This window comes from Procambarus clarkii, chromosome 26 (genome assembly GCF_040958095.1).
Source record: "Procambarus clarkii isolate CNS0578487 chromosome 26, FALCON_Pclarkii_2.0, whole genome shotgun sequence".
NCBI lineage: Eukaryota > Metazoa > Arthropoda > Malacostraca > Decapoda > Cambaridae > Procambarus > Procambarus clarkii.
In genome coordinates this window covers 9,752,463-9,896,641 of record NC_091175.1, presented here as the reverse complement: position 1 = coordinate 9,896,641, position 144,179 = coordinate 9,752,463, and the positions used below count along the sequence as shown (strand labels likewise).

At 39.6% G+C, this 144,179-nt stretch overlaps 8 protein-coding genes across 13 annotated transcripts; 6 read left to right on the top strand and 2 right to left on the bottom strand.

Moving 5' to 3' along the window:
• Nucleotides 1-8,667: 8,667 nt before the first annotated feature.
• On the bottom strand, nucleotides 8,668-9,003 carry LOC138368715 (histone H1.10-like). The gene has a single exon (XM_069331438.1). The coding sequence runs from the start codon at nucleotides 9,001-9,003 to the stop codon at nucleotides 8,668-8,670; it is 336 nt and encodes a 111-aa protein (XP_069187539.1).
• An 8,894-nt stretch (nucleotides 9,004-17,897) lies between these two features.
• Nucleotides 17,898-26,311, top strand: LOC123756767 (palmitoyl-protein thioesterase ABHD10, mitochondrial). The gene is made up of 6 exons (XM_045740071.2): nucleotides 17,898-18,062; nucleotides 19,564-19,696; nucleotides 20,649-20,815; nucleotides 21,248-21,392; nucleotides 22,812-23,099; nucleotides 24,410-26,311. The coding sequence occupies exons 2-6, from the start codon at nucleotides 19,568-19,570 to the stop codon at nucleotides 24,572-24,574; spliced, it is 894 nt and encodes a 297-aa protein (XP_045596027.1). The 5' UTR covers nucleotides 17,898-18,062; nucleotides 19,564-19,567; the 3' UTR covers nucleotides 24,575-26,311.
• A 174-nt stretch (nucleotides 26,312-26,485) lies between these two features.
• Nucleotides 26,486-33,944, bottom strand: LOC123756623 (uncharacterized). Its single transcript, XM_069331854.1, has 4 exons — nucleotides 33,613-33,944; nucleotides 31,431-31,634; nucleotides 27,731-29,549; nucleotides 26,486-27,350 (listed from the first exon to the last, which is right to left on the bottom strand). Exons 3-4 carry the CDS (start codon nucleotides 28,911-28,913, stop codon nucleotides 26,629-26,631), a joined length of 1,905 nt encoding a protein of 634 aa, XP_069187955.1. The 5' UTR covers nucleotides 28,914-29,549; nucleotides 31,431-31,634; nucleotides 33,613-33,944; the 3' UTR covers nucleotides 26,486-26,628.
• Nucleotides 33,945-37,154: 3,210 nt separating this feature from the next.
• pyd3 (beta-ureidopropionase pyd3) lies at nucleotides 37,155-48,886 on the top strand. Its single transcript, XM_045740070.2, has 10 exons — nucleotides 37,155-37,290; nucleotides 39,096-39,210; nucleotides 40,118-40,222; nucleotides 41,236-41,390; nucleotides 42,068-42,162; nucleotides 42,304-42,510; nucleotides 43,140-43,264; nucleotides 45,346-45,538; nucleotides 46,099-46,185; nucleotides 47,116-48,886. The coding sequence occupies exons 2-10, from the start codon at nucleotides 39,110-39,112 to the stop codon at nucleotides 47,203-47,205; spliced, it is 1,158 nt and encodes a 385-aa protein (XP_045596026.2). The 5' UTR covers nucleotides 37,155-37,290; nucleotides 39,096-39,109; the 3' UTR covers nucleotides 47,206-48,886.
• Nucleotides 48,887-56,290: 7,404 nt separating this feature from the next.
• Nucleotides 56,291-63,842, top strand: LOC123756765 (beta-ureidopropionase). The gene is made up of 10 exons (XM_045740069.2): nucleotides 56,291-56,448; nucleotides 57,924-58,038; nucleotides 58,644-58,748; nucleotides 59,184-59,338; nucleotides 60,148-60,242; nucleotides 60,394-60,600; nucleotides 61,406-61,530; nucleotides 61,748-61,964; nucleotides 62,377-62,463; nucleotides 62,821-63,842. The coding sequence occupies exons 2-10, from the start codon at nucleotides 57,938-57,940 to the stop codon at nucleotides 62,908-62,910; spliced, it is 1,182 nt and encodes a 393-aa protein (XP_045596025.1). The 5' UTR covers nucleotides 56,291-56,448; nucleotides 57,924-57,937; the 3' UTR covers nucleotides 62,911-63,842.
• A 2,945-nt stretch (nucleotides 63,843-66,787) lies between these two features.
• On the top strand, nucleotides 66,788-129,360 carry LOC123756763 (uncharacterized). 6 transcript variants are annotated; one of them, XM_069331853.1, is made up of 16 exons: nucleotides 66,788-66,891; nucleotides 73,035-73,101; nucleotides 75,888-76,003; nucleotides 76,609-76,771; nucleotides 100,570-100,632; nucleotides 106,028-106,165; nucleotides 113,124-113,244; nucleotides 113,457-113,518; nucleotides 115,181-115,400; nucleotides 115,903-116,166; nucleotides 116,586-116,746; nucleotides 117,642-118,888; nucleotides 121,982-122,159; nucleotides 122,667-122,815; nucleotides 123,399-123,544; nucleotides 124,721-129,360. In XM_069331853.1, exons 2-16 carry the CDS (start codon nucleotides 73,054-73,056, stop codon nucleotides 124,846-124,848), a joined length of 3,204 nt encoding a protein of 1,067 aa, XP_069187954.1. In that variant the 5' UTR covers nucleotides 66,788-66,891; nucleotides 73,035-73,053; the 3' UTR covers nucleotides 124,849-129,360. The 6 variants fall into 6 exon arrangements, with proteins under 6 accessions (XP_069187954.1, XP_069187952.1, XP_069187953.1 ...); XM_069331851.1 differs by lacking the exon at nucleotides 66,788-66,891 and adding an exon at nucleotides 66,946-71,274; XM_069331852.1 differs by lacking the exons at nucleotides 66,788-66,891; nucleotides 100,570-100,632 and adding an exon at nucleotides 66,947-71,274.
• A 2,460-nt stretch (nucleotides 129,361-131,820) lies between these two features.
• LOC138368714 (uncharacterized) lies at nucleotides 131,821-132,924 on the top strand. Its single transcript, XM_069331437.1, has 2 exons — nucleotides 131,821-131,844; nucleotides 132,316-132,924. The coding sequence occupies exons 1-2, from the start codon at nucleotides 131,821-131,823 to the stop codon at nucleotides 132,922-132,924; spliced, it is 633 nt and encodes a 210-aa protein (XP_069187538.1).
• A 1,557-nt stretch (nucleotides 132,925-134,481) lies between these two features.
• LOC138368713 (uncharacterized protein slr1819-like) lies at nucleotides 134,482-137,743 on the top strand. Its single transcript, XM_069331436.1, has 3 exons — nucleotides 134,482-135,500; nucleotides 136,339-136,715; nucleotides 137,682-137,743. Exons 1-3 carry the CDS (start codon nucleotides 134,482-134,484, stop codon nucleotides 137,741-137,743), a joined length of 1,458 nt encoding a protein of 485 aa, XP_069187537.1.
• The last annotated feature ends 6,436 nt before the right edge of the window (nucleotides 137,744-144,179 follow it).

Here is a 144,179-nt window from a genome sequence, read left to right as displayed (position 1 = left end):
GGAACTATCAGGGAAAATTGCCAAGCCATTACGACTATATTGTACTTGGAATGGGTCAGGAAAAGGATTTGGGATGGGACAGAAGGAAGAAATGGTGCCCCAACTACTTGGACAGTCGGGAATTGAACGCCGACCTGCACGACGCGAGACCGTCGCTCTACCGTCCAGCCCAAGTGATTGGGCCACCGGTACAGGAGTTGAAGTATTTACTTACAACTCCTCCATTTATTTGTGTTCCCACCTTCCTCTTGTGTCCTCTTGTTCTCCTTTCTCTCAAGAGTAGCTGTTCTTGTCCACCTTGTCTGTTCCTCTCAATATCAGTGATGACTACTGTGTCGTCCAGTGTTTCCTCTGGCCTTTCATCACTCAGCTCTGATCGCCGCGTTGGTTCCATTTTAAAGGTCTTCTGAAACCTTTTGTTGAGTTCCACACATACACACACACACACACACACACACACACACACACACACACACACACACACACACACACACACACACACACACCTCCTTGACGTTTTCCTTGTCTAACCTAATCCAATGGTCTCTTAATGTTGTTTTTCTCCATAGATGGCTATAAAAGAACTTTGGTTGGTCCTTAGCTTTTGCTGCTACGTAGAGGTGCATTATAGATGCGGATTGAAGCGCCCCCTTGAATGCAGGCGGACTGGGAGCGAGTATAAAGGCTTTGCCGGATCCTGACGAAACCTGTTCATCTCTCCTGAAGTATATTATCTTAGTTTTAAACAGGTTATCAGCTCCGAAGCCTTACTAGGTTGTCTATAACAATAATAACCTTGGGTTGTGAAGTGTCCAAGCTCATAAACTGCTTAATAAGCCCAGACTAAGCCACCGTGATCAAGGAATGATCTACAGGCTTCGTAAATGGATACTTAAATGCTTGTGATGGATCTTGACACCGGTGGAGGTACGCGCTCGGGGTGCTCATCTAGTTGTGCTGGCAGGGGAAGGGAGTTGAGCTTCGGCTCTTTGGTCCCGCCTCTCAACCGACACTCCACTGGTGCACAGGTTCTAGAGTACAAGCATGGCAGCCTTTGATATTTAGAAGGAAAATGATAGATTTTAGCATCCAAAAACAGAGGGAGAGGAGACAGAGAATAGATAATATGATGAAACTAAACCATCCTTGGCTCTGTGGTTCTCTCTCTCTCTCTCTTTCTCTCTCTCTCTCTCTCTCTCTCTCTCTCTCTCTCTCTCTCTCTCTCTCTCTCTCTCTCTCTCTCTCTCTCTCTCTCTCTCTCTCTCTCACTCTTTTTCTCTCTCTCTCTTTTTCTCTCTCTCTCTCTCTCTCTCTCTCTCTCTCTCTCTCTCTCTCTCTCTCTCTCTCTCTCTCTCTCTCTCTCTCTCTCTCTCTCTCTCTCTCTCACTCTTTTTTTTTTTCTCTCTCTCTCTCTCTCTCTCTCTCTCTCTCTCTCTCTCTCTCTCTCTCTCTCTCTCTCTCTCTCTCTCTCTCTCTCTCTCTCTCTCTCTCTCTCACTCTTTTTCTCTCTCTCTCTCTCTCTCTCTCTCTCTCTCTCTCTCTCTCTCTCTCTCTCTCTCTCTCTCTCTCTCTCTCTCTCTCTCTCTCTCTCTCTCTCTCTCTCTCTCACTTTTTCTCTCTCTCTCTCTCTCTCTCTCTCTCTCTCTCTCTCTCTCTCTCTCTCTCTCTCTCTCTCTCTCTCTCTCTCTCTCTCTCTCTCTCTCTCTCTCTCTCTCTCATTCGTATATTCGAGGTAATCAGGGGAGTGCCGTTAGAGTGGCAGACTTCGAGGCAGCCATCACAGAGTGCCAAGCAGCCAGAGTGCCACCCAATTACAGATCAATGCTCAGATGGTCAACAAACCTGTCATTAGTGAAGACGCCAGCACAGTACCTTAACCCTGTGAGAAAATGTGCTGCTGGAGAGGTTAATGGGATGAACTTGCCGAGTTGTGCGTGCGGGGGGTTGAGCTTCGACTCTTTGGTCCCGCTTCTCAGCTGTCAATCTACTGGGGTATAGATTCCTGAGCTTCTCGAGGTCTATCTCGTGTGTGTGTGTGTGTGTGTGTGTGTGTGTGTGTGTGTGTGTGTGTGTGTGTGTGTGTGTGTGTGTGTGTGTGTGTGTGTGTGTGTGTGTGCTCACCTATTTGTGCTTGCAGGATCGAGCATTGGCTCTTGGATCCCGCCTTTCCAGCCATCGGTTGTTTACAGCAATGACTCCTGTCCCCTGTGTGTGTGTGTGTGTGTGTGTGTGTGTGTGTGTGTGTGTGTGTGTGTGTGTGTGTGTGTGTGTGTGTGTGTGTGTGTATGTGTGTGTGTGTGTGTGATTTTGGCTTAAAGATGCGTTTCTCTCGTAGTGTTTACTGTGTGTAGTGAAGCCAGGAGTTGAGTTTGTTCAGCCTCTCTGGCCTGTGGCGTGTGGTGTGCTCCACCTCCACACCTCCACCACACCGCACCACACCTGCACCACACCTACACCACATCTCCAACACATTAGACATTTATATTTCTGTCTTCAGTTACCACCACAACCACCACCAACACCACTGGTGTCACCACAGCAACCTGTGTACTCACCTAGTTGTACTCACCTAGTTGTGTTTGCGGGGGTTGAGCTCTGGCTCTTTGGTCCCGCCTCTCAACCGTCAATCAACAGGTGTACAGATTCATGAGCCTATCGGGCTCTGTCATATCTACACTTGAAACTGTGTATGGAGTCAGCCTCCACCACATCACTTCCTAATGCATTCCATTTGTCAACCACTCTGACACTAAAAAAGTTCTTTCTAATATCTCTGTGGCTCATTTGGGCACTCAGTTTCCACCTGTGTCCCCTTGTGCGTGTTCCCCTTGTGTTAAATAGACTGTCTTTATCTACCCTATCAATCCCCTTCAGAATCTTGAATGTGGTGATCATGTCCCCCCTAACTCTTCTGTCTTCCAGCGAAGTGAGGTTTAATTCCCGTAGTCTCTCCTCGTAGCTCATACCTCTCAGCTCGGGTACTAGTCTGGTGGCAAACCTTTGAACCTTTTCCAGTTTAGTCTTATCCTTGACTAGATATGGACTCCATGCTGGGGCTGCATACTCCAGGATTGGCCTGACATATGTGGTATACAAAGTTCTGAATGATTCTTTACACAAGTTTCTGAATGCCGTTCGTATGTTGGCCAGCCTGGCATATGCCGCTGATGTTATCCGCTTGATATGTGCTGCAGGAGACAGGTCTGGCGTGATATCAACCCCCAAGTCTTTTTCCTTCTCTGACTCCTGAAGAATTTCCTCTCCCAGATGATACCTTGTATCTGGCCTCCTGCTCCCTACACCTATCTTCATTACATTACATTTGGTTGGGTTAAACTCTAACAACCATTTGTTCGACCATTCCTTCAGCTTGTCTAGGTCTTCTTGAAGCCTCAAACAGTCCTCTTCTGTTTTAATCCTTCTCATAATTTTAGCATCGTCCGCAAACATTGAGAGAAATGAATCGATACCCTCCGGGAGATCATTTACATATATCAGAAACAAGATAGGACCGAGTACAGAGCCCTGTGGGACTCCACTGGTGACTTCACGCCAATCGGAGGTCTCACCCCTCAGCGTAACTCTCTGCTTCCTATTGCTTAGATACTCCCTTATCCACTGGAGCACCTTACCAGCTACACCTGCCTGTCTCTCCAGCTTATGTACCAGCCTCTTATGCGGTACTGTGTCAAAGGCTTTCCGACAATCCAAGAAAATGCAGTCCGCATTTGTGTGTGGTGGTGAAGGTGATGGAGGTGGTGTTAACAGGAATAGTGATGATTGTGAGGATAGTGATTGTGGAAACTCCACATTAAAAACCCTCAGATGCTTACATCTGACCACTGGTCCACACTTGCCTACAATCAGGTATACAGGTACACACACACAGGTGAGGTGAGTATACACAAACACACACACACACACACACACACACACACACACACACACACACACACACACACACACACACACACACACACAGATGAGGTAAGTACACTAGCTGTAGCAGGCTTGTAGTAGCTGTTGCAGGCTTGTAGTAGCTGTTGCAGGCTTGTAGTGGAGGTGTAGTGGAGGCGCTGATCAACACGACCTGCTGCATATGTGCTGGGCGAGTGATGTGTTGTGTGGTAGGGTTGGACAAACCTGTTCCCGGCGGCATGTTTGTATTTATTTTACAGTGATTTAATTCCCCACTTTATGTCGCTAATGCTGGCCCGGTGCATTGATAAATTAAATCCCATTTGATATTTCCTTTGATTGGTAATTGGTAGTAATACTGGTAATTGATTATTGATACATTTTTTAATAAACTGTAATTAAGGAATAATAATTTAGGTCTAGGCTATTTGTAAAAGCTTCGTTATGATTCAGAATGTGAAACAATGTGGTGTTTGTTCTAACATTTCTCGTATTTGGGGTTTTAGATTTGATATCTGTTCGCTATCTTTTTCTACAGAGCCTTGTGACTGAGGTGGTGCGATAGCTAATGAATGAGTTTAATGCATTTATTGCAAGTTAAAGGAAAGATAACTAACTGCCCATCTCGCATGAAGATAAGAATTTGCAACGCGACAAGTTTTAAAACGTGCAACCTGTCAGGAATTACGTAAATATAGATGTATGTATTGGAAGTGTAAATTGATTAGTGATATGTGTGACAGTGGTGATAGTGGTGATGGTGGTTGTGGAGGTGGTAGTGAAGGTGGTGGTGATAGTGGTGATGGTGGTTGTGGAGGTGGTAGTGATGGTGGTGGTAATAGTGGTAATAGTGGTGATGGTGGTGGTAATAGTGGTGATGGTGTTAATGATGTTGAGGATTCCCCTCGCTTGTCTTCCTACTTCTGCCCATACATTTGTATTTTTTTTTTTTACTGTTGCAGCTCCTCCTAATTTTCTTCCACTACCTCAAACCTCCTATTCATCCTTCGTCCTCCTCCTCCTCCTCCTCCTGGCTAGCTGGCCAGGAGCGATATCCATCAGAACCAAGTGAGCCAAAAAGAGTCAAAGGACCCACCCAGCCAAAGACTCCCCCCCCCCCTCCCCAAAAAAAGGGCTAATTTTGCTGAAGATGAGACTGAAGAGACTCGTAAATTATTTAAACTCACTAGACCGTACTCGAGTGCGAGATCAGTGACGTGAAGAGCGAATTCTTGCTCCTCGGATCCTAGATCTGCCTGCTCGTGGCCCAGGACTCTAGATTTAGAGAGCTCTATCATCGAGCACATCAATTTCAAAACACAAGACCGTCTCCTGAAATGCCCTGGATTGAATTGAAAAAGAGAGAGAGAGAGAGAGAGAGAGAGAGAGAGAGAGAGAGAGAGAGAGAGAGAGAGAGAGAGAGAGAGAGAGAGAGAGAGAGAGAGAGAGAGAGAGAGACAGAGAGAGAGAAAGAGAGAGAGAGAGAGAGAGAGAGAGAGAGAGAGAGAGAGAGAGAGAGAGAGAGAGAGAGAAGGCTTACATATCCTAAACAGGCTCTGTGTACCATCTGCTGTTACATAAAATTTAAGGAAATTACCCACCCACAACAAGACACTCCCTCGTAAATCGGAACCGAGAAAGCTTTTATGACTCTAAACGTCTGTTGCTGTCTGCTGGATATACACACACACACACACACACACACACACACACACACACACACACACACACACACACACACACACACACACACACACACACACACACACACTCATATGCACGTCAACACACACACACGCAACAAACACACGCACACATACACTCACACGCACTCACATACATACGCACTGACGCACACACACACGTATCCACACTCACCTACGTCCTGTATAACACAAGAATATGTATTATTTCAAATATACATCATTACAGACATCTATACATACTGCATATTTTGGCATATATGGAAGACTAGGAGACGTTTGTGTGTCATACACATCACACAATATACATTATTTTGGAGATTTTATTAACTAAAAATATTAAAAAATATCTCATTGGTCTTTTTATTTATTTTGTGACCTTTTTATATATATATATATATATATATATATATATATATATATCCCTTCCTTCAAGTCCAATTCTTCAAACGAAACACACAAACCTCGAGCCTCAGTTAAAATCAGATAATTACTTTGTTATTTTTGTCTAAACTACCGGACATGGTAGTTAAACAGCTCGAGCGTTTAAGGCAAACAATTCTGGTTTGCTTTTGTATTATTTTGTTTAAATTGAAGCATTTTGGGAGGAAGGCAAGCGAGACAACACAAGCAGTAATTGTGCAGCAAACAAGGCTGGAACAAAACAAAGGGAAATGATCACAAGCATTCCAGGTACACTTGTCTTGTTTTTCTTACCTCTCAAATTATGTTTTATTTACGATTTTATGTATAATATATATATATATATATATATATATATATATATATATATATATATATATATATATATATATATAACATATATATTTTGGTATAAATTATGGTGATTAATAGCACAGTTTTGCACACACTCCCCCAAAAAAAATCACAGCATTTAGTGATCTCTAATTGTTCCTTGGAACGGAACGATCTGATACTATCCTCCCGGAGGTCATGCAAGGAACAAAATGGAACAGTATCTACCTAGTAAACTTGTCTATTGGTGACATCAGCTGCTTGACCGACAGTGAACAGGTTTCACGTGTCAGCCAAACTGACCCATTGCCAGAGTTATGAGGCATCAAGAATCAATGTAATGGCAGCTGAGGACTAGACATGTCCGCTGCATGGAGAATACTGCGGGCGGTGAGGCAGGTGGCCCACCTGTTTTAAGCTGTTACAACCATGAATATGTGTATGTATATGTGAGCTCTACACTATAGCTGGACTGATCCGAGGGCTGGGCCGCAGCAGCACTACATTGACGTACTCAGAGCGTAGCTGGGAGCGTGCTTCACCACCACGTTTAGTGTACTGGTAGGATATCTCTTTCGCCGAGTCAGAGAGAGATTCGATATCTCTCTCGGAAGAGAATGTAAAGGCTATCAAAATGATGTGGGAAACCCTGTACACAGCTAAGCCGATATATCAAATGAGAAGGTTAGTTGCTCTCGACTACAAGTTATCAAAGGGGAAAAACTGGGAACTTTTTTATAGCAGTGACTTCAGCAGAATGTTGTACTCTCCTAGTTAGTAGGTACTGCTGCGGAACGTGTTGTACTCTCCTAGTTAGTACGTACTGCTGCGGAACGTGTTGTACTCTCCTAGTTAGTAGGTACTGCTGCGGAACGTGTTGTACTCTCCTAGTTAGTAGGTACTGCTGCGGAACGTGTTGTACTCTCCTAGTTAGTAGGTACTGCTGCGGAACGTGTTGTACTCTCCTAGTTAGTAGGTACTGCTGCGGAACGTGTTGTACTCTCCTAGTTAGTAGGTACTGCTGCGGAACGTGTTGTACTCTCCTAGTTAGTAGGTACTGCTGCGGAACGTAAGAGTACCACAGTGCTCAGGTTAGCAGAGGGACGTCAGCAATTAGAGGCGAAGTGAAACGCATCAACCAGTCCTCCTAATAGAGCGTCGCATATTGACGTATACTCTACCTAAGGCCAAAACTTGTCGTACTAGAAAATAGCTCGCGAAAGTGACATACTGTCCCGTTTTCTGTTGTGGGTCCTCTGGTAGATCAGGGGCACTGTAGTACGACCGTTTCTTGACGTTGGGAAATATTGGGAGGCCGGGCCAATAGCATTTCTGTGCTTTCCTTTATTCTTATCTTCTTATATTCAAGCCTGGACAACGCTGCTTTGAATTGACTTATCAGAAGCGATAGGCCCCGACGCCTTGACCCTTCTTAGGGCGCATAGCAACCTGATCTGAGTCATCTGAGTGTCTTCAAGACGCTGCCAAGGTATGACGGCGAGTCTTGTGTGTGTGTGGACCAGAGGCCCGTGTTCAAACATAGCCAAAAGCTGGACTGAGTGATAGATTGGTTGAAGTTCTAGGTTTGTAAAGCCGCTTTCTGATCCATATGCCACGAAACACACACACACACACACACACACACACACATACACACACACACACACACACACACACACACACACACACACACACACACACACACACACAGAGGCTTTATGTAGCCATCAGATTCTCAAACAATGAATGGTTCCGTTCTGATAGCGATGTCCTTGAGGGAATCCCAATTGTTACTTGGAATTCTGAGTGTTTATCTGGTTGAACTCTGAGGTGTTTGTTCTTGTAGAGCTCAGAGTGGGTGTTTCCAATAGAGCTCTGAGTGGGTATTTGTCTTGTGGAGTTCTGAGTGAGTATTCGTCAAGTAGAGCTCGCATTATGTAGTGTCTCTGGAATTCAAGTAAAAACAATAAATTCCCCTTTTAGTTCTAACATTTGTATCGCCAAATGTTGCATATAAATAATGGATACGTAAGAATTTCAAAACAATGTTATTTAAAATTAAAAATAAAGAGCAAGATACACCTTCTAACAAAAGCATACATTGGCAGTTTATATTCAATGCTTATCTCAACTCCCACTAACTCTCTCTCTTTCTCTCTCTCTCTCTCTCTCTCTCTCTCTCTCTCTCTCTCTCTCTCTCTCTCTCTCTCTCTCTCTCTCTCTCTCTCTCTCTCTCTCTCTCTCTCTCTCTCTCTTTCTCTCTCTCTCTCTCTCTGTCTCTCTCTCTCTCTCATCCAAAACCTTGTTTCGGCATAAGTTTACTCTCATCCTGGCTTGCTTGCCCTTCTTGCTTGCTTGCTTGCTTGCCCTTCTTGCTTGCTTGCTTGCTTGCCCTTCTTGCTTGCTTGCTTGCTTGCCCTTCTTGCTTGCTTGCTTGCTTGCCCTTCTTGCTTGCTGGCTTGCTTGCCCTTCTTGCTTGCTTGCTTGCTTGCCCTTCTTGCTTGCTGGCTTGTTTGCCCTTCTTGCTTGCTTGCTTGCTTGCCCTTCTTGCTTGCTGGCTTGCTTGCCCTTCTTGCTTGCTGGCTTGCTTGCCCTTTTCGCTTGCTGGCTTGCTTGCCCCTTGCATCACCCTTTGAATCTCTGACTGGTTATATCTCACGCGGGACGCAAATTAGATTCCCGGGAGGTATGTGAACTCCTGAACCACAGCTTTTGAGATGGCGAAAATGTGGTTTGGAATTTCTAGGCGTTGCTTACGAGTGTTTTTTTTTCAAGTGAAGAGAGAGGGAGAGAGAGAGAGAGAGAGAGAGAGAGAGAGAGAGAGAGTGAGAGAGAGAGAGAGAGAGAGAGAGAGAGAGAGAGAGAGAGAGAGAGAGAGAGAGACGTCTATGTTGTGGTTACAGGGGGACTTGGCAAGTCAGTTTAAGTCATGTAGTTTGGGAAACCCTGCTGGGTGCCTTGTCTGCTGGGTGCCTCGTCTGCTGGGTGCCTCGTCTGCTGGGTGCCTCGTCTGCTGGGTGCCTCGTCTGCTGGGTGCCTCGTCTGCTGGGTGCCTCGTCTGCTGGGTGCCTCGTCTGCTGGGTGCCTCGTCTGCTGGGTGCCACACGTCTGCTGCCGTAATAAGACCAAGACAAGCATTAATCTTCATGAACGTCTAGGAGCCGCCATCATGGCTGGCGTCACAGGCGGCGCCTCACTTCTGATCAACCAGCATCCATCCCACCCCCTCACCTGTCATCCATCCATCCACCGCGTCTCACCTACCATCCATCCACCTCTCCTCAACTTGCCATCCATCCACCTCTCCTCAACCTTCCATCCAGAGGAAGGTGGCGGAGGGCCAGAAACGAGTATCTGGGCGAGAGAAGGAAAGAGCAGACAGTATATGAGGATAAAAGCTGTAATATATACGGGCAGGATATATAATACTAGTATAATATTAGTAGTATATTCGGGTAGGATAAGGGAGGGGGTACCAACCCACTTTTTGCATTAGGAATCGAACTATGGCCATTGTTTTGTGGACATACCAACCCTTCCACTTCGAGGTATTTCCGACGCGAGAAATAGACCGATGCCCTCGCATGGTGGGCATGGATCCATGTGGGTGGGGCATCGGTCCATGTGGGTGGGGCATCGGTTCATGGGGGTGGGGTATCGATCCTTCACCTCTGGCAGGTGCTATACACTCATGATTTCCTTTCCTTTTCCAGCAAGAGCTGAGAACAATAGCCTGGCTTTAGGTCGCGTCCGTAACTTTTGGTCCCGTAGGGCTGGAGAGAGAGAGAGAGAGAGAGAGAGAGAGAGAGAGAGAGAGAGAGAGAGAGAGAGAGAGAGAGAGAGAGAGAGAGAGAGAGAGAGAGAGAGAGAGAGTGAGAGAGAGAGAGAGAGAGTATTCCCTTCGAGGAAAGTTGTGCAGGAAAAGCTTTGTGGCAGACGTTTGTCACAGGCTTTTGAGATATCAGAGACAAAAAGATATGATTCCCCCCAAAGTTTATCAACAACAGAGCCAGAGTTGAGTGATGACAGAGTCGGACTGACCCACCAACTGAAGGACAGCCGGACGGACAGAAGGACGAACGGACGGACTCAAGTACAAGGACAGATGAACGTAACTGCCCCTGCGCCAGCTGCCAACAGGACCAACCACTTCGTCTAGCGCACATCCAAGCTGAAGACGCCGTTCGCCCGGCCGCCTGGCTGGTATTAGAGACAGAACTGGATGACCAGAGTTACCAAGATAAATTACAGTACGACAACGGAGGAGAGAGAGAGAAACAGGAGGAACTTGGCCACTTTGTATCGGGCTTTGTAGACTCTATTCGTAAATCCCCAAAAGCCGAAGACATTCACACCAGCTCAACGCCACGGGCTCACCATAGCCCGTGCTACTTGGAACTTTGTTCCAGGTAGCGAATCTTTAACAACAACAACTCAACGGGCAAAGAAACAAAAATTTCCAGTAAGACTTACCTCACTGTGCTAAAACAAAACAAAAAACGAGACGAGAAATGGGAGACTTAATCACGTCATACAAAATTCTTTGATACATTAACATTGGGGACAAAGATGAAATAAATAGTCAGTACGCATAACGGAACGACAATATAGAAACGGTAAGAAATCCCCCTATCCTTTCCACGATGCAATTCCACATCAAGCTGACTAACTGCTGGGTACATATTTACTGCCAGGGGAACAGGTTTTATCCCTGCAATGTTGCAGGGCTCGTGGTCTCCTGCAGGAGAGGTCTGCAGTGTTGCAGGAGGAAGAGGTTGACCGTGGGTTGCAACCGTTCCCCCCAGACCTCGTGACGTCATACTGGCTTCGACTTGCTTATTCTAACCAGCGACGTCACCCGTAGGTAATGGCGGAATAGCCTAAGCCGCTCTATAGCTTTGAGATGTATTTTATTTGCCTCAATAAACGTACTTGAACCACCCTTGCATCAACCTGCAATGCAGCAGCAGCAACAACATTAATAATCAATGTATGTACTTTTACCTAAATTTGAATTTGAATTTGAATTTCAAAACATTGCCGGTGTACGATGACGCGTCGTCCAACATCACAGTCCTTACAGTCATCGACAGGAGACAATCTTCAGGCTTCAACTAGCTGCTCGTCAACTGTAAACAAAGGGAAGATTTTTTTTTTGGCAAAGAGATTATTCTGATCATTATTCCGGCTCCAGACTGCCTCCTGTGCTGCCTTTGTGGCTCGTTGTAATTAAATATTGATTATTTCAACGTCCTGTAAATCCTGTATTGGTTTTTGGGAGTAATTTCTAAGGTTTTTTCTAGCAATGGAGGAGTGGGGGAGGAGGGAAGGCGTTCTTTTATGTAATAACAAAAACTAAAGGAATGATGGATGATGAGATTGATGCCAGTCTTCATCAGTAAATATTGATGATGTCTCCATCTATATATATAGCGGATACTACTCTATAATAGCCAATTAACCGTCCTGCCCCCCCCCCCTATGGCTTTGTTATGAAGACAGTTGAGTTCACTTATTATGCACCTCATACCAATCGTGTGGGTGGTGGTGGACAAGTTGAAGACAGGCACATTACGGCTCCAGACACCGACCCCAACATTCATATGGGTAAGTTAGTTAGTCTTGGATGACCTGGTTACGCAGTTTAATGTATAACCAACAGTTTAATCAACAATGAGTTCAAGAACTGGACCAGAACTGTTTGTAAGCTAAGCAATGTACAAGCCTAGCTTGTCTTGTGATAACTTGATCAATATCAAGTTGATCAATATATAACTTGATCAATATAAGACTGTTGCTTGAAGGAGCCCGAAGGTCCAGTCTGCCTCTCCCTAGCACGCACGCACGCACGCACACTGTCTTACAGGCTTAATAGAATTCTACGATCAGGTGACAAAGATTAAGCAAGAAAGAGAAGGATGAGCGGACTGCATTTTCTTGGACTGTCGGAAAGCCTTTGACACAGTATCCTATAAAAGTCTGGTGCATAAGCTGGAGAAACGGGCAGTAGTAACTGGTAGGGTGCTCCAGTTAATAAGGGAGTACCTAAGCCATAGGAAGGAGAGAGTTACAGAGAGGGGTGAGACCTCAGGTTGGCGTGAAGTCACCAGTGGAGTCCCACAGGGCTCTGTACTCGGTCCAATCCTGTTTCTGATATATGTAAATGATCTCCCGGAGGGTATAGACTCATTCCTCTCAATGTTTGCTGACGACGCCAAAATTATGAGAAGGATTAAGACAGAGGAGGACTGCTTGAGGCTTCAAGAAGAACTGGACAAACTGAAGGTGTGGTCGAACAAATGGTTGTTAGAGTTTAACCCCAGGCAAATGTAATATACTCTCTCTCTCTCTCTCTCTCTCTCTCTCTCTCTCTCTCTCTCTCTCTCTCTCTCTCTCTCTCTCTCTCTCTCTCTCTCTCTCTCTCTCTCTCTCTCTCTCTCTCTCTCTCTAACTATCTCTAACTATCATCAGCATGTGATGTATATCCCTTGGGCAAGATCGTCATCTGAGACTCCGCGCACCGTGAAAGGATCTTCCCTTCTCCCTTATCTGTCTCCCCTTTCATCTCTCCTTCTCTCTTCTGTCTCATCGTCCTCTCTTTTCCTACTCTTTTCTGTTTCTCTCCAATCTTCTCTTCGCTCCCTTGCTCTTCTCTTCTTTTTTTCCCTATCTCTCGCTCCTTCGCATTTTACCTTTTCATCCATCTCTGCTCCTTCCTCTCTCTCCTCTCACTAATTACGTCGAGGACAACAAGCATCTTACCTGTCTTGGGAGAGGGGGAGACATTTCTCCCTTCTCTCTCTCTCTCTCTCTCTCTCTCTCTCTCTCTCTCTCTCTCTCTCTCTCTCTCTCTCTCTCTCTCTCTCTCTCTCTCTCTCTCTCTCTCTCTCTCTCCACTCTTCAATATCGTGTTCTTTACTTCCCCTAGTCTCAGATCGAAGCGGAAGGAACGTTATCTATCATCTGATGCCTCTGTTCACCTAGTAGTAAATTGGTAACCGGGGTCTTAGGCAATTGTTGCGGTGGGCTGCGTCCTGGGGAAAGTGTCGGAAGTCCATAGAAGATAGAAGAAAATATGTTATTTCCTGGCTAGAAGTGTGTGTATATATATATATATATATATATATATATATATATATATATATATATATATATATATATATATATATATATATATATTTATATATATATATTTATATATATATATATATATATATATATATATATATATATATATATATATTATATTTTCCCCTCATTAACCATGTATTTCTCTCCCTCCTTTTTATCAACTCTCTCTCTATCTCTCCCTCACCTCTCCCCTCTTCCCCCTCACCAAGATATCGCATTGCCAGACATCCAGATAACGCCAACCCAACACACACACACACACACCCCTCTTGATATCCCCCAGTGACCTAACAGGGGGAAGCTGGTGGCGTTATCTCCCCTGAGTCTCTAGCCTCTCGTCCCCAGATCAGACCCGTCGGGAGGTGCTACACCTTTCAAACCCAGTTTGTGCTTCTTATTCAACTTAATAATTCGCGTATATTCAGGTCACAAGTGTTAGTAAATTAAATTAGATTCAATAATATTTGTAGTTAAAATGTTGTTGTTTTTTTTACAGTTGGTAATAAAGAATAAAACATCTGCCAATGAGTTTGAAATTGCAAGAGAAATTGTAATGGAAATAATATGGAATTGTTTTAGATATCACTGAAGTGATTGTGAGGGAGATAACTGTGTACTACAGCCTGTTATCGTACCACAGCTCATCTGACGCCTGATTACAGTAGTATTGGATGAGTTTATTATTCAATTCCATTTGGAAGGAGCTTTATTTAGTACTAAGGTGCGGGTATGTTTTTAACAGGAGGAGTTGTGAATTTGTTGTTGTTGTTCAAGATTCGCTGCCTGGAACAAAAAATTCCCAAGTAGCACGGGCTATGGTGAGCCCGTAGTGGACTAATAAGGAGTTGTGAAGGCAAACCTTCCTCGGTTATCGGGCTCTATGTGTTGCAGGTCTCTTACTCTCTCTCTCTCTCTCTCTCTCTCTCTCTCTCTCTCTCCCTCTCTCTCTCTCTCCCTCTCTCTCTCTCTCCCTCTCTCTCTCCCTACCCCCCTCCCCCTCATAATTAATGAACACAATTACTAAGATTTATTATAAACTTCCTGGAGCCCATAATTCACGTTAAATCTGCTCTAATATCAAAAAAATATTACATACTTTTGTGAGGGATGAAATATTAAGGAAAAAAGACGGGGGAGACTGTTGTGTTTTGGTATGCACTTCCCTGGCGGCCGGGGCGGTGCTGGTTGCTCGCCCCTCTCAACCCGCAGGTTCGAATCCTCGTCACGGCCCTTGGGGATTTGTTCATTTGATGCATCACGTTAGTGTGAGCTCTGTGTTCATGTAACTTAACTTTACCTCCTAGATGTCCACCTATGTCTTGTTGTTATCAGATATGAATGATTGATGACTAACTTGTACAACTAACTAATATCTGTCGTGTATAAACTTAAGAAAATTGTAGTCCATCTGTGTATTCCAAGTTACTATCTGCTCCTCTGTTGCAATTATTGCTGTTGATTCAACATGTAATTATTGTCATTCTTCTACTTCAGTTCACTTGTCCAACCACTTGGGCTGGACGGTAGAGCGACGGTCTCGCTCCATGCAGGTCGGCCTTCAATCCCCCGACCGTCCACAAGTGGTTGGGGCCCATTCCCTCCCCCCCCCCTCCACCGTTCCATCCCAAATCGTTATCCTGATCCCTTCCCAGTGCTATACAGTCGTAATGGCTTGGCGCTTCCCCCCCCCCCCCCCCTCTGATAATTCCCATTCCCATTCATGCTTTTGATCTCAATTAAGTCTTAAGTCTTAGTTTTTATTTTTTTTCCCCTACATCTTGCCCGAAACGCTGAGCGTATTAGTGGCTTTAGGCATAGTATATACCAGCTTTATCTAGAAATCCAACAATATGTGTGTAAATCAATATAAATGTATGTACTGTTACCTAAATACAAAAAATCAATTAATAAAATTATTTTAATTTAATTAATTAATTTAATTTAATGAAATGCGAGGCTTGATCTATTATTGTCTTCCAATATTCGTGAGTGTATATCAGGGAACCCGGACTACGACTCCCCAGCGCTGTCCACTCAGTCACAAGGCCCCCTGAGGAGTGTGTATTTACTATTTGTTCCTACAGAATCGAGCAATTTGCTTTCCGAGCCCGCCTTTCTAACCAATCTATTTTCCTCTATTATGTCTACTACGTGTGTGTGTGTCTACTCACCTATTTGTGCTTGCAGGGGTTGAGCTCTGGCTTTTTGGTCCCGCCTCTCAGCTGTCAATCAACTGGTGTATAGGTTCCTGAGCCTACCGGGCTCTATCATATCTACACTTGAAACTGTGTATGGAGTCAGCCTCCACCACATCACTTCCTAGTGCATTCCATTTATTAACTACTCTGACACTGAAAAAATTCTTTCTAACGTCTCTGTGGCTCATCTGGGTACTAAGTTTCCACCTGTGTCCCCTTGTTCGTATCCCACCCGTGCTGAAGAGTTTGTCTTTGTCCACCCTGTCAATTCCCCTGAGAATTTTGTAGGTGGTTATCATGTCTCCCCTTACTCTTCTGTTTTCCAGGGATGTGAGGTTCAGCTCCTTTAGCCTTTCCTCGTAGCTCAATCCTCTCAGTTCCAGGACGAGCCAGGTGGCATACCGCTGAATCTTCTCTAACTTTGTCTTGTGTTTAACTAGGTATGGACTCCAGGCTGTGTGTGTGTGTATGTGTGTGTGTGTGTGTGTGTGCGTGTGTGCGTGTGTGTGTGTGTGTGTGTGTGTGTGTGTGTGTGTGTGTGTGTGTGTGTGTGTGTGTGTGTGTGTGTGTGTGTGTGTGTGTGTGTGTGTGTTGTATAAGGAGTCGTAGAGTACACATCAGTTAAATTTATCTCGAAGTTAAATCTCTTCAATTTAAGCCATTCACGTAATTTGTGTTGAACTAATTAGTTTACTAAACCCTTGTTGGTTTAGATAAACAGATGTAGGATCATTACATGAGCCTTATTACAGTAGTTAGGTATAATGATTTAGGGGTTATAAATTTATATAAATTATATAATAATTATTATTATATAACGAAACATGAAATGTAAGGCTGATCTATTAGCCTCCACTAGCAAAATCTGGGTACAGCACATGGATATCTGCCAATATTCCTGAGTGTATGAAGTAATTACAGAGCTCAAAGTACCTCATACCATTTGATCTGAAGTCACTGATAACAGGGCAATCACAGATATAGTGTTGGAGAATATGTCCCAGCTCTTGTTCACATAGTTTACAATTGGAATGTTCATCATTGGGGGAGATTCATTTCCTGCGGCCACCTGCCATAGATATTGATATCCTAGCCTAGTTCTGGCAATTACAATGTCACACTGTCTAAGTGGATGTTTTATGCTGCCCGTACATATGATTTAAGGTTCTAAACATGGCATAGCTCTTTATACTTCTGTTTTCTGGCCTTTGGGTGTCAGTAACTGCTTTTCTGTCTTCCCTAATTTTCTGAAATATTGCGGCTTTTACAGCCGAGATTGAAATGTCCATATCGAACTCAATTTCAGGCTTATCACATGCAGTTTTAGCTGCCTAACATCATGGCAATATATTATTGTCATGTGAGATGGTATCCAAACAAAATAGACTCTGAAACTCTTGCTCTTTGCTTTGATAATGTGGTTCATAAGGGATGGTACAACATTCCTTATTTTGCATGTTGGGTTTGTAAGGGCCGAAGAGTTGATTTTGAATCACAGAAAATTTATGTGAGCTGGGGATGTTGGATGAGCTTGTAGCTCATTAAGAAAATCGTGAAGTTGCTGTTTAGTCAGAGTTGATTTGTTTTTGTATTGAGGCTGGTGTTTTCTCCCTTGATTTCATGTATGACTAACCATCCCGTGAGATGGGAATATCAGATGAACTTATAGCTAGTTTTTGGTCTACACTGTGTGAACTTTCATTTCATCTTCTTGCAAATAAATTATTATTATTATTATTTTTATTATTATTATTATTATTATTATTATTATTATTATTATTATTATAGAAATATTTTTATTTGTAAATGTGTAAATGAATAGTGTGCTAGTTTACTGAGAGTAATATATTCTTATATATTGAGGCTAACTTTGGATTACTTGGTCAAGATTATACACCATATATACATCCAGGATTCAAACTTGTAATACTTGGTTAAGATTTTTGTCTTTTTCTTTCATAATTCAGAACTATAGTACTTAAATTGATGTAAAATCGTTGCTTATTCTGGGAATAAAATAGTTTGTTATTGTAACAAATGTTATCATATCATTACAGTTTTGTCATGTTTAGTTTAGTACTCGATACGACTAAAAAAAACTAAATAATATACGTTGTAAAGCTTTTACTCTGTAATCGTTCATATAGGTGCACCATTCTCATAATTTTAGTCAACCTTAATTTGTTAATAGCGAAAGATATATGGCGTACGGCCGGTGAGGGCGTCTTCTCAGGGTTGGCAACAGTTGACTCCACTCTTGAACTTGATTACCTCACAGCTTAGAATTAGATAACTAAGTTCACCGGGTTCTTTTACCACGATCGCCGTCGCCTCCTTCATTCACAACAACAACCAGGTTGATTGCTGTATTTTCCACCACAGACGTGGTTGATTTAGTTAGTTTAGGCAATTTATTTGTACGCCATAGTTAGTTGGTGTTAAATATCATCATATGTGCTCTGCTTCACGTATTTCAACCGCTTAATAGTCTCCTATTTTGATTTGCTCATTAAATTTTATTTTGTCGGAGACAGGAAGCCTGTGAATATATACTTTAGCCATATATATCTCAAATGATATTAATTATATCGAGGGTCTTTTGCCTAACTCTCAGCTACCTATTTAATGCTAGGTGAACAGAGGCTTTAGATGAAAGGAAACGTAACCAAAATATTTCTGTTCCACCCGGGAGTCGAACCTGGGATTCCTGACAGTGAGTTGAGACCATCACCAACTGTACTACTGTACTCGTCCCTTAGGGGGTAGTGGAAAAGCATGTAATCGTCTCGAGAAAGGAATTCTCAGTTAATTTAGCTAACTGGCTTATTCAGATTATATGCAGGGTCCAGGAGCTACAGTGTATATAATATATATTATATGTACAAGTAGGTACATTGGGTTTACGAGAGCACATAGCATTGATGATTTTACAGTCTTGTAAAGCCACTAGCACGCATAGCATTTTGGGCAGGTCCTTAATCTAACAGATAAATTTAAGTAGGTAATTTGTAGGAAAATTGAAAGAAGATAACAGGTACTTTGTAAGAAAATTTGAAGAACATTAGTAGGTATAGTACAGTGAAATTTGAGGATTATCAACAGGTACACCGTAGCACCTGTAGTCGGGTCTCCGGGGTTCGATTCCCGAGGTGGGACAGAAATAGTTGGGCATTTGCAGACGAGGAGTCACAGTAACGTGGCTGAAATGTTCACTAAACCACACACTAGAAAGTGAAGGGATGACGACGTTTCAGTCCGTCCTGGATCATTCTCAAGTCAATTGTGTCAATCACAATCGACTTGAGAATTGTCCAGGATGGACCGAAACGTTGTCGTCCCTTCACTTTCTGGCGTATGGTTTGGTCAACATAGTTGGGCATTTTACCTTTTATCTAATGCCTTTGTTCAGTTCGCAGTAGATAGGTACCCAAGAGTTAAGCAACTGTTATGGTTGTGGGGTTGCACTCTGGCAAAAGTCAGAAATTTGGCTTTCAGGGGACCTCGATGCAAGCCTAAAATAAAGTATATATATACGAACTGTAGTGCCCCGTTAGCCTGTACCCAATGAAGTACTGTCAGATTGTACACAAACACTTGTACAATACTCATTTGTTAATAATTGACACCAGATTAGGTTGGTTTAGCTTATTTTAGGTTAGGCACTTTTTAAAATCTGTTGATGCACTATCTTGGTTGCAAAGTGACTTGTATCCATATCTAAAATGCTTAATTTTGTCAATGATGTCCCCTTTATTTTTAATTTTATTATTACTTTTGTTTCTTTTAATCATCTTTAAATCATCACAGTACAGCCAAAAACTAATTCTCTATAAATTCCATTCACATCTTATCAACAGGAAGATGCAGGTCTTCAAGGCTGCCCAAGGTCTACAGATCTTCAGAATTATATCTCCAACATGCAAACCAACAGTATCATTGCTTAGGAATTTACAGACATCAAGTGCTGAACCAGAGACCCAGTTTCACGAAGTAAGGGTTTTGTATTTTTTACATCCATTCAAATGATATGGATTCAGTCTGGTTTCCTGGGGTGATTTCTTCATGATTCTTGATATTCTTCTTGCATTGAACACTAGCATAAAGTTGCCCATATTGACTGCTGTTGGTCTTCGAACATTAGTGGTTTAAAAATCTAAATTTCATTCAACATTCAGTAAAATGACACAAGTCACCATATCATCCACTAACATCCTACAAGTAAATACTGTATGTTAATATGGTAAATAACTACAAGTAAATATTTAAGGAAAAATATTTGTCACCAAAATTTACAGTTGTTACACCAGGCAAATGAGTTTGGAGCAAGGCCAACTGGGACCATAGTGACCTATACTGCCACCTGGTGATAGTCTTTGACATCTACAAGTTTCATTATTTTTATCCAAGTGAAAGATTTACTGTTTATTCTTTAATAACAATGCATTTCAGAAAGATTAAAATATATTATTTATCAATGTGAGGGATTGGCTCCTTTTTCTTCTCAGCATACTTCTCCTTCCCCATTGAAAGCCATACCAATTCCTTCCCCTTTTTTACACTTTTTTCATTACTGCACCAGTAACTGTCAAATCATTTACTTGTGCTATACACACTGTATACGTGTACAGTATGTGTGAGGAAGCATGCTGGATATTTTTTCCTATGGAAGACTAGTTACAAAGAGAAAGTACAGTAGTGTAATATAAAGTGTAAACTATTGTCGGGATGAGTTGTACAGTACTTTATATACTAGTACAGTGTCTGTTCACAAGGTTAAGGAATTTTAAGTTCAATTCTGAATTATCAAAGTCATTTGTCATTCTGAATTATCTAAACCTAGCTACAATTTTTTTAATTTTAGAAAATCATTCCAAGAACATAAACACTTTTCATTGAAACTATAGATGCATTACATATATGTGTTTTTCAATCTTTTTTATAGATAAAAGATACAAATTCTGGGAAAATTCGAAAAATAGCCTACAAAAAGCTAATTGGTCCCCATCACCAAGGAATTTTCTATGTACCGGGGTTTATGTCCAACATGGCTGGAGCTAAATCTGCCGCACTGCACTCCTTTTGCCACGAAAATGGTTTTCCATATGTCAGGTAAAGTTATGCATGGTGGATAATGTTTAACAATTGAGTGATCTAATTCTCTCTCTCTCTCTCTCTCTCTCTCTCTCGAGAGAGAGAGAGAGAGAGAGAGAGAGAGAGAGAGGGTGAGTGAGAGTTTCTTAGGTTAATGTAATTTCAACAATTTACATTATGTAGTATGGTACTGTAGAAAGGATTTGAAAACTATAATTGTTTATACAATACAGTATAGATATATACTTCATACTTTTCATGATAAAAGGTGTCACTTCTTTTCCAACTTAATACTGCCAGCTAGCCACATTTTATGGATGAGTTAGACTTGACTACGTGATTATATTTAGTTAGGAGTGAAATGGAGATAGGGTGACCTGTGCTGTTTTTCTTATGAGTTGCTGAATGGTGGACAGTTACCATTCAAAAGTTAATTTCTGCTTTTCTCAGATATGATCCTTCAGGACTGGGCAAGAGTGAAGGAATTAAAATGACAGAGACCACAATGTCCTTATGGCTTGAAGATGCTACAGAAATGCTTCTTAAAATGACAGATGGACCACAGATTGTACTTGCATCTTCAATGGGCTGCTGGGTAGGTTGCTCAAAAAGTTACTTTTCGTTAATAAAAGTAACATACTTTATATACAATTGCTTTTATTTCAATTTACTGTAATTTTCTGTGGAGAGCCCCTTTGGTTCCCCAGAGCTATACCGGGCTGATGTATATGTATTAGACCATGGCAACAATCAATCAATGGAATTCTATGCTTACCGGGGACCACGAGCCAGAACCTGCCCCCCCCCCCCTCAGAGAGGCATGAGGAGCAATAGCCTATGAACACACCCATGTAGTTGGAAGCAGTCTATGTCTGCCATTTACCAGGTCAAGCACCCAAAAAGGTAGGAATCCTAAAACAAACTACAGCTGGTGAAAAATTGCAAGTCGAAAGCTGAATGAGCAGGCAGAACTCCCAAAACAAAAAACAAGCAAACAAACATGACGTCACCACAGCCGCCACACTGCTGTCTGCGCAGCCCCCCCCTGCCCCCCCCCCCCCCAGGAGGGGGAAGGGGGAGTCCCAGACCTCCCGCACCGGCTACCCAACCCCTGTTCAGAGGCTGAATATCAAAAACGCAAAAAAAAAAAAAAAACACCGGCCGACGAGAGGGAGGAATGCCGAGTAGCCTCTGGGTCTCGCCCAGAAAAAGGCATTTCATTATCGACACTGGTTTTCTGTGGAAAGCCACTTCGGCTTCCCGGAGCTACCTAACCAAAGATAAGGGAAAATAGGGACTTGCCTGTGAGGCGGCCGCCACTCGCTTCTCATCTCGGAGTCGAGACAACTGGCTGTAACCTGCGACCCAAGGCTATACAAGCCTGAGAAGGATCAGGAACATTAACGAGGTACTGTGCTGCCAGGGCCCTGTTCGACTTAATATATTAGTACAGTATATAAACTATTATATGAACACTAAACACCAGTACATATATATAGTTTGTAAACTTTTATTTCCTATAATTTCCTATAATTACAATACATAAAAAATTTGTTTAGCTGCCGACGGACATGATAAGGGAAGAGAGAGAGAGAAGGAAGCAGAAGCAGAGATGTCTGGAGACTGTACTGATATATCTGGTCTTTGTGAAGGAAATACAAGCAGGGCTACCAGTCTTTATGAACCTCTTCAGACCATCTGCTTTGAAATGTTTCAGTGAGTCATTGTATTCCTTTCACATAAAATGGCTCTGATCATTTTTTTGTTTTTAAATAGTAGCTCTGATCATTTTTTTGTTTTTAAATAGTAAAGACAGTGATAATTAAAAATGCATGTGTGCAGAATATCAGGGTAAGGATAAAGGGACTTGTGAACCAGCCTATACTTGAGAAAGGATGTAGGTTGCATCTGAAAATTTGGTTTTATTATACTTACACATATATATTTAGTCTTTCCTTTACCTTCAGTAAAATTGGATGGATTAATCACTATTCTTCTTTGATTTTCTTTTCAGATAACCTCCCTTATAGCCAAAAATCATCCAGATAAGTTTGCAGCTATTGTCATGTTAGCTCCGGCCTTTAACTTTGGTGAGAGGTATGAAAAGGTTCTTAGAGGACAACTCCCTCCCAATGCTCTGAAGAAATTTGAAGATGGCCAAATTGTGAAGCTCTTTGCTCCTGATTACGGTGAATTTCCATTGTCCAAGAAGGTATTTGAGGACATGAAGCAGTATAACGTAACCATGGACACGGACAATATTCCTATGCCCTGTCCAGTAAGGATTATCCACAGCGTCAAGGTTAGTGTTTGTGATTGAATACATTTAATACAGTATATATATTTCATATTAGAATATTACAGGTTTGGTATAGTGCATATCTAATTGTTGATAGCAAACTGGACAAGTAATATTGTAAGTTATTTAATACAGTATATAAATACAGTACAGTATTACAAAATAAAGATGATCATTATTATTATCAAACTATGAGAAAATTAATAAGGCTTGCATATACTGTAATGCCTTCTTATTCTTAGTGTGTTCTAGTATAGTACAGTATGTTGCTTTTATGTCTAAAGAATTAGGCTATTGGTTTTCATAGGAAGATGATCCATTGATCGGTTTACGAATCCAGCAATCCCAATTATTGCTGGATTGAGAGGAGCGAGCAATTAAGTATTGGTAGCCAGTTGTCCCTCCCTGATGCGACAATGTATGTGATGTATAATAATGGTCAGGTACTGTATAGTTAAAATGTTACTTGCCGAGTTACCTGCTATTGCACGGGTTTACCTGGAGTTTACCTGTAGAAGGTTCCAAGAGTTGTTCTACTTCACATGCCCAGCCTGCAGCAAGGCTTGACTTGTGATAACTTGGTTTAACAGGATGTAGCTTAGATCAGCCCACAGGCCCACATTTCTACTACAACCCGATTGGTCTGCACTTCTTACAGAAACTTCTCTAACTGCTTCTTGGAGTCTACTTTTGTTCCAGCAATATTTCTTATGCTTGCTGTAAGAGTATTGAGCAGCCACAGACCCCCTGATAGTCATACAGTGCTAACTGACTGTGTCTAATGGCACCTCTACTCTTCACTGGTTCTATTCTGCATTTCATTCTGTATCTTTGTGAAGCTCTGTGCTACACATTATCTCCATCATTGTATGATTTGAGCAGTGTCATAACTTGGCAAGTACTATGTCAGTTTGAATATCCTTGAAATGCTTAGAGAGTGAAATTCTGAGCAATAGATGCAGTATTTTGAAATGAGACTGGGTATTATTATTCAACTTTTTATGTAATTACCCGGCTGATATCCTTACTCCGTTCTGAGCTGCCTAGAATGCAACAGTTTGTAATTGTTAATCACACTGGTAGACATTGACTGTAGTAATCACTGTACACCAGGAATGATTATAAAATGGGTGCCGGTTAATGTCGGAACACAATTGTTTGTCACAATTGACATACAGTACTGCAATGGAAACTTTATTATAAAGATAGAGAGGTCTATTCATTATAATTTTGTTTTCTTTTATGTTAATAAATAATTATAATTGATACCTAAGTGGATTGTCTTCACTCCAAATTAATTTTTGTCTTTGCAGGACAAAGATGTTCCACATTTGGAATCTCTTCCACTTCTTAAAGCTTTACAGACCACTGATGTAGAGTTGAACTACCTCAAGTACGGGGGTCACACCCTGAGTGATAGTGCCTGCTTAAAAGTCATGTTTGATACTGTTCTCAACCTAGTGTCCAGTGCCAATTAAATGGGAAACTATTCTTGAAACAAGATTGACAGCAGTACAGTCATGTAAGATCTTACTTATAATAGTAAATAGAACTGAGGTAAGTGGGAACTGCCAGTGAGTTCAAAGGTTTAATGTGGTTGAGGTCTAACGAGAGAAAGAAGTGAAGGGATAAGGGATAATGTGTGATAAGTGAGAGGTTCCCTAGTGGTGGGAATATGTAAAGGTTGTGTTGAGAAGTGTTGTTGCCTAACCGTGCTGTGGATGAGGTGTGCCTAACAGCTCGAATTCATAAATGTTTTACCCTGATTTTTTAGCGCTGTTTCAGGTGTTGAAAAATAAATGCTCAAGCAAAGTGGTTGCAACTGGAAAAGTTGCAGAAAGTTGCTGCTATATAAAATATAGAAAACAAATGGTATAACAATAAAAAACTGTCAGAATATTAATATTTAAGTGAGATAACGAGGTTAATTAAATTAGCAGAGTTCTGAAATTAGCTGTCACACTCAAGTCATGATAATATCTGACAGCAGTTGATAATTAAAATGTAATCAAAACGTCATAATTTAGCTGGATTACCATATAACAACTGCCAAGATGGTCGCTTGTTTGACCAAAAATGATCAAATATATGGAAAGTGAGTGACAAATCTCAAAATAAGTAGTTGCTCATAGTAACTTAATATTGTAAATTCAAGCAAATAATTTATCAGTTAATTTGCTGAAAAGTTAGTTTCTCGTGACAATATGCTAATTTTCCTATCATTAACTTTGGATGAAGGCAAATCTCTCTTAAAATTGATTTCTTTCAATCGTTTAAAGTTATAGACAGAATATTCCAAGTAGGCACAGTATTCAAGAGTGGCATTGGTGCGACGTTGAATCATCATTATTAATGTTGATGACATTGATTGAGAGCTGAATTGGCATTGCTCGTGGATATTGTGTCTATTGGTAACACCAGACATTAATAAGAACATACAGTAAGAATGAAGGTACCTACAGAAGGCCTATTGGCCCATATGAGGCAGCTCCTATACACAGTATAACCACCCATAATTAAAGTATGGTACCTCCATTTGCAAAGAAATGAGGTGGTGTTCTGTGCAATTGTATGAAGCAAGTGGAGACTTCCAATATATAATAATCAATAATCTATAATATACATTAATTTATACCATCACACCACATGGTGTAATGATGTACAATTATTGTCCTACAACTTATTTTTGTATTCCTACAACTAAAGAAAATCAGAAATAATATAGTTTTACCCAAGAGCCAAGAATGTTGTTCTACAAATAATATAGACTTTAATTTACTTACAAATTTTCAGAATCGGTTAAAAAAGTCCTGTTGTTAGTAATATAACTTAATATTCATGGTGCATTCACTTATTTGAATCAAATAATTGCCTCTTAAATAACCCATTGGTAAAGTAAGCAAAATAATCTTTGAAATATATTATGAAAGTAAGATTTGCCTAAAGGATCACGGCTTGTGCACTTAAAATAATGGTGTCATAATGTTGTAGAAAATTTTTTCCGGAAGGGTTTATGACTTTTTTAATAAACAGTTTAGAATGTACTTAAAAAAGACGAAATAAAACTTTGTGGTACTCTTAAGTATGATTCTCTGCCCGAAATGCTGTGTGTGTTAGTGGCTTTACAAAAATGTAAAAGCAATAATGCTTTGTACTCTCATAACCCCAATGTACCTTCTTATATATAAATAAATATAAATAAATAAATAAATAAATGATTTGATTTGATAGTTGTCACCAGCTAGTTATTGTGCACTAAACATTCATACTGTGGGCAGTACTGTGCAAAACGTTTACAGTGGGGACAAAAGGTTTTCATCAGATCCTAGTGGATGTTCTCACAGAATTATAATGATTTCTTATAATTATAATAATTGCTGGTAAAAAAAAAATCACTGCTTGCACTACAACTGCTTTGTATAACAATAACATTACACTTTTGAACCAAGTCATTTAGGTACTACAGCACTTTATATACATGCCTTTCACTTCTCCAGTTTTTCAATTTGCAGCACTCAAAAGAGATGCTCAATTAAATCACATTTGTTGCAAATAAAGCAAAGATTGTGACCCAAGTGACAAAAAGAGCAACAAGCAACCCCTTACACACCACATTAATGACCATCACCTTCCTTGGGGTGAGGTTTAACGTGCCATGAGTGGAATTGTCTTCACCTTCCCTGGGCCGGTACACAGGAGTGTGATGCAGGCAGCCAACAACCATGTTGACCATGACCACAGTGAAGCAGAGGCCAATCATAATAGCATACCAGATGTCGATCAGCTTGTAGTAGGGTGTTTTAACGTAAGAACCGGATGCCTGAGCAAAGAGTGCAGCCAAAACGAGGAGGGCTGTGAGGGAGACCATGATCCTGTCGCTAGTAGAGGCCAGTGGGAAAAAGAGGGTGGCGTATGAGATGATAAACATAAGAGCACTCGGTGAGAAACTATTCAGAATGTGGTAGTCACACTGACTCTTTAAATGCAGGGTCAGCATGGCATAGGTACCCGTTTTCTCAAATGTTGTCTTGAGCAGTTGGTAATCTAAGAGATTTGTGTTTCCATCATATTTAATCTCGCCAGATTCAATCAGTGGTTTTAGTTCCTTATCCGTGTCAAATGATTTCAAATAAAAGGTGGCATTACACTGATGGAATCCAAAGGGGTAACGGTGAAGTTCAAAGTTACATGGAAGTTCCAGAAGTAGGTGCATATACATGGTCAAGTTGTCATCTTTACCATGAACAAATCTGCCTGGAAAAGAACAAAAAAAAAATTATATATATATATATATATATATATATATATATATATATATATATATATATATATATATATATATATATATATATATATATATATATATATATAAATAATATACCAGTATATGCAATGCAATAAAAGAAGAAGACCCAGAATTCTTTGGGTGGAATAATGCATATACTGTATAGTACTTAATGTATACTGTACAGTATTAATATAAAACTACAAATATTTTAAGTACTTAAATTCTTTTGTTTTTGCTGGGATGTCTCATAATATTTGTTTAATTAACTTTTAGCTTGTGTGTTATGATATATTGCAAATTTAAGATGGGTCATGCTACATGTGAGGAAATGTTCATCTCTACTCACCCATGTATGGGTCATCCATGGCATAATGACGGTGGTTCGATGAGGGAGCCACAATGCATTCTGAAGTGTACACCTGAAAGTTAATTTCTTCTCCGGTACTCATATATCCTGCACGGATGCCTAGCTTGGGGTGCCATATCTCATTGCAATTGAAGATCGTAAAATCCGCATACCCGATGTCCCTTAATTGAAGTCGAGAATCGGCCCATTGAAGGACACCTTGTATGTCAATTTTTGCTACTCCAGTTTTAGTAGTGATTTCCTTAATGTTCTTTATGTGAAATGCATAATATACATTAATCATTGCATTATCTTTGTGACTTGGAGGCAGAATAGATTCATAACTAGGGCCTTTCTCGACTGTCCTTTCGAGGCATTTCTCTTCATCACTACCATCTGCAAACTCCACCAAGCTATTACATCGCTGATTTCTGGGGAGACAGTAGCCTTCGTCAGAGGAGAACTGTGACATGGTGCATGATGTGAGTGTCAGGAGAGAGTGGCTGTTGCCAGAGTGCCAGCTGTGTCGCCCCACTACCTGAAAACCTTCAGTTAGTTGCCAATAGTGACGATGCAGATGTGAACTTAGCACCCATGAATTTCCTTTTAAGGATATTAAAGAAGAAGAATATAATCCCTCAAAGTGAAAATTTCCATCAGGTAGACTCCTCAAGAAGTAGAACCTATCAAAATCATAGATGGCACCATAAAGTGTAAAACGCATCCACTTTGAAACTCGACAAAGACTACATTCCAGCTCTCCGATGCAAAAATGGGAGCCAATGGTCCCATTGATAAGCAAGACTGGGCACTGAGCATTTAAAGGGCTATCTTCCTGGAGGTCGTGGTCAAGCCAAGATACACGTGTAATGCTGCCTTTGATGCATTTCTTGGGTGCACTGGCTGCCTTTTTGACCAGGACAGGTGTTGTCGCTTCTTTTTTTACAAGATGCCCTCCAAACACAGTGCATGTTTTCAAGTGGTCTGCATAACTACCAGGCTCTGTTATCCACAGGTTTTGAATGGCATTAGAACACAATTCTTCCCGTTTGTACTCGGTCCTCCAGAGCCCAGCCTCACCAATCCAAGTGCCATCAACAGCGGGAGAAACAATGCTAGCCAGCACCACGGCATTGCACGTTGCAATGCCGTGGTCTTGCATGTCTGGCATGCCCTCTTGCATGGACACTGCCGCTACGTAGCCTTGTAAACATCCTCTCGTGGAGCATTTGGGGGCCCTGATGCACACCGCAGATATTTTACTAGTGGTCTTTAACTTTTGAGTCCGAGATACATTTAGGAACCTTCCTTGTAAAGCAGCCCATGCCTGGAAAATTTTAACACATTTTACATATACAGTATCTTATATATTTGAAGGAGAGGTATAGAAAATTTGCATTTAAAATTTGCAATAACATTAAAATCACACACAAAAAAATTTTGGATAAAGAAATGCATGTTGATGTTATATATTACTTTGTGTTAGTCATTTCTTAATTTGGTTCAAGAACTAAAACAGAATGTAGACTGGTGTATACAATACTGTAGATCGCAAAAAAAAGATAAAATATCCAAGTTGTGAAATAAAAATGTTGCACACATAAGGCTTCGGAAAGCCTTATATCATATATCTAGCACATATCTTTCATCCGTAGCAAAAAAACTGTGTGAGAAGTTCTATAGCATAATTGATGACTTGCCTCATTCTGATCGGTGTCGTAACCAAAACAAACGGGATTCCAGTTATCTTTGACAAGGTTGCCTTTGAACAGAACATGTTTGTGTGGCATCTCTATGGTCAGCTTAAGCCTCATCACCTCTGTGTATAATGATAACATTAGAAAAAATGTATATATTTGGCATATTACATTATCAGTGTCGCCTTGTCAGTCCAGCCAACTAGAGATGAACTTGATATTCCTAAAAGATTATCTATTAATTCTAAAATATTTGGGTGATTAAGTCTCTTAAGAAAAGAATATCTTTCAGAATAAAACATTTAGAAAGCAGCTGCTCTCTCAGCTTATAAATTTAATTTATAGCTTGACTTTATTTTAATCCATGTACAGTATATTCATATATTAAGTAATCATTATTTTCAGAGTGTATTTGTGATATATGCCATAATGGTGACCAGAGGGTTCTGCTGTTCTCCTCCAAGTGACAGACAGTAATTAACCTCATACAGTGATAAGATCACAGAATGGTATAGATGTGTGCAAAGTGGTCCTCGAGACGCATGCACGACAACATCAAAGGATCTCAACTCGATCAATCCAGCAAAAGCAATTAGATATACAGTACTGTATATGAATTAGGTATCGTTAATACATCTGCATTTAACAAAAAGTATTTTTATAAATGATTTACATTCAATAGATTGTAATTAATCCAAACAACTTCTTTAAAAAGGTTGAATACCTACTGCTAAAACTGTTTTTCAGAAAATCTCTGGACCAAGGGATAGTGCCCATAGATTGGAAATATACAACTGTCACCTCCTGTTTTGAAAAAAAAAGCAGAAAGAGTCCAGTGGAAAAAGACGGTCCGATCAGCTTGACATCGCGCATCTGCAAGCTCATGGAGAGAATCTTAAAGGAAATCATTCATCTCGTAACGGACAATCTTGTAAAATCAATACAACCTAGCTTTGTTAAAAATAAATCCTACTTTACAACCCTGCTCAGATTTTTGGAAACAGTAACCAGCTACTCAAAGGATTTCCAGTGGATGTAGTATACATGATTCTCCAGGATAACTTGAACAGGTTGCAAGGATGATCCGAGAAATAGCTGCTAGAGTTCAACACTAACAAGTGCAAGGTGATAGAAATGGGGACAGGAGCCAGGAGACCGAAAGGCCAATATACAATGAGGGAAAACTACCTCCCTATAACGTCTAGAGAAAAAGATCTTGAAATGGACATAACACCAAACCTAACTCCAGAGGCTCATATAAATAGAATAACGTCAGCTGCATACTCTACTCTGGTAAAAGTCAGACCATCCTTCAGAAACTTGAATAAGGAGCCTTTTACATCATTGTATACCACCTATGTGAGATCAGTCTTAGGGTATGCTGCTCACATTGCGGAGCCCCCCATCTTAAAAAAAAATAAGGAAACTCGAAAAGGTGCAGAAGTTTGCAGCAAGACTCATCCCAGAGCTGCGAGGGATGATGTATGAAGACAGACTGAAGGACCTAAATCTGACGACGTTAGAAAAGAGGAGGGAGAGGGGGGGGACATGATAGAGACGTATAAAATACTTAGAGGTATGGACAAGGTGGAAACAGGAAATGTTTACAATTAATAACAATAGAACAAAGGGGCACGGATGGAAGCTTGTGACTCAGATGTGTCAGAGATGTTAGAAAGTTATATTTTAGCGTAAGGGTAGTGAGTAAATGGAATGACCTAAAGGCGCAGATTGTAGAGGTTAACTCCATTCATAACTTTAAAAGCAGGTATGATAGAGAAATATGCCAGGAGTCATTGCATTAGACAATCAATGGCTAGGAAAGTGGGGGCCCAAGAGCTAGAGCTGGATCCTGGACGCAAAAAAAGGCGCACGTACAAACAAAATGTGATTATGGAAATGAAATATAATCATTCACTGTAACTGACTGCCTCCAAAGAGACACTTCTTATAAATAAGCAAATCTCATTACTAAAAAAATTAATTTTTTTGTCATTCCTTACTTGCTATAATAGTAATGTTATTAGTACTGTAATAGAAGAATTTGCCATTGGAATCTTCGGTCAGTGGACGCACTAAAGCACAGATGGTGAAATTGTAGGAGGCAGGAGAGCCAAAGGTCAAGTTAGAGAGTTGGCTTTCTGGAGCACACAGTCGAGACCCAGATGTATCAAACAGCGCCCCGGGTACTATGTCGTTTCTTCCTCCTGTCATGAGATAAAATTGAATGTAGTTTTAATTATGGTAATTTTTATAGTAACAAGTGGGTATAGCTTAATTGCTAAACTACTGTATTTTGATATTTAGACTTGATAAGCAATCATCATGAATATTATAAATTAATGTATCAGTTAATAGTCGACATGGCAACTATACAGAAAACATTAATTTCATACTTGATTTAATAAAAACCTCAAGGGGAAAGCTTCCTGTAGACAATGATATTTCTTAAAAGATTAAATGTAACACATGCATAAAGCAACAACTTAAAGCTCAACACACCACAGTGCAGGACAGAATGCAGATACTTGTCACTCGTAGGGTTATAAACCCATGGAACTGCCTACTACCTGCCAAAGCTGTAAATGCCAACACATTTACAACAACAACTTCAGGTTAAAATCCAGTTGAAAAAACTTTTTTCTGCAACAATGAGAACACCTTTGACAAGCCACCAGCTTCCTGTCCCTGTCTAGGCCATCTCTCGTGGCCATCAGGTAAATATATAAAATAGAACGCCTGTCTAGCCAAGGTTGGAAGCCAGACACTTAGGGCTAGTCTCATGCAACTTTCCAAGATGAATCATAGGGGGGTATATAAATTATATATATACAGTATGACAATGTGATACAATACAGTGTGTGTATATATGTATATATAATCTCTCATTACTATGTGATCTTTACTGCAGTAAAGATCTAATCTTTATTGCACATCAAAAGATTAAGTCAAGGGGAGAGGGGGATGAAATATTTGTTTGGCCGGGCGACAAGCAGCCAGTGTTGGGCTAACATCGAGGTCATCCCCCAAAGTGGAACTACTGACCCTTCCCAGGATGCAACTCCACAACAGTTGATTAATTCCTGGGTACCTATTGCTAGGTGAAAGGAAGCGTGCCTAACCTGTCCCCGACAATGGAAATCATTTTGACCAATTGCCACAAGTGTTGTCCATGGGACCTTGCGGCTGAGTAGGCAGCGCTCAGGGGGTCGTAGTCCTATGGGCCCGGATTCGATTACCGTACGATGCAGAAACAAATGGGCAGAATTTCTTTCAACTGATGGGCGTGTTCACCTAAAAGTATGTAACGTACGATTATGTTACGTTGTTGGGTAGATTAGATACATAGTATTTAGCGGGTTTTCATATTTATTTAGTAGTCTTGGATACATCAGTGTCGTAGGCACTGAGACGGAGCTTGGAGCAGAGCAGAGAGCCGAGTGAGGCCAGAGTCATGGAGCTCTATGTGGGAGAGCGTGGTGGCTCGATAGGTAATCTTTAAGTGTCTAAACTTGATGGGGCTTGAGAGAGCGTTGTAGCTCGATACGGTCGTAGTCTGCTGTCTGCTCTGAGTCGAAGCTGTAGTGTCTTGGTGTCCATTAGAACTGTCCACGCCGAGTGCTACATTCTTGAGGTTAAAGAGGTGAAGTAAATCCAAAGTGTCTGTACTGGAGTTATCTGAATCACTGTGGAAATTGTACTGTTGGCTATTCGCAATTCGCTTGATTATATTTCGTGACTACAGCTCGGCTTTCTCCATCAGGATGGAAAGAATGTTACCTATAAATAAGGATAGGATTATAGCTTGTGTAATTAGTGCTAATTAGTTATGCCATTAAGCTAATGAGAATCTGTAGTGAGTATAATGTTTGTACTCGCTACAAGTAAATAGGTATCTGAGAGTTACACAGCTGCTACGGGCTGCTTTCCTGATAATGTGTGCGTGTGCGTGTTAGAGAAATGTATGTAGTAGACACAATAGAGGAAAAAATAGATCGGTTATAAAAGGTGGGGTCCAAGAGCTATAATAATTCGATTCTGCAGGCACAAATAGTAAATACAATGTTTCAGTATTATTTACATAGGTACCCCCCACTCTCTGGTACTCATTTTCTATAGATACTAACAAAATTTATAGGTTCTTAATTCTTTAATTATCAAAAGCACTAACATTTAAAAACAAACCTGGTATAGCCTCGAGAGAGTGAAGGAGCAGTAACACTAGCAGCAGGGTCAGAGTATTAAGGAACCTGAGGGGTTCCTTGCGCCGCCCACCACCCACGACGGTAGGTACGCCCATCTCTCTCTACCACACCGGCCTCCTCACCCGTACCAATACAATTTTCATAAGATGGAGACAGTCACCAGTTATTGCATTATAATATGCAATCACATTAAAAAGACTTGGTTCACTTTTTATATCGTCGTGTTCCTAAAGCCGCCGCCACCTGCCGGCAGTGTGAGCCAACATAACGCCAAGAGGAACTGGAGGAGTGTGCTGGACGCCTGTTGCTCCATATAGCAGTCTCAAGACTAAATGAACGGCTATGTGTGTTCGACATCCCACGTCTAATTGTAAGATCCTTCTTGATAACATTTTCCTTGATAGTTATGTACGATATGATATCCTCGTTATGTACACGAGTGCAGGTGAAGCTTGTAATTACTATAAACGCTTCACCTGCCCACGGTGTATTTAGTCTGCGTTTGCGTGCTATCTTAACTGTGTAATTAAGTGGTCGTTCCGTGAATGTTGCATAAGGCAGCGTCGTAACATTGTTAATTTACCTGAAGGCCACTAGCCCTAGTGGCCTCGACGAGGACAGGAAGTACAGTGGCTTGTCAAAGGTCCTCTCAATTGTCCTGATCTTTTCCAGTTGGATCTTAATGTTTAACAGCATTTAGGCATTTACGGCTTCGGCAGGTAAGCGGTTCCATAGATTTATAACTGGGTGAAAAAGCATCGCCTGTTCTCAGTCCTACATTGTGGCTTGTTGAACTTGCAACCGTTGCTCCTTGTTCGTGTTACATCTGACCTTTTGAAGAACATTTCCGGATCAACATTCTCCAAATTGTTCAGTATTTTAAAAGTTTCAATGAGATCTGCCCTGTCATGCCTGGTTTGTAGTGTTGTTAGCCCTGTGGCCCCTCAACCATTCCTGATACGTGAGTTGACTTAGCTCTGGGATTATATTTGTTGCCCGGTGTTGCACTTTTTCTACTGCAAATGAGGTTTCCATGCAGTAATACAAATGAGGCTAATTAAGCTCTTTCGCCTTGGGTAATCTCTTAAGTGCAGTTAATTTGCAAGGATTATTGAAGGAGTTATATTGAAGATACCCCTGCGTACCCCTCCACCCCCTTCCTTCCCTCTGACCATCAAAACCATAACTACCACCAGGGTGCTACTCTTCCAAATCATCAGAAAGTTTTCTTTCATAAGAAAACGTGAATGCTGGACGTTTCAAAGATTCAAAAGCCACAGGTGTGGACGGAATTCAATGCAAAATTATTACGACTCTAGCAGCGGAACTTTGTCTACCACAGAAACCTCTTTTCAGACAATCTGTGGCCCATGGGAAGAGCTAAGCAGAAAACTACTGTTCGATCAGCTTGATCTTCAATATCTGCAATTTCCTAGAGAGAATTCTAAGGGAGGGAATCATTCACTATCTTTCGGTAAACAATCTAATCAGATTAACGCAACATGGTTTTGTTAATAAAAAAAATCCTGCCTTACAAACCTAATAACATTTTTGAAAATGGTAGCCGATAATAGACTTCAAATAGATGTAGTATATATATGGATATCGCTAAACCTTTAGATAAGATACCACATGAAAGACTAGCAAGGAAATTACAAGCACGTGGAATAAATGGTAAAATAATAGAATGGATAAAATGGTCAAAAGACTGGCAGATGCAGCTTTATGCTTGTTACGGCCAGCTTGACCAGAAACCGGGTTCTGTTGACGTGTCTTATAACCTCTTCTTGATCCGACTCCAAGTCGGGGGTAAATTTTCAACTGTGATCGTGACAACGGCAAAAGTCACGCTCAGGAGTCAAATTTCGGACATTTCAGATATTTTGAAAACTGCAGGGGGGTTTGGGCAAAATATGACCCATTACCGTTTTCAGTAATTGGCATATTTTCGGTGTAAAAAGTATTAATTTGAAAATGAAAATAGGTGCAGAGATTCAGAATTTGGCTCAAAAATCACGCTCAGGAGTCAAATTTCCGACATTTCAGATATTTTGAATACCGCAGGGGGGTTTGGGCAAAATATGACCCATTACCGTTATCAGTAATTGGCATATTTTCGGTATAAAAAGTTGTAATTTGAAAATGGAAATAGGTGCAGAGAGTCAGAATTCGGCTCAAAAATCACGCTCAGGAGTCAAATTTCCGACATTTCAGATATTTTGAAAACTGCAGGGGGGTTTGAGCAAAATATGACCCATCGCCGTTTTCAGTAATTGGCATATTTTCTGTATAAAAATTCGTAATTTGAAATGAAAATAGGTGCAGAGAGTCAGAATTCGGCTCAAAAATCACACTCAGGAGTCAAATTTCCGACATTTCAGATATTTTTAAAACTGCAAGGGGGTTTGGGCAAAATATGACCCATCGCCGTTTTCAGTAATTGGCATATTTTCGGTATAAAAAGTCGTAATTTGAAAATGAAAATAGGTGCAGAGAGTCAGAATTCGGCTCAAAAATCACGTTCAGGAGTCAAGTTTCCGACATTTCAGATATTTTGAAAACCGCAGGGGGGTTTGGGCAAAATATGACCCATCGCCGTTTTCAGTAATTGTCATATTTTCAGTATAAAAATTCGTAATTTGAAAATGAAAATAGGTGCAGAGAGTCAGAATTCGGCTCAAAAATCACGCTCAGGAGTCAAGTTTCCGACATTTCAGATATTTTGAAAACTGCAGGGGGGTTTGGGCAAAATATGACCCATCGCCGTTTTCAGTAATTGTCATATTTTCAGTATAAAAATTCGTAATTTGAAAATGATAATAGGTGCAAAGAGTCAGAATTCGGTTTAAAAATCACACTCAGGAGTCAAATTTCCGACATTTCAGATATTTTGAAAACTGCAGGGGGGTTTGGGCAAAATATGACCCATCGCCGTTTTCAGTAATTGGCATATTTTCGGTGTAAAAAGTCGTAATTTGAAAATGAAAATAGGTGCAGAGAGTCAGAACAGGGTTGAACAAATTGGGGGGACCTTTGACTTTCCGCCGGCATCCTGTCCTCGTCGAGGTCATCGTCGATAGTTGCACTCGTGTAATTTCAGGTAAATGTATTAGTTTTTGTTAAGTTCTAGCTAACGGGTTGATATGGGCGTAATTTGTCGTCATATTAACATGCTGCTACAGTATTTTATGCAGGAATTTCGAGGATAAAATAAACGAAAGTAGTTATAATTATCTCCAATTTTTATTGTATCCCATCTTTAGTTAGTTTAATTTCTTCTATGCACCCTATACCCGTCCTGTGGGCGGTTAATAAATTCAATCAACCCTAACCACGCCATGAGCCTCACTCTCAATCCACAATTTTGACCCATTTTTCGTTGTTTTTTTTTAAACAATGATAACTAAACTCCCAATCCCAATTATAAAAGAAAGCTGAACGCTGTACCATAAGCTTGAATTAATAAGTATTTCCAGCACGACGGTCATGTAATAATCATATTTTATTATGTAAATATTGAGTAAGCTGTCAACCCAGCTGGGTGGCCGCCTTGGCCCAGCTGATTTGATCAACACAGTCCAGCTGAGGAGCCGGTGGGACGTGGGCTCCTGTAGTGCTGATCTTCTTAGTTTATTTTCCACATTTCCAGCGTCTTGATGTGAGTTTCTCTCTTAATAGCTAGTTCTAAGATGCCCTTAGTATAACTTGATGTTTAACTGATGAATGAGTTATTTGTTTAAGGTCCTTTTCCTTTCTTTCAAGGCCAGCTGGATTAGGAGGGATTATTTGTTTGCTTATCTAATTTAAGGAATTCCTAAGGGAAGGGAATTATTAGGGAAACGCGTCAAGCCATGACGACTATATAGCACTCGGAAGGGATCAGGATAAGGATTAGAAATGGGACGGGAGGGACAGGAATGGTGCCCAACCACTTGTGGACGGTCGGGGGATTGAACGCCGACCTGCAGGAAGCGAGACCGTCGCTCTACCGTCCAGCCCAAGTGGTTGGGGATATATATATCTCGTCCAACAGTGCTGACTGCCAGCATCTAGATAGTGTTGTTTTCACTATTGTATATTTTGATCATGACAGTTGATTTGTGTGGGGATTTCATTCTTTTCTGCCTTATTATTGACCATGGTTGTTTAATTATTGCTTTCAGGTGTGTATGAGGTTTTAAGAATATGTGCAATAAAAACTGTATTAGTCATTACTATTGTTAAAAATGATCATTGCTGCTTCTTATTGTTCATTTAATATTGTATTAGTATTTAATACAGTAGTTATCATTGCTAATGTTAACTATACATCTGGCAAAGACTAGCTATGTTGCACATCTGGTAAATTATCTATGAATATCTATAGATAGGATTTGTCGAAAGTAGGCCAGATGCTTAGGGCTAGCCTCACCCAACGTTTCAAGGTGACACATTGGGTGTATGGGAGTGTCATAGGCATGAAGCCTGACATTGAGGATATGTTATCTATAGGGTTTTTTATTTATTTTTCAGAGCTTTGTAATATTAACATTTCTGAGGAGGATGGGGAGGGGAGAAGAGGGAGAAGGAGAGGGGGATATGGGGGGAGAGACCTGGGCACAGTCAGGTACTCTTATCTAGTGTGTGCATGTGTAATTACTATAGTAATTACATAAGTAATTATCGAAGTATAGTGACAAGATGAAAGCTATACTCATGGTATCCCAACTTCCCAGTACTTTTTTTTTTTTTTTTTTAAATGATGCTTTAAAATTACTGATGTGTGTTTATATGTACTGTACCAGTATGTATGTATTATGTATTTACAGTACAGGGTAACCCTCGTTTAATATTGCCCCAGTTAACGTCATTTCATTCTTATGACATTGGAAAACGATTTAACATCACAGGAAGTTCATTTTTTTATGATTCCCAACGTAGGATAGATAATAAGATGTGAAAGCCAGTGATACTTATAGAAAATAGTACAGTACTTATAGTACTGTACACTGCATGAGGACCAACTTAAATATTATCAATGAACACTTCAAAAAACAGAACCTTGTTTAATGAAAATAATAGCACAAAATACATTGCTGCTCAAAACAATTGTATAATACTGTACAATATGCAACCACATGGCTATATTAGTTATTTGTTGGCTGGTATTGAGAGTGACTGATACTAGGTGTTTAACCCCTGCACTGCGCACCTGTTTTTGGCAAATACTTTTTAGTGCAATTGTTAAGGACATATTTTTGTTGTTTTTATAAGTGTTAAGGTAAAGTTAATGTCAAAATGTTTCCAAACTCAACTATTTTAATTTCAAAACAGTGATGAAAACATTAAAATATAACCTAATTAAAAAAAAATAGTAAAACTTTCAGAGATTTCTCGGTTGGCACAGCACATTGGTTAATGCCAAGCTTTGTTAGCTAGCTTTATAAACAGATGTGATCTAATTTATCATTTTAAATCTTTCAGATTGTACAGCAGTCATGGCTGGTGAGTTAGTAAGTGTGGAACAGTGCCTGGACAGCCACATTCCTGAGCAGGAGCTGAAAGAGGTCAAGAGGATTCTGTATGGATGCGAACACCCGTAAGACAGAAGAGAAATTAAGCACGTTTTGGTTTGAAATGTTTTGTTATAATATTCAAGGAATAAAAGCCATTTTTTTTTTTTTTTTTCTTACCAGACATGACATTTTTTCAGTGAAATCTCACTATAAAATAATTTAGAAAGTGATTGTATTATTTAGAGATAAATAAGTAAATTTATTTTGACTAAATCTGGATTGAATTTTTTTTTAACATTCACTTGAACTTTACAGGAACGTTCAGCATTTTATCAAAGTCTTTACTACATAAACATTTAACTGGTATTTTTTCTTTAATTCAGTAATTTGTCATAAATGCTCACAATGTGTATTTATTATATTTTTGTAAAGCCGCTAGCACACGTAGCATTTCAGGCAGGTCCTCAATCCTAATTTTCTCCGGAATTAGACCCACCAAATCTTTTAACAACCAGTTACTCATTCACTGTTGGGTGAACAGGAGTACAGTTAAGGGTTGGCACCCAGTCAATCCTCCCTGGCCAGGATACAAACCCAGGCCAAAGTGCTGGTAAAGTGCCGGGTGAGTGCTGTATCATTGCGCCATGGGGACGGTTTATTATTTCGGAAAGAAATTTGAGTGCAGTACCACTTCAGATTATTGATTTACTGAAAAATCAATGATCATTGAGTTGGAAAATGACCTTTGAAGACGGATTAAGTTGCAGAGGCCACATACTTTTCTACAAGACACCATTGTGTGTTAAGACAGGTGGCATAAATATAGGGAAAGGCAATCCCGAAAACTTTGAAGCATATAATAGATGATTTTTCATCTGTAGAAATAAGTAATAAAGTATAAGCTGTATAATTCTTGGTTAAGTTAATATACAACTTGTATACCTGAAAAAGTACAAGATGGGTGGACTAATATGTATTTGGAAATTTCAGCCCCCTTACAATCCCAGAGAATGCTGACAAATTATCAAAGAAGCACAACTTTGAAATTAAAGGCTACCGGATCTCTGCGGCTCCAGAAGAGCTAACACAACCCAGGTAAGCATGATTTTGATTTAACTTCTATGGGAATATCTTTAGTTGAGAGGGGGTCTTGGTCGTACAGTTGGGCTCGTTCTCACCTCGGATGGGAATCTTGGGCAGTACAGAAATGGTTTGGCATGTTTCCTATCACCTAATGCCTCTGCTCACCTAGCAGTAAATAGGCACCCCAGGAGACAGTCAGCTTATTGTGGGGTTGTATCCTGGGGGAGGGTTTGATGTTCAACTTCAGTGGGGCCTAAATATATACAAGCTTAAAGTACAAACAGTATACCTTAGCCTGTGTATATGTATACACAGGCTGCCTGTCCTGAACAAAATTAATTATTTATCCAATGTACAAGTTTGAGCATCCTTGAATCTACTGCATTTATTAACTGGAAGAAACCACTAAACTGAACACATATTGAGTTAAATATAGTAACAAAAATTTAATGCAAGAAGCACAGTAGAGCCTCAAAGAGAGTAATGGAGCAGTATAAGGAGTGGCTAGTTTAATATAAATATAGAAGTACTGTACACCAGGGTTGAATCTGGATGGGGTTCTGGGAGCTCTTTTTCTCTCCAAGCCTGGCCTCAGAGCCAGTGACTTGTGGGAAATATGAGGTAAGGTTCTCATGTCTAAAATGTGAGGTAAAGTTCTTGTGAGGTTCTCATGTCCATACAATTGTTCAATATATGTGTGTATGTAGTTCACTATACTGTGTAGTGTGGAAGATTTGAATGTGTTTAAAGTCTTTTTGGGTATCTATTTAACTATTTATTTTTTCTGGGCTAAAGTATCCCCACCCTGTGGAAATAGCGAGTGTGAATGTAGAGGTGATGACAAGTTTGAACATGTAAGTTATTCAACTTTTACTAAATTAAACTTTGTATGATTTGTAGAATAAATTGTATTGCTGTATAGGTGTATATTATACAGTAATTCATTATGCTAAGGTTTGTACCAGCACTACAATTAAAACTTAGTTGTTCTGATTGTTTTGTAACTTCCTCTTCCTCTTTTCTAGAATTGTACGTGTAGGTGTGATTCAGAATTCCATAGTTGCCGAGACGTCTGCACCAGTTTCTGCTCAGCGTGCTGCTCTCCATCAGAAAATTACTCGCATGACTGAAGCTGCAGCACACTGTGGAGTTAATGTTCTATGTTATCAGGAAGCTTGGAGTGAGTCTGTGTATAACATTTTTATGAAAAAGATGTATTAATTGTCTTAAGGCTTAAACTAGTACGGTACAGACATTTCTCCAAACTGCATATGAGCAATGTTTCTGAAAAATCTTGTGTTTTGTTATGTTACCTTCACATTTCAGAAACCTCCAAAAGTCAAATTTTTTCCCATGTCTGTGAAAATTAAAACTTTTTTTTTAATGTTCTGTATATTAAATATAGTATTATATACTGTTTTAACTTAAACTCCAGTTATAGAGATTCTCTGCCTAAAGGGATTAATTGAAGACTTCTTGGTGGTTGTAGTGGTTGTTACTCACTAACCAACTTTCACACCCAATGATTCTTCTGGGTTAATGCTTAAAAAGATGATGGGGACTGTCTGGACAGTTTGATGTGCCAGCTTCTGTTTGAATTGCTTAGCTTAATTTGCTTGAAGAACTTAGACATGTTGTTTGGGGGTCATCTTTGCTTGTACTGAGATTCTGGTGTTAGTTTGCAAATTTTCAAATTGACCTTTGCGTAATATTAAAGTACTGTATATGAAAATGCGAATTCATACAGGATGAGTGCCAATTGTACTGTTTCATCAATATAAATCAAAGGTGCAAGGTATGGAAGATATCAGTGTTAGCAATTAATTTGCTTTTAATTTGAATAATTTCTTCGTCTAGCTATGCCGTTTGCTTTCTGCACACGAGAGAAGCAGCCTTGGTGTGAATTTGCAGAGTGTGCCGAGTCAGGACCAACTACTCAGCTCTGTCAGGAGGTATACCTTTATTTTTGTTTGTGCTCTTTGTAGTCATTACATGTACCAGTATTTATATGCTCAACATATTCCAACATAATTTAATATATAATTAGACATGAAGTTTTCACATCGGTACTCATTGGCATTTCTTTCACCCAGCTTGCTCGAAAATACAACATGGTGATTGTGTCTCCAATTCTTGAAAGAGATCACATTCACGGTGACACGCTATGGAATACTGCAGTGGTCATAAGCAATACGGGATATTATTTGGGAAAGTCCCGTAAAAACCACATCCCGAGGGTGGGAGACTTCAATGAATCCACCTACTACTTGGAGGGGGATACTGGCCATGTAGTCTTTCAGGTTAGTCTTCCATATGTTAAAATATAACTTGACCAAATTATCACAGGGTAAGTGGAAGTAGAGAGAATTAAGGTGCAAAATACAGTATTAAAGCTTATGTATGTATGGAACATAAATTTGAAAGAAAAATGTTAGTTCTTCCACTGGAAGCCTTTTTTTTTTTTTTTTCTTGTATGTTTTCTTCCTCATTTCTTGATGGAAACAAGTACTGTAGTATCACTGATATGGCCTCCATGTCAGCAATGTTAAATTCTCCAGTATGGTATGTTTCAAATGTACTTTCAAAAGATAGTTGAAATGCATGGGCAAAGATTTTATATGAAAGCCACCCTTTCAAAGAAGGGAAGTTGCCATAGACCATATAGCATCTCATGCAGATAGAATATTGTACGTTAAAAAAAAAAAGAGTTGCCTGATGGTAAAATGGTGTATTAGTAAACAAGTCATTAGTATATCATCATAGGTTTATAACGTCATGTAATTGTAAATACATAATATATTCTTAATTTATTCTGCATTTTGGAATAGGGGAAAATTTAACACATGGTTGCCTTTAAGAGAAGAAAGCCTCAAAAGATAATGACCATATTCTTGTTTAAATACGGTATATATTTTCCCTCTTATTCTAGACACAGTTTGGCCGCATCGCTGTCAACATCTGTTACGGCCGCCATCACCCTCAGAACTGGATGATGTATGGTATAAATGGAGCAGAAATAGTGTTCAATCCATCTGCCACTGTCGGAGGACTCAGGTTATTTGCCAGTTATCTGCATGTTTGTCTTGTTTGTCCACCTTCGTTTTTTTTCTAATTAGACCAGTTGGGGGAAATTGAATAGCGAGACTCGTCCTCTACAAAAGTAGTTAGCCAGATTGAGCTATCCCATTTAGTTGCTCCTTAAGCCAGGGTCCTATTCACCTATGGATTGCATCAACAGTAGACAGGATAGGCAGACATTGTGCACCACCACACCTTTAAAACTGGACTGGACACCTTTAAAACTGTCAGATCCTATTGTAAGGATAACGCTGGAAAATTCTGTCAGAATGACCTCAAGAACTGAGGTCATTCAACTGCACTACAGTATCTTCCAATCACTACTTGGCATCAAAGAGAGAACTACCAGGAGTGCTTATGCCAGTTGCTAGATGAAGCACCTGCACCACTAACCCCAGCTGCTACCAGCACCTTACATTTCACTTGACTATTCTCACATGCACTTGAAGCTGGAAGACACCAATATGGTTAAGTGTGCACGTTCTAACTTTAGACTTTTGTGTATACTGTAGCTGTGCAGTGGACTCGTACTTTTATTGGATGCTTGTATGCAGCCATTACATGTCTACTCTAATGAGCCAGATTACCATTGTTATCTTCTGTTCTGGATCACTTAATGCCTTAGTAATGTATACTCTCTTCCTGGGATGTGAGAATATTTGCTGGACACCCATATTTTGGGTGCATTCACCTGCCATGTCACCTTTAATATATGTGATTACATGCTATGTCCAACCGCTTGGGTTGGACGGTAGAGTGACGGTCTCACTTCATGCAGGTCGGCGTTCAGTCTCCAACTGTCCAAGTGGTTGGGTACCATTCCTTTTCCCCCGTCCCATCCCAAACTTTATCCTAATACCGTCCAAGTGCTATATAGTTGTAATGGCTTGGCACTTTCCCCTGATAGTTTCCTTCCCTTCCTTCCATTGTTTACCCCAGTTCATGCCTCGCTTTATTATTTGTTGCACTTTTAAAAAAAAATTGTTTAATCAGATTACCTATCCAAGCCTTTAAGTACATGGGTTAGGGTACACCTAGAACATGTGATTAATCACCTAAGTGTAGCTACAGGGTGAGAGCTATGCTCGTGGTGTTCCATCTTTCCATTTGACATGTCCTGTCAACCAGGTCTCTTCTTTGCACTGCAGGTTCAGAGTGGAGATCCTAGAATTTAGTGAACCTGGTATTTGTTTTCCCTGTGTTGATATTCATAGTGATTAGTGATTTTACTATTTACTATTAGTGAGTGATTTTTTTCCCCTTATGTCATCCCTGTGGCCTTCGGCACTTTTTCTGCTAGAAGCAAGGTTGGTCTTGCCTACAGGTTTGAACCGTCTGCTAGGTATGGGTAACAATTGCTAGTGCCCCAGTTTCATCAGTCTGCATATGATGCTGTTGACAACCTAAGGGCTTATGCACTGCAATATCAGTGCCAAAAGTACCATTTCTCACCTGATTGCAAGATGCAGATTTCTCACCTGATTGCAAGATGCAGGGCAAATTTTTACAGTGTCTTCATGTCAAACTTTCTTGCAACCTGAAGTTAATCTATCGCTGAAGAATACTACATCGATATTATATTCAATTTAAAAAATGATTCTTAATGCAAGCTTTTATTGCTTAATAAATTCCCATTAAAATCATTGTCTATAGCATTGTCTTTACTGAGCTGGATATGCAATTGTTTGGAGCCAAGGTTAGGAGCACAATTTTCATTCCATATTTGTATTAAGTGCATGGTTCAATGTTCTGTCTCAAATGGACTCAAAGGGAGATATATCTCCTCAAGTCAGGATGTTATTGCCAATCCTGTTCAAGCTTCTGATAATTATGGACCAGCAGTAAGTTTTGTATTGAGTATTGTCAGATAAAAAGCATAACATAGCCTATTACTCACATTGCATAGAGAAAACAGTGCACGAGTCTTGCTAGTTAATGGTACATGACACTGAGGTATTTCAATAAGTTGATAAATATAACATTTTGAAACTCTTTAAGAAAGTCATGTTATAACTACGAAGATAACCAGTTGCTAATGTACATTTTGAATTTAACAGTGAGCCATTATGGGGTATTGAAGCGAGGAATGCTGCAATTGCAAATAGTTACTTCACGTGTGCCATTAATCGTGTCGGTACAGAAACATTTCCCAACGAGTTCACCTCAGCCGATGGAAAACCCGCACACAAAGACTTTGGTCACTTCTATGGATCATCGTATGTAGCAGCACCTGATGGCTCTCGAACCCCGGTGAGTAATTTGTGTTCATGGCAGCTTAACTGCACAAAAGTGGCCCAAATGCATAAATAAATTAGTAGAAATGCTTTATTACACTTTAGAGAAGTAGAATGTCAATACAAAAATCCATAAAAAATTAATTTTGTGACCAAGTGTCCCCTGAAATTATTTAGCCATATTTAACCTTGGATTTCAGATATTTCTGGTGATCAAACATGGTACAATATATTCAGTACAATATATGATGCTTTTATCATAAGCATCAGGATAGCATCATTGTAAATGTATATAAACTATCAAAAATGTTAATGAAAATTTTAACTAGCGCAATAACACACTTTTTGTAACTGTTATGATATTTAATACTGTATTTAGTGTTTTAAATCACTATATATGATAAAATATGAAGTTACAATATAAAATATTGTCATTTTGTATCTTAAAACAGTACTAGCATTCTTTATTCTGATGTATTAGGTACCTAATTTCTATAGTTTTTAAATTTACTGTCTTCAATTTTAAATATAAATTTGCAAGATTCCTTAATATTTTATATTTTTCTAATTTTCTAGGGTTTATCGAGGACTCACGATGGACTCCTTGTTTGCGAGATGGACTTGAATCTCTGCCGACAAATGAAAGACCGCTGGGGTTTTAGGGTTAGTGAAAGTGAATCTTTGTGATGTATAATTTTATGTGAAGGAGGTGGAGTGAAAAGTGTAGATGCTTCACCTTCATCAAAATATTGAAATGACAAATTTTTTAAGTTAAAGATTCCCATTTTCTCCATTTGTGGGTTAATTCTGTAGCAGACGTTATAACTCGGTGCCTCGTGACTCAAAATACAAAATTAAAGCATCATACTATAGTGTTCTAAAAAGTTTCAATGGCACTTTACGAGATGAGAAAGTTGAATAAAGACCTACATATCCTTTCATTTATAGAGTATTGATATAGTTATTGTGTCAGCTCCAGTACTCTGTAAATGAAGGGATATGCAGGTCTTTATTCAATTCTCTCCTACTACAGTGCCAGTGAAAAATGTTAAAACACTATAGTATGCTTCAATTTTGCATTTTGCGAGACCATAGAGCAACACTCTTGCTTTATGCAGATCGGCATTCAATTCCCAACCGTCCAAGTGGTTGGGCACCATTCTTCCCCCCCACCACCATCCCATCCCAAATCCTTATCCTGACCCCTTCCAAGTGCTATATAGTCATAATAGCTTGGCACTTTCCCCTCCCTCCAGTAGCTGATGGCTGTTGCAGGCAAGTCCATCCACTTGGACTGTTCAATGTGGCAACAACATAGCTTTTTGCAGGTTAACGTTCGATTCCTGATAATCCAGGAGGCTGAGGCTTCGTTCCTTCACTTTCAAGTTCTATGAATTCATAATAGCCTAGTTCTATCTCTTGATTACCTTACCTTGCTGCAAATAAAGTAGCATTGATGTTCCTAAATACCGTACATGAGATGCAGGGTTCAGTGAAAGATTTAGGACTAATTATAAACCTCTTGTTATATTCTATCAGAATTATTTGATGGTGATGAATGTACAGTATTGCTTTTTTTCTCGTTTTCCTTAGATGACTCAGCGTTTGGACCTGTATACGGGATCATTGTCTGCTGCCATTCAGCCTGATTATCAGCCACCAGTGGTTAAGGACATGTGCTGAGAATGATTCGAAGTTAATTACTCCCCCCCACCCCCCTCCAAGCACAATGATTTGAAATTTTACTTTTCTGTTAATATGTATTAACACTGCAATTTATTTGTGTAGTAACCTTACTTTCAAGTATATGATGGATAGCATAGCATCGTTTACACATAAATACAACTTCGAGTATTGCTTCTTAACAATATTTAAAATATTACCATTTTGATGCTTGTGCAAGTCTTCAAATATTGATGGTTATTGAATTTCACTTAGTATTGAATTTTTCAAATGGCCTCAAGCACTGGAACCAGTCCTTTTTATCATAATTTATCGTCAAGTTAATTTTAATGTACCTAGTTCATCTCTGTTAGTAAATAGACATTTGCATTATGAGCAAGAAATGTTTGGATATGATATAGGCAAACTTTATTAAAAATACTTTACAATAATTACTTCTAACTTGGATAAAGTATTATTTATGTAAAGTGAATGCCCATTGGCTTAATAATATAATATTTTGAAACAATGAATGCTGCTACAGGTATTTTGTTTACACTGTTAATTGAAATTTAACAAGTTTCATATTTTTGGTTTTCACATACAGGTATACATTTATTCAAGAGTTTTACTTCGTCTTACTCGATTATTTGCCTTAATTCAAAGCTTTCAATCTTTCTGCTTGCCAGTATTCATGTGAAGCTAACCAGGAGATAAATTACATTGCTAGAGGTGTTGTAATACTGTACAAATTTTGCTGAACCTTGGGAATAAGATGCCGCTTCTTTAACCGAAAGGTCCCTAGTTTATCACAGCAGAACAGAAATATTTGTGTATGTTGCTTTTCACTTTGCCTATGTTTACCTAGCAGGAAATGGGTACCTAGGAGTTAGGCAACTGATGTAGGTTGCATCCTGAGAATGGTCAGTATGTAATTGGCTTAGGAATGCCTCAATAAGTTTGGACAAATTTCCTGTCCCAGATTATGGGGAAATGAATTATCTTCCCTTTCTGGCAGATATGTACAAATCACAGGTAAGCTATATATTGTATTTGGAGTCATCTTTGTTTATGGTTTGGAGAGTTGTGGCTAAGCAAGTTTGAAATCTTTTCTACCCCATTATATGTCATGAAGTGAAATGAGTTTTGGTTCATCCTGGACCCTTCTTATCAAGTCATAATGACTACAAGTACCTAGGACACACTGAAGCATCATCACTTTAGTTTCATATGTTGGGGGGGGGAGGAAAGGGGGGGTATATGTTTTCAGGCACGTTAGTGAGACTTTCCCCCCCTGCATGTCATGTAGGTCGATTTGAGTAGTTGGTAGTTAGGTAAGGAGCTGCCATTGGTGCAGTAAATAAAAATACTGTAGTGTTAACTCCTAGCAACAGGACTCCAATGGAAGATTAGTCATGTTTTATACTTTTATTAAAAATGCTGTTAATTAGTACTGTAAGATTCCAGTAACATTTATTTTTGTTTAATAAAATTTTATGAACTTTTATTTCAAAGGTTTTCTCGATTGTGATATGATTATAATATTATATTAATTCTTTAGTTATGGTATATGTTGGCTTCAGGTGAATTTCAAAGCAAATTTCATGTTAATTTATTATGATTAAAGATGTATTTGTGTAACTTAATTTGGAATTTTCTCTGTACATAAAAAAATTAAATAAAGCTATTATTGATCATATAACTATATCGTATATCCTCATTATGTACTCTTTCTACAATACGAATAACATTGATGTGTGATACAGGTGACCTCTCCTGGAGTTCTTTCAGGTTAGGTTATTAACCAACTCCACACAAGCATACATTCAGGATTTAATAGTACTGTATTGGACATGTATGGGTGATTTTTTTTTTTATTAACAAAACTTAGGTATACACAGCAATGTACTGCTACCCTATTCTATATGAAATATTACACAGTGTAGATCAAAAACTAGATATAAGTTCATCTAATATTCCCATCTCGCAGGAGTCATACATAGAATCAGGGGAGAAAATACCAGCTTCAATACAAAAACAAATCGACTCTTGACTAAAAAAATCAGGAGAGAACACGAGATGTAAAGCTGATCTATTAGTCTCCACTAGCAAAATGTGGATACAGCACAAGAATATCTTCCAATATTCCTGAGTGTATGAAGTAATTACAGAGCTCAAAGTACCTCATACCATTTAGTGTGAAGTCACTTATAACAGGGCAATCACATATATAGTGTTGGAGTGTATGTCCTAACTCTTATTCACATAGTTTACAATTGGAATGTTCACCACTGGGGGAGATTCAATACATGCGGCCACCTGCCATAGATATCGCTATCCCAGCCCAATTCTGGCAATTACAATGTGTCACTGTCTAGTGGATATGCTGCCCGTGCATATAATATTCGGTTCTAAACATGTCATTGTTCTTTATACTCGTGCTTTCTGGTCTTTGTGCGCCAGTAACTGCTCTTCTCTGCAAGCATTGTCTGGACATGTATGGGTGAAAGCATTGTCTGGACATGTATGGGTGAAAGCATTAGTAACCATTCAAAATGAACCCATGATAATTGATCTTGATGGCCCACATATGCACAAGAATCAACATACGGGAGGAGCTGAAACTGTCAACCATATACGAAAGAATTGTTAAACATGACCTTCTGTTTCAAGGTTATGAGAGATTAAATGTTAAGAGTGCAATCTGGTGGTGTTGGCAAGCAAGTGCACCAGCTGGTTACCTGAATACAAACGGCTGTGTAGAAATGCTGTGATGTGCAATATACCAATTAATGATATTCAACAATCTACACAATGTGATACAAGTGTTGTGTAAATATTTTGTCTTGTACCCACTGAATTGTTACTGTAATTATTTTTATTTAGCGGGAATTAGTAGTTAGGTAATCCTTATGCAGTCGTGTCGAACTTGGGCTGTGAGTGTCTTTTTGAAGATAATATCTTAACTGAAATTTATTAGTTGTTAAAGAGTGATTAAGGTAATGTCCATTTAGCCATACACATTATTTGCACTTCTGTGGTGATGATCCCATTCTCTCAAGTATATATGGATATCCTAGTTGCAGTATTTGCACTGCCGTAACTTATAAGTTCTTCGGTGACAAGAGATGTACACAGATTACTAGTGTTAGATTAAACAAATGGCTTAACTCCACAGAGTTAAGGGCTCTGGGTTGAATCCCAGCATCCGAGGGATTTGATCCCATCATCTGAGGGCTCCGGGTTTAATCCCAGGCAGGCCAGAGACGGGTTGGACGTTTCCTGTCACTTGACGCCTGTGTTCACCTGGAGTAAAGATAGGTAGCCGGGAGTAAGGCAGTCGTTATGGGTTGCATCCTGGGGCAGGTCAGGACCATAGGGAGACGTCAATAAGTACCTAACTACATACATCCTGGCTGGCCCTGACAACGGGAACCATGTGGCTAACCATCTATATTGATGGCGTTATTAGGGTGCCTTAATTATAGCAAGTTCTTGACCTATACTGATGTGTAACAGGGTACATATGCGTACAAGTGGTAAGCTGATGCGTGTATTAGATGTGCCATGTACCTATATATACTTCATATAAGCTCTTTAATTTAAAAAAAATACATCATAAGAAATTGAAGTGTATATGGCGAGCAGCAGAGCAGAGTATCCATCTGCCAACTCTAATGGGCAGTGTCTGGAGCGATGCGCGGAGGGGGGGCGTGTGTGCGCGTGCGTGCGTACGTGTGCGTGTGTGCTGTCCCCCACCCTGGCTGTGATGGAGGCCGTTGCCCTCGGCGACAGTGGCCGTGACAACGCACCAGGGTCCGCCCCCACTCACGGAGTGAGGTCAGCCTCTATAATGGCGTCTCCCCCTCCCCCTTCCCCTCTATAATCGTCCCCTTCCCCTACCACGCCCCACCCGAGGTGCGTCGGCCACCCCATGACCTCCACCTCAGAGACACTGGGCAACCAAATGTGTATGTATGTATATATATATGCATGTATGTATATGCGTGTATGTACATGTATGTATTCTAATAATACTTATATCACCTATTTCGTCAAATCTGCAAAAATTAACTGTTACCCCCAAAAACAAAGTTTTATTATATGAATTGAAATACTAACAATTTTTTATAAGAGTAATGAACCTTACCTAGGCCTATCTAGGCCCAATGGAGTATATATATATATATATATATATATATATATATATATATATATATATATATATATATATATATATATATATATATATATATATATATATAATAGAGAAGAAGTGCCAAGCAATTATGACTATATAGCACTTGGACAACCCGTTCTCGCAAATTCGTAAAGTCAATATTGACTTATTAACTACGTGCATAGGTGATATACTAAACATAATAGATACCCTTAAAAAGATTCATAGAAAACACCGACCTTACCTAACCTTGTTAGTATCTTAAGATAAGCATCTTATTGCTTCGTAATTACAATTATTACCTAACCTATAATAGGTATAGGTTAAGTAATATTTGTAATTACGAAGCTATAAGATGCTTATCTTAAGATACTAACAAGGTTAGGTAAGGTCGGTGTTTTCTATGAATCTTTTTAAGGGTATCTATTATGTTAAGTATGTCACCTATGCACATATTTAATAAGTCAATATTGACTTATTAAATTTCATCCAGCGGCCGACCCCAAAGACGCATTCATAAATTTTAAGATTCTATTCATTCAAAGCAGGAATTTTCTAAAATATAAATTAATATTATAATATATTAGAATACTCTCCATATTTAGGCATTGGTTAGGTTAGGTGTTTAGGTTCTGTTGCCGATTATTTGTATTTGTAGTACGTGGGTGAAGCATTTATAGCGTTGTGATTCGAACAAAATTCGTCAGTGAAACACTTGTTCCGGATATGTTCGAACGTCAGCAGTTGTGAGTCGTGTGTAAACAATACAATACAATACAACAATACAATTTTATTTAGGTAAGGTACATACATACAATAAATATTTACAAGGATTGTTAAACTTATAGGTATAGCTAGTACATACAATGCCTAAAGCCACTATTACGCAAAGCGTTTCGGGCATGATAAACTTAAATGACAAGCTTAATACTAATTGAGCATAATGAGTAGAATGAAAACAAGAAATGAAAACATAGATGAAAAAGCAGCACAAATACAATTATGTCGACAAACAGCGCTCTTTAAAGAAAAAAACAGACATTGGTTGACAATAGAAGGGTAAGGTAGGTTACAGGGAATTTATTAGGTATAGCTTCGCTTTTAACTTAAACTGGTTGAGAGAGGTACAGTCTTTAACATGGTTGGGAAGGTCATTCCACATTCTGGGCCCCTTGATTTGTAGAGCATTTCTAGTTTGATAAGTCGTACTCTAGGAATATCAAAACTGTATTTATTTCTGGTGTGATGCTCATGGGTTCTGATACAACCTTCTATGAAGCTTTTGAGATCAGGATTGGCATTATAGTTTAGCGTTTTATATATGTATAATACACATGAGAGAATGTGCAGTGACTTAATGTCTAACATATTCAGAGATTTAAGTAGGGGTACCGAGTGATGTCTGGGGCCAGAATTGGATATTGTCCTAATAGCAGCTTTGTGTTGAGTAATTAGAGGATGTAAGTGATTTTGGGTAGTAGAGCCCCAAGCACAAATACCATAGTTGAGATATGGATAGATAAGGGAGTAATAGAGAGTTACCAGGGCAGGGCGTGGTACATAATATCTGATCTTAGAAAGAATGCCCACAGTTTTTGAAACTTTTTTTGATATGTTTAGAATGTGTCCCTGGAAATTAAGCTTGTGGTCAATGAGAATGCCAAGGAATTTGCCATCTAATTTGTTACAAATTTGGGTATTGTTTATTTTGAGATTTATTTGATTAGAGGATTTATTGCCAAACAGAATATAAAAGGTTTTGTCAATGTTAAGGGTGAGTTTGTTGGCAGTTAGCCACAGATGGACTTTATTTAGCTCAGTATTTACTGTGGCATTTAGAGCAAGGGGATCAGGACTGGAGTAAATGAAGGTTGTGTCGTCAGCAAATAGAATTGGTTTGAGGTGTTGGGAGGCATTTGGAAGGTCATTAATGTAGATGAGAAAGAGGAGAGGGCCAAGTATGCTGCCCTGGGGAACACCAATGTTGATGGGTAGGGTGGGAGAAATTGTATTATTCACAGAAACATATTGGAGCCTGTCTGTAAGGTAGGATTTGAGGTATTGTAGGGAGTGTCCTCTGACTCCGCTTTTCATTCATAAACAGGGGGTTTGGCGGGTGCATGGAATCACTTTTGGATCTTTGTTTGGAGGACGGGCTGCATTTACAGCGTTGTGGTTCGAACAAAAGTTGGCAATTTTGGACAACTGTCAAAATTTGTCACTTCCGGAACACTTGTTCCGTAAGTGTTCGAACGTCATCAGTTGAATCATGCGTAAACCGTTTTTCACTCATAAGCAGAGTTTGGCGGGTGCATGGAATGGACTTTAGCCTTTGCTTATGAGGACGGGCTGTATAATTAATTATATGATGGAACCGCCTACCCGCCGTAGGATTTAAAGCTCAAACTATGGAATTTCAAAATCTAGTTTGATAAAATCACCAGGACAAATCAGGGGACCTTTAACAAGCCGCTGGCTTCCTGTCCTCGTCGAGGACCTTACACGATTACCTCACGATACACATAAAAAAAACTAAAAATTGTGCGTAATTAATGACTGTACATACTGTAATTTACAACTACTTTACCTAATATATAAGTAACCATTGTAATTCATTGTAATAATTCATTATTATACTATACAATTAAAACCTGAGGATGATTCTTAGTGTCATTCTTAGAGAGTTCTTAGTAATTCTTAGATGCACTACAATAAACGTAAGGTAAGAATTAACACTACGGTCATTTCCTGCACCATATGAAATTTAACATTTACAACACTGCTGAGAGACGAAGTATCTGCAGGTGCTGTTAGTCGGACAGCCAGTGTTGCTAACGCGCCTGTGTATTATAACTGGCCGAATAATAACTGCTGCCGTACCCTTATCAGACGAAACAGCCCCAATTGCGTGTCGTGTGCGTTTATAGATATGTTAATGGCTCCCAATACCTCCCAGCCACGCAAGTTAGCATACACAGCCATCATTAAAACGAGTAATGAAAAACCTACAGTACTCACGAGATAAACAATGCTTGAAACCGTTGACGTGTGTGGAGATAGCCTAAGCCTTAGAGATAACACCTAAACTATAGCAGGCGTAGGCTGTCTCTCCAGAAGCGGCGACCACGTCACTCTCAGACCTTCACCTTCAGTGACATGACGACCTTGAGGCAATACTTCAGATGGTCACATGAGCTTCGTGTTTACACTGATGGTCCTGCTGCTCTTTAGTGCAGTTGATTTAACATGCCCTTGGTTGGCCACGTTTGCTTACACCTAATGCTGCTGTTCACCTAGCAGTGTTATAGGTACCCGGGAGTTAGGGGACTGTTGTGAGGTAGCATCCTGGGGAAAAAGTTAATTGTTGGGAGGACTTCGATGAGCCAAACAGGTTTCGTGTCATCAGAAAATGGAATACCATGTGGTAGACGCCAGAATTAGGTTGGGCTTCCTGCCCTCGTCGAGGTAGAAGTGTTAGTGGCCCTCAGGTAAATTCAGGTAACGTTGCGCGAGACATTAAACTGCTAACTACACATTCACCCAATCATGAGCACTCAACACGCAGGCTCTGTTGACTGGCTCTGTACTCTAGCCTAGTGTTGACATCCTTCAGACATGCCGGCAAAGGGTATCTAGAACGCTACAATTATCTGATCCTTTCTCGGATGCTTGAATACATTATAATCGTCTATACCAAGATATCGCTAGAGAAGACCAACACATTTTAATCCTCTTACGTATGTCAAACACTCTCATACGAGATGAGAATCTTAGCTTCAGACAACCAACTATTTGATGATAATAATTCACTGTGTCGGGGGGGGACAGGAAGCCAAGAGTTAGTACCTACTTCCTGCTAGGTAAACAGAGGCATATGGTGAAAGGAAATGTGCCCAACCATTTTTGTCCCGCCCGGGATTCGAACCCGGAATTCTCGATTGTGCCGAGAACGAACCCGATATAACACTGCAACCTCTGAGCTCACCGTACAGAATGCGGACGTAGAGAGAGGCATCTGGGGGAGTAGGTTCGGACACTATATAACACATGCCCATAGGTACTACATCCGCATTTCTGAGGCTAACCTATAAATATATATAGCTAATGTTACAAAGGTTGATGTAAATAGCTACATGTGTTATACCACCACAAGCAAAATCTGTATGGCTTTTTAATTCTTCAAGAACGCGAGAATGCATATAGTTATCTTGACGGTTGATATAGTCATCTTGACGGTTGAGAGGCGGGACCAAAGAGCCAGAGCTCAACCCCCGCAAGCACAATTAGGTGAGTTATCACAGGCTTTCAGGTCCTCCCCCCTTCATACTGGAAAGTCTAAATGATTTTATTATTATTATTGATATACAGTATATACAAGAGTTCTTACATTCTTGTACAGCCACTAGTACGCGTAGCGTTTCGGGCAAGTCCTCAATCCTATGTTCCCTGGATTCAGTCTACTAGATTAATGACTGGTCGTTAATAATTATATAATATTGTAGAGTATAGCCTAGTTCATTTTTACAGAATTTATACGAAGAACGCTAAGGATTGCGAGGCAGTAGACTGAATTCGTGGATAATATGCGCATCACTAACTGGCCAGACCCACCTTCAGCTAAGTGAATGAGTGACCGCGCACCGGCTTTGTCCTTGACTAGGGAGGATCTCGATAAGCTCATATAGTAAGCTTCATGTCCCCAACAACCGGACACATAACCATCCTGCGAGATGTGGATATTTGTTTTTTAACCAAGCTCTGTAGACCTCCGTTAGCCCAAGGCAGCAGCACAGCGCTGCGCTCATAAACAAAAGCAAGATTAGTTAATAATTTAAACAAAAAATGAATATTCAGTTAACCTGCAACTGAGTGCCCCAGCAACTGGGTGCCCGGCAACGGGATGTCCCGGCAACTGTGCGCCCGGCAACTGGGTGCCAGGCACTATATTACTCTTGGGCTAAGCTGGTAAAATCTCATTTGGACTCAGGACACCGAGACGAACACGAGTACTCTCTGCTCCTTCAACTACTAAACTACGTTGAGAACACCACTTCTCGTTCTGTAACTGCACCGCGCTCTGTAAGGTTAGTTCATTTTATATACGCCTTCCTGCCCGTCCTGTGAGTGGTTAATGGACCCCATACCCATCCTGTGAGTGATTAGTGGACCCCCATACCCATCCTGTGAATGATTAATGGGCCCCATACCCATCCTGTGAGTGGTTAGTGGACCCCCATACCCATCCTGTGAGTGGTAGTGGACCCACGACTCAACCTTTGAGTGATTGTGAAAATATTTAAGATATTAATATCCACTGCGTTATACCCTCCGATCTAATCGTTTACTTATTAATTTCTGAGAACGAATTAAAATAATTATTTATTACCCTAAATAATTTAAATATGGATAGTAGTACATAGAAACTCATGTTTAGGTTGCAAAATTGGGTAAAATAAGTTGCTAACTTATCGTAAGTTCACATTTAGTAACTATAGTTAGTTCAGACTGCAAGGTACGAAACACGCACGAAGATAAAGTACAAGTTCAGCGAACAAAATTTTGAGAGCATGTAGGACGGAATTAGTTTAATAACATGATGTCTCAGGTCCCAAGTTAGCCGTACTGGTTGACTGATGGCGATTAAGCCTCCCAAGAGATGGTACAGGCATCAGTAGCCTGTAAGTAGCCGTATTGAGTCCGTTGAAGGCAAAATAGCAAGTTGGTAGGCGTGGGCCTTCCATTCACCCCCCTCCCCCCGGGCAAGGGGGGGAAATTTTGACGCTGCTGTGTAGGCTACGGCGGCTGGCGGGCAAGATAGAGTGTGATTGATTGATTGATTGATTGACCATCCACAGATCCCCGAGTTTTGGCGGAGTCTTGTAAGATATGGAAATTGTTAGAGTTGAGATATTATTTTGAGTTTATTTATTCATTTATTCATTTATTATGCACCCCATACCCATCCTGTGGGCGGTAGTGGACCCCATACACATCCTGTGGGCGGTAGTGGACCCCATACACATCCTGTGGGCGGTAGTGGACCCCATACACATCCCGTGGGCGGTAGTGGACCCCATACACATTCTGTGGGCGGTAGTGGACCCCATACACATCCTGTGGGCGGAAATGCACCCCATACCCATCCTGTGAGCGGTAATGGACCCCATACCCATCTTGTGGACGGTAGTGGACCCTATACCCATCCTGTGGGCGGTAATGGACCCCATACCCATCCTGTGGGTGGTAGTGCACCCCATACCCATCCTGTGGGCGGTAGTGGACCCCATACACATCCTGTGGGCGGTAGTGGACCCCATACCCATCCTGTGTTTGGTAGTGGACCTCATACCCATCCAGGATTGATGAGAATAAGTTGCCATCCTGTGCACAATGACAAAGCTCTATATAAATATATAATTGGTTCTTTTAGCTAAGCAAATTAGTGCTTGTGAACTAATAATAACAGAAAATGTTTTTTTAACAGCAGCAACTAACATATTCTAATATCAAAATTAATAATATAGATTTATCCTATATAAAGTGAATTATCATCCTCCAGATTGTGCCCTAGTCATGGCTGCTGAATTCGAACATTTTGATAAGTTCCTGGATGACCACATCCCTGAGAAGGAACTGAAGGTGGTCAAGAAACTTCTCTATGGACGTGAACACCCGTAAGAAAAAAGAGAGCACTTAAGCTTATACTATTACTATTGTACTAATAGTAATTGTTAGTGGACTCCACTAACAATTAATACTAATTAATGGACTAATTAATACTTATACTATTAATAATACTATTAAAATAATACTATTAATTATAAGTGCTACTTAGTTTAGGCTGCCCATTTGAAATGAATAAAAGTTTATTTCCAGACTTGCTATCACTGAAAGTTTTTTTGTTAAATCATTTGAAAAGCTTTAAAGGAATTCAGATTATTTGAAAACACTTATATATAAGAAGTGTTTAAGGAATAATGAAATTTTAAGAGATAACATCAAATTAATATTTAAATTGGAAAATTTAACGAGAGGTACACATTTTGATAATTATATTCCTCTACCAAAATAGTTATGGTTTAAAGTTTTACTTAAAGTTGTATTTAGGCCTGATTCTTTTATAATTCCTGGTTTTTTCGAAAAAATTACATTTATTTAAATATTTGGTATACTAATGTTAGCTGTAACTTGTACTCTTGGATTAGTAGAGCATATGCAACTCATTTAACTTTAATGCATATATGGCAAATTAGTCTCATATTGTTTATTGACTTTTCAGCCCTCTCGCAATCCCAGAGAAAGCTGAACAATTAGCACAGAAGCACAACTTTGAAATTAAGGGATTTCAAATTTCCGCGGCTCCGGAGGAGTTAACCCCGCCGAGGTAAACACTGCTTGAATTGTCTGTAATTCCAACATGTTGAGAATTTCAGACGCTCCTTTTGTTCCCTTGAAGTCCAACCACTTGGGCTGGATGGTAAAGCGACGGTCTCGCTTCATGCGGGTCGGCGTTCAATCCCCCGACTATCCAATTGGTTGGGCACCATTCCTTTCCCCCTGTCCCATCCCAAATCCTTATCCTGATTCCTTCCAAGTGCTACATTGTTATAATGGCTTGATGCTTTCCTCTGATAATTTCCTTCCTTCCTTGTTCCTTGAAGGCATGTTAATAACATTCTCTATTGGACAAAACAATAATTTTATTATGGTTTATAGAATAAGCTGCTGAATCTAAAACATACTATTAATAAACACACATTGTGTTTTCACGTTTCACTACATAATACGGTATAGCTCTACTTTTTCTTCCCTTCTCTAGAATTGTACGTGTTTGTGTGCTTCAAAATTCCATAGTTCTCGAGACCTCGGCTCCAGTTGCCGCCCAACGCGCGGCCATTCATGAGAAAATTACCCACATGATCGATGCTGCGGCTCTCTGTGGAGTTAATGTTCTCTGCTTCCAGGAAGCTTGGTGTGAGTATTAGTAACATTATTACGTTCAAAGGTCGTAATTAATTCATAGTATTGTGAGGTGAATGTAGTCTGCTTTCGATCTGCTTGGGAAATGTATGACTTCAAAACCTCCAGGAGTCAAATTTTGAGTCTTCAAGCCTTCGTTGCTTCCGTTAGATGGGCATCGAGCCCGCTCAAGTTGTGATCTCGAATGATACAAGTATATCGTATTATGACGTCAAAATCCCCTACGGACAATATATAATGTACTGAAGAATAAATCATTGTAGCTTTCACAAGCAATTACGTTTTCTATCCTTGGATCCTCGGTTAGGTTAGGTTATGGCAATTTAGTTGTAAATTTTGCGACTGGCCTTATGCAACCTTGAATACCACAGAGAGAAACTTTAGAGTAAACCTCTCGGTTTATATATATATATATATATATATATATATATATATATATATATATATATATATATATATATATATATATATATATATATATATATATCAATTGAACGATCATTGAGACCGCTAAGATAACCAGTTATTCTTCTGAAACTACATAACTTGCAACTGCCTCAACGGTAAGCCGTCCTCTCAATTAAAGCACTATAAGAGGCCCTAATTATGAAGTGCATTTTGAAGTGATTACAACAAGGGTCCGTAACCCCTGAGAATGAACTGCAGTTTGTAAGCAATGCAGATCCTCAACGGACACAGTAAGACTATGTAGCACTTATAATGAAGTACGAGATATGAGAGATATTGAGGAGTGTTTGGGAAGTAAGTGTGAATTTAGTTTAATTCATTTTTTCCCCATCTAGATATGCCATATGCATTCTGCACCCGAGAGAAGAAGCCTTGGTGTGAATTCGCAGAGTGTCCTGAGACTGGACCAACTGCCCAGCTCATTCAGGAGGTAACAGACGATTAATTTTCTTATTTTATTATTTGTTAGTCATTCTTGATACATGTATTTACATATTCAACACAGTCTAGGGTAATTTTTTAGCAACTGAATGAATGCTAGGTTTCTAATGGGTGCTCAATGATGATGTTTTTCTACCCAGCTTGCTCGAAAATACGACATGGTGATTGTGAATCCCATCATTGAGCGTGACCACGTTCATGGGGACAGGTTATGGAATACTGCAGTGGTCTTCAGCAACACTGGAAATTACTTGGGCAAGTCACGCAAAAACCACATGCCCAGAGCGGGAAACTTCAACGAGTCCACGTACTTCATGGAGGGAGACACAGGCCACGTTGTCTTCCAGGTTAGTTTGGATTGATTAACATTTAACTTGTTAAAATCTTATTAGCCTGAGGTAAATATAAATTTTAAGGAAGCTGAAGGCTAAATAAAGAAACAGATTGTTTCTTTGTGTTGGACGTCAATTGGGATTAAATAAACTTGTGAAAGAACATTAGAGTTCCATGATTTTTTCTTCTACTTTTACATGTTTATTTCTCATTGAAAACAAGTGATCACTGCTTCACTGATGTGATAGGTCACTACTTCACTGATGTGATAGGTCACTACTTCACTGATGTGATAGGTCACTACTTCACTGATGTGATAGGTCACTACTTCACTGATGTGATAGGTCACTACTTCACTGATGCGATAGGTCACTACTTCACTGATGTGTAAGGTCACTACTTCACTGATGCGATAGGTCACTACTTGACTGATGTTGTATCAATATCAGATATTACATTCCCGAAACACATTTCAAAAGCACTTACAGTTAATTATTGAAATGTTTGGGTAAATATTGTACACACATGGCCAACCTTTCCAAAAGGAAAGTTGAAATAAAAACAATGCAGCGTTAGAAGTTAATAATTAAACAGTTTTATTGTGTTTAAATGGTATTCACTACTATATTGTAATGCAAGTTTAAACATATTGCAATTATATATTATATTACTAAGAGTAAATAGTACACAGGATTTTAATAAAGTGTTAAAACACTGCAGAAGATTTAACATGTGAATGATTTTAAATCTCCGAGAATAACGCCTCAAATATATAACGATAAATGTATTTATATATCATATATTTGTCTCATAATCTAGACGAAGTATGGCCGTATTGCTGTCAACATCTGCTACGGCCGCCATCATCCCCAGAACTGGATGATGTTTGGCTTAAATGGAGCCGAAATTGTGTTCAATCCAGCTGCTACTCTTGGAGGACTCGGGTTAGTTACAATTGTTATTTGTGCATGTTTATGTCTTGTGCTTTCCTTCTAACTAAAACAGGCAGAAGAGGAAATTCATTGACAAGCTTAGGCTGCTGTTATAAATATCAGTCTTTTAAAATATCAAAATATAAGACAATATCAATCTTTTAAACTTGCTAAAAAGTGTTACAAATAAGTGTAATACCAGCTGCTGACATTTTCCATTTCTGAACAGTGAACCAGAGTCGAGCTTCAACAGTGAGCCATTGTGGGGAATTGAAGCAAGGAGCGCAGCTGTTGCCAACAGTTACTTCACATGTCCCATCAATCGCGTCGGAACAGAAATATTCCCCAATGAGTTCACCTCGGGTGATGGAAGACCAGGTCACAAGGACCTGGGTTACTTCTATGGGTCCTCATACGTAGCCGCACCTGATGGTTCTCGAACCCCGGTGAGTAGTGTGCATCTGTTCTCTCCCGTCAGAAAATCTATTGCAATATTACAAAATCCTGATATACTGCCAAAAGCTCTTCGGGAAAACAAATCCTCGATTACAAACTTCATAAACTCGCAAGGGGTCACTATAGGAACCGATACTTCCTAAAGGGTGGCATTGGGGCCCCACCCCCAACTAGCGTATATGGCACTCCCATACCCACCACGTGTCATCATGAAAGATTTGGTAAAGCTACCCTCAAAAAGTCTGTTCTGCTTTGGACAGACATACATTTTCTTTTATAGATATATTCAGTACAGTAGTTGCCTTAATTTAATATTAACTCTATTTTATATGATGTATAAATCAAGTAAACAATTTAGAGATAATTACTACAATAACATTATTGTTTTTATTTTGTTTCTAGAGTTTGTCAAGGACTCGTGATGGAATTCTTATCAGTGAGATAGATTTGAATCTCTGCCGACAAATGAAAGACCGATGGGGCTTCAGGGTAAGTGAGAAGTAAATTTTTGTATGTGTGTATATATATATATATATATATATATATATATATATATATATATATATATATATATATATATATATTACCTCATTTCCCGAGGTTAGTTATATTCATTGTTTATGTTCATTTCATGCATTGTGAGGTTCTTTATCGTAGAAGATGAGAATAATAAGACAATTTAAATATCACGTTCATATCCTCTTAAAGTAAACTATTTTTGTTGGTTTTCATCATATTACAAATCCTCGATATTTTTTCAGAATTCACAAGATGCATGGTTTACCATGTAAGTAAGCTACGTATTCCATAACCATTTAATGGCATTGTTTTGTACCCTTTAAACAGATGACCCAACGCTTGGAGATGTACTCCGCGTCCTTGTCTGCTGCCATCCAACCCGACTACCAGCCGCCCATAATTAGAGACACCTGCTAAGAATGACAGGAAATACATCGAAATATAGAAAACATTTCAGCCTAATGATGGATAATTTCAAACTCGTCAATATTAATCATGCCTTGTGTGTGTGTGTGTCTTTCCTTTCAAGTAATTGTAACATCATTTGCTCCTATGCCAGAATAATATTTTGAAGGCTAGTTTAGGAATAAAATATTCATACTGCCTGTGTACGGTTTTTTTTTTTATCTATAAATCATTATTTGGATGTACTTGACTGCTGAAACCAGTCGTTTTATCATTATATTAATGAAAAGTTATATATTTATCTTTGAAGTTTATAATTCTTCTCATTAAATCCATGTATACCTTTAATTTCTTATTTTAGTGCAATCTGTAATCACTCATACTTTTGTTATCTTAGTAAAAACATAAATTAATTAGCATAATTCATTAGGCTATGATGAACTGTAATTTTAAAACTTTTTAAGAGACAATAATTCATTTTACCTTCATTCAATCTTGCTGCTTTACACCATAAATAATGTATATCACTCAGTCGGTTAAGTGCCATTGGGTCTGGCTTGGGTGAGCTTGTGTGCGCACACACTTTACATCATTATAATAATTAAAACATTTCAGTGATGTATAAGTCATTTTAGCATGGCTATAATGTATACTTTTAACGTGCAGTGTTGTACACAGTGTACATAGTGTTGTACACAGTGTACTGTACAGATACAGTACATTTTCTTCAAGTTAATTGTGTTGTTTTATGCTAATTCATTGTAATTTTTTCAATGTTTTTTAACTTCCTTTTACATGTATACTCTTTCTAATTTCGTATAATTATATATTATCTAAACAAAAATTGTAATTACTTCAAGATAAATTTATATTTTTATTATGTTTAGAAAATATGCTTATAAAATGTCTGTGCATTTGTGAATAAAAACTAATAAATAAATTAATCATTATATAATTCTTTTCACTAAGTTAAAATTGATAATTGACCTAGCTACAGTATGCTGCAGCTGGGTTACAGTATCCTGCAGCCTAGGTTCGTTATGAGGATATCATGAGTACAAGAGTGAAAAAGGCAGCAGTGATACTATAAGTCCCCATCTCGCAGGATGGTTAGTCATACAGGGCCATATGTTCAGTAGCCTGCACTGGCAAATTTTGAGTACACTGTGAGGATATCTTCAAGAATACGAGAGTGAATAAAGTAATTGCTAAGCTCCAGGTACCTCATGCCAACTGGTCTGAAAGGTCTAATACCTGGGCATTCGGTGATGTAGTGTGGGAGATCATGCCACAGTTGCTGCTCACAGAGTTTGCAACTGGAGTGCTCAGGATTGAGAGATCCGTCACCTGTAGCCACCTGCCACAGGTAACGGTAACCCAACCTGATCCTTGCAACCACTGCGTCGCACAATCTGGTGGACGTTTTGTGCTGCCCATAGATATAGGTTTCAAATCTAAACAAATCATAGCTTTTTATACTAGTGCTTTCAGGTCGCCGAGAGTCAGTAATTTCTTTCCAATCAGGCCTGAGTGTTTGGCTTACAAGGCAGCCCCATTATGTGCCTTCTACGTAAAAAGCCTATCTACTAACTGGCGTGTATCTGATATAATCGTGCTGGTACTACTGTAACACAGTTAAAATTACAGCCCCGCTCCTGTGCCAGGCAAGTCCATTACGGGCTCACCATAGCCTGTGCTACTTTGGTACTTTTGTTCTAAGTAGCTGAATCTAAAACAACAACAACATACTGTAACAGCAGTTGTGTATTTGTACTCATTGAATTTGTGCGCCCCTTGAGGGACTTAAAGTAGAGGAGGGTAGAAATAGCCTACGTTACTCTATCCCTTTGAGATGTATTTTTATATTGTCTCAGTAAACATACCTGAACTTGAAGGAGTCTCACAAGGAAGGTTGAGTCTGTGTCAGTAATGAAAATATGAGAAAGATAATGTAGGCGTTATCCTCACGCCTGGTGGGAGGTGTGAGGCTACAAACAGTCACATCTTGGGAACAAAGGCTCTGGCGGTCCCGCGTGGGATTATAGTGGGAGCGAGGTGCTGGTCAGTAGTGTTGTTGTTGTTGATTGGTGACGAGGTTGGTTCCCAGAGGTCAGTCAGGTCAAACGGTCAGTGTGTCTTGGGTATTGGTGTTGAACACATGCGTTCCCGGATACTTCAGACTGGAGACCATAGGTCACTTCTTAATTCCCCTCCATGGATTTTAGTGAATTGTAAGTAACTTCCCTCAGTCTTCAATTATCATTTGCATATTATAAATAAATTACCTCCAATTGAGATAGGAAATAATGCTAGCCAGGATGAAAACGTGGCGAATTAAATCAATTAATGTCACACCGTGTGTAGAAGCGATGATATCTTGCTTAATATAGCGAGTCTCAAAATACTGCATTGAAGTTTTTGCGAGGCAGGACCAAGTATAACATTTGGGGTTTACGGCTCATACTACGTGATATGAAAAATGGGTTTACTGAGAATTATATAACTGTAGTATCACCTTAACCAATTTTCCCCTGAAAGTATTGTACCGATTTAAGTATATGGACTATGCTAACTATATTGGGGGCCCCTGACGGCATAGTGAACAACGCTCGGGGTTCTTAGTATTAAGGGTCCGAGTTTGATCCCTGGCGGAAACAAATGGGGCAGTTTCTGTCACCCTGATGCCCCCAGCTGCCCCTTAAATAGCAGTAAATAGGTACGTGGGAGTTAGACAGCTGCCACAGCCTGCTGCCTGGGGATGTGTGTGTGTGTGTGTGTGTGTGTGTGTGAAAATTAGGATTAAGGACTTGCCCGAAAGTCTATGCATGCTAGTGGTTGTACAAGAATGTAAGAACTCTTGTATATATAAATAAATAAATAAATATAAATGAGGGTGGCGGGGGAGACCTTCAACAAACCGCAGGCTTCCGGTCCCCTTCAACACCACCCCTACAGAGATGGCGGCCTTGAGATAACTGGTTTATTTCATAAGGTGCGTATAATAATATAATGAGGGATGCGACGCACGTAAAGGATAGTATTGACCGCCAGCGTGGGAGCGTGTCCCACGGTGAAGGCGACCGCTGGCGGGCGAGCGTGGCGGCCTTCACACTAACAGGTGCTCGCTCTCTCTCTCAAGTTCCGCCTTCCTCCTCTTAAGACATTCCCCCTTTCCCCCGCGCTAAAGTTCGTTTGCTGGTGGGTTTATATAAACCTTAACTCATAAATACATTAATGCATACATAAATCATGTATAAATAAATTGTATATAGTATTATAATTTATTATTGTTATGGTGTTATTTGTGACAACGGCCATGTTCGTACACATATCGGCCACATGGTGTAAGCCCGGCTGGGAACAGGACATAGAAATTGTATGCTCCATGAAAAAACATATATTTATATTGGCCAAGAATAAGCATTCCTTAAAGTTTAATCTTTAAATTAACCGGGTTATATAATATGTATTACATCCATCAAAGAGTTACCGAGCACGTGGGGACAGTTGCCATTTAATGTAAAAGTTGTGTATATTTGCTCGTGAAAACATAACATAGGAATCATTACGTATCTCGGAAGATAATGCTTATAAACTTTGTTTAACTTTGTATAAAAAGGTGTGTAGAAATATTTTATATTTAGAGAAAAATAATTTTGTTTGGATTTGGTTGTGGTCGAGCCATGTGAGAAAATACAGGTGCTGCATCTTTGTATTTATAGGCTCCAATAAAAATATATTTTAAATAAATTACAGTGTTCATCTGCGAGTTGAAAATGACTGGATTCTTAGAAAATTAACCTTGTGTTCCTTTTAGGCAGGAAGCGTTTATCGAAAAAGATATTGCTGTTAATTGAAAATATTTGAAAGATATAAAGACCTGCAGCATCGCAGTGGTTCAACGACCTGCCACCAGTGGCGCTGTTGTTTGTTGTTGGTGTGTGAGTGAACCGCGTGTTAATGCGTGTATTTGTGAACATTTGTTGATATTTTGTAAGTATTGAGAGTTGACACATATGTCTAGTATACTTAAAACGCTACACTTGTTAAATTGTAGCCTGACCGAAAGCGACCTTGGTGAAAATACAGAGAAAACGGAGACAATATTGTGTGTGTCGTCTGCTCTGTCCCCATGCTGTCAGAAAGTTTAGCATTTACTATTAATATATTTGGCACTTGTGGTCATGGAGTCACATTACTTTGGCATGGTTCTTATAGTGCTGTTATCGGCCCATGAGGTAGTGTTGCTTTAAGAGGTGTGGCGGAAGGTGTTGCGCGTGTGTAGGCGGCAGTGTGTTTCTTGGAAAAAACTTGAGCGTGGCAGCTTCCTGTGACACGCTAGTGAGTCCCTTGAGCGTGAGCTGGCGCTCATAGTCTGCTACGCTCCGTTGGCTTGGCGCTTTCCCCTCATAGTTTATTTCTGTTGGCTTTGCTGTGGAAGGGGGGGGGGGAGGCTAATGAGTCAGGTTTAAGTCAAGTTGTAATGTTAAAACTAGTTAGGAAATATGTCATGGCTGTCTCAAGAAAGTCTAATTTTTGCGTTGTATTGCATAAATACATAAAAAATAAAAAAAAAATACTGAGCAGGTAAAATCTCTTCAGATTATATAGGTTTACATCAAGGTGGTCTATGTAGATTTGGGTATACAAATGTCAGTCATTGCTGGCAGTGTTTACTTCACTTTGGGTAGGTACTTGGACTGTAGCACAAGTCTTCAGCCCAAGGACTGAAGTTGGTACAGTAGTTGGACGACCGAAGTTCATTTGGTAGTTTCTCTTCCACTGATTACTGTGGAATCATTGAAAGCCAACCAAAATATGTTATGGGCCAAGTCAGCTTTGTCAAATTTAATATCATATTTTTGCTTTTGAATTATTTGATTTAGAACTTAGGGATATGGCTCTGCTGATGTTAATGGGGTGTTAAGTATTTTACCCTTTTTTATTTTTTTTATATGCAATTTGGGCTAAATTTATCATCTATGTTTGATACTAACCTAACTATGTATATATATGTATGTTAATACATGATTTTACCAATGGGAAAATCTGTTGCAATGTCTGCATACAGTATGGTCTATTTAAGAAAAGTATAACATTTATCAGTATTTTAAATATTTAAGATGTACAAATGAGAATGCATTTTCTTAGTATCTATACTTGAATACTGTATGTATATCATGATGTTAACCATAATTTTTATTTTAAGAAAAGTGCTTTTCATATATGTAGATAGCATAATAAAAAATTACAAGAAATGTCACAAAGCAACAAGAGCTATAATGTTACAGGAATTTAGCAACATGGCATTGCAGCTGTAGGCTAAGTTTAACTTTAATCGAACATATACTGTAGGGTCTGATCGGGAACTGCATGTAATTTGACCCTACAGGTCATTTACCAGAAGTCTCAAATTTATATTGAATAGTTATTAATACTTTGTTACTTTATGACTGTTAGGACACTAATATTAGCTAGGAAATAAGGGTTAAAACATAATCAATGGAATATGCATGTTTGAAAACTAGGGAACATTGTTCTCTCCTACTGTGGAAGAGTTGTGTGAAGATGTTGCCGGGCATCGGATATAGGTTTACAAATCTCATTGTATTTCCAAGTTGTATACATTACATATACAATACTGTATAGGTATTATGTTAGGTGTTCAATGTTACAGCAGTCGAGTTCTTAGTGCCTCTGCTAGTGACACACCTAGCAATCTGACAGTGTGGACCCCTAGGCAGCATCCTCTCACACCCTAATGTATAGACTAGTTATGCATAGGTTTATGATTAGTCTACAAGATACATACACAGTAACTCTCAAACCTCTTTATTCCTTTTTCCAAGTCTAAGAATTATGAATACATTGGATACAGGCCAGCAGGGTGCAATGAGTTCTTCTTTGGTGACTTGGAATTGCATGGAGTTGACCTGATATCTTTGATGTATTACTTGAACCATGGCATAGTTGTCAGCCAAGGAGGTTTATTGAGATAATAAAATCCATCCCAAGAGGATAGAATAGCTTAGGCTATTTCTATTCTCATCTCTTTTCAGGTCCCTCAAGGGACTAGTAAATTCATACAATAGACAAATACTGTAATCATACTGTACATTACACATTAACGTTAATTCAATAGTCATAGCATATTACTTACAAACTGTATTGCAAGAATATTAATATTACTCTAGTGTGAGAAAGTGTTTGAATCTCCTTACTTTACAGTATAATTCAATAGTCATCACATACTACTGTTCTTACAAACTGTATTGCAAGAATTTTAATATTACTCTAGTGTGAGAAAGTGTTTGAATCTCCTTACATTACAGTTTGCTTAGCTAGGATGGACATTCTCAGTGGTTATGAGCATAATTATTGGATCCTGTTTGGGACAACCTGCTACCTGAATGGACTCGCTGGAATAGCGTGATAGCTTGGAGCTTCAGTGCTTGGTTATTTAAAATTTACCCCTATTAACCTATGGGATATACAAGATAGTATAGGATAAGCCCTATAGAAGGCAGTGTTTATTTTTTATGATGAAGCTTTTTGAGCACATTTAGGCAAGTCAAACTAAGACAAAAATATTATTATTATGGCCTAACTATTCACTACAGTACTAACTTTAAAGAATACCTATTCACAGAAATCATTGGAAGAATTACAAATTAACAAATTTAAATGTTACAAAAATAATGAATTGACATTAGGCCTATTGACAAGTGGTTGTCAGCAGTAAAAGTGTAGGGTAGTATTTACACGTTGTATGTTATGAAGGAACCCACACCCCGGATGATTTGAGTTGTGGGGATTGCTTGCTGGTCAAATCTGACTTCAAAGACGTCAGGTGACATAGGCCAGGTATGAGATGTTTTGATGCTGGTTATATGGTTAATTGCCGTGTCCTATTCAGGTACAGTATATTAACTTGCTCTACTTTCACTGCTACATCACTTCTACACCATTTTACTTTACCTCCTATAGATTTTAAGATGAATTCTAGCTTTTGTCCCAGTTCCTGGTGCCATAAATAGGGACATCTGTGTCAAGAGGCCTTGAAGTACAATTCTACAATTCATTATATATATATATATACAGTAGTTATAATACTTTGTATTGTACTGTAATTTGTGGCTGAAATATGGCAGGATTTTCTACTCTCAAAGCTCAGCCTGGAGCCATGGTATGTTCCATATACTATACATGTACTGTATTATCTTTAAGATTAAAAATAGTTCTCCATTGCCACATGCTATGGCAGGGAAATTTTGGCATCCAGGCAGTAGCTTGCAAACCCACACTATATGCTTTGTGATAAATCTGGTATGTAACCTTAGTAAGCTAAATTATGCACAAATAAGACTGCAAAAGGTCTCAGTTTATGAATAGCAAATTCTGTGTGTACCTGCCTAATTGTACCTGCAAGTCTTGAAGTTTTTTTTTGTGCTAACTTCTAATGCAAATGGTACAGTACTGACCTAGATTTCTACAATATCTACATTTAAACCTATGTATGATGATATCCTTGACCACCACCTAGCTCAATCCCTTTACTTAATATCATGCTAAAGGTCTACATGCACAATCCTTAAGCAAAAAAATTCATGTCGGACGATTCCAAAATAGATACTGTACACTCTAAAAGTTTCTATCTCATTTTAGTACAGTATGAGCATGAGTTCAGACTTCTTGCAAAACCTTATACATTTGTACAAACATTGTGGATCAAAATTTTAGAGATAATTATTAGGTACACTCAATGATAGGTTATATTTGGGGTATGACATAATTTTGTATTATAGCTCTTGTCACTTGATGCTTCTTGATGCTAATTAGAAAACCATCAATCAAGGTCAGCTAATGAAAGCATAACAGTAGACTATAAGTTTTTTATTTCTGTGAAGGTGGTGGTTTTGTCGTCGTGCATACTAATTATATAAACTACTTGAAAGCATGCAGCAAGAGGTAGTTTTTAATTTATTTTGAAATTTTGTATCACCAGCTATATATAGATAACACATTTGTTGTTTTAAATTATCCTGGGGGTCAATTTGATGTGTATTTGAATATATGTGTGTATGTAAGGGTCCATTGTGCACGCATGTTCCATTGTGTATGTATCATGGTATTTTACGCAAAGGAAACTATAGGATAGGGTCTTGTGTGGCAAAAAATTGTTAATGTGTATGTATCCAGACATATAATTTGAGAGGTAAACCTAAAAAAAAGAAATATTTGCTTGGAAAGAGATTAGTGGTTCAGAGTGGTTCGAAGGAAAAACTAGTGTTAATCCTGATTTACCTCCAAGAGGAAGTCAATGGAAAGTGATTCTTTTCTCAACTCCTTACCAGCTCCTCGCCAGCTTCCAGAAAGGTAGGGAGATGGTGTCGAGTTGCATGTGGTTACCCAACATTTGCCGTGGTGTCCTTAATCTTTTGTAGCCGATTAATATTGCTATAGCCTGTACTCTTCATTTGTTTATTGCAACATTGTGTACCCTGTACTCGGGCATGTCAAACATGCAGCCTGCGAGCTGCATGCGGCCCTTTGCAAGCACGCCTGCGGCCCACACAATGGATACTATAATACTATATTACTCTGTAATACAAAGCATACTATGTTTTGCAATAATTTTTATTAAATGACATCAATTAGTTGTCTCATGTGTGGCCCTCATGACAACATAAATGTCGCCCATATGACCCTCAAGGACCCTCAGTTTGACATGCATGCTTATAGCCTAGGTTTAGCAGTCTATTAAGAAGTATTGCACCATTGTTGGTCATTTCAGAGCATTGATGTTTGGTGTTGCTTGATTCGTGTTGTCTTGAATTAGTCATATGATGTGATGAAGCGTGTGCATGTCAGATATATATAAACGCTAGCATTCATATGATTTTTATGTATTGAATAATATCTTGATACATGTAGCTGTGAACACCTGTGTTTGTGGATTTAGATGAGGACTAGAATAGCAAATTTTTGTAGTTTGCAAGATTGTACGGTATAATTGGAGTGTGGCATGTACTGTAATATACTATTATTGTACTGTTTCTTAGCCTTTTTATAGGACTAGAGTAGTGCTAATCCATTATACTGTGAATAAAAATATTAGAACATTGTAGTTTCAATATCAAGGGATTGAGTTATGTATATCAAAAGTATTAATTTGGTACACATCAACTGTTAAAAAAAGGTCTTTCTCAATGTTACATTACTTACCAATGGTACCATATTGTAATATATTACAGATTTGTAGCTTACAATAGTAGTACTGTACCTGAAAACAATGGTACAGTACTGTAGTACAATATACTATACTGTATTTGACACATGTACTGTACAATATATTTTCTAAACACTAAAATTTGTGAAAATGATCAAATAAATATAAGTATATACACTGTATTGTAATGTAAACAAAACAAAACTGGAACCTGGGTTTAATCCTAAAAACATGGAGGGTTTGGGTTTTAAAAGAAAACCATTTTTGTTTTTGTTTTGTTTCACAAAATTCATAGGCTATTTCAGTGTACATTTTTTTTTAGGGGAACACTTTTGAGTGAAAAGCATAACAATTTTGTGATGATCAGCCTGTTGACATTTACCACTTATTTCTTAAGGAGATCCCTGTTTATAAGGACCATAAAAATATCAAATTAAAAATTTAAGTAACTTTGGTACAATATTGCCTACTGTATTCATAATAGCTTGTAATTCATAATGTGTTGCTCATTATTGGCCAAGCTAAGACAAATTTGGATTTTTCTTGACCATGTTCTTTGTGGATGCTAAAGGTGTTAAGTGTTGAACTTTACCTTTCCTTGTGTTGGTTCCGAGGATGAACTTCCCCCACAGCCCGGCCTCTGACCAGGCCTCTTGCTTGGTGGTTTTGTCATCCAGGCTGTTAAAGCCTGATTGATTGGGCATCCTTTGGAGGCATTTCATCAACTTTTGAACACTTTGAGAAGTTGGCTAGTGTAGTATTTGTATACTGTATTGCCTTAATTGTTGGGCTAAACATTGTAATCTAATATTGTATTAATTATTATTGGGTGTTTTCAGTATTGCAAAACATAAAAAAATATATATTTAAAAACAGTTGAACAATAACATGGAATTCTCTCTTCCAGAGTACGTAGTGCCCATGGGATGGAAGCTCCAGGGCTTAATCGAGGTATTAATATAAATTTTCTTCAGGTAAGCATTTTATAATTTTTTGCAGTTTCAAAAGTCTGCTGCTGTTCATGGGTAAATATATAGACTAATTAGGTAGTCACCAGAGAAACCTGAGCTTGTGCCAGGCAGCGAGAGTTCAAAAACCGACCATGGGTGAAAGGTAAGAAGATTTTTTTATTCAAGCATCTTGATGTATGTACAGTATTGCCAAGTTGGACAAAAAAGAAAATAACAAAATCAATATGATTTTTCCATCAATTGGATTAAAATACAGTATACTGTAATTGTTATGGGATTGAAGAGCCAGAAAAATCGAAGTTGCTGTCAATTTGAATGTATTATACTAATTTTGTCTAACTTTATTTTGTCAAAATAGGGTTCTTTCCTTGACTAGTGTTTGAACAATGAAAATGGCCTTGTGTAAACAGTGGGATAGAATGCAAAAATGGTGCGAGTTAATGGGATTAGCTTTAGCTCTGTAGTCCCACCTTTCAGCCCTCAATTGACCTGTACACAAGTCTTGAAGCCTTTTTGATCTCTTTGGTATGTACATGTGAAATGGTATAGAACCTAGCCCCAGGCATTGTTTGGGGAGTACTACTACTCTCGGAATTCACTCTAGGTATACAATAACATCTCACTTATTAGTGCATTTCATTTGTTCTCAACTCTGATACTTTATTTTTTTTTAAATTCTGCAGCTCATTTGGGTCCATGGTACAGTATTTGCATCCCTTGTTTATTACCCATGGATGTGGATTGCCTCTTTCCTGCAACTTGTCTGGTGCCACTTTGTAATGCAGCTACATTTTTTTACATGTAGCTGCATGAACTAAATGTAGCTGAACTACATTTAGTTCAGCTACGTTATTTTGTCTTCCCTACCTTGGTCAATTGAATGAGACAAGCTCAGAAATAAGGTTGAGTGTAGACAAAATACCAGTAGCTCCTTTCTGTAGAAGACTCTGGGTTACTCTGTTCCACCCTTCCCGTCCTTCCATTATCTGTTCATTGCTGAGAGTAAATTCTATGAACATCAAGGGCCCGAGACTTTTCAACACTTATTCTATACATAAGGAGCATAACTGGTAGACCTCTCAGTGTTTATATGAGAACTCTATAAAACCCTCCAAAGGATACCTAATTGGAAGGGCTTTGATTGTAGTTAAACCATCCCAATGTTATTTTGGGGCAGAATAGTTTATTCACCTGTTTACCTTGTACAGGTATGACTCAACAGGAGCATTTTCAAAGATCTCTTTTGTGGTATTTTAGAAAGTTTGCTCATGACTGCATAGTTATATCCATGATAAGTGAACCTGGCCTAGGTGAGCCGGAGGGCTTCCATTGGTGGCTTGTTGTTGTTGATTTATGGGTGACGACGATCGAGGGACTGGACGTGCCCCAGCAGTTCTTTTGCCATTGGTGGCTTCTTAGGCATTGTAAGCCTACGAGAAATCAGAGGCCAAAACTTGGCCCCCCCTCTATAGAGGCACAAGGGCTGCTGTGGATCCTAGATCACCCCCCTAACTAAGAAAAGTCTACCAGTAAGGTGGAAGCTGCAAAGAGCAAGGTAAACAAAGCATGGGGAAAGCAAGACAATGAACCTCGGGGATAAACGAATTACCCAGTCATGAAGCGGTTTCTTGTTAGTTCCACTTGTGCAACTCCAGGATAATGCGCTCTTTCCTCATTAGTTCCCTAGCTCCATGGGCCAGCCAGAGGCATAGAGGCCATGCAGGAATATCCCATAAAAAAAACTCCTACCTTTTGAACCTCCATCATTTAGCCAGAAAGATGGAAAAATTGACGCCCCTGAATGTGGAAGGGAAGGTCCCAAATTACCACTAGAGGCAACCAGAAATTGATGGGTCTAGACATGACCCACATGCCTAGACATGATTACTAGTGCTCTTCCTGCCACTTCCCAGCCACAAACATAGTGGATGGCAGTTGCCATGATACATGAATGCAATACACAAAGTGTGTAATATATATGGAAATACACACATTTTCCATGATTGAACCAAGCCTCGCCCTTCATCTGTGCACTAAGAATTAGGGTTGGAATGGTGCTAATAAAGGCATGCAGTTCTGTACTGTACAGTATTGCAGCAACACAAGGATTTAGCAGTAGTGCTGTAGTGGAAGTAGTGGCAGTGTCAGCAGTAGTAGTGACAATTGTATCATTAGATTACCTGACCTCACATCTGGTGCTTGGGTACCTTGTATAATGTTGTCATTTATACATACCCTATATCGTATACAATTTTGTTTAGCCATAAGCTGTGTGTGTGTTCTCTCCATTGTCATTACACAAAATTAAATGACAACATCCATAAGGAAATTTTGCTAAAACATTCCTCTCACGAGTTTACGTCATTAAGTAGAAGTCAGAAGAGCACATAATAACCCCCGAGTTGAATTATTGGGCTTTAATCCTGAACCCGGCTTTGTAAAAAACAAAATGGAAGAGAATATTACAGAGCAGTATGTAGTTTGAGAAAATATAGTGGCCCTACAATTCCATTGTACTACCTCAATATTACCTCATAGATTTATCACTTTCTTGTAATTTCATGGTGTAGCATGCAGTTTTATGTTATGCTTTAACAATAATGTTGGTGTTCACGATATGGACGGTTTTCTACAGCTGTGTTTTAAATATTAATATTTTTAATATTTTCAAATATTTGTTTAGATTGAATTTGCTTTTCCTGTTCATTAGTTACATTTTTTTTTTGTTATGCAGTAATTTTATCTCGTTTTTTTTCTAATCATTACCCTCCCTTATATTTTTTCTGTAGGACTTGACTGTTAGTTCCGACGGAGGCAACTTGCTGGACATAATTGATCAGAATGTACCGGGATACCACAGCGTCACAAGGACCGAACCCTTTCAAGACCCCACGGAGGATGACCCGTACGTTCACCCGTTTCAATTTTAATTCTCAAAAGGAATCGTTCTTTTAGGGTCTTTCTTATAACTGATCGATCTTACAGCGCAAACTTTGATTTTAAAATTTGCTGTCAAGGTTAATGCTGGAACTTAGATTGTTAGTTTTATGAAGCTGTAATCATTAATGGTGATCAAAGTACCCACAGTTAAAATTATACAAAATTAAGTCTGGTGTAGATCAAATGCAATTCATTGTCAATGACGAGTCTCAATAACTTGGCTGAAGATGTGAAGACCAAACCACACACCAGGAAATGAAGAAACGACAACGTTTCGGGGTGTCCTTGACTCTCATTAGGTTGTGTGATACGACTTGATAATGGTTCAGGATGGACCGAAACGTCGTCGTTTCTTCAGTTTCTGATGTGTGGTCATCAATTCATTGTCATTTTCTTTAAATGGTGATTTTCTGTTTTGATATCTTTCCTGTTATATGCTATACTGAATTGTATCAGTATATCAGTTACTATATAATTTTCTGTCACAGTAACGGTATTTAATGACTGCTTGGCTGCTTTTCATTATCAGTATGACTGCATTATCATTGGTGTCTTTTTTTTTTTTTTTAGAATATGTATTCACGAGCATCAATTTACAACAATAGCCTCAGGTGGGGGAGCCTGTGTCACCTCCACCATGTGTGAGACGACCTCCCTTGACCTCACACCAAGTGTCACTGAAGATTTCCAGAAAATGTACAGTGATTGGCAGCAACACGTAGGCTCCTACCAGGTAATGTAAAGGAAAAGTGTTGTTGTTGAATACGAATACACAGTCCTAATTATCTCTGGATCTTCATCAGTGACTCAGGTATGTACTAAATGTAGAAATTAACAAGTTTTTGATATCAGTAAACCCGTTTTGTATTGGCTTTAGGCTTGTTTCTTTAAGATTTAAGGTATTTATCAGGAGAAAGTGCTAAGCCATTACGACTATATAGCATTTTAAAGGGATCAGGATAAGGATTCTGTATGGGATGGGATGGGGGAAGGAATGGTGCCCAACCACTTGGGCAGTCGGGGATTTAATGCAGACCTGCATGAAGCGAGACCGTTGCTCTACCGTCCAGACTATGTGTTTCTGTTTCTCTAAGAGCTCGTAAGAGTGGTCACACAAAAAAATCATTCATTTTTCATCCATTGATCATCATTCACTCATAAATGCGATTTGCCAAAATTACATTAATATAATTGCAGGTAGTGCAGGTCATTAATGTAATTGCAGCCTGGAAAATTAATCATCCTGTAGCTTAATTAAGGTAGCGTGCACTGGATGAGTATAAAATGTAGCATTAAGGTACTGAAACACAGTGGGCATTTATGAGAGCTTGCAAATCAAAAATTGTGGAAAAGAAATGGGGTTTTATTTTCTTAATGGAGATGGCACATCTTTTCCATCTTATTTAATGTGCAATTGAATTATATTCTTATAGGTAGATACATTGGGGAAAGTCACCGGTCTCGTGATACAGTATTTACTAAAATGATTGGTGTTCTCGGTGAACTAAAAAATACAAAAGATACATTCCCTTTAAAATTGATGACTCTGCTCATCCAAAAGTAAATAGGTAACTGAATTAGGCAACTGTTGTGGGTTACATTCTGGGAAAGGTCAGTAGTTGACCTAGTTGGACCTGAATAAGCCTAACGTCCATCCTATCCTTGACATAGGAAAAGAAATCATAAAGATACAAGGCACCACAGTTGCTGGTATTGTTTTGTGCACTTGCCTTGCAAGAATCTTGTTGAGATTCTGGCCTTGTAGAGAGATTGTGTGGGCTGAATAATCTTCACTAAATACCTTCCCAGGAAGAACTGTACATTAGTTCCAATATTCATATTCCAGTGAAGAATAATTTAAATTCTATGTAAACAAAAATGCTTCTTACCGATCCTACTGACAGCATCACTCTCCAGACTGATATCTTGTGTCATTTATTCTGTTTAGGCTAAATTTAGTATTGTCATTTGTGACACACTGGGTGGGGGGGAGAGGGGAGGGGGAATCACATACTGGTGCCAAGTGTAACAGTATGTGTATATATGACTTGCTCCCACAAGTCAAGCCTGGTCTCCGGCCGGGCTTGGAGAGTAGAAGAACTCCCAGAACTCCATCAAGCAGGTACTGTATATACTTTCCTATCTGTATGTACCTATTGGTGATAACAGGGAAGGGAGGTCTAGCTCTTAGTCCTGTATACTAGCCTTGTTGTACCTGGTGCATTATATTGTTCTCATTGTTCTCATTAGACTGCTGGTCATGAGAATTGTTCTCATGACCAGCAGTCCTCATAGCTCAGCCCTCTTAGCACTAGCACAAATCTTGTTGCAAACCATTGTTCAATTTGGGTTTTATGCTTCACAAAGTGCAGATTCAAGGCCGGTGCTGCATATTCTCATATTGGTCTAACAAAGGCTGTATAGGTTGCCTTGAAAGAATCCTGGTTAAGGTTTGTAAAAGACCTACAAATGTTTGTCAGCATCCCCTATGTTGCTAGTGTTAATCCTGTTTGTGTGTTCTTCTGGAGATAACGTTGGAATTACTGTATATCCACTGGCATATTCTTTAATATCTCTTTACTTGTGTAATTGTCTTCGTCTTATGATGTAAGTAATTTCTGGTCTCATTTCTCACTTTCCCATTTTTGTTACCTTACACTTGTTGAGGTTGAATTCTAGCAACCATTTATTTGCCCACTCCTATATTTTTTGAGTGTCATCCTATAACCTTCTGCAGTCCTCCTTGGTTTTCACATGCGTCATTAGCTTTGCATCGTCTGAGAACATTGACATGTATAAACTTCCTCGTGTAGGTCATATTAAGAACAGTTGGGTTACACAGAGAAATCACAATTGTGTGATGCACCAAATGAACAAATCCACAAGGGCCGTGACGAGGATTTGAACCTGCGTCCGAGAGCATCCCAGACGCTGCCTTAATCGACTGAGCTACGACATGGTCACGGCCCTTGTGGATTTGTTCATTTAACAGCTGGATATTGGGATCCACTAATGTTCCTAATTTCACTTGTTACCTTCATCTAACTTTGCTTCATCTGACTCCCCCTCCCCCCTTAATCCTATAGAAAATAGTCCCTTACCCAGTTCTGTGTTTTCTCAATTATCCTTGCTTGCTTCTCCATCTTTGAACACCCACCTTTCACCAGGAACAGTATCAAAGGCTGTTTGATATATTGGCGGAGGGGTTTTGTGGGGTGTGGGTGTGTGGAGGGTGTTGCATGGGCATGCCAGGTGAGCTCTTCCATTTTTCTTTTCTCAGTCTAGCAAGTGATAGTGCTGCTGGTACTGTTGGTGTGGGGCGTGTGGGAGCTGTAGTGATGGAGGCGACTGATGCTTGCTGACCATGGCAATATTTGCACACCCTTTCCCTGCCACTCAACCAATAGTAGCACTTACTTGCCCCAAGCGATACGTGGAACAAATATTCCCGCTGATTTTGATATATCTATATTCGGGCGAGTATTGCTAAGAGGGTGTGGAGTGGTAGTTGGCGGAGGGTAACAGACTTATCGGCGTTCCCGCACATCGTTTTCACAGTTTGACGAGCGTTAAAACTTGTAAGTGATTTGGCCAAACAGACATGTTTGGACAAACCAGACACGCTTGTCCACTCAAGGAGGACAGCTTGAGGCTTCAAGAAGACCTGGACATGCTGCAAGGATGGTCAATCAAATGATTGTTAGATTTTAACCCAAGCAAATGTAATGTAATAAAGAGATGTGTAGGGAGCAGGAGACCAGATACAAGGTATCATTTGAGGGATAAAATACTTCAAGAGTCGGAGAGAGAGAAAGACCTGGGGGTTGATATCACACCAGACTGGTCCCTGAAGCCCATATCAAGAGGATAACATCAGCGGCATATGCCAGGTTGGCTAACATAGAATGGCCTTTAGAAACTTGTGTAAAGAATCTTTCAGAACTTTGTATACCACATATGTCAGACCAATCCTGGAGTATGTGGCTCCAGCATGGAATTCATATCCAATCAAGCATATGACTAAACTGGAAAAGGTTGAAAGGTTTGCCATCAGACTAGTACCCGAACTGAGGGGTATGAGCTACGAGGAGAGACTACGGGAATTAAACCTCACGGCACTGGGAGACAGAAGAGGTAGGGAGGACATGATCACCACATAAAAGATTCTCATAGTGATTGATAGGGTAGATAAAGACATATTATTTAACACAAGGGGCACACACTAGGGGAGCTGGGTGCTGGGTGGACACAATTTCAAGTGAGATATGATAGAGCCCAGTAGGTTCAGGAACCTGTACATTAGTTGATTGACAGTTGAGAGGCGGGACCAAAGAGCCAGAGCTCAACCACCGCAAGCACAACTAGGTAAATACAACCTAACCAACGGGCCTATCCAGGCCGATGTCGAATTATTGCAAGGGAGCGTCAATGTTGCCGTGTCTTAAATTTTAAAATAAGCATTGGCATTTTTTATGCTGTGGTCTGTGAGAAAATTTTTTGCATTATGATATCAGCTCAGTATTTTGGATATTACTATGCTAAATCCGCATGTGGAAGATTTGATTAATGTTTGTTATTGACTTTACACTAAGCAATTAATTATTGAACGAAATAAGGCTAATGGTATTTGGTGGTATATATATTCAATATATAAAATATATACTGTACAGTATTTTGAATTATTAGTTCTTAAAATATTAATACATTCTTGGAAGGCATAAGAGTAGATGAGATCGAACTGCTCATTTCAATGAAGGTTTTTAATTGGATATAAATAAGGACGTGGAACTTAAAAAATATAATTTTATTTGACGGTTGCGAACAAGGCACAGTTATATTTAAATACAGTAGAACCATGTTTACGTATAAAGTGATGGTATAATAATGCAAACGATTAGATTATAGTGGATATAATGCTGGGATGCTTACTTAAAATCTTCTTGCTCTATAGTTCTTTGTTTAAATTCAGTCAATGAATCAGGTTGGTGGTGTGGGCCTATTTTTAACACTTCCGTTATAAAGCATGATTTTATATATATATATATATATATATATATATATATATATATATATATATATATATATATATATATATATATATATATATATATATATATATATATATATATATATATATATATATATATTATATATATATATATATATATATATATATATATATATATATATATATATATATATATATATATATATATATATATATATATATATATATATATATATATATATATATATATATATATATATATATATATATATATATATATATATATATATATATATATATATATATATATATATATATATATATATATATATATATATATATATATATATATATATATATATATATATATATATATATATATATATATATATATATATATATATATATATATATATATATATATATATATATATATATATATATATATATATATATATATATATATATATATATATATATATATATATATATATATATATATATATATATATTATATATATATATATATATATATATATATATATATATATATATATATATATATATGTCGTACCTAGTAGCCAGAACTCACTTCTCAGCCTACTATTCAAGGCCCGATTTGCCTAATAAGCCAAGTTTTCCTGAATTAATATATTTACTATAATTTTTTTCTTATGAAATGATAAAGCAACCCTTTTCTCTATGTATGAGGTCAATTTTTTTTTATTGGAGTTAAAATTAACGTAGATATATGACCGAACCTAACCAACCCTACCTAACCTAACCTATATTTATTGGTAAGGTTAGGTTAGGTAGCCAAAAAAAGCTAGGTTAGGTTAGGTAGGTTAGGTAGACGAAAAAACATTAATTCATGAAAACTTGGCTTATTAGGCAAATCGGGCCTTGAATAGTAGGCTGAGAAGTGCGTTCTGGCTATTAGGTACGACATATATATATATATATATATATATATATATATATATATATATATATATATATATATATATATATATATATATATATATATATATATATATATATATATATATATATATATATATATATATATATATATATATATATAAAACACACACACACACACACACACACACACACACACACACACACACACACACACACACACACACACACACACACACACACACACACACACACACACACTCAAAAAACACACACCTCATTCAAAAGGTGACACCCCTAGGGTCAACACTTGCAGCAGAGGAGCTCCAGCATATTTCAATAATCCTAAGTATTGTAGTACAGGTTGATGGTAGTGAGTGGTGTCCCAGAGAACATAAAGGTATAGTGCTCTTGAAAAATAGGTGAGATAACAGGAAAGTGCTAAGGGAAGTGAAAAATCGGATGAGAAAAAGTTGCCCTAGTGTTTACAGTGCAGAGAAGAACATTCAAGATGGCCACTGGCAAGGGGAAAAACAAAACAGAGCTTGATTTTGAGGGATTCAATGAAGAAAGCATTGATATTAGCAGTCTACATAACAAGTTGGTAAATTTAGATACTATAGTGAACTCTCATGTAGAAATAATTAGTAAATTGAAAGAAAGTAATGACCATTTGAATAGCAAAGTTTTATGTCTTGAGGGTTTAGTGAAAGACTTGCGCAAGGATAAGAATCAATTGGAAACAAATTGCAAAGCCATGGAAGAAGAAAATAAACTCTTAAAAATAGCTTTGGAAGAAGTTAAAGTAAATTTAAACATAAATGACTACAATAGGTTAGGCAAGGAAATTCAACAGGAGAAACAGCTTTTGTCAGCACAGATGGAGGAAGTTACACAGGGAATAGAACAGTGCAAGAAAGATATGCAACTCACTTATGCACAAGTGGCCAAGGAGAAGGAAAAAATAGAAGAAGCAGTAAAGGAAGTCAAACACTGCAGCAACCAAGATAAAACAAACATTAGGCTGGAAGTGAGGAAAGAATTGGCATCTAACCCGAAGTTGGTGCAAAACACAGTTGATCGGAGTAAGTCCCTGATCATTTTTGGCTGCAAAGAAAAGGCGATAACATCTAGGTCAGAAAGAGCTGTAGAAGAAGCTAAAGTAGTAGATAAAATTGTTGGCCTCGTGGAAGGTCTTACAAACAGAGAGAATGTGTGCGACTACAGGAGAATAGGCAGGTACGTAAAAGGGAAAGATCGACCTTTGAGGATCACCCTAAACGGTGCCAAACAGATGGAAGAAGTACTAAGGAATGCTAGAAAATTGCAAAGGGATGAGGATGGGAAAGGGTGGTCGTTAAGACGAGATCTTTCAAAAGAAGATAGAGAGAAGCTGAAACTGAACCTCGCCGAGGCAAAACATTTAAATGAGAGCAGGAATGAAGAAGAAATAAATTCTTTTTTCTACAAAGTGATAGGGGTAGGCAAACCAGTAAAGTGGTACATAAAGGCAAACCAACAAAATCAATAGAGAGAGGGGGAGTGAAGAATAAGGAGAGGGGGAACAAGTTCCTGAAGATTGCATACACCAACATAGATGGAGTGAGATCGAAGATACTGGAGTTAAGTGATGTAATACAGCTACAGACACCAGACATTGTTGCACTCACGGAGACAAAACTTGAAGATGTAATTTTAAATGAGGTCATATTCCCAAGGGGCTACTCAATTTGGAGACGGGACAGAAAAATTAGGAAAGGCGGTGGCGTTGCTGTGCTGGTAAAAGAACACCTAAAGGTGAAGGAAATAATGACTGCCAATCCACAAGAAGTTGACATAATAGCACTAGAGATCTGCTATGAGGATGATAAACTAATGATGATAAATGCATATAGTCCACCGCCAAGCAGCACATGGTCAAAGGAGGAGCTAGATAGTAAACGTGAAGGTCTTATAACAATAATGAGAGAGATTATAGCGAGAGCGGATAACGATAGATCACGACTGTTGATAGTCGGTGACTTCAACTTGAAATCCATAGACTGGGAAGCATATGAAGCTAAAACAGAAGATTTTTGGACCTGTAAATTTGTAGACCTCATCCTGGAAACATTCTTGTATCAACATGTTAAACAAGCTACGAGGATGAGGGAAGGGGACGTTCCCTCCATGCTAGATTTGATATTTACCAGGAAGGAGGAAGAGATATTTGACATTCAGTACCTTCCTCCCTTGGGTAAAAGTGACCATGTCTTTTTGGGAATAAAGTATGCAATGCGTTATAAGCTGGAAGAAAATAAGGAGGTTGAAGCAGTTGAAAAACCAGACTTCAGGAGAGGACATTATGGTGACCTTAGAAATTTTTTTAGTGAGTATAATTGGACAGACTTGATGCTAGGCAAGGAAGTGAATGAGATGTATGGCAAGTTTTGTGAAATATATGATAAAGGCACAAAAAAATTTATACCAAAACAGAGATGCAGAACTAGGAAACAGGATTGGTTCAATAGAAATTGCGAGAGGGCTAGAGACCGAAAGACACAAAAATGGAATCAATACAGGAAGAGGCCGAACCCCCAAACATACCAGCGATACAAAGATGCGAGAAACAACTACACGGCAGTGAGGAGAGAGGCAGAAAGAAATTTTGAAAAAGGGATTGCGGACAAATGTAAAACAGAACCAGGTCTATTCTATAAATTCATAAACAACAAATTGCAGGTAAAGGATAATATTCAGAGGTTGAAAATGGGAAATAGATTCACGGAAGATGAAAAGGAAATGTGTGAAACACTAAACGAAAAGTTCCAAAGTGTGTTTGTACAAAATGAAATCTTTAGGGAACCAGATACAATAAGAATTCCAGAGAACAACATAGAACACATAGAGGTGTCTAGAGACGAAGTGGAAAAAATGCTCAAGGAGCTCGGTAAGAACAAAGCAGCTGGCCCAGATGGCGTTTCACCATGGGTTCTGAGAGAATGTGCATCTGAGCTCAGCATTCCACTTCACCTGATCTTTCAGGCATCCCTGTGTACAGGAATCGTAGCAGACGGGTGGAAACAGGCTAACATAGTTCCAATCTACAAAAGTGGCAGCAGGGAAGACCCCCTCAATTATAGACCTGTATCATTGACAAGTGTAATAGTGAAAGTATTGGAAAAACTAATCAAAACTAAATGGGTAGAACACCTAGAGAGAAATGATATAATATCAGACAGACAGTATGGTTTTCGATCTGGAAGATCCTGTGTATCGAATTTACTCAGTTTCTATGATCGAGCCACAGAGATATTACAGGAAAGAGATGGTTGGGTTGACTGCATCTATCTGGACCTAAAAAAGGCTTTCGACAGAGTTCCACATAAGAGGTTGTTCTGGAAACTGGAAAATATTGGAGGGGTGACAGGTAAGCTTCTATCATGGATGAAAAATTTTCTGACTGATAGAAAAATGAGGGCAGTAATCAGAGGCAATGTATCAGAATGGAGAAATGTCACAAGTGGAGTACCACAGGGTTCAGTTCTTGCACCAGTGATGTTTATTGTGTACATAAATGATCTACCAGTTGGTATACAGAATTATATGAACATGTTTGCTGATGATGCTAAGATAATAGGAAGGATAAGAAATTTAGATGACTGTCATGCCCTTCAAGAAGACCTGGACAAAATAAGTATATGGAGCACCACTTGGCAAATGGAATTTAATGTTAATAAATGTCATGTTATGGAATGTGGAATAGGAGAACATAGACCCCACACAACCTATATATTATGTGAGAAATCTTTAAAGAATTCTGATAAAGAAAGAGATCTAGGAGTGGTTCTAGATAGAAAACTATCACCTGAGGACCACATAAAGAATATTGTGCAAGGAGCCTATGCTATGCTTTCTAACTTCAGAATTGCATTTAAATACATGGATGGCGATATACTAAAGAAATTGTTCATGACTTTTGTTAGGCCAAAGCTAGAATATGCAGCTGTTGTGTGGTGCCCATATCTTAAGAAGCACATCAACAAACTGGAAAAGGTGCAAAGACATGCTACTAAGTGGCTCCCAGAACTGAAGGGCAAGAGCTACGAGGAGAGGTTAGAAGCATTAAATATGCCAAAACTAGAAGACAGAAGAAAAAGAGGTGATATGATCACTACATACAAAATAGTTACAGGAATTGATAAAATCGACAGGGAAGACTTCCTGAGACCTGGAATTTCAAGAACAAGAGGTCATAGATTTAAACTAGCTAAACACAGATGCCGAAGAAATATAAGAAAATTCACCTTCGCAAATAGAGTGGTAGACGGTTGGAACAAGTTAAGTGAGAAGGTGGTGGAGGCCAAGACCGTCAGTAGTTTCAAAGCACTATATGACAAAGAGTGCTGGGAAGACGGGACACCACGAGCGTAGCTCTCATCCTGTAACTACACTTAGGTAATTACTTAGGTAATTACACACGCGCGCGCGCATTTTTAACTTTGCGTAATGGTTCACACAGTACAGTACAACGTAATCTATATGACAGCTCTTTGTCTCTCGGAGGAGCGAGATGTGAGGAAGGCGTTCAGTAAAGCCTCAGTACCTCCCAGAGCCACCACGCCAAGCGATGTGTAGGTGTCCCCCACGGTGTAGCTCCCAGACACAAATACAAAGAGCCGCACTCTTTCATGTTTCACTATACTGTACTCTTGGAGTGAAGGTCACCTTCGCGGTCGGCAGGTTATAGTGGCTGAGGTCTCTCTTCTCACCCCACTCTTGGGTAGCTACGCTCCGGGCGCAAGATAAGGCATAGTTGCCTGAGGGAGGAATGGAATGTTGCGGTCTGTTGTCGTGTAGAAATTTTCCAGGGAACACCATCTTCACGTAAGTGATGGGTTATAGTTTGATCTAAATTTTTAGGTAGTGTATAGTATCGCATACATTCGGACAATTATTCCGACGTGATAGTAATGCAACCTGTTATAATATAACGTCGCATTTTTTGACGTATTCTCTACCTAACGCCAAAAAATTGTGTTACTAGAAAATGGTTGCGGCTCGCAGAATAGACATCCCGTTTTCTGTTTTAGGCCCTCTGGTAGGTTAGGAGAGGGGACTTTTATGACATTTTCTTGTGAAGTTGGAAAACTTGACGAGGACGGGCTGTGTAATCAACATGATTGGAACTAATATGATGCATCATTCACAGATGTGGTTAGGCGAGACCAGCTGTTCGACATTGGACACTTGTCGCACGGTGACTCAAATTGTCAATATAAACAGAACCACGTGCTCGCGGGCAAGGGGCTTAGAGTAGAGGGCTCTAGTAGTTACAACCAAGGACCAGGGGGCTAGATTCACGAAGCAGTTACGCAAGTACTTACGAACGTGTACATCTTGCCCTCAATCTTTGACGACTTTGGTTACGTTTATTAAACAGTTTACAAGCATGAAAACCTCCCAATCAACTGTTGTTATTGTTATAAACAGCCTCCTGGTGCTTCGGAGCTCATTAACTGTTTAATAATTGTAAACAAAGCCGCCAAAGATTGAGAAAAGATGTACAGGTTCGTATATAACAACAGTTTAGTTGTTAAAGGACGGTAGCTGTTGTAACTGTTGAGTAAGTAGGACGGTAGGTGTTGTGAGTGAAGCTTTTCGCAAACGATCACCACCAAGGTCAGTTCGATGCCTTCTGAAAAGCTGGCTCCCAGCCAGAAACAGAGCACCATAAACATTGGGTGATACAGAAAGATGTTGAAACTAGTCATAATCGAAACAGTTACAGCAGAATCAAATGGGAGCTAAACTTGGGGTTTAAAATTATATAATCTTCAGGAACACACTGCAAAATATAGCCAGTAAAGGAAACTTGGTAACCTCTATAAATACATTAGGGTAAACGTGTTCAGGGAGGTTAATGACTTTTGGGTTAAGAGAACGTTCCCGTAACAATCCGTCATCTCGCTTAGTATTTGATGCGACGTATTTGTAAAATATTAAAAATTCGGTGAAATTGATGATGACCTCTATGCATTAGCCTCGGTGGGTTGGGTGGATTGCTTGAGCTAGGAAGTTTCTGGTTGGATACAACCGTTTTCAAGTCGAGAAAACGGGCTGCATGATACCATTGATAACAAACGGACTTTTTGATATCTTTGCTACCACTCGGGTCTTTTGATACCTTTGGGACCGTTTCAAAAGGCCCGAGTGGTATCAGAGTGGAGGCAGCCTGTTCCCGCGCGCTGCTTCCAACGCCAGAGAACTTGACGTAGTGAAGTGCCCAAACGGAAGCAACCAGAGGGGGCCCCAGGAACCGAAAATGGGACTTTTCGCAAGCAGCTACAGTACCATTTTCTGTTACTACAGCTTTTTGGTATCGTTAGGTAAAGCATATATATATACTTCAGTATGCGTCGTGCTGTAAAGGGAACAAGTTTGATACCTGGTTGATACCTGGTGTTGGTGGAAGATGTACACAAACTGTTAGGCAGCAGCAGCAGCAGCAGAAGCACCACCACCACCACCACCATCATCAGCAGCAGCAGCAGCAGCAACGTGGTCTGGTTAATGACGTCAATGGCAGAGCTGCTGGACGATAGGCTTTTTTTTTCATTTTTTTTTGTACTGCGTCACAATTTCGGGTCAACTTTTAAGTTTTCTCGCAGATTCGAGTTTCTTTTTATTTTTTGGGGGTCGTTTATTTGTATGATTATTCCTTAAATGTACTAAATGAAGGAAATGAATAAAACGGCTGCCGATCTTCATACACTCAAAGAGCATTAACAGATTTTCTTACTTTTTTTTAACAAAAGTTTATTGTTGCGTTAAATTTAATAGTTGAAACCATTTTTTTTGTCATGAAAATGGTGTTTAACGATTGTGTTGTTTTGTTAACAGCGGTGAATTGTATAGTAGTTATTGTTTTGTTGGGTGTGGTGGTAGGCCGTGACTATGGGTGGTGGGTGTATGTACACGCGTGCGCACACTCACTCACACGCACATTCTCTCACACTCAAACTTACACACACACACACACACACACACACACACACACACACACACACACACACACACACACACACACACACACACACACACACACACACACACACTCACACACACTCACACACACTCACTCACTCACTCACTCACTCACTCACTCACTCACTCACACTTACACACACTCACACACCACACTCACACACCACACTCACACACCACACTCACACACCACACTCACACACCACACTCACACACCACACTCACACACCACACTCACACACCACACTCACTCACTCACTCACTCACTCACTCACTCACTCACTCACTCTCTCGGTCTCTCTCGGTCTCTCTCACTTTCTCTTTTTCAGCCTTCCCAGTTCGTAGTACAGGTGTGCCTGTATGAGTTGGCAGGGACCAGGTGTGTGTGCGCGCGCGCGTGCGTGCGTTATGCCCGTCCTCCGGCATAATGCGTGGCAGGGGTGTGTACGGATTCGGCCAGTCTGTTGACAGTGCGAGAGGGAAGGGAATGGAATTATCAGGGGAAAAGTGCCAAGCCATTACGACTATATAGCACTGGGAAGGGGTCAGGATAAGGATTTGGGATGGGACGGGGGGAAGGAATGGTGCCCAGTCACTTGGACGGTCGGGGATTGAACGCCGGCCTGCATGAAGCGGGACCGTCCCTCTACCGCCCAGCCCAAGTGGTTGGTTGACAGTGCGAGAGCCATATTAGGAAGTATTAAAGCACTGTAATATTGACGTTTCCTTACGCTTCCAGTCACTGTAGGTTAAGGCAAGTCGCTTGCATTCACACGTTTCCGACGAGGCAAAACAGTTGTAACTAAAGACAGCGTGCTGTGTACTCGTGGGGGAGGGGGGAGGGGCTGTGGTTTGAGTATTTAGGCCTACTTGCACAGATGTGCAACTCTCTCGATTGAGGCGGCTTAGTCTGCATTTACTAAGTGTTTACAAGCTTACATTCCTAATCATCAGCCGCCCCCCCCCTAACCCCTACCAACCCCAAGTTTCTTGTGAAGTGACGCCCTAATCTTGTTCGTTGTAAATTGTTTTGGGTAGTACAGGTGTTAACGGTACCAATATGTTGAGCGATACCGATGACGCTTTAATATACGGTACCTGTCAAGCTGCGGGGGGCGTGTCCGGTCAAGCGGCGACGGGTAGGGGGCGTGTCCGGTCAAGCGGCGGGGGGCGGGTCCCGTCAAGCAGCGACGGGTAGGGGGCGTGTCCCATCAAGCGGCCACGGGCGGGGGCGTGTCTGGTCAAGCGGGCAAAAGGCCTAAAGATGACGGGCGCGAGTATTGTTGTGGTGTTACGCCCCACGGGCGTGCGACCAGCGGGGCGTCTGCTGGCCTGTGTCTCGCCTCGCTGTATATATATATCCGTTTTGTGTGTGTTTGGGGGGGGGGGCTTGGCAGGCGACGAAGGTGTGCTCATGTATGTCACTCCACCCCCTAACCTATTCAGGCGTGAGTCCACCACCTCTCCCCCCCCCCCCCCCCCGCTACTACTCCACCCACTCCTAATTCAGACGTTTAGTGATGGCGCCGCCCACTATCTAAAATGTTGTCCGTTTCCAGTGTTGAGGCTGGCGTGGTGGGGAGGCAATGGTATGTGTGCTGCTTGACCTTGCTGCTAGAGGCGCCTCCCTCCCCCTCGGTGGCGGGCCTCAAGGTCTTCCCCCGTGTCTCTACTGACCTGTCACACTATCAGTCTCGTTTCATTTACTTTTAGCGTTACATCTTGGCTGCCTTTTTTTTCTTCGCCAGGATAGGTGACAAGGATAAATATGTACGTGACTGCACGTGTCCATGACACTACCGTGACTGCACGTGTCCATGATGCTACCGTGACTGCACGGCCTTTTCACGCTTGAAGACTGGAGGGAAGGAATCGGCAGAGTTAGCGCCAGGATGACATAAGAATGTATGAACGGACAGTAGGCCTATTGACCTCGTGCATATGTCTTACATACACTTGAACGTCAGAATAGTGTAGGCAATAACTAACATCGCCAACAATGATAGAATATTGGACCAAGGTCGACAGGGCCGTTTGGTTCGTCCTGGTTGGGGCGGCTCCCATCGGTGATCGATCCCACCTGAGGTTGGTGCAGCGGACTCGACGTCACAACCTTCACAAGATTGTCGGCTTCTCGCTGGAAACGCGAGGTTGGCTCAACTTTGAGGCGACGGAATTGTACGCGAGTCGTCGTCGTTCACCGGTAGATTGATTGCTGTTGTTGTTATAGATTCAGCTACTCGAAACAAGTTCCAAGTAGCACGGGCTATGGTGAGCCCGTAACTTACGTGGTACAGTAGCAGGGCAAGAAACACGGGCTATGGTGAGCCTCCCCGTGTTGTTTGTGATGATTACTGCTTTTCTACATGTGACGGTTCATGGGGGAGGGGCGGCTCAGGCAGAAGGTTGCCGCAGTTAAAATGCTGGTTTAGTAGCGCTCTATAATTGGAACAGATAGTGAGGGCTCGTCACTGATATTGGTTGAGGGAAGTGGGGGGGAGGGGGGTGTTCAGGAGGGTAGTTTGTGTGGTTGAAGGGGGGGGGAGGGAGGTCTTTTCACGTTCAGGGTCGCACAGTGAAGCAGAATTCTGACACCTCTCTTACACACTCAGTTACAAGAGGTTGATTGTTCACGGGTGAGTTGAAGTGCCTTGCACCTGCCATATCTTGAACTGGCACCAGTAGAATTGTAGGCAACGTTTTTTTCCCTCTCGTTTGACGAATTTGCTTTAGGAAGTGGGGTCAAAATGTGTCTGGTCCAAGGGTAACTCGTGTTGCGCACGAGACGTTGATGCGACGTGGCGGTACACACACAGTGAAGCTACAGAAATAAATATTTGCGGTTGGGCCCTAAACCAATGAGGAAGTACTGGGGAAGCGTGTCCTCGTAAAATATATACACGCACGCGCGCACACACGCACCCCCCCCCCCCACCCTGACCTACCCTATCGCTCGCTCACTCACTTCTACAGATCCTCATGGCTGTGTGGACGGTGCTCTGGGGTCGTAGCCCCAAGGGCCGGCCGAGGCACAAATAAATGAGCAGTTTTTCACCTGATTTTGCTGTTCACCTGGCAGGTAACCACTAGTACGCTGCGCGTACTAGTGGCTTCACAGGAATGTAATTACTGTACTATCCAATGTATTCTCATAAACCCAATGTACCTTCTTGTATATATATAAATAAATAATAAATAACTGGGAATTAGACAGCTGTTGCGGGCTCCTGGGGATATGTGCGCGTGAGAGAAATATGTAGTTATAACACAAATAGGTAGATAGTACATTAGACGACCGACGGTTAGAAAAGCGGGATCAAAGAGCTAATAGCTCGATCTTGCAGGCAGTAAATACGCATACAAAAGGCAGATATGCATAAATGTGTACCACGTACGTATGTACAGATGTGTGTACATACTTGAGGGTATGTACATACTCATACGTATGTACACAAATACTCATACATACACAAATAGTCATCAGCAGTAGTGTATGCAATTATAGCGAAAATATAATATATACCTAAGCAAGGGTAAATCTAGAAGAATATACTGCACCGGCGTAGAGTGCAGTATATCGCTCTCATCTTGGGAAATACTGTTCAAAGAAAAAAAATGTATGTCGAAAGTACAGAGATTTGCCAAGAGACTAGTGCCCGAGATAAGATAGCCGAGCTGCGGTGGTTGCTCGACTTAAACTCACAAGTCAAGCCTGGTCTCGGGCCGGGCTTTACGGGGGGTAGAACTACTCTCAGAAACCCATCAGGCAGGTATCGATGACACGCTGAGAGAACTGGTCCTAACGACGCTGGAAGAGAGATGAACCAGGCAGGGGTCATATGATACAAGAATACAAGGGATTAAGTGGGAATTTGAAAATGGCTTGGGAGTGACTCTTCCAGATGAGAGACTACAAAACCAAGGGGCGCACGGGGAAGTCAAACACGTTCACAAATCCAGAGAGAGAGAGAGAGAGAGAGAGAGAGAGAGTGTGAGAGAGAGTGTGAGAGAGAGTGTGAGAGAGAGTGTGAGAGAGAGTGTGAGAGAGAGTGTGAGAGAGAGTGTGAGAGAGAGTGTGAGAGAGAGTGTGAGAGTGTGAGAGAGAGTGTGTGAGAGAGTGTGAGAGTGTGAGAGAGAGAGAGTGTGAGTGAGTGTGTGTGTGTGTGAGTAAACAAACTACTCGCATGTCGTGAAAGTTGTAAACGTGTGTAATCCAAATAGACTCCGCCATCACCTGTGGTTCAGAGACCTCAGAAAAGTGTCGTCATCGCTACGCTTTTTAAACAAATGTAACCTCTCCTTTACCTCCTTTACTGTCATATCCTAATTAACCCGAACCTAATCTAACGAAAACAAAAAATTTAAATTAGGTAACTGATTTTTTTATATAAATTGTGTACACGATGTGTGACTTAGAGCTGGGGAGGCCTGATACCTGGTTGATGGGGTTCTGGAAGTTGTTCTACTCCCCAAGCCCGGCCCGAGGCCAGGGTCGACTTGTGAGAGCTTGGTCCAACAGGCTGTTGCTTGGAGCAACAGTCTGGTTGATAGCTTGATGGAGCGGCCTGCTCGAGGACCGGGCCTCTGGGACGCTGAGCCCCGAAATCATCGCAAGGTTAACCATCATCGCAATTCAGGTCTCGCGGTTCGTAGACATAAGTAAGATTCCTAGCCAGGATATCTTAAGGCAGAGGCGTAAGATATCCTGGCTTTTATTGGAAATCTTTTGTGTGTCTTGTTCTTCTTCTTGAGGTCTTTTTGCGTGTAATTTATTTCCCTGCCGAAAAAAAGAAAGAAATGAATGAAATTATCATCAGTCTGATTGAAACTATGACTCGAGAACCTGGTTGGTTAATTTTCACCTCGTAATGCGAGGTGAACTTTTGTTAAAGTAACTTTTAGTTACTTTTAAAGCAACCCTTAATTGGAAACTGTTGCAGATGTTTTGGTGACGATCAATTTGTTTTTTTAATAATAAATACCACTAATGTTCCTTTTAGTCATGTATTCCTTGGTAGAATAATTCCTTGTAAGGGAAATGTATTCCTTGTAAGGGATATGAGAATAAGGATCTGTGATACACAGCCCCGCTCCTGTGCCAGGTAAGTCCACTACGGGCTCACCATAGCTCGTGCTACTTGGAACTTTTGTTTTGAGTAGCTGAATCTAAAAACAACAACAATCTGTGATAGGATATGTGGAGAGGAGGAGGAGGAGGAGGAATGAGGCCCAACCGCTTTGACCGTCAGGGATGGAGATTATAGAAGCAGCTAGGCCGTTCATTGCTCTTGTGCTGGTGCCAGTCTTCCTGGTTTGCCAGCGGCTTTTGATCAACTTTTTTTTTTGTATGCATTTTTTGTTCGGCGTTTGTGCAGTATGGATTCATAAACTTAGTGTTATTGTTGGTGTTATGTTAGTGTGTGTGGGTGCGGGCGGTGGTAGGGGGTTTAATATTTCCACCACAGGTGTGAGCGCACGCGGCAAAGACAGTTTCAGTGTAGTAGGTGACGTGTTTACTAGTTGGCAACCCCGTGCTGTGCCACGCTGTCGCCCCCCCTTGCCTCCCTCCCCCCACTCCTTAAACCCCTCCCCTTCCCCCCTCCCCTTCAACAACCCCCTCCTCTCCCCCGCCACCACGTGGGCTGTACAACAAAACTAAATCTTATTTTAAATGAATGTTTAAATCTTGGACAAGAGGAATAACAATATGCCCATAAAACAGCCATTGATGTAATGCAGTTATATTCTTCTCAAGGATTGTCACCATTTTATTGGGTTGGTGATGTCACGTGGCAAGGAACAAGCTTTCCTGATGTGCTCAGCTAGTTGTGCTTGCGGGGGGTTGAGCTCTAGCTCTTTGGTCCCGCCTCTCAACTGTCAGTCTAACTGGTGTACGGATTCCTGAGCCTTACTGGGTTCTATCATATCTACATTTAAAACTGTTCATGGAGCCTGCCTCCACCACATTACTGCTTAATGCATTGGTACATAGTAGTAGTAGGCATCCATCAGTCTCAGGAGACTATGGTGTTGGTCTGGAGTGGCCGCTCCAGGGCGCAAAGCCAGGGTAGGTTGATACGGAGAAGCTGTGACCCAGGCAGCAGGTCCCCCCTACCCCCTCTCCACGGCGCCGAAACTGTTACTGTACATACTATAACAGTTATAGTATGTGATTGTTAAACAGTCGAGGTCAAGTCCCAGAGGAAAATACCTGACTATTATGATTGCAGAACCATTCCGCCTCTCCCCCGCCCCTTCAATAAGCCATCAGGCTTGCTGTTCACACCTTTTACCATCAATATACCATTCTTGCAGAAATCAGATATTTGTATATACTGTATTCGTTATCTGTGATGAGTCGGGCCTAGATACTGGCTAAGGTTCTTGGAAATTGAGAAATCTCAGACAGGTGTACTAGACCTATGTTGACAAATGGAAAGAAAGCTATTTGCTGAGCTTGAGAAGAAACACTGCTCTCAGACTCCACCTCAGTGTGCCCAACCACTTGGGCTGGACGGTATAGCGACGGTCGCCCTTCATGTAGGTCGGTGTTCAATCCCAGACCGTCCAAGTGGTTGGGCACCATTCCTTTACCCCCGTCCCATCCTAAATCCTTATTCTGATCCATTCCAAATGCTACTTATATATATATATACATAAATAAATATATAATATAATATATAATATTGGGAAAAACAATGTAGAGGATTATGCAACTGCGCGCGCAAGTGTGTTGTCGTGGGACACATTGCTCTCTTTAGTATACACACCCTGCTACCCCCCCCCTCCTCTCTCGTATACACACCGTGATACCCCCCCTCCTCTCTCTCTCTCTCTCTCGCTTTCTCTCTCTGTATCTGTCTCTCTCTGTCTCTCTGTCGTTCTTTGTCTCCCGCCCACCGCCACAAAAAAATAGTGTGGCTCATCTAAGATAGAGGCAGAGAGCCTGGGCCGTAGAGAGAAAGAGAGAGAGAGAAAGGCAGACAGGTAAGCAACAGAGGGGGCTGCTACCAGGAGGGAGCCTTCAGCTGTGCACCACAACCCACCCCTTACCCCCCAGTCTGCCACGCGCGTATGTTGGGTGAGGAGAGGCAGTGTGTGTGTGTGTAGTGTTGCCGCGCAGACTGCTGATGCTGGCATATAACCCTTCTCGAGGAAGACACCTTACCTCACCACTCTACAGGAGGAGAGGATAGAGCCGCGTGGGATACTCCTTTTACGCCTTAGGTTTGATCCCCTTCAATGTCAAAGCCAGCAGTCTGGTAATGCCGGGTCGACTAGGCATATTGTGGCTCCGTCGAACTGCCTGTGAACTTGGACTATCAACATGTCAGGGGAAAAAAAAAGACAAGTTACTTATATAATTGTCCTACAGGCCTGTGAATTGCCTAGGTGACGCGAGAATCTCTTTTATCTGCCATGGCAATAGCGGCATGTCAGGGGAGGAGAGGGAGACAGACACACACTTGTTGTTGTGATCCTGGCAGAAGGAGTAATCATGTATCAGTGTTTTGGTTGTATTCAACCTTGTGAGGGAGACTGGACGACTCGCTTACTGTCTGGTGTGGTGGCATACATTAAGATCCACATACACAAACACACTACACACACCCACACACACACTCACACCCACCCAGTGTAATGTATGTATGTATGTATGTATGTATGTATGCATGCGTGGGGTCCTGGTCACTAAGCTTGTTACCAATCATACATGCCTACAAGCATGTTTGGAGAACTGCCGTTTTCATAATGTTTTAGTCAGTCAACTCAAATTCTGAACATTGGGCATTTAAACCACCTGTGTCTGGTGACGTGAGAGGGTCGTGTGCGCCACTTAAGAAACGATTCTTAAAGATTAATTTAACCATTTTAGTAAATCATTGAAGCAGAGTGTAAATCTTAAGTCACCGTAAAATCTTTTAATTGAAGCGTGAAAATCTTGAGGATTTTGTTTTTCTGAATAAAACATAAGGATAGAAATTTGAAGGTTGATGCGTTTCCATTCACTGGAATAGTGATAGTACATTCTAAACAAGTAAAATAGTGCTTATGAAGTAAGTATATTAGAAGAACAAGAATGTCCTTATAAGAATGCAAGAACTCTTGTATGTATGTATCTATATACAGTGTGTGTAATTACCTAAGTGTAATTACACACACTGTATATAGATACATACACACAAAGTGTGTGTGTATATGTGTGTGTGTGTGTGTGTGTGTATATATATATATATATTATATATATATATATATATATATATTATATATATATATATATATTATATATATATATATAATATATATATATATATATATATATATATATATATAATATATATATATATATATAATATATATATATATATATATATATATATATATATATATATATATATATATATATATATATATATATATATATACATATAATACACATACACACATACACCTACACATACATACACATACACACACACAGGGGGGGGGGGGGCGGCCGAGTGGACAGCACGCTGGACTTGTGATCCTGTGGTCCCGGGTTCGATCCCGTGCCCCGGCGAGAAAATTGGGCAGAGTTTCTTTCACCTTATGCCCCCGTTACCTAGCAGTAAATAGGTACCTGGGAGTTAGTCAGCTGTCATAGGCTGCTTCCTGGGGTGTGTGTGTGATGTGAAAAAAAAAAGAAAAAAAAATAGTAGTAAGAAACAGTTGATTGACAGTTGTGGGCCGAAAGAGCAGAGTTCAACCCCCACAAGCACAATTAGGTGAATTCATTCCTACACAAAAGGCATGTATCAAATGATGGCATCTTCCCCTTATTTTCTCTACAGAATACAAACATTAACATTTTTATTTTGAAATAAGTGAATGCTATTAATCCAGTAGTGATGTTCTAGTGAATCTAATGAGGAATAAACAAAAACTAGTGAATTTATCAGCAGTTTCTATAGCAACAGTCAGTGAAAACCCATCTGAAGACACAGCTTTGAGTTAGTCTCTTATATTGCTGCAAGAAAATACACGGCTTGGTCAAAAATCAAACCTTATATGACAGTGTTTTTTTCCGTGGTGAACATTATTATTGGAGTTTGCCAGCAATACAGTATTGGGAATTGTATCGCAGGTTGAGAATATGCAGAATTTAAGAGGATTTTGGCCAGTAAATAAAGAAACAACAGAAAAAATGAATGGAAATAAATCAAACAATGTAGTCCATGAAAATGAGATGCTGAAGCACAAAGTTTTCAAGATTGAGATGGAAAATGTTGCTCAGCAGAGACGTCTGCAGATACTGGAGAAGATGGTAATGGAGTTGACATGCAGTAGATCCCCATCACATGTACTTGACATTCGCCGCCACCCTTCTTTCAGTGAATCTCTTGGTCGGGACAAGTTTGTGGAATTGACTGAAGGAATACACAGAAAGGATGAATTTGAACAGGATTGCATGAATAATGGTAATCAGTTGTCAGGAGATGTGGCAAGCCTCATGGAAGAGTTTGACAGAAAAGGCAGGGAAAATGGACTTGTATATGGCATGACTCACAGTACTTGTAGTAGCAGTGTTACAGATTCAGGAGATTTAGAAGAAGCTAGAGGCTTACGTTGCCCCCCATCACCCTGCCTCACCATTTCAAGTGCATGTTCTGAAAATGTATCTAGATCTCCATTACCATCTTTCCTCACACCTTCATATCAACAGAGTCAGAATTCAAACCTTAATACGTATTCTGATAATGATCCTCGGATATCTTCACCACAGTTGTGTCTCACAACACCTGTCCTTCTCACCACTGAGGCTTTAAAAGAAGCTGAAAAACTTCAGGATTGCAATCAAGCTTTTGAACCGAAGAGTGATCAAATGCCATATGTTTGCAGTGAAGCTGTGGCCTCTCCTTTACCTGCTTCTGCCTCTGTTCAGGGCAACTTTCTTGGAAAGTCAGCCTTGACCCTTACGTTGGGCAGTAAAGTTAGCCCCTTCTCCAACCTCCTTGCGGGTTGGCATCAAGCCACACATAACCGAACTCGAAACCATTCCAATAACGACTGTTGGCCGATTAGAAGAGAAAAATTTGGGAATTTAGAGGATGAGGCAACTTCGAAAGAAGGGTTTAGCAGTCCGAGGAGCAGTGTGTCTGGCCGTATTCGCAACTGGAGCCATTCCCTTAGACTTCCTATGCTCTCCCCACTAACGGAGAGTCGCTGTAGTGACTTGGAAACACAAGTGAGTTCTGTTCTTACATGTGTATATAGCTTTTACAAATTTAAGCAAAGTAATAGATTGGTTAAAAAGGGATTAAGGGAGATGTTCAAATACTGTACAATTTTATTGGTTAAAGAAAGAGGGCATGCTATGATGGTCTCCTTGAAATTGCCTCGTAAGGTAAGTTTGGATTCTTCATGTTGACAGTACAGATCAATATTTGTATCATTGTTTACAAATATAAGGCAAGTCATTAGTACGGGAGAGCCTCTTCAAACCTTCATTCAAATTGCAAACTTATTCTCTGTATTCTTTAAACTCCCAATACTGTTTTACTTTGTATGTACTGCATTTTGCATACTTCCCTTTAGGCTAAGTACCTTTTCTAAAATGTCAGTGTGTACACTTCCTTGTGTAAATGTTCTCGCCTGATTGTATGGAATAAAGTTCAAGTGGCCGAATTAACGAATGTTTGGCATTTGTTTATGAGGATTGGCTGCTTTCCTCATACTGTATCTCGGTTTTGTTATTTCAGAACTGACTGTATTGCATATCACTGCACCTTTGCTGTCCTCATTTGCTTTAAAAGTTGGGTTTTATACTGAATAACTTAATCCACTATGGGTCTTCTGTCTTTGATGTATGGTATCCCAAATAATGGCTGAGGTTCTTGTGTTATTTTATCAATGAATATTGAATACAATGCTGATGTTTTGTTCGTGGGACTTGGACAGTAAGATAGGTTTGATGTCCGGCTTAATGAAAGCAGTGTCGTTTTAACAGTACTGTACAGTGAATTGCTTTCCTCTTATTTGGTAGTACCGTGTACTTCTGGCTTCTCACTTTCCATGTAGTGTACATTAGGGTGGAACTCGAGTAACTTCTTATCAGACTTCCAGGTAAGTCATTTACACGTGCTGAAGTTCAAGTACGTTTATCGAGACAATAAAATACATCTCGAAAGTATAGTGTGTTCTGTTACTAATACTGTAGGCCAATATTTAAGTTTCTTGCCCTGACACTTATGATTTCATGTTACTTTTTAATATGATCTGTACTGTATTATTGTTATAAATGTGTTGCCATAAATAACTTTTTATTTAGCTTTTTTTATTTTGCATTAGCACAAGACAATTGTTTCACAAATATTTTTATTTTTACTTCCACAATTTTGTCTTGTTTCAGGCATGAGTATAGATCCCATTATGTATTACTGTTTACCCCATGAAGTCCAATCGTACAAGAGATTTGTTTTAGGTTTCTGGTATAATCATTTGAGTGGGGCTAACCAGTTCAGTATTAATTTTTGTCCAAGGATGACTTGGTAGTTAGTGATTCATTGTCTAACATTTGTCAACTCCTCCTTTTGCAGGGTTCAGATGGGGATTTCTTTACTGAGTTGATGTTCAATCTAGCTGAGAACGAAGATGAGGAGGTATATTGTTGGTTGCATTGGTTCTAGGTGGTATTAAATATTTTGCATTTTTCCATTGTCTTCCATTAGAGCATGTTCATTATTTTGTCTTCAAAATTTTGTTAGCATTAGCAGCGAGGTACAGTACAGTACTGTACTGTATTGTAATGTTGGTGTGTTTTAGGAGTGTATCCAAGAGGTAAGATAATTATGAGGAGAAAGTGCTAACCTAGTATGGCTGTACTGTATACCACATGGAAGTGGCATAGGAGTTAGGATATAAGGATGGATTGGGTCTTAAATCAATTTGACCATATGGGGATTGAAAGCTAACTTTAAGAAGTGATACAAATCATTGTAGCAATCAAAGTGTATAGGCAGGAGGTATATAGCCAAGAGTTGGTTCTTGTGTATTTCTTTATTTTTTGAAAGATATAAAAGATAAAACTTTAATTGCTTGGCCTGTAAGTAGATGTGCACTAATATTGATTGGTCTTTGTAATTTAAGTGTAGTATACAATCTTTAAATGAACAAATCCACAAGGGCCGTGATGAGGGTTCGAACCTACGTCCGAGAGGATCCCAAATGCGTCTTAATCGACTGCTACGACATGGATTTGTTCATTTGATGCATCACACTATTGTAATTTCTGTGTACAATCTTTAAAGTTTAAATTTGTTTAATGCCACAACACCTTGGCAGATCTCAACAAAATGCAGGAAATATTAAGTGAACTAGTGAAGATGTAAGCAATGGTAGTAAAATTGAAACAAATCTTTGAGAACAGAATGGATATTATATTCTTAAGATGTATTGACAATAAGTTAATTGTCAATTAACACTTAATTTAGGAATATGAGAAATATTTGTATAATATAATGGCATAGCTAGCCGGTAAAGAAATGGGGAAAGCATTGCTATGTCTTTGAAGAAAATCGAGTAGTTAATTTACCTACCAAGAAACATTCTCAAGTACTATTATTGAAAATATTTTAACTACAATAAATTTATCCCTAACATGCAAGGCCTATGAATACATACAAATGTATTTCATAAATGGTCTTCACACAAAGGTTAATGCATTGATTGAAGCTTTCTCAGAAACACCGCCTAGCCTACTAAAGATTACATAAATAGTAAATTTGGATTCTAGGTTACAATAATTTTAGACATTTTAAAGGAGTAATTAGAATGCATGAAGGAATACATCCGAGTGTAACAAATTTGCATAGATCAGCCAAGTTGTAACGGATATGTGAGCCTATATGCTGCTCCAAGCATCAGCCTTTCAGTGTGCAAGACAAGTAACTTCCATGTTGGATTTAGGAAGTAGGGTAACTCCCGAAATCAACTATGGGTAAACTCCAGGTAAGCCTGAACATAGTAGTTAAGACCTTCATATAATGTGGTTGAAAAATTAGGAATCATAATAGTAAACAAAAATGTATTAATTACAGTATCTTGATTACTGAAAACCCAACATATCATGGGGTGACCCAGGATGTGCTGGCTCAGTTTGCCTTGCTTCAAAGAATGTCTCATATATCATGTGGAGTGTCCGAAGGGCAGCGGGTGTCTATGGAGTTAGTGAAATGTTATTAAATGTTAGAGTTTTTCTGGGGTGGCTTCCCATGCTACCCACTTGGGAACCTGCACACCCTAGGAACCGGCACATCTTAGGAACCTGCACATTTTGGGTGCAGGTTCCTTAAAAAACCTGCAGTGTTTATACCAAAATCCAGCACCAGAATCTGACCATTAGAGGCAAGAGGAGTCTGGGAATACAAGATCACCATAATTCAACGAAATGGAAAACAAAAACAAAAAATGCCGGTAAGAGTATGCGCACCAAAACAAGCAACTGCATGGACAATATTGGTGACACCGATACGAACTGTTTATACTAATTACCTAGGTTCAAGTTAGCGACCCTGGCTTGCCACCAGATGGCAGCCCCAGTGACTCATAGGTCCTGACCAGCTAACTCCGCCATACATGTGGTGCCAAAGTCATGACCCCTGAATGTCATGGTAGGAGGGCAGGGCGAGTATGGAGGGAGCCACCGAAGGACTGGCCCAGAAAGAGGCATTTCCTTACATTCAACTCTGGATTTTTATACTGTGTAGTAGATTAGTCATTGGAAAACATGTTGGTGTCAAAATTTACAAATTTTGGGCTTTCATTTCTGGGTGTAAATTTAACAAGTTACAAAGACTTTGAGTTTACCATCTTGAGTTTCATGTACTTGATTTAGTGGTTGTTTAGATGATGGTTGGCTGTTGACCAGAAGGTGTCCAATGATTAGGTATTGCAAGTCATGGTGATGGCTTCAATGAATAAATCCCCATAGCTATTAACATTACTCCTTCAGTAGCTCCTTGAGCTTAGCTATGGTTCAACCAAATCTTAGGGAGATTCACCAGGTCTCCAAGACTATCCTTACCTGCCTATCTACCCGATGAACAAGAGTGTGCAGATAAATAGCAGCTGGAATTCAATCCTAAAGTACAAAGTACTGAAAATGGGTAAGATAGATAGGAGACCTGCATTTAAACTTCACTATACAGGAAAGGCACTCAAAAGAAACAATAAGAAAAGACTTGGGAGTAGACAATCTTGCCACTTAACACCAGAAACTCGTGTGAACGAAAAAATTGGCAGCTTATAAAAAGTTGGCAATCATAAGGATGTCATTTAAGAATCTGAACCTGTCATTTAAGAATTTGAAATTCTTGTATCCTGTATAGGTGGTTGGTGAGTGGAATGCATTAAAGGAAGAGGTTATTTAGGGCAATTCCATCCACAACTTTAAAATAAATTTTGTATGAAAATGTTGAGAGGTAATCAGCATGGCTAGGAGGCAGATTATAAAAGAGCTAGTATCTCACTCCCTCATAAACAATGATAGGTAAACACCAGCAGCCAGGGCCAGAATCAAGCCTTATAATACAAGAAGAGCATGGATATAAACTAAAAAAAAAGGGGGGGGGGATAGAATTAATAAGGGCAACAAAACAAGTACCTGCTTGATAAAAGTTAGGTATCGAGTGAGGCAAATGATTGTTGCCATGGTGTAAATAAACTAATCCTGATGTGACAGACTACTGCCAGGTGGCAGTGCCAGCAGTCACTGGGGTCCCAGCTAACCTGTTTCCTCACTCACTCGTATGGTCACAGCATTGGCGGGGCATAGAACCTCTTGACAGATCCGAATCCTTTGCTTCACACTCAAGCTAAGTTGTGTTGGTTTTCCCTGGAACATTTGTTTTGCTCTGGGCCATTGCTTTGGTGATGTCTCCTTTCTGTTTCATGATTTTCTTATAGCACCGTTCATTGCGTGTGCCTTAGCCTACCTTTGTTTTCACTGACTGTGGATCAGGGTTCCTGACTTTGTAGTTGGCTTACAATTTTCCCTTCTGCACCAGAGATACCTGCTGTGAGGGCTTTGAATTCTGCCGCTACAAGCTATCTTCTCATGTTTGGCACCATGGGCCACAGACACTGTTGGAGGTGGGTTGCTGGAAACAACTTTACATGCTGCCGCCTCTGATTTGATAAAGGCTTTGAAACCTACTTTCCCTGCCTTCGTTTCCTTTTATCTTTAGGATCTGCATCTTCATCTTCAAGACTTTAGTTAACCTCTCTTAAGCTTCTCTGGTTAACCTCCTGTTTATTCTTTCTTCTAGGGCTGTGGAAGAAAGGGCAACAGAATAAGAGGACTGGCTTCGATTTTCCTCCAGTGGCAAGAGAGGTCCTCGGATTTGTGGTTGCTGGAAGTGGATTCTTGGCTTTTTTAAACACACTCTGGAATTTGGTTTCTTGTTTGAGAGTTTGGCTGGTAGATGTTCTCTTGAGTTCCTTTGACAAGTGGGAAACTTCTTTCCAGTAAAAGCTGCTATGTGTTTCAGGTCTTACTTGGGGTCTTGGTCCCAGAAATTAGTTGTGCCCATTTACGCCTTCTCTTTCCCACAATGTCGAGGCACGATGGCTGCACATTTAGATGCCTAAAAGGCTTTTGGCATTGTTTACAGTTGGACTTCAAGGCTTGCATGAGCTTGGCAGGTATTTCATTCCTGTGTAGTGCACAAACTCCTTTGATCAGTGCCAAGCTTAACCCTTATCAAATGCTAAATGTAATAAAATGCCCTTGTTATGGTGGGACCCTCGGAAGCTCCCTACCTCTGTTTGTTTAACAGGGCAATTTTTGAGGGAGGGGCAGACTGGCCTGGATTGCCCACCTGGTTTTTGAACTATGCAACTATTGTTTGCTTTAACTTCAGGTACCAGATATCTTTCCAGTAGTTACTAGTTTTGCTTGTGTTTTCTGGTGTTTTCCTCATGGTATTGGGTTAATCTCTGATCTCCGAGCTTCCCTGGCCACTGCCAGATTCTGGTCCTGGTTCTAGGTAGGCAAGGGGTCTTAAGAGGCCTGGTGTATTGTCCCTAGATTTAGCTGGACTAGCACTTGGCTTGGGGTGTTACAGAGGACTCTACCAGAAAAAGGCCTTTCATTACATTCAGTGCCTGATAATTTGTTTTATTATACACAAAGAAATCACATTAACACAATATTCATACATCAATGATAAAATAAATTTGGAGGAATGAGGTGACGTGAATCAGTGATTAAGGTAGTTTTTACCTTGCCTTACCCTTGCACCTTACTCCTGTACCTGAACGTGGTGTCAGTTATCCAACCTGAAGCTGGAGCGTTAATTAATTATTTTTATCTGCACCCGAGTGCATGGGGGTTCGTTGTAAAATTTGGACTGGCTTCAGTAGAAGCCTCCAGACTTCATGTGGATTCAGTGTAATCCCAGATTGTATAGTTTACCCCCTCCCCCCTCCCAAACCATGACATACCCCGAGTAGTTAAATGGAATGCATTAGGCAGTGATGTGGTGGAGGCAGACACCATTCACAGTTTCAAATGCAGATTTGATAGTCCTAATAGGCTCCAGAATCTGTTCACCAGTTGATTGACAGTCGAGAGGCGGGACCAAAGAGGCAAGGCTCAACCCCTGCAAACACAACTAGGTGAGTACATGGTATAACATGCGTGGCTGGGGGTACCTTGATGGCTGGTTCGAGTTACCTCTTTGCTCAAATTTATTTTACTGTATGTTTTATGATGAATTTTTCTGGTTGTCTTTTTACCGAGTATAAATTTTTACTGGAATCGGTTCTGCTCTCCTGCGAACTCGCTTTAGTGAGTGATACCACAGTACTATTACCCTCGCTTATCATTACTGTATTTCATTGTTGCTGCCATTAAAATATTACCGATTTAACAAAATCGGTATGTTCCATACATGTGTACTATAGTTTATGTATTTAATTGTATATATTAAATTGAATGCAAGAGTACAATATATAATATTTAGAATTCATAATGACAGTTTTTCTGGTTTAAAGGCATCGGATGAAGAGGACTTGGTGGTGGATGAGGTCATCTCTCTTTCGATGGCCGGAGGCAGCCGACAGCGGTCGGAGTCATTCTGCTCCATCATTGGTCCCTGTATTTCTCCGGACCTTCTTCTGGATACGAAAAAGGTAAAGTAAGAAAGGTAAAAGCTGCGTCAAACTGGAGCCCTTTCCAGCATCAAAGAAGTTACATTTGTCCTCTCTTTTTTGGAACATTGCTTTTTTGTGATTAAAATGAGTCACACCCTCTGATGACTTGGGAACACTGTTGAGTGTGGTTTGTGGAGTCCCCCTAATGGCCATAGAATAGGAAACAGGCCTAAGACGATTTGGTCTAGAGATGAGCTCTCTCTTGTCTGACCTAATGTTTGACTCTTTAGTTAACTCAAGATTTGTGTATTTAACTCTTATCGACAGGGATCATAATAGGGTTTTTCTTATGGCAAATCAACCTTGCAGGAATATGAATTATTGGGATGCAGACAGCTTAGGTCAACCATACCAGAAGACCATATTCTCCTAAATGTTCAGTGGATTTGTAATAAAGCTAGTTCTTGAAGAGGACAGAGGTACAGGGAGCCAGGGAGCTCAGTCTTACACAGGTCTCAAGAGAAGAATTTGAAGGGATATGGTCACCTTGTATAAACTGCTCAATGGAATAGACTAGGTGGACAAAATAGGCTTCTTTCTATTGAGAGAAATTACGACAAGAGGATACTGGTAAATGAATTTGAGAAATGTAAGAAAGTACTCAAATGCTGTATGAGTTATCTTCAGATGATTGATTGATTCAACTATTGGAATTTACTAGAAAAAGGTTGTGGAAACCACCCGTATAAAATTTGACACATAACTTGTTTTAGGTTTCTGGTATAATCATTTGAGTGGGGCTAACCAGTTCAGTATTTATTTTTGTCCAAAGATGACTTGGTAGTTAGTGATTCATTGTCTAACATTTGTCAACTCCTCCTTTTGCAGGGTTCAGATGGGGATTTCTTTACTGAGTTGATGTTCAATCTAGCTGAGAACGAAGATGAGGAGGTATATTGTTGGTTGCATTGGTTCTAGGTGGTATTAAATATTTTGCATTTTTCCATTGTCTTGCATTAGAGCATGTTCATTATTTTGTCTTCAAAATTTTGTCAGCACCAGCAGCGAGGTACAGTACTGTACTGTATTGTAATGTTGGTGTGTTTTAGGAGTGTATCCAAGAGGTAAATTTGCTTAATGCCACAACACCTTGGCAGATCTCGACAAAATGCAGGAAATATTAAGTGAACTAGTGAAGATGTAAGCAATGGTAGTAAAATTGAAACAAATCTTTGAGAACAGAATGGATATTATATTCTTAAGATGTATTGACAATAAGTTAATTGTCAATTAACACTTAATTTAGGAATATGAGAAATATTTGTATAATATAATGGCATAGCTAGCCAGTAAAGAAATGGGGAAAGCATTGATATGTCTTTGAAGAAAATCGAGTTGTTAATTTACCTACCAAGAAACATTCTCAAGTACTGTAATTGAAAATATTTTAACTACAATGAATTTATCTTTAACATGCAAGGCCTATGAATACAAAAAAAAGTATTTCATTAATGGTCTTCACACAAAGGCTAATGTATTGATTGAAGCTTTCTCAGAAACACCGCCTAGCCTACTAAAGATTACATAAATAGTGAAGTTTGGATTCTAGGTTACAATAATTTTAGACATTTTAAAGGAGTAATTAGAATGCATGAAGGAATACATCCGAGTATAACAAATTTGCATAGATCAGCCAAGTTGTAACGGATATGTGAGCCTGTATGCTGCTCCAAGCAACAGCCTTTCAGTTTGCAAGACAAGTGACTTCCATCTTGGATTTAGGAAGTAGGGTAACTCCAGAAATCAACTATGGGTAAACTCCAGGTAAGCCTGAACATAATAGTTAAGACCTTTATATAATGTGGTTGAAAAATTAGGAATCATAATAGTAAACAAAAATGTATTAATTACAGTATCGTGATTAATGAAAACCCAACATATCATGGGGTGACCCAGGATGTGCTGGCTCAGTTTGTCTTGCTTCAAAGAATGTCTCATATATCGTGTGGAGTGTCCGAAGGGCAGCGGGTGTCTATGGAGTTAGTGAAATGTTATTAAATGGTAGAGTTTGTCTGGGGTGGCTTCCCATGCTACCCACTTGGGAACCTGCACACCCTAGGAACCTGAACATCTTAGGAACCTGCACATTTTGGGTGCAGGTTCCTAAGGAAACCTGCAGTTTTTATACCAAAATCCAGCACCAGAATCTGACCATTAGAGGCAAGAGGAGTCTGGGAATACAAGATCACCATAATCCAACGAAATGGAAAACAAAAACAAAAAATGCCGGTAAGAGTATGTGCACCAAAACAAGCAACTGCATGGACAATATTGGTGACACCGATACGAACTGTTTATACTAATTACCTAGGTTCAAGTTAGCAACCCTGGCTTGCCACCAGATGGCAGCCCCAGTGACTCAAAGGTCCTGACCAGCTAACTCCGCCATACATGTGGTGCCAAAGTCATGACCCCTGAATGTCATGGTAGGAGGGCAGGGCGAGTATGGAGGGAGCCACCGAAGGACTGGCCCAGAAAGAGGCATTTCCTTACATTCAACTCTGGATTTTTATACTGTATAGTAGATTAGTCATTGGAAAACATGTTGGTGTCAAAATTTGTAAATTTTGGGCTTTCATTTCTGGGTACAAATTTAACAAGTTACAAAGACTTTGAGTTCACCATCTTGAGTTTCATGTACTTGATTTATTGGTTGTTTAGATGATGGTTGGCTGTTGACCAGAAGGTGTCCAATGATTAGGTATTGCAAGTCATGGTGATGGCTTCAATGAACAAATCCCCATAGCTATTAATATTACTCCTTTAGTAGCTCCTTGAGCTTAGTTTTGGTTCAACCAAATCTTAGGGAGATTCACGAGGTCACCAAGATTATCCTTACCTGCATATCTACCCGATGAACAAGAGTGTGCAGATAAATAGCGGCTGGAATTCAATCCTAAAGTACAAAGTACTGAAAATGGGTAAGGTAGATAGGAGATCTGTATTTAACTTCACTATACAGGAAAGGCAATCAAAGGAAACGATAAAAGACTTGGGAGTAGACAATCTTGCCACTTAACACCAGAAACTCGTGTGAACAGGAAAAAATTGGCAGCTTATAAGAAGTTGGCAATCATAAGGATGTCATTTAAGAATCTAAACAAGTATGCTATAAACAGTATGTATAGCAAGGATGCTATACACAGTGCCTGTGTGAGATCATTGCTAGTGTGTGCAGCACGGAACCCACACCTTGTGCAGAATAAAGAGGAACTTCACGTTCAGAGGTTTGCATCTAGGTTAAAGGGGTTTCTCGACCAAAATTGAGAGGCCTCACCTTTAAGGACATGCGAAGGTAACTCACCCTTAACGGAGAAAAACAGATATGATAACCAATGGGGATATGATAACCATGTAAAAGATCTTGAGGGGAATAGACAAAATGAATAAAAGAAGCTTAAGTTATAAAGAGGCAGGACATGGGGACATCAGTGGAAGCTGGACATGCAGTTGAGTCAGAGAGATGTAAGGAAGTTCTTGTATCCTGTACAGGTGGTTGGTAAGTGGAATGCATTAAAGGAAGAGGTTATTTAGGCCAATTCCATCCACAACTTAAAAATGAATTTTGTATGAAAATGTTGAGAGGTAATCCCATCATTGGTCCCCGTATTTCTCCGGACCTTCTTCTGGATACGAAAAAGGTAAAGTAAGAAAGGTAAAAGCTGTGTCAAACTGGATCCCTTTCCAGCATCAAAGAAGTTCATTTGTTCTCTCTTTTTTGGAACATTGCTTTTTTGTGATTAAAATGAGTCACACCCTCTGGTGACTTGGGAACACTGTTGAGTGTGGTTTGTGGAGTCCCTCTAATGGCCAAAGGATAGGAAACAGGTCTAAGACGATTTGGTCTAGAGATGAGCTCTCTCTTGTCTGACCTAATGTTTGACTCTTGTGTTGGGTAGTTAACTTGAGATTTGTGTATTTAACTCTTATCGACACGGATCATAATAGGGTTTTTCTTATGGCAAATCAACCTTGCAGGAATATGAATTATTGGGATGCAGACAGCTTAGGTCAACCATACCAGAAGACCATATTCTCCTAAATGTTCAGTGGATTTGTAATAAAGCTAGTTCTTGAAGAGGACAGAGGTACAGGGAGCCAGGGAGCTCAGTCTTACACAGGTTTCAAGAGAAGAATTTGAAGGGATATGGTCACCATGTATTAACTTCTCAATGGAATAGACTAGGTGGACAAAATGGGCTTCTTTCTATTGAGAGAAATTAGGACAAGAGGATACTGGTATATGAATTTGAGAAATGTAAGAAAGTACTCAAATGCTGTATGCGTTATCTTCAGATGATTGATTGATTCAACTATTGGAATTTACTAGAAAAAGGTTGTGGAAACCACCCATATAAAATTTGACACATAACTTGTTTTAGGTTTCTGGTATAATCAATTGCGTGGGGCTAACCAGTTCATGATTTATTTTTGTCCAAAGATGACATGGTAGTTAGTGATTCATTGTCTAACATTTGTCAACTCCTCCTTTTGCAGGGTTCAGATGGGGATTTCTTTACTGAGTTGATGTTCAATCTAGCTGAGAACGAAGATGAGGAGGTATATTGTTGGTTGCATTGGTTTTAGGTGGTATTAAATATTTTGCATTTTTACATGGTCTTGTATTAGAGCATGTTCATTATTTTGTCTTCAAAATTTTGTCAGCACCAGCAGCGAGGTACAGTACTGTACTGTATTGTAATGTTGGTGTGTTTTAGGAGTGTATCCAAGAGGTAAGATAATTATGAGGAGAAAGTGCTAACCCAGTATGGCTATACTGTATACCACATGGAAGTGGCATAGGAGTTAGGATATAAGGATGGATTGGGTCTTAAATCACTTGGACCATAGGGGGATTGAAAGCTAATTTTAAGAAGTGATACAAATCATTGTAGCAATCAAAGTGTATAGGCAGGAGGTATATAGCCAAGAGTTGGTTCTTGTGTATTTCTTTATTTTTTGAAAGATATAAAAGATAAAACTTTAATTGCTTGACCTGTAAGTAGATGTACACTAATATTGATTGGTCTTTGTAATTTAGGTGTAGTATACAATCTTTAAATGAACAAATCCACAAGGGCTGTGATGAGGGTTCGAACCTACGTCCGAGAGGATCCCAGATGCGTCTTAATCGACTGCTACGACATGGATTTGTTCATTTGATGCATCACACTATTGTAATTTCTGTGTACAATCTTTAAAGTTTAAATTTGCTTAATGACACAACACCTTGGCAGATCTCAACAAAATGCAGGAAATATTAAGTGAACTAGTGAAGATGTAAGCAATGGTAGTAAAATTGAAACAAGTCTTTGAGAACAGTATGGATATTATATTCTTAAGATGTATTGACAATAAGTTAATTGTCAATTAATACTTAATTTAGGAATATGAGAAATATTTGACTAATATAATGGCATAGCTAGCCGGTAAAGAAATGGGGAAAGCATTGCTATGTCTTTGAAGAAAATCGAGTAGTTACTTTACCTACCAAGAAACATTCTCAAGTACTGTAATTGAAAATATTTTAACTACAATGAATTTATCCCTAACATGCAAGGCCTATGAATAAAAAAAAAAAATGTATTTCATTAATGGTCTTCACACAAAGGCTAATGTATTGATTGAAGCTTTCTCAGAAACACCCACTAGCCTACTAAAGATTACATAAATAGTGAAGTTTGGATTCTAGGTTATAATAATTTTAGACATTTTAAAGGAGTAATTACAATGCATGAAGGAATACATCCGAGTGTAACAAATTTGCATAGATCAGCCAAGTTGTAACGGATATGTGAGCCTGTATGCTGGTCCAAGCAACAGCCTTTCAGTTTGCAAGACAAGTGACTTCCATGTTGGATTTAGGAAGTAGGGTAACTCCAGAAATCAACTATGGGTAAACTCCAGGTAAGCCTGAACATAATAGTTAAGACCTTCATATAATGTGGTTGAAAAATTAGGAATCATAATAATAAACAAAAATGTATTAATTACAATATCGTGATTAATGGAAACCCAACATATCATGGGGTGACCCAGGATGTGCTGGCTCAGTTTGTCTTGCTTCAAAGAATGTCTCATATATCATGTGGAGTGTCCGAAGGGCAGCGGGTGTCTATGGAGTTAGTGAAATGTTATTAAATGTTAAAGAGCTTTCTGGGGTGGCTTCCTATGCTACCCACTTAGGAACCTGCACACCCTAGGAACCTGAACATCTTAGGAACCTGCACATTTTGGGTGCAGGTTCCTAAGGGAACCTGCGTCCTAAGAGAACCAGACGTCGGGAACGCTAGGAAGCGCCATGTAGTTTGCTCCTTAAAGCAAAAGCTCGTTAGTTGAGACATATTTTCTGCGAGTGGCTCGCTCGTCATTCGAGGTTCCACTATTTTCAAGTCCACTGCATAACACAAGTTACTAAGCTGAGGTGTCGTTATCACTGGTAGTCTGGTGTGTAGATATGGACTTAAAGGAAATATTAGAAGTGGGTCGATTTAATGAACTTCGTTAAAGTGTATGTGCTTCCACGTGGTGACACTGTGGTAGTGGCCAAGCAGGCCAACTGGCAATTAGCACGAGCACTGCTTGCAGTTTTGTGTGATAATAAATAGTCCTTCAGAGGACCGAGTTTATTTAAATGATGTATTTGTTTTCTCCAGTGTTTTCCTTGTACTGTACCATGAATGACCAGACAGTTGTTCGAAAAGATCCTTCTTCGTCTGACGTAGAATTTTGGCTTCCATCGACTGTGCTTTATCCTGTCCATGAGAACAGCAGCAGCTAGCATTATTTAGCAACCAGTCAATATAGATGGGAAAAAATCATAATTGTTAATGGTATAGATTATGGTTGGTAGGGGTAGCTAAAGCCACACACACACATTACTATATTTCTTGCAAAGGTTTTCTCTTATAAATATTCATATTTCAAATGTCTACAGGCTTCTGAAGAGTTGGGAGTTCTTCAGGATACAAGAGGACCTACTCTGAAGACAGAAGATCTGATGTTGGCAGAAAGGGAAGAGCAAGAGCTGGTGTGCCCTGTTGAGGACTCAAAAGCAGGTCAGTGTGACATGACAGATAACTAAGATATATTAGTTACATTAGTGTGCTTTTATGGTGAATATTAAATAAATTTAACTTTTTTTTAAACAAAAATAATATTTTTTAATAATAAAATGTTGAACTATTTCTTGAATAATATGAATTATTAAGAATGCTCTTAATGATTTTATTTAAAATTTGACAATTTAACTTCAAATTTCTCTACACAGGTCTTGAAGTTACTAAATATATTGAACTTGAGGGAATTAAATCTCAAGTAATCGAAGAGAAGGTGAGTTTGGTATCGTGTTGGCGTTTGGTGTTGTGGTGCAGTGGTAGTGGTTGTGGTAATGGTTGTGGAAGTGTTAGGAAGCTACTTGGGAACCCTGGTGCAGGGAACATCACCCAGATTGCTTCACCCTGCAAGGTGAGGGAGTAGAGTTACCGGGAAATGTGCTTTGATATGAAGTTTGGGCTCCTGTTTTTAATGCACTCCAAAAGTCTTGCCAAATGTCACTGTATAGAGACAATGTGGCAATGCTTTCTAACTCTGCTAATAGTGTTATTGCTCATTACCTTGGTCACACATGGGTTTCTGCAAATAAATAATGAATGTGTACATCAACAGCTCTGGTTTTATAAGTACAAATATTTAATTATTGTCAAGATTATTTGCTTTGTCACATGAGTATATGTATGCAGTAATGATAGTTCATTGTACTTTGGGAGAGTCTTTATTGTTTGATTATAATATTCTGTGATATTTTCGTGTAAATTTGTGTAGGGGTGTCTAGACCTCTCTGTAAGCTGTGACATGGCACTTTGCAGCTTATTTACTTCATCTGACAAAAAGGGAATTTTCTGCCTCTCATGGTTGTTATATCATGAATTATTAACACAAGTTCATTCAAGGGTGCCCTGTTGTTGTTACAAATAATTAATCAATCACTAATAGTATCAAATATACAGAAGTATCCTGCCATGTGGATCCTGAGGTTGGGTGAGACTGCAGGGTATTATGTTCCTCTGTGAAAGTTAGGTGCATACTTATCCCAAGTTCACACAATCAAGCCCACACTTGAGGTTATCTTGAGATGATTTCGGGGCTTAGCGTCCCCGTGGCCCGTTAAGTGGGCTTGATGGTCAAGCCCACTGGTAGTCGCACTTGCAACCAGACTTTGCAAGCTTCATTTAATGTCAATATGTTTTGATGCTTATGAGCATACCCCCACAACAGAAGGGTTGGCAGTTGCTGAGCTTAGCTACTGTGTAAATGTATTTGCAGAGTTTCAGTATATTTAATTGAGTTTACCATAAGCAATAATACTATGTAAATCTCTTAGATAACTCGTACAGGTATATTATATATTACTAACCAAATGTTGAATTTGCTGCATTCAGCTAGTAATATTTTTGATACTGTAGTTCAGCTTAGTTTTCTGCATAAATGTGGTTTTGTTGAACAAGTGGTGCTGAGAAGGCAAGTGCTTGAAATGTTAATACTAGTTTATTGGGCTTAAAATTGAGCGTATATTTATATTGGATTTTATTTTGGTTTGTTTTAAATCAAATTCTTGTATAGGGGATTCATACCCATTATTGCATTCTTAATTTATTATTAGAATAGGATTTTTTTATTATATAAAGCAAAGTGGTTACTTTTGAGTTACTGTTGAGTAACCGACCAGGAGTTTGTTGAGATTTAGCATGCTTTTGTTTAAGCAGTTCATAGTAACCAAAAAAATATCATATGCTTCTAAAATTGAATTTTAGTAAATAGAACATTGTATATTAACAATTAATATTTTATAATATAGTGACCATGTCTTAATTTTTGTGTATAGTGAATTGGGTCAAATTGAATACACACAGTTGTGATCAGGGAACTTGGCATTTTAATTTAATGATTTATGTATATTTTGTTTATCAAAGTTCAAATAACATATTTCTACAGGCTGTACCCGGCAACAAAATACTGCACTTGGACGGCAAAGATGTGAAACTTCCCGCTGGGTCTATTGTCTTGGCCATGGTGAACGAGTCTGGTTCCTTAGTCCCTCTGCCTCAGCTGCAGGTCACTCCACAGTCTCTCTCGTGCACGCTAAACACCACTGCACACGAAAAGGTTTTTGACGAAGAGATTGATATTGAGACTGTGATGGAAAGAACACCAGGTAGGGATTTTCATGCAAATCTTGATTTGTTTGTGAGTTAATATAAGCTTCTTGTACTGGTGTTTTAATGTTAATTTGAAAGTAAGTGTAACTGGTCTATTTTGCAATTTGAATTGTCTGAAACAGTTTCAAACTACTGATAAGGTTTTTCTGTATTCAGTAAGGATGCACAAAGTTCATATTCATATTTATTGTACTGCATAAGAGTAGTAAAGTGTTGCTGTTTCTCATAGTACTGTAGTGCTTCTGTGAAGGACAGAAGTCTGTCGGTTGACTATACTTAGATATGTGGGTATGAACCTGTTGTGAGTCTCTAAAGTACATTGAATTATTGTGGGTTCTTCTAAATTTGCAATAATAGAATTTAAATAATTGAAAGGGTTGATAAGTTAATTTAGATTAATGAATGTACGCTTCAAGTTCCCTTCTTTATTACATTTTAAAACTCACTCTCAAAATGTTTCTTGACTTGTAAATCATCTGAGGCATTTGTTTTTTTCAGTTCTGGAGGCTGGTGACCTAGATAGCCTTTTAGCTCAGTTTGAGGCCTCAGAAGCGGTTAACAAGCCAGGTGGCAAGTGTCTTGAGATAGTGAATGAAAGAAAGAACAGTGAACAGCCAAAATCTGTAGGATTTGTGTCATCTGTGGAAAGTAGCAAGCGACCTGCAGCCTCGGGAAGTGTCTCGAGTAATGCGCTGCAGGCCTCTCCTACTCATCAAAATATTAAAGATGCACTTCCTAAAGAGATCATAGAGAAGATCAAAGGTAAGTTGTGCATTTCTACATGTGTACAGGAAGGGATTAAGCTCTAGGTTCCCACATTTTGCGTATTATGCTTTGGTCATTTAGCTCTTCCCGATATTCTAATGGTCTCATATTTACTCATGAAGTTATGTATCGAATGAGCTAGCTTCCATAACTTCTGCTTCAAGCTTGTTCAACTTGTTTTTGCTAAATTAAAAAAAAAATAAAATAAAGATCAGATGTAATGGTCATGATCAGAACCAATTGATCAATGATGGCAGGAATATTCCAATTTTGTATTTCTAAGAATATTTCATATTTTTATGAATGTAATATTGTTGGCTGTATCAGGTATGCTACCATTGGGGAGTAGAGGGGGGATACCTGAGTGAATCACCAATGTGATACAAACATCTAGTTAATATTGTTATATTTTGCAGCATCAACTAAGCGCAAGAGTACAAAAATGTTGTCTGAACCATTGATTGTTCACAAAGGACGCGGTGTCAAGCAGGTGGACATAAACCAGCCACATAGCAAAGCTCATCGTGCAGCACCTCGTACTGATACTGCTACTTCCACCACCACCACTACTCAGCAGGTATGGGTTGTTCAGTACTGGTATCTCACTTTTATTCAGTAGGTCCGAGAGCTGTATTTCAAAGTTGATCTCATGTTCATTGATAGTATATATGCGTGTTAATTTGAATTAAAATTTTAAAACATAAGCTGAATATTGTATTTTGTTTGAGGACATAAAATGCAGCTTATATGTTCATGTCATATAATAATTGTTTAAATATATCTTCTTATTCTTGTACAGGTTTGTATTGGTGATGTAAACTCATTTCATGAAGTTCATAATTTCATTACTTTTGCTGGTCTGATATTATTTTATATTTTTTTGTCTGTTGTATTTGTCTTCCCTTACAATTTCTTTTAAATTTAGTGAGCAGATTGCCATCTATTGTATGCACATCCTCAGTCTATATACAGTGACTTAACAACTTCTTAATAGCAACTGAAACACTGCATTATTTAATTGGATTTGCCAATTTAACTTGCTCACTTTTGCTCCCATTCATAGAACACACACAGGGTAAATAAGAACTCGGAACACATGCACACTGAAATTACATGCGAGTGAGCTGGGATATGTGTTTTCAGTCTCGTAACGTCGAGGATTTGTTCTTCTCTGCTATTCCCTATTATTAGATCTTTCCTTCAGTTGCCTGTATACCGGTTTTATTACTCCACATTATTCAAAAGTTGAGCCATTCCTGTAAGCTAAGTATTATTTGTTCATTTATTTTTCTCTTCCAATCTCTTCCTCACCTATTTTCTTTCACACATTTTCACTTTTTTGTTCATAGTTTTCTCCTACTTTTATTTGCGCACTCAAAAATGCATAGTTATCATTAATACTGTATTGCAGTTTTCTAGATCTTGAAAGGGTAATTCAAAAAATAATCTGTATGAAAATGTTTCTATTCCAGAGCAAGACAGATGTATTTGTGCCCGCTCCATTAGATCATGACTACTGCTGCTCACCCGAAAAACAAAAGAAAAACATACCAAGTGAAAATGTTAGCGTTGTAGGTGATGGTCTATTCAACAAACTACCAGAGTACTATACAGCCATTCCTAGATGGGACACTAAGAAGCCAAGTATATCATCTGACGATGGTCAAGATGATGGTGGCAAGAAAGACAGTGGAGTTGAATCTGGTGATGTTAGTGATGCCAGCATTGAAACAGAGGAACGTAAGAAGGAGAGTAAAGATTCTATAAATGCATGTGAGGAATGGATGAACAGACAGGGGGAGGAAACCAAGACTAACTATAAAGATGACGTGTACAACAAGTTACCAGCTTATATGACCGATATTGGCAATATCAAACCCAAAGAAGAACCTGAGGGAGATGTGAATAGTGATAGGGAGAAAGAAAGAGAAACAATTGCAGCAGATAAACCACAGGTGAAAGTAATTAAGAGGAAGCTTAATTTATCAGAATACCGTCAAAGAATACAAAGCACACAGAGCAGTCGCTGTCCCTCGCCTGCTCATACTGATTTCACTCAAAATGCCCCCAGTAGCACTCCTTTGCAAGTATCTGAACTAGTAGGAAAAATGGAGAATGTAAAGACTGAAAAAATAGAGGAAGAACGGTTGGAAGGGTCTGAAAATAACACAAGTGGCCACGAGACGGTGGAAGATGAAATGGAAGAAGGGGAGTTAAAAGGAGACTCCGAACCAGAAACCACAGTTAATCAAGACAAGGAAAATGTTAGTACTGGATGTGTTGAGAACCTCCCTACTGGAATAACTCAGACTCTAAAGGAGATTGGAATTAAGACCCTAGATAAATCAATATCTGTTATTACCAAACCATCTTACAGCAACTCTACCTCCATAATCTATGATGGGCGATGGAAAAGCACTTCCCGCACATTTGCAAGAAGGTGGTCATCTTCTAGCAGGAGCAGAAGTCGTAGCAGAAGTCCTGCACAGACTAAAAAGCACGGCTCAAGAAAGCACAGATCCAGGGGCAAGAGGAGGAGAACGCGCAGATATTCTAATTCATCGCAGTCACCACACAGTTCGTCACGAAGGCGGTGGTCGAGATCACGCTCCCGCTCTCTCTCGAGACCGAGGAGGAGGTCGTCGCCGTCCACTTGTAGCTCATCGTGTTCCAGTTCTAGGTCGCGGTCACGCTCCAGCTCCGTCAAAACCAGAGACAGGTGTGTAAACTCTGATATTAAGGTTATACAGAATTTTACTCTCATGCCCTACCCAGGAAGAGATTAAGGTATGTGTGTTTTTAAATACAGTGAAGTTTTGCAGGCGAGGAGTCACAATAACGTGGCTGAAGTATGTTGACCAAACCATACACTAGAAAGTGAAGGGACGACGACGTTTCGGTCCGTCCTGGACCATTCTCAAGTCGATTGTGACTTGATTCTCACAATCGACTTGAGAATGGTCCAGGACGGACCGAAACGTCGTCGTCCCTTCACTTTCTAGTGTGTGGTCTGGTCAACACAGTGAAGTTTTATATTTTGAGGTTGTGACACGTTATGCTTAGTCAATTTTTTTTTTCCCCAAGGATATGCAGTATAATTTTCTCTAATACAAACATTTTTCTTATTGTCTGTACTGTATACAATAAGTCAATTATGTCAGTAAACTAGTCACATAACTATTACTCTTGAAGTCATTTGCATAGGAAGCAAGCTGATGTTTGTGATGGAGTGAAAACGAAAGTTCACAGATATAAAGCATTGGGTTAGTGTCAGATAAAATAATTTTTAGGGATCTAGTTTGGTGAAAATTTAAATGTGGATCGGTGCATAAAGGGAACCCATTAATAGAACAGGGGCCAAATTCACGAAGCCGTTACGCAAGTACTTACAAACGTGTACAGCTTTCCTCAATCTCTGATGGCTTTGGTTACATTTATTAAACAGTTTACAAGCATGAAAACGTCCCAATCAACTGTTGTTATTGTTATAAACAGCCTCCTGGTGCTTCGGAGCTCATTAACTGTTTAATAATTGTAAACAAAGCCGCCAAAGATTGAGAAAAGATGTACAGGTTCAGGTACAAGTGCTTGTGTAACTGCCTCGTGAATCTGGCCCCAGGTTGCAAAGGTTTGTTTTAGATGTGGCTTCCGGGAGGGTTTTTGTATTTTAACAGCCACCTTTTGAAGGGTTTTCAGGTGAAACAAGGTATAAGAAATGTAAGTAACAGTAGCTGATGGATAAGGCCATTAGTAATAAACACACTTTTTTTAATAATTTTGTTTTTGAGTATTTCTTTGGTTCCTGAACCAGTCCCTTAGATTGTTCCTGAGCCAGAGCAAATTTGATCCATCTGGACACGCATCCCTACACTTGGCTCTCATGACCTTGCCCCCAACCCTGACAATTATTTTTTCAAATGGTCTTTTGAGGGAAAAACTGATGTTAAGACAGTGGCAGGTGTTTATGAAGCCACCTTTGAGGGACCAGTTCGCTATTGCATCAGAAAGCGAGCAGTACCTTCAACGCCCCAGCAAGCACTAATCAGAAAGACAGAATGCCAATTAGTGCTCTGATAATCAGCTTCAAAACTAAACTACCTCTGCCACCACTGTTGACAAAACGTTTCTGAACAACAGGGTCGGTGAAGCTCAAAAAACCCACCTTAAGCCATACCAAGCAATCTTGATATATATGGTATATAAAGGGTGGGAATGCGAGCATCCAAGGCCCTGCTCAGAAAGAAATGCTTCACTATATACAACACCTTATGTTTTACCTGTAGTGATTGTGAATGAAATGTGTAAAATAGGTCCACATTTTCCACTGTTGATATTCTGAAGGCATAATTAAAAAACTGCTACAACCTTACTATCAACCTAACCTGCCCTAGGCCTAAATAAGTATTCTTAAAATCTTTGTGTAATCTCGGGACTAATTTGGTGGTTATTTTGAGATGATTTCAAGGCTTAGCGTCCCCGTGGCCCCGGTCCTCGACCAGGCCTCTTTTTTGTTACACACCCCCCAGGAAGCAGACTGTAGCAGCTGTCTAATTCCCAGGTACCTATTTACTGCTAGGTAACAGAGGCATCAGGGTGAAAAAACTGCTCATTTGTTTCCGCCTCCACCGGGGATTAAACCCGGAACCTCAGGACTACGAATCTGAAGCGCTGTCCACTCAGCCGTCAGATTCCTTGTGGTGAATACATCCACACAACAAACACTAACGTCACTGGCTGATAAGGTAATGATTCGAGACTAAACCCCAACCCACACTGGAAGCATTAGTGAAGTGCTTGAATGTGGGAACTGTGTACTGTTACAGAGCTAAAGCTTGAAAAATCACTGAAGTAAAGAAAACTTGCAAAGCAAGAGAATTCCAGAGCCAGCAAAATGCTCCAGGCAAAAGACACTAGATGAAAAATATTAAAGTTTTCTTTTGCAAAGAGAGTGGTTGATGGTTGGAACAAGTTAAGTGAGAAGGTGGTGGAGGCTAAAACCGTCAGAAGTTTCAAAGCATTATACCACAAAGAGTACCGGGAAGATGCACGTGAAGTTCAGGTGACACGGGAGGTGCTCGTAATCCTTATGACAGAAGACATTCCTCGAGAATGAAACGAAGATGGGTGAGGCAGTCTTGTTCAAGGCAGTCTTTGGGAGGTGGGGAGAGGGATGCAGTTCTGGAATCGTGAACCAGAACCAGCCGAGCCATCACTGTGGAGAGAAGTGCACTGTTTGGACATTGTCAATGAACCCAAAATTGCTCCTAGATGATAGGAATCTAAAATTACTCATCTATTTGACTGAATGCAAATTCAGAATTTTACATTAGAGTTCAAGACCCTACTGCATTCCTAGTTGGAGTAAAATTGGGGTATGGCTGTTAGCAACATCATGGTTTATCATGGAATGCATGTGTAGTTAATAGGGAGCCTGTGCTCTGATCACCCTCATGTTTGAATAGGTATTTCATGCACAACATGTTGACACTGTTTAGTTGGGGAATAAGGTAACAGATGGAAAATGCAGAAAAGTAGATTGGGGAAATCCCGTACATGTGCAAGTAACATCTAGGTTTGGAATTGACGGTAGTCATAATGCCACAGAATTGCTTTAAGGTCAAAACAGATTAATTGTTTTGAGATGAGTGAAGTAATTGATGATCTGTGTTATATCACCATTATTGCAATTGTTATTTTCTTTAGTTTTCTATTTCTAGTTTAGCAGTGTATCTAATACAGTATTTAATTAAATCACATGTATGCAGTATCAATATTTAATAGCCTTCAGTTTTATATTAATGTATAATTTCAGATGGGGTTATAGATTTTCAAGAAGATCCAGGTCCCATAGTCAGTCTCGGTCTCGTTCACGATCTCGTTCTCGTTCCTCACATTATAGCAGAGTCTCAAGATCTCGATCACCGTTATGGGGATCAAGGAGACGGTCACGTTCCCCACACCATCGACTTTCTTCAAGATCGAGGAGAATGGTAAGATATGATAGGGAATGGTGCACGTGGTTTTTAGAACATGGGCAGATTTTTCCACCCTAAGTTATGTCATCTCTACTACAGATAGGCTCATACATTCCTACTTTTTTCTTGTCTGTAAGTGTGCATGAAGGGCTTCAGTAGAATAAATGTCAGTTTGATAATGCCTCCCGAGAATACCATATCAACCAGGCTGGATTTCATGTACGGCTGTAAACAGCCGCACTGAACAGCCTGGTTGACCGGACCACCAACCAGGAGGCTTGGTCAGAGAATGGGCGAAGGGGACGTCGATCCTCGGAATCATCGGTAGGCATATATGACTTAAATTATGAAACAAGTATATCATTTGTTCGGATTTTTTAATTTGATGTTCTGAAATGATTAAATTTAACTGTGTAAAACACTTGTTAGTATATATTTTAAATTTATTTTGCCTTGTTTTGGTAAGGAGAGAGTAAATACTAGCTTGCATTGCTAAGAATAATAAATTTGTTATTATTACAGGAAATGACAGACAGAGACCGACAAGTAGAGGAGCGTAGAGTAATATATATCGGGCGAATATCTGAGGGCACTACCAAAGCAGACCTACGTCACCGCTTCCAAAAGTTTGGAGACATTGTGGATATCAGTGTACACTTTAGAGAACATGGGTAAATATGATGCACTTTTTTTTTTTTTGTTAAACCTTAACAAATTAAGACTCCAAAATTGATAAGCTTAAAAACATTATGTATTTAACATTTATTGAATGTACAGTTGTGGTATGTGTGTATTCACCGATACTGGAACATTTAGAGAAGCACCCAAAGGTTTTCTGATAAATGGTGACAATTTCAATGAGCATAATTGACAATTATGAAGCATTTCAACTATTAACTTTGTTCTTAGATTAATGATAAATTAATTTGCTTTATTGTTGAGTTCTCGATTATATGTTCCATCATTAAACGTTGGGAATTGAATATGTATGATATTTGAATAAACTGAGAGGTAGAGAATAAGTTACAATACCATTTCTGAAAATGGGTAGCACAGGAAATGAAAGTGACAGTGTTTTGGCTTTGTCCTGAGTACAGGACAGACTGGAATGTCACATACAATACTTCCTTTCATGGATGTGGGTTGAGCTAATAATGAATTAATAGAAGTTTAATTTTACTTTTACTTATTTAGCACTTTGTAACCATTTTAAATGCTCATTATTAACCCCTTTTTTATTAATTTACTCCACAGGGATAATTATGGGTTTGTAACTTTCAAAAGTAGAGACGAAGCTTACAATGCAGTTGAACATGGAAATGATGATTCGTCTCTTCCACGATACGATTTGTGTTTTGGAGGCCGGAGAGCATTCTGCAGAGTTCAGTACTCAGACTTGGGTAGGTGTATTGCTCAATAAAGTATTATCAGATGCAGTTGTTAACATGTTAAAAGACTAATGTTTACCTTATTGTAAATGGGGCAAGATACGTGTTCAAATGTTAAGAAAGGATGACATTTGCTGCAATTACCAGATGGAATAAAATGTCATATTGTATGAGCTCTTGCAAAAGAAAATGAAAATACGGCTCCAGGTTGGACCGAAGCATTATCACTCATTTCATCTTTGTGGGTTAGGGTGTTTTCAGCCACCTTGTGATATTCTCTGCAAAATTTGCAAGTGTTATTCAATGAAAAATTTTATTTTAGGCACAAAATGACCTCGGTAAATGTTTTATCTCGACTCAATCTCATAGATATTTAAGACCTTCATTATATATATAATTACAAGGTATGTTAGACCTCACAGGACTAAGACCAAATAAATAGTAGACGTTTCAGAACACTAATTTCCTTCTCGTCCAAACATACAGTACAGTATGTCCGAGAAAATGGGTGAGTGTGAAAATTAAAGTCAGTCAAGTGATACTTAAAATGTCTTAGAAATGATTTGTTGCCTTTTGGCATTAATTTCCAGCTTTTCTTAAATATGCCTTTGGTTTTATCATTGGGTACATCAAGTACCCAATGATATCCAGCCATAGGGATGGGGCGGTAGGAGCGACGGCCTCGCTTCTTGCTGGTCCGCGTTCAATCCCCTACTGTTCAAGTGGTTTGGGCACAGGGGGGGTGGGTAGAAATAGCCTAAGTTACTCTATCCCTTTGAGATGTATTTTTTCTTGTCTCAATAAACATGCCTGTACTTGAACTTAGTTTGGGCACTATTCCTTTCCCCTATCCTATCTTAAATTGTCATCCTGTATCCCTTGCAGGCACTATATAGTTGTACTGGCTCAGGGTTTTCTCCTAATAATTGCCTCCACTGCCCAGCTTCATCATACCTTTAAATGCTTTTACCTTTTCATGCAAATGTCTTTCTAAAAGAACTTGTTGTGCATACAAAGAGGTGATAATTTTGATAACTGCTCTTTGAGAGCTAAGAAAGACATCATTAGGTGTTTGGCATGAAAAGGTGTTAATGACTTGTAATGGATTGTAGTTTCTGTAGTACAAGAATTATTGTACAAATGCAATCATGTTTTAAATGATGCGAACTTTTTCTTTTTTTCTTTTAGATGCCCAGGCCAATGATTCCCATTATCTTGGAGGTCCAGCAGAAGGTCCTATTGCAAGAAGAAATCCAGGTTCGAGCATGGACTTCGATTCCCTCCTCCGAGCAGCTATGAGTAAAAAGACACGATGACCTTTGGGTTCTTTAGTCTTTATCAATGTAGAAAGAAGCATTAGCTGACCTGTCATGTATATAGACTTATATTTAAAAAATTTGAATTATAGTTATCAAAGTTGAAAGTGTTAGTAATTTTTTTTTTTTTTTTTTGGCTCGTGGATTTTTCCTGACATAATACATTTGTTACTGTGACAATATTTTAAATGGGAATTGCTCCCTATGGTTTTAAATATTTGTACATATCTCAAGCAATTTTTTTTTTAATACATCCAGTCATGACATTAGCATCATTTGGGTTGAGATCTATGTATTTTATCACGAGTCACGAATAATGATCTTTTTTGCAGATCATTTGTGCTTGTGAGATAGATCTTGGGAACCTAAGGCAATTTTGCAGCTGTTAAACTACATTCAGATTTCACACTGTGATTTGTAATATCATGTGACGTTGCTAAAGAGATCCGGAGTGGAAGGTTCATTAATTCATACAAATAACAGTGGGTACCATACCAAGGGTCAAATTCTGCCGGTACTAGGTGCTGGGGCATCTTTAAAGGCTTTTTGTTCTATGTACACGTCTTCATTTGTACAGTTGGAAAGCAGCCCTGTGATAACTCTGAATCAAAGTAGTCGTCATTAAATGTTTCTCAAGTGAACCAGCGGATGATTTACTGATACAGGTATAAGAGCTCGGCAACAACTTTGTGAGAAGTTCTTTGGCAGCTTTGATGCGAAATTGTTATTGTCGTTCAATATTTAGCCAATTGGGTAATTTACTTGTGGCTATATGATTTGTCCGATTGGTCAATACCATTATCAAATCACATTATATTGAATTTGACATGACAATGCCCTTCCCTTCCCCGATACTAGTGCAGGTTATCTCCTGAAGCAAGGATGACAACTTTTAGTGTTTGGCTCTTTTATGAGTACAGTACCTGTATTTTTTGTTGAATTTTACCCATGAATCATTTAAGATTTTGTTCAGCCATAAGTGACAAGTCTGCTGAAGCAGGATAAGTATACTCATTCTTTTAATTTTTTTCAAAATCAAAATGGAGTTTTTAGATAGTTTCATTAGACTGGGTAACTAAGGTGTGTTAGTAGGGCCAGTCTGCGCTTACCAAGTGGTCCTAGGGTACTAGCTAGAAACCTGGCATAATGGTTAGATTTTACGATAACTGGTATTATTTCTGACAGACACTACGACTAAATGCACACGTCTTTGGGCAGATGCCTTATTACGCGTACTCTGACCTGAGAATTAAGACAGTCATGAACTTGTCGGTTCAGCTTACTACTGACTTAGGATTTCTACCCCGCCCCCCCCTCCCTCCTATTCCCCCCTGACACTATCATCGTAAATATTTTAAGACACTGGGCTGCATTTGTTGTTTTGGTTTTTAAAGTTTACAGATGCTGCAATAATTCTAATACAATTTTAAAAATTGTGTTGATAGAAGGAAAAATTTGTATACAGTATTTGCAATTAGTGACATGAGCATAGCAGCTACCATGTTTTTTCAGGGAAATTTTAAGCCTTTTAGGGAACCTAATGTTAGCCCTATGTAGTGTTTTCTTTGATTTTTCTAGTTATTTTTGTATTAAATTTGCTGCAGAATATAACTGTTAGAAAAGTAGTGATGATAGACAAACTTGTAATGTTAATAATAACATACGTATATTATATATATATTATATATATAATATATATGTGGGATCTGCATCGTATTCACATTTATCTTGTGTGTGTCACAAGCACAAGCTTTTAGTTAGCATCATTTGTAGAATGATTTCCAGTAGACAACAGTGGATGGGGAAGGCTGTATTAAAAGTGGATGGGGTTATAGTTATCAGCCAGTGTTTATTTTTTACCCTTATGAGGGGGGTAATAGAGTATTAATATAAATGGGAGATACAGTATGTTTCTGGTGCTATTAAAACGTGTAAGTGAAATTTTGAGCAAATGGTTAAATTGTTTAGAAAAAAGAAACTTCTCGTGACTTGTAAGATGGCTGCTCAGTGCCATGTGTTTCACGTATAGTACTTCATATGTTAATAGCAACATAATGTGTCAACTGTATGTTGTAAAATCCATTCAAAGTGGGATGCAGGGAGTGGTGTGTGTGTGTGTGTGTGTGTGTGTGTGTGTGTGTGTGTGTGTGTGTGTGTGTGTGTGTGTGTGTGTGTGTGTGTGTGTGTGTGTGTGTGCTGCATATACTGTTTTCATGTTGTGGATGCTTTCCAACTTGATTTTCTCAGGTCGTGACCTTGGATGATGATGCCCGGTTGAAAAGGGCTAAATAAGAAGAAATATTCGAAGTTGACTATTGTTTGTTAATGTCAATTTGTTGATATGAGTAAGTCACTTTTATCACTTGCACAGTGATCAAATTATACTTAAAAGTTTTAAGTTGTTCAGTTTGTGTGTAATTTTTCAAGAGTAATAAAAGTAACAAATTCTGTGATGTTTTCAAAAGTATAAAACAGTGTCTGTGTGTTAATGTCATCATTTGGATAATATTATTTGGTGGGGGAGGAAGGGGTGTTTATAGTATGTATTGCAAAAAATATTTCTACACATGGTTTTATACATTTTGAAAATTAAAGATTATTATATGATATCATCACAGATGTGTCAAAACCTTTAACAAATTTTCATCATTATTTGCTTTGTAGGAATCATAATTGTTTTGCTGTTTGATTGTGAAGGTTTTGGCATAGTGGGTGGTGATGTGCCATAGTCTCTATATATAAAAACTATATCATGTAGATTATAGTTATACAAGAGAACAATGTGCGGCAAATTATATATTGTTCATGTTTACTTTCTTACCATAGATCACATTATGGGTTAAATTCTTATATCTACTGTACACTGTTGTTTAATATAAACGAGTAGAAAACATTTTCTCTAAATACTCATTTTTGGTTTGAAGGTTTTTAATAAATAGGTTGTACGTGGTTCAGGTTGGCGCCTCTTGCTTATCGTAGATGTGAGACGTTGCTCTTTGATGGTAGCCGATAGTATTTTTGTATAAAGTAAAAAAAAGTCCAAAAATAAACCAATGACAAAACCATAATGATGACTAAAGACTGGTGTGTGGAAGAGTGGTTAATGTGGGGGATGGTGTTCAGGGAGACTTCACAATACATAATGTGAATCTGTTTTTTGTATTTGGGCTCCCTTGAAGTTGAACAGTAAGGAGGAGCTACCCATTCACACTTTCATTCTTACTTTTTTCATAACAAATGTGATAGACTGTTTGGATGGACTGTATAATTTTAAGTACAGGATGTATAAACACTTCCACACATTCACTGTTAGTTTCTTCATAAATGATGTGATAAGATTGTTTGGAAGTATAATTTTAAGACTGGATGATAAGAATATAGTGGGGGGGTGTCTTTCTGAAGCATTAACCAGGACTAGCAGAACATTGGGGGCAATGGACTAGGTGTCCGGAAGATCCAGATAAGTAGAATTTAAATTTGCAGTGTCTGATAAAATTTTAATAATTCAACACATTTTTATTTGGCATATTACAATTTTTTTTTTTTAGTGATTTTTACTGTAGTATCAAAATAAGTGCAAATGTGTGTTTTTAAGTGTTTACACTAATGTAATCTGTAACTGAAACGATGAAAAATAGCAAAATGTCAATTACAGTGGACGAATGGAAGTGCTCGGAACATCTAGACACGGTCAAGCCATCCGAGCGAGATAGTGCCTCGAGTACAGTGCATTTTAACCTCTCGGCTAGTAAAGCCTAATTTTATTTAAAATGAGTTTTTTAATTGTTTTAACAAGCATATGGACTGCATTAGATTGCATCATGGCCCATAGCCAAGATACAGTATATCAAAATTTATTGCACACTTTTTTTCCCTCCAATAGTGAATATAATTAAATATATTAGGTTCATTTTAATGGTCAAAATGTTTCTTCCCCCAACTAAGCCTTGTTGTGTGGTTCTGGCTAAGTTTGAGATTATATATATATATATATATATATATATATATATATATATATATATATATATATATATATATATATATATATATATATATATATATATATATATATATATAAATATATATATATATATATATATATATATATATAATATGTAATTTATTTTATTCTTATTCACATTGTATAGTACATTGTGGAGTCTCGCTTTTCTGTGCTGCCGTATTTGGGACTTGACTCGTTCCATTAAATCATGGATTTTGTAATATTTTGCTATTTCTTACCAATTTATTTTTATGTAAATGGTAGCAAACATCTTTGATAATGTAAACACAAATAAATGAAAAGGATTTTTAATATAAAATCAAATCAAATGTACTGAATATTTTGTTCATGCCTTTTTGTGAATTTGTCGTAACCAAGTGTGGAACATGTCTCTGGTCTTTATACCTCTATGCCTTTGATGGCACTCGTGTATTTTTAGATCTCGTATTGGCATCCCAAGTGATATTTAGGAAATTTGTAAATGTCTCCATGACACAGTGCTAAGTAGTCTAACTTGTTTGATTTCCCTTTTTTTTTTTTGATAATTACTGTTCTTTCATTATACCGAATTCAACTTAGGGTACGCATTTTTTGTCCTCGACATATTAGTCGACAAATATCTCCTGGCAGTGAACTTCAAAATGTATACTTTATTATTTAAAGTATATACTTTATTATGGGAGAAGCAGTGCCAACACTTCACTGAAGGCCAACACTACGCATTACTGCTAAGCCCAATACAATTTTGCCTGCTCATCGTTGTAATGCCTCCTCTTCTAACCTAGTGTAACTACTCCCTTTGCTGGCAAATATCTTGCTTGCAAATAATTTAATATCCAATATGAAATACAGTATTATACAAATGTTTGAAGTAAAAAGATTTTACTACCACTACTATTTACTATTTTACTAAATACAAGCACTACTAGCTAGATTGTGCTTGCCTGTCAGTAACTACTGGAAAGTGAGATCTAAGAGAAGAGCATAAATCTCTATCTCCTCGTATTTGTATCTGGTGTGTGAATTACATCTTGTGAATATTTTAGTTTACCTTGAAAAGCTTCATAGAAAACACCGACCTCACCTAAGCTGCTTAGTATGTTTAGATAAGCATCTTATTGCTTCGTAATTACAATTATTACTTAACCTATACCTATAATAGGTTAAGTAATAATTGTAATTACGAAGCAATAAGATGCATGCTAAAAAGGTTAGGTAAGATCGGTGTTTTCTATGAAGCTTTTCAAGGTAAACTAAAATATTCACAATAAATTAGTATGTTACATATGCACGAATTTAATAAGTCAATATTGACTATACGAAAGTGCGAGAACGGGTTGCAAACTAATCACAGCTTTGTATCATCCTTTGCAGATGAAACAAAAATCAGCATGAAAATTACCTCTGTTGAAGACATTGAAAAACTTTAAGCCGATATTAATAAAGTTTTCGACTGGGCAACAGACAATAACATAATGTTTAACTGATAAATTCCATGAACTCAGGTAGGGTAAAAATGAGGACTTTAAACATAATACAGGGTACAAAACACAATCAAATCTGTCCATGGTAGGAAAACAGCATGTAAAGGATTTGTGAATAAAGATGTCTGACGACCTTACGTTTAGGAAGCATAGCCAAGCAAATATTGCGTCATCTTGAAAAATGATAGGATGGATTACGAGAAGTTTCAAATTCAGGGATCCCGTCATAATGGTTGTATTCTTCAAATCACTTGTGCTGTCCCGGCTTGAGTACTGCTCAGTGCTCACTTTCCCCCTTCAGAGTAGGAGAGATTGCTGAAATAGAGGGATTACAGAGAACATATAAGGCATACATAAACGCAGCCTGGGGGTGGGGGAGGAACCTGAATCAAAACCAAACCAGGTATGAATACTCTCTGGCTTCCTGTCCCCCGACACAATGAATTATTTTCTTTCTATCATGTGTGACCCCTTTGTCTTGTATTGTGTTGTATGCGTGTAACAGGTGCTTAAATGTGTGTGTATTCATACTGTGTGCGTGTCAATAAATATGTGCTCGCAAATTTGAGTTTGTGTGTGTGTGTACGTTTCGGTACACATGATCTTTACTTATGTAAGTAATGAAATCCCGCGCCCAACGACAACGGCACAATCACCCCCAGACACCAACGTCTCGAACTTCAAGCACGACGGACCTTTTCAGAAGCACGAGTTTCCGAAGCAATCATCATATCAGCCTCCTCTGTGCCTGCGCCGGTAAGTGTTCATACGGGTGAAAGACCTTCATCCCCTCTCGTCGAAGGTAAGGGGTGAACCACCTCTTGTTGCTGTGGATATTGAGCTCCTTCCCTTCCAACCCCACCACCCCCTCTTCCCCCTCCTCTTCCCCCTCCTCTTCCCCCTCCTCTTCCCCGTCCTCTTCCCCCTCCTCTTCCCCCTCTTCTTCCCCCCCCCTCCCCACCTCCAGATCAAAGACATCATCAAATGCCGCCTCCTGCTGGGGCGGTTTATCATAAAGATTACGTGACCTGCGAGAAAAATACTATATACTTAATATTATTTATCTACTTTCTTCCCGGAGGAATTTTTTTTCTTCCGCGTTTTGGTCATAATCAAGGGATAGATTTGCCTGTAACAATAAACAGATAAACTATATCGATGCCTGATGATACACAGATAATCTATCGATGGTTTCATTATAGTATACCTGACCAATAGAAAACGTGTTGAATTCATAAGTAATATTGATCAGATATGCTGTTTATTAATTAGTTCGCCATTTAAGTAAAAAAAACTTAAGACAGTAAGCTTGAAACATCATAGACAGCTTGCAGGTTTAAAATAATATATACAAGTCTTCATTTTATAGAGCTTTATCGAGTACAGTTTATTTCGTTCTCGACTCTCAATCGGGAATCCCAGTTTTCTTTTTTCACCTAATGTCTCTGTTCCCCTAGCAGTAAATAGGTCCCCGGGAGTTAAACTATGGTGGTGTTCCAGCCGGGAAGGGTCAGTAGTTTGACCTCCATGTACGTTAAACAAACTATACATATATAAACAGGCTGCCTGTCCCCAACGAAACGAATTATTATTATTATTTAATGTCCATATGGTATATACTCAAATTACGACCGTTTATACCGAAAATATGCAAATTAGTGAAAACACCGATTGGTCATATTTTGCCCAAATACCCCCTGAAATTTTTAAAATACGATGCCTATCGGAAATATGACTCTTGAGCGTGATTTTTGAGCGGAATTCAGGGTGATTACACATATTTGCAGTTTTAAACAATGGCAGAGTTTAAATTATTTAACCACGAAGGAGAAAAACAACTGCACTAATAAGACTTGGATGTTATTTTTCGGTGAGGTTTTGCTAATTAGTCGTTGCTAGAGCTTCACACCTGTTGCTGGGGACCAGTTGCAGTAGCCAGGTGGCTTCTGACTCCCTCGACCCTCTGGCAACTGTGCCAAGAGTCCAGCGATCCCTGGCAACTGTGCCAAGAGTCCAGCGATCCCTGGAAACTGTGCCACGAGTCCAGTTATCCCTGGAAACTGTGTCAAGAGTCCAGCGATCCCTGGCAACTGTGCAAAGAGTCCAGCGATCCCCTGGAAACTGTGCCACGAGTCCAGCGATCCCTGGAAACTGTGCCACGAGTCCAGCGATCCCTGGAAACTGTGCCACGAGTCCAGCGATCCCTGGAAACTGTGTCAAGAGTCCAGCGATCCCTGGCAACTATGCAAAGAGTCCAGCGATCCCCTGGAAACTGTGCCAAGAGTCCAGCGATCCCTGGCAACTGTGCCAAGAGTCCAGCGATCCCTGGAAACTGTGCCACGAGTCCAGCGATCCCTGGAAACTGTGTCAAGAGTCCAGCGATCCCTGGCAACTGTGCAAAGAGTCCAGCGATCCCCTGGAAACTGTGCCACGAGTCCAGCGATTCCTGGAAACTGTGTCAAGAATCCAGCGATCCCTGGAAACTGTGTCAAGAGTCCAACGATCCCTGGAACGTATCACAACTTGTCTGTCGTTGCCCGGATGCGGTCTCGTATATTCATCCCGTTTTCTTCACCTGCCACTCCGTAAAAAATGTAACTGATTTGTCTAATCAGAAACGCACGAACCTGAGCAACCCATCTAACCTATCGAAGCCAGTCATAGGAATCGTCAATATTACAGTGCTTTAATGCTAACTAATACATCGAATTTTTAATGGATTGGTCGATTACGTAAAAAAATGCGACGTATTTAGATGAGAGAACGGGTTGGCGTGCAGAGTTCAACAACATATTAATTGATTCACAGGAAATAATCCCAAAGAACAATTACAACAAAAACTTGTCATTCCCTTGCAATTGGTGTAATGGCTTTGGATTAATACAAATCACAGCGCTTTACGCTGCGATTTTGAAAGAATTTGTTGCAGAAATATGATTGTCATCTATAATATCCTGTTGAAGGAAATATACAACTGATTCTTCCCCTGTCCCCGGTCGGCCGAGCGGACAGCACACTGGACTTGTGATCCTGTGGTCCCGGGTTCGATCCCGGGCGCCGGCGAGAAACAATGGGCAGTTTCTTTCACCCTATGCCCCTGTTACCTAGCAGTAAAATAGATACCTGGGTGTTAGTCAACTGTCACGGGCTGCTTCCTGGGGGTGGAGGCCTGGTCGAGGACCGGGCCGCGAGGACACTAAAGCCCCGAAATCATCTCAAGATAACCTCAAGCTCTCAAGGGAGATCCCACTCAAGGGGAATGGATTGGAAACGATAGCATAACTTGTGCTGTTATCTACTCTTTATCCATGGTGTGGTTAAGTTAAGGTTTGGTTAGGTTAAGTTTGGACAGGTTTCATTACGTTTGGTTATGTTAATACGTTGTATTATTGACTGATAAGGTGAAATATGGAAGTCGAAATTTGTTTCAGTGTGCCCACAAACCATTTACAGAAAACGAAATTCTTTAAAGAAAACGTTTTCAGCATATACTTTTTATTTTAAACCAATGATTTCTTTATATTAAAGTTATAACTTGTGAATCGTCTCTGTTTCCGACAAAGGTTCATTTGCCAGTTTACATGTACACTATTACTGGAACCGTAATATGCTTTCAGACCATCACAAATATCTAGATAACTATCCAGGTGATATGAGGGAGTCTCCTCGGCTATACAGATAAACAGACATTACCATTTATGGATATAGATATAAACACAACATATATGTATACTAAAATGTAAACAATAAAAAGCAAAACATCGCAATATTCGTCTCCTGAGGCGTCTGGGAAAGGTTATGTAAACATAACATACTTATTTGACCAGAGATAATATCCTTAACTAATCATCTTGGTCCTCACAGGATTAACATGCACCCAACAGACTCTATTGTACTCGTGGTAGAACGATACTATTAATTCCGCGATCATTACACCACCCACCAACATTACCACAGTAACACAAGCATTTTGTCTAACAAATATATGTCACCTTACCTAATGCGAGCGTCATTTTTCTTGTGAAATCTGCCGTTGAAACTGAAGACCTTTAAATGCCTCCAGTTACCATCTCTCCTGTAGACTGTAGAGAGTATGGGGGTGGGGGGAGGCTGTAGAAAGTATGGGTGGGGGAGGGGGAGGGGATTATGGCGCGCTGCCATCACCGGCAGAGATCATATTTATTTGCTGGGATTCCTGGTAACCCGGTGAGTCGACAGGCGAGGCGGACCGTGCAGCGACTCCCGCGATTCTTGGAATTGTGCAGACTGCAGCTTGCTAGCCATGGCGCTATCGTGGACGACGCCATCATAGAGGGCGCTATCGTGGACGACGCCATCATAGAGGGCGCTATCGTGGACGACGCCATCATAGAGGGCGCTATCGTGGACGACGCCATCATAGAGGGCGCTATCGTGGACGACGCCATCATAGAGGGCGCTATCGTGGACGACGCCATCATAGAGGGCGCTATCGTGGACGACGCCATCATAGAGGGCGCTATCGTGGACGACGCCATCATAGAGGGCGCTATCGTGGACGACGCCATCATAGAGGGCGCTATCGTGGACGACGCCATCATAGAGGGCGCTATCGTGGACGACGCCATCATAGAGGGCGCTATCGTGGACGACGCCATCATAGAGGGCGCTATCGTGGACGACGCCATCATAGAGGGCGCTATCGTGGACGACGCCATCATAGAGGGCGCTATCGTGGACGACGCCATCATAGAGGGCGCTATCGTGGACGACGCCATCATAGAGGGCGCTATCGTGGACGACGCCATCATAGAGGGCGCTATCGTGGACGACGCCATCATAGAGGGCGCTATCGTGGACGACGCCATCATAGAGGGCGCTATCGTGGACGACGCCATCATAGAGGGCGCTATCGTGGACGACGCCTTCATAGAGGGCGCTATCGTGGACGACGCCATCATAGAGGGCGCTATCGTGGACGACGCCATCATAGAGGGCGCTATCGTGGACGACGCCATCATAGAGGGCGCTATCGTGGACGACGCCATCATAGAGGGCGCTATCGTGGACGACGCCATCATAGAGGGCGCTATCGTGGACGACGCCATCATAGAGGGCGCTATCGTGGACGACGCCATCATAGAGGGCGCTATCGTAGACGACGCCATCATAGAAGGCGCTATCGTGTATACACACACGCACACACACACACACACACACACACACACACACACACACACACACACACACACACACACACACACACACACACACACACACACACACATACATACTCATACTCCAGGCCAGTCCTGGAGTATCCAGCATGGAGCCCGTACCCTGTCAAGCACAAAACGAAGCTGGAAAAAGTTCAGAGGTATGCCACTAGACTAGTCCCAGAACTAAGAGACATGAGTTACGAGGAAAGGCTGCGTGAATTGCACCTCACGTCGCTGGAAGACAGAAAAGCTCCGGGAGACATGATCACCACATACAAATTTTTCAGGGGAATTGACAGGGTAGACAAGGATGGATTATTTAACACGGGTGGTACGTGAACAAGGGGACACAGGTGGAGACTGAGTACCCAAATGAGCCACAGAGACATTAGGCAGAACCTTTTTCAGTGTCAGAGTAGTTAACGGATGGAATGCATTAGGCAGTGATGTGGTGGAGGCTGACTCCATACACAGTTTCAAATGTAGATATGATGAGTCTGTCCCTCTCTTTTCCTCCTTCTGTTCTACTTCATTCTTCCCCCTCTTCCTTCCCTCACCTCCCCCTTTCTTACCCTCTCTCTCTCTCATTATATATATATATATATATATATATATATATATATATATATATATATATATATATATATATATATATATATATATATATATATATATATATATATATATATATATACATACATACATATATTTGGAGTAGGGGGTGTCACATTGAATATCTTCACTGAGGATATTGTTCATGATCTGCAAGATATGTTTTTAAACACAATAAACTTTCGTGCTTAAGTGCTTTCCCCTGCGGTGCTTCCGCCTGCGGTGCTTCCGCCTGCGGTGCTTCCGCCTGCTGTGCTGCCACCTGCGGTGCTGCCACCTGCGGTGCTGCCGCCTGCGGTGCTGCCACCTGCGGTGCTGCCGCCTGCGGTGCTTCCGCCTGCGGTGCTTCCACCTGCGGTGCTGCCGCCTGCGGTGCTGCCACCTGCGGTGCTGCCACCTGCGGTGCTGCCACCTGCGGTGCTGCCACCTGCGGTGCTGCCGCCTGCGGTGCTGCCACCTGCGGTGCTGCCGCCTGCGGTGCTGCCGCCTGCGGTGCTTCCACCTGCGGTGCTGCCGCCTGCAATATGAAACGGCTGGCAATCATACCATTAAGTGACGTTACGCTGCAGGGTTGGTGTCGAATTTCTCAGCGATGCGGTTGTTTAACTTTCCGAAAGCGCTAAATATTATTACTTACAGCTACCAACCCCTAAAGTGTTTGATAGCTTGCTATAACATGGTAATGGACCTCGTGCGTACCTAATAGAGAACCCATTTCAATAAAACTCACCACCTTAGCACCTTAGCAGGAGGTAGAGGGGAAAGTGAGGAAAAAAACGAATATTTCTTGCTGCAGTAGAGTGTGAAGGAATGAAATACCAGGATACCTCATACCTGCATACCAGCATGAAGGTATGAGGAGATATAAGGAGGTTACCTGTTGATAGGAATGAGGAATTATTCCCTGTATTCTTACTATCTGTGGTTATATGTGTGGAGTAGACTTGTAGTACTTTTCTGGGCTTTAATGATGAGAGGACGTGCCAATAGGAGTATTTTGGCTTAAGATAATTGAATGTGTGCTTGATGTGAAGTGCTTTTGTCTATATCTAATTATGTATTATCGTTATCTATATCGATTATTTTGGTGTTGCCAGCCAAGATATATCTGATGATGGTCTGGTTGTGTATAACAATGATATGAGCTCTCATAGACTCTTGTTTTTTAAAGCGGTGTTAGCTGGTATGAAATGTTTTCGTCTTGCCCATATATTGGTATCTTTGGGGCTGACAATCCTAAGAGAGTGTGTCGGGAGAACAGGTTGGCCGTCTTCTTGTAATGTCTGTTGAGCTGTATCTTCTGTTTAGTGTCGGTAAAGGGGTCATGTTTCTGTTCATTATGTCTTTCAGGAATGTTGTTTTTAGTCTTGTCGGCAGCTTGCTTAATTGTGGCCTGGTCCTTCCTTAGCTTATTGGTGACCTCTTTCACATAAGCCTTAGAGTATCTAGGGAGAAGAATCTGCCTTTCCAAAAGTCTTATTGCAAAGGCTTAATTTTAAGGAGCTTTTAATGTGTGATTCGATAAAACTCTTTCAGATGATCCAATTAAAGTTTCAGTGTGTGATTCCCTGAAGTCCAAGAACCGAATTTTGAACTGAACTATCAGGGGAAAGCGTCAAGCCATTACGACAATATAGCACTGGGAAGGGGATCAGGATAAGGATTTGGGATGGGACGGGAGGAAAGGAATGGTGTCCAACAACTTGTGGAACGATCGGGGATTGAACGTCAACCTGCATGACACGAGACCGTCGCTCTACCGTCCAGCCCAAGTGGTTGGTACAACTTGTGTACATTGGACACACATGTTCTTAATGAGCCTACTATGTAAAGATAATCACAAGAGGATCGTTTATTTTTGTTATTCAACAGTCATAATAATCACAGGATCTGTAAAACTGTCTCCATAGTAACGTTCATCCGAATCCTCACGCTTGGCTTCGTTCCCGCACTCTTTGGGTTACCTCGGCTTAAACGACGAACTGTTTTCATGTGTTAACGTGTACGAGACGAACATTTAATCGTATTAAACTTTAAATATATATTCGTTATTCATTTCGTGATTGCATACATTGCCTTCTAGGTGCACCAACTTTGAAAAAATTCGTTTTTCTGTGACGTCAAGGAAATATATAGATATCAAATGCGGAAATTTGTGCACGGTATTTTTTGTAGCCTTTAATATTAATGACAAATTTGTCGTCTATCAACAAATCTCTCAAGTCGAGATGCTGCCTAACACTTGGCGGCAGATAACTGCTATAAAGAGTATAGTTTGACGCTCTTCTCAAACGACTTAAGAAACTAATTTCAGCAGGGGATATCTACCCTTAACAAACGCATCGATTTCACATGAACGGCCCGAGTGAGCGTTGGATTCACTTCCAATTTTGGACGCTAAGTCGCCCATACATAAGGGTCAAGTTCACTCCACACGCCTACTCACGGTTGTGTCTTTGTCTTAACAGCAGTCTGATGTCTGTCACAAAAGTGGTCACAACCTGGAGGTTACCTGTGACGAGTCTTTATTGGTCTTCATATTAAAGAAAACTATTTAGATTTGGCTGAATATTTTGGCCCGTTTAATTTACTTGTGTGTGACTAACGCCAAGAATACAATATTATAAATATAAATATATATATATATATATATATATATATATATATATATATATATATATATATATATATACATATATATATATTATTTGTGATACTGTTTAGATATATCAACCTGAAATAACACTGATAGGTTGCCACCAGTCACAGAGCTTACAATGTGGAATTGAAGGATAAGTCTACGGATATGTATATCCATATTTCACTACATGATCAAGCGCTGATTCCTAACACTGCGCCAGTGACAGACCTTAGGTTCTGAAATTTAACTCTACGTGGTTTAAGTTATGAGGCAATCGTGAGGGGACAGTGGTGAGGGGATGGTGGTGTGGTGACAGAGGTTAGAGGAGAATGGTGATGGGAAAGTAGTGATTGGACAGTGGTGAAGGGACACTTCTGGATGTAACATGTACAGAGTAAGTAGATAATAAATACTTAAATTCTACCAATTCCTAACAAATCTGCATTCAAGCTCTTTAAAACTAATCTGTTAATTTACCAGTTGGGCGTATTTACAATTACACTGCCCAATACGCAAACAAATCTATACCTCGGGGTTCTTTTCAAATCTACAAATCAATGCCTTAACAAATCAATTCTAGTGTCTCAGCAAGTTTATCCACAAGAAATATGTACCATAGAGCCAGGAGATATTCTCGTTTTCTTTTTCATTCCGTGTTTTTCGTGCCATTAAATAGAAAAAATTGAATGATACATAAGATACATAAGATGCACAAGATACATAATATCTATCATTTCACATTAGCTACACATGCTAAAGTTAATTTGATAGAAATCGTTTAACTCAAGAAATTTATTTTGTTTATTTCTAACTCGCCTCTAAACCGATAAAATTTGAAGCATTACTTGCCAACTAGACAAATATAATCAGATTAATTGATTACAAGTTATTGAAAAGTATTTACAAGTTTAATCATGTAATTGCAATTAATATTGGTGAACTTTTTATGTCGCTTTATAATTAATAAATTATAAATTGTTTATGAAATTAAAAATATGGTGAAATTATTTTTAAATATTAAAGTAAAATATTTGGAGTTTAATCCTAATAGCTCTGATAGTTTCCAATAGATTTCGATTCTTAAATACAAACTTTAAAAGGTGCGAAAAATATTTGTATATTTTACATTGGTTTTTCGGAATTCATTAATTTTTAGTTATAGTGAATCACTCACAGTGAACTGTTCACATTTATTGTTCACGTCACTCACAGTGAACACACGAACGCGGTTAAACATGGTCTTTCAATATATATATATATATATATATATATATATATATATATATATATATATATATATATATATATATATATATATATATATATATATATTTATATATCTGAGATACGGATATACAAACCAGTGTATAAATACTCACACACTCTCAAGATCCTCTTTCGGAACAAGTTACTGGGCCAGTTCGGTATTTGGCCCTCGACGCTTATAGCCATATCAGACGTGTATAAATATCCTTCACCGCTCCCACGAAGAGTATGGAGGCTCTGGGCAGTCTCGAAATATTTCCCGTCACTCCTTATGGCGGCTGACGCCCACATAAATTTCCATATAGAACGTTCTATAAGCGGCAGAATCTGGTAGCCACCAATACCCTCCTCCGGATTGGTTGGATTGTCGTCAGCGACCGTTTCCAACTGTTTTATTTAATATATTTAGTACTTTATATTAAAAACTTCTAATAACCAAAATAACAGTTTCATCGTTACACCTCCACTGACATATTTTCATAGGCTTACCTACATATATAGGCCTACATATACACACATATTATTACTCTCAGATTGTGGCGATGACTGAAATTATTTTATACATTTGGTAAACACGATTAGTAGGCATCCTGTGGTCTCGGGGTGTCCAGGCTGGAGTGCCCGCTCCTGGGCACCAAGCCAGGGTAGGGGGATTTGGAGGAGAAGCTGTTACCCATGCAGCAGGTGTCCCCCCCCCCTCCCCTCTCCACGAGGGTGAGGGGGGGCCTTTAACTTACCACAAAACTTTTAATTCACCGTTAAATATTGACGGAATAACGGAATAAGTAAGAAGTTGTGGTGAGAGAGAGAGAGAGAGGTAGAGAAAGTGGGAGAGGGAGAGGGAGAGGGAAGCTGGAGAATATCAGAGCATCGTTTAAAAAAACTTGAATTAGGATTCTTGTCCTTTGTTACACCAAGACTGGAATATGCAGCGCCGGCCTGGCACCCGCACCTTGTGAAGCATAAAGCTAAAATCGAAAAAGTGTAGACGTCTGATTAATGCCAGAGCTAAGATGGTTAAGCTATGAGGATAAATTGAAGGAACTGGACCTCACAGCCATGGAGGACAGAAGAAACAGAGGAAATATGATCACAACATGAAAGATACTAAGGGGAATTGAAAAAGTGGACAGGTTCTCTCTTTGAAATTCAGAGAAGATACGACAGGAACACACAAATGAAAGCAAGAAGCCCAAATGGCGCGAAGAAATTGAAGGAAATACTGGCTCCCTGTACGGGTAGTCCACTAGTGGAATGCACTAAGAGAAGTAGTTGTGAAAGCCACATCTATCCACAACTTTACGGATTGATTCTACAAAGAATTTGAGCATTAGAATTGTAAAGCTAGAACAGGTATAACAAGAGTAATACGCAAGGTACCTCACTTCCCTGTAGAAAGAGAGAGAGAGAGAGAGAGAGAGAGAGAGAGAGAGAGAGAGAGAGAGAGAGAGAGAGAGAGAGAGAGAGAGAGAGAGAGAGGGAGAGAGAGAGAGAGAGAGAGAGAGAGAGAGAGAGAGAGAGAGAGAGAGAGAGAGAGAGAGAGAGAGAGAGAGAGAGAGAGAGAGAGAGAGAGAGAGAGAGAGAGAGAGAGAGAGAGAGAGAGAATCATGATGGACTTTGAGCACGATCTCAAGGTAACGTTAAAGCTAAGGTTCCATCCTGGGTCGGTTCTTCACCCTAGCACCTTCCAACCTAAGTCTTGCCAGATGTGTTGCCAGACCTCGCACGAAGGGAAGACAGCCGCCGGTTGTCCTTGACAACAATCAATCATGAAATTACCTAAATAGAAAATGGAATGGAGTGACGACCTTGAGACAAACAGGAACGAGAGAAAAGCTTGAATTATGCTTAGGAATTTGGTAATCATAGATTGCAGTATTATCTTGACTGTAAGCATGATACACTACACGAAATATGATTAACACGTGAAATGAGTCACAATAACGTGGCTGAAGTATGTTGACCAATCCACACACTAGAAAATGAAGGGACGAGGACGTTTCGGTCCGTCCTGGACCATTCTCAATCGACTTAAGAATGGTCCAGGACGGACCGAAACGTCGTCGTCCCTTCATTTTCTAGTGTGTGGATTTGTCAACGTGAAATGACTATCCTCAGGTTAAGCTTAATGGAGTTGATTTAGACAAAACAAATTATAACTGGCGAAGATACACTTCCCAGCTTATGTGAATTGGGTTATTTCCTTCAGTCACGTTATTGTGAGTTATTCTCGGCTTCTTGTAAGTTATTCAGGTATTGGAAAAGTTTATCTGTCTTATGAGACGTCAGTCGTTATATATAAACAAAAGAAAGCAATGCGTATTAAGGAGGAAGGAAGTGAACACTTGAAATATCAATCTCTACCACTAATAGTCTCCAGCGTCTTATGAGAAACAGGTCAATGCCTTAAACACCAGTCATAAGGGACACCATCTACAATTTGAAACATATGGCGTTGGTAACGAAATTAGAGATGAACTTTCAGAAAACTTTTCAGAAAATTAAAAATAAGAACTTTGAAACGCACAAAACTTAGCGATGAATGAGTTTTGGACCCTTCCCATTATTCAACAACTATAACAACGGTTCAGATTCAATTAATGTCACAGAAATAAAACGACTGAAGGGATGACTGAGAGGAACGAACGGAGGAAAAAAAAAAGGTTGCCGTTCGGGCGTTAAAATCGTGATGAGAAAGAAGATTGATTGCTTCAGAAATGTACAGATTGACATCTCAGAAGAGAAACGTAACGTTTTGGCTGACTGATAAGCAGGATGCTCGAGCAACTAAGTGACAGTTGGAAAAAAATTAATCTGTATAATTAACAAACACAAACAATTAACCGACTCAACAGTGCCTATGGGTTGGTAAAAGAAAAGGTTCTTCAGCTTGAAGTAGCTCAATAATCGATACTGAAAATTTGTTCACCGAAAATTTCTGGTTAAGGGATTTCAGTCATTCATACTTCAGAGTTGTTTATTGCAAAAAGGCTGCTTAAAGTTAAGTCTGAAGTCTCGCAAGCAGATTCAGACGTGGACTGTAAACAAAGGCTGTTATTTAAAAAAGACGACCCCACAAAGAGAAGAAGAGAAGTGGCACATCACATGACTCAGTAAGCGTAAAGCGGGTGATGCTCAGGTGTTGGGAACATTGGATCACATGACAAGGGGCTGCGTGAAGAGTGGAATTCTTTTGCATCTCGTGACAGAAGCATGACCAGCTTGGCTCAGATGAGCGTTTAAAATGCTCGTGAGAGAAGTAGCTTCAGTTGTCGACAGGCACGTCGTCACACACCAAGCCATGAGGTCGTGCACACCAAGCCATGAGGTCGTGCACACACCGAGCCATAAGGTCGTGCACAACAAGCCATGAGGTCGTGCACAGCAAGCCATGAGGTCATGCACACACCTAGCCATGAGCAACCACATGTGCTACAAACAAAACAAAAAATCCTGCCACTATGAAACCCACCAAAACAACACCTCCAGTCAACATGCAGTCTCCCAGGCATAGTGTTGAGCCAGAGAAGAACGCAGCAGTTAAAAACAAAAGTATTATGCTAAGAAACAAGAGGTGAATGGCTGCACGGGAGTACAGGGAGCGCCCGGCGCCTGAGACAACATGGAACGGGGGTATTCGAGACTGTCCGCAACGCATAAAGGCTAGTTAACGATATCTTTCAGGCTATTAAGGCTATCAATGGAGAGCCCTGCGCCGCCACTTTCATCTGTATTGGCGCTCTTTACCTTGAAGACTTCTGCGTGTTGAGAAAAACGCATTTGTATGTGTGTATGTCTCCAATATAAACGTTGTAGTCAGCCCGAGTCATAGAAAATGGGTCTCCCTGTTTCAAGGGCGCTGGACACTAAAGTCAATAAATTCCTAAAAAATTACTCTTCAGTGCAATGGATGAAGCTTGGATAGCGAAAGAATGAAAGAGAGATAGAAATGGAGAGAGAGAAATAAGGAATTAATGATATAAATTTGATATAAATTTTAATATATGAACAATTAACCTAGAATTATGGAGAGAGAGAGAGAGAGAGAGAGAGAGAGAGAGAGAGAGAGAGAGAGAGAGAGAGAGAGAGAGAGAGAGAGAGAGAGAGAGAGAGAGAGAGAGAGAGAG

Bases quoted from the DNA above. Each gene is read 5' to 3' on its own strand.
- LOC123756763 (XM_069331849.1), top strand. From the start codon at position 98,127: ATGCAGAATTTAAGAGGATTTTGGCCAGTAAATAAAGAAACAACAGAA. The intron at 113,245-113,456 runs GTCAGTGTGACA...TTCTCTACACAG, and splicing joins TGTTGAGGACTCAAAAGCAG to GTCTTGAAGTTACTAAATAT. The intron at 118,889-121,981 runs GTGTGTAAACTC...GTATAATTTCAG, and splicing joins TCCGTCAAAACCAGAGACAG to ATGGGGTTATAGATTTTCAA.
- LOC123756767 (XM_045740071.2), top strand. From the start codon at position 19,568: ATGCAGGTCTTCAAGGCTGCCCAAGGTCTACAGATCTTCAGAATTATA. The intron at 21,393-22,811 runs GTAGGTTGCTCA...TTTTCTTTTCAG, and splicing joins CATCTTCAATGGGCTGCTGG to ATAACCTCCCTTATAGCCAA. The intron at 23,100-24,409 runs GTTAGTGTTTGT...TTGTCTTTGCAG, and splicing joins GGATTATCCACAGCGTCAAG to GACAAAGATGTTCCACATTT.
- LOC123756765 (XM_045740069.2), top strand. From the start codon at position 57,938: ATGGCTGCTGAATTCGAACATTTTGATAAGTTCCTGGATGACCACATC. The intron at 58,039-58,643 runs GTAAGAAAAAAG...TTGACTTTTCAG, and splicing joins CTCTATGGACGTGAACACCC to CCCTCTCGCAATCCCAGAGA. The intron at 60,243-60,393 runs GTAACAGACGAT...TTTTCTACCCAG, and splicing joins CTGCCCAGCTCATTCAGGAG to CTTGCTCGAAAATACGACAT.
- pyd3 (XM_045740070.2), top strand. From the start codon at position 39,110: ATGGCTGGTGAGTTAGTAAGTGTGGAACAGTGCCTGGACAGCCACATT. The intron at 40,223-41,235 runs GTAAGCATGATT...CCTCTTTTCTAG, and splicing joins GAAGAGCTAACACAACCCAG to AATTGTACGTGTAGGTGTGA. The intron at 41,391-42,067 runs GTGAGTCTGTGT...TTCTTCGTCTAG, and splicing joins ATGTTATCAGGAAGCTTGGA to CTATGCCGTTTGCTTTCTGC.
- LOC138368714 (XM_069331437.1), top strand. From the start codon at position 131,821: ATGGTGGTGTTCCAGCCGGGAAGG. The intron at 131,845-132,315 runs GTCAGTAGTTTG...AACTGTGCCAAG, and splicing joins TGGTGTTCCAGCCGGGAAGG to AGTCCAGCGATCCCTGGCAA.
- LOC138368713 (XM_069331436.1), top strand. From the start codon at position 134,482: ATGGCGCGCTGCCATCACCGGCAGAGATCATATTTATTTGCTGGGATT. The intron at 135,501-136,338 runs GTATACACACAC...TTCGTGCTTAAG, and splicing joins ATCATAGAAGGCGCTATCGT to TGCTTTCCCCTGCGGTGCTT. The intron at 136,716-137,681 runs GTTGGTGTCGAA...AAACTCTTTCAG, and splicing joins AAGTGACGTTACGCTGCAGG to ATGATCCAATTAAAGTTTCA.
- LOC138368715 (XM_069331438.1), bottom strand. From the start codon at position 9,003: ATGCAAGGGGCAAGCAAGCCAGCAAGCGAAAAGGGCAAGCAAGCCAGC.
- LOC123756623 (XM_069331854.1), bottom strand. From the start codon at position 28,913: ATGCAAGAGGGCATGCCAGACATGCAAGACCACGGCATTGCAACGTGC. The intron at 27,351-27,730 runs GTGAGTAGAGAT...GTTCTTTTCCAG, and splicing joins CATGGATGACCCATACATGG to GCAGATTTGTTCATGGTAAA.